At 35.8% G+C, this 118,119-nt stretch overlaps 1 protein-coding gene across 2 annotated transcripts; it reads right to left on the bottom strand.

Annotated features, from left to right (window-relative positions):
- Window positions 1–37,152: 37,152 nt before the first annotated feature.
- Window positions 37,153–113,400, bottom strand: LOC136041176 (ufm1-specific protease 2-like). 2 transcript variants are annotated; one of them, XM_065725707.1, is made up of 11 exons: window positions 113,289–113,342; window positions 103,257–103,337; window positions 94,185–94,382; window positions 82,067–82,432; window positions 81,316–81,442; window positions 58,751–59,014; window positions 55,846–55,992; window positions 46,394–46,517; window positions 42,457–42,710; window positions 40,855–40,947; window positions 37,153–37,353 (listed from the first exon to the last, which is right to left on the bottom strand). In XM_065725707.1, exons 1-11 carry the CDS (start codon window positions 113,325–113,327, stop codon window positions 37,235–37,237), a joined length of 1,812 nt encoding a protein of 603 aa, XP_065581779.1. In that variant the 5' UTR covers window positions 113,328–113,342; the 3' UTR covers window positions 37,153–37,234. The 2 variants fall into 2 exon arrangements, with proteins under 2 accessions (XP_065581779.1, XP_065581787.1); XM_065725715.1 differs by lacking the exon at window positions 103,257–103,337 and having other exon boundaries at window positions 113,289–113,400.
- Between the last annotated feature and the right edge of the window lie 4,719 nt (window positions 113,401–118,119).

Genomic DNA, 118,119 nt, shown 5'->3' with positions numbered 1-118,119 from the left:
ACACCGGGATACAAATGACGACCGGGACACAGGGAATATAAATAACGACCGGGACACAGGGACACAACTACAACGGGGACACCGGGGGAAACAGGGGGATATAAATGACGACCGGGACAAAAAAAACTAAAAGAAATAAAAACTAAAAACTAATAAAAAAAACTAAAAAATCTAAAAATCTAAATAAGCTAAAAAAGAAAAAAAAAGGAAAAAAATAAAGGAGAAAAACAAAACTAAAAAACGAATGTATATACAGACCGGGACACCGGGATACAAATGATGACCGGGACCCGGGACACAGGGAATATAAATGACGACCGGGACACAGGGACACAACTACAACGGGGACACCGGGGGAAACAGGGGGATAACCTGACAATCTATTTATATGCAAAGACAATGGGACAGCAAAGAATGTTGTATATTCGCAAGTTTTACGTAGTTAAAACCATATATATATATATATATCTATATTCACAGGTGGGACATAGGGACACAACTACAATGGCGCGTAACTATTATGGCGCGTAACGACTTACGCGCGCGGGGGGGCTTGGGGGGGGCGCGAAGCGCCCCCACCAACTAGGTGTTGGGGTGGCGCGAAGCGCCACCCCAACAGCTAGTATATATATATATATATATATATATATATATATATATATATATATATACTAGCTGTTGGGGTGGCGCTTCGCGCCACCCCAACACCTAGTTGGTGGGGGCGCTTCGCGCCCCCCCCAAGCCCCCCCGCGCGCGTAAGTCGTTACGCGCCATAATAGTTACGCGCCATTGTAGTTGTGTCCCTATGTCCCACCTGTGAATATAGATAGATATATATATATATGGTTTTAACTACGTAAAACTTGCGAATATACAACATTCTTTGCTGTCCCATTGTCTTTGCATATAAATAGATTGTCAGGTTTACCGACTCTTGAACATGCAACATATAATGGTCCATGGGAAAACAATCTGTATTCAGATCTATACCTCATGATTCTAATGATTGCCCTTGAGCTTTGTTGATGGTGATTGCTAATCGACCATTCCCTGTCCCGGTGTCCCGGTCGTCATTTACATCCCCCTGTTTCCTCCGGTGTCCCCGTTGTAGTTGTGTCCCTGTGTCCCGGTCGTCATTTATATTCCCTGTGTCCCGGTCGTCATTTGTATCCCGGTGTCCCGGTCTGTATATACATTCGTTTTTTAGTTTTGTTTTTCTCCTTTATTTTTTTCCTTTTTTTTTCTTTTTTAGCTTATTTAGATTTTTAGATTTTTTAGTTTTTTTATTAGTTTTTAGTTTTTTTTTCTTTTTAGTTTTTTTGTCCCGGTCGTCATTTATATCCCCCTGTTTCCCCCGGTGTCCCCGTTGTAGTTGTGTCCCTGTGTCCCGGTCGTCATTTATATTCCCTGTGTCCAGGTCGTCATTTGTATCCCGGTGTACCGGTCTGTATATACATTCGTTTTTTAGTTTTGTTTTTCTCCTTTATTTTTTCCTTTTTTTTTCTTTTTTAGTTTATTTAGATTTTTAGATTTTTTAGTTTTTTTTATTAGTTTTAGTTTTTTTTCTTTTTAGTTTTTTTGTAGTTTTTACCTTCTTTTAGTTTTGTTAATTTTTTTTTTACTTATGTCCTGGTCGTCATTTATACTCCCTATGTCCCGGTGCTTTGTTGATTGCTAATCGAACATTCCTTTTGTCCTGGTCGCTTTCTCTTTGAGTGTCGTCATTTATTTTTTTCTTTTTTAGTTCTTTTAGTTTTTACCTTTTTTAGTTTTTTTTAGTTTTTTAGATGAAAATTTTTTTTAGTTTTTTCCTTTTTTTCTTTTTAGTTTTTATTGGTTTTTACCTTTATGTTAGCTTATTTTTCAGTTTTTTCCTTTTTTTTAGTTTTTTTTATTTTTTATTTTTTTTAGTTTTTTACCTTTTTTTAGTTTTTTAAGTTTTTTTAGTTTTTTAGCTTTTTTACTTTTTTTATTAGTTTTTAGTTTTTTTGTAGTTTTTGCCTTTTTTTAGTTTTTTCAGTTTTTTTTTTAGTTTTTTATTGGTTTTTACCTTTATTTTAGCTTATTTTTCAGTTTTTTCCTTTTTTAGTTTTTTTTTAGTTTTTAGTTTTTTTAGTTTTTTACCTTTTTTTAGTTTTTTTAGTTTTTTTAGTTTTTTAGCTTTTTTATTTTTTTTATTAGTTTTTAGTTTTTTTTGTAGTTTTTGCCTTTTTTTTAGTTTTTTTAGTTTTTTAGCTTTTTTATTAGTTTTTAGTTTTTTTTGTAGTTTTTGCCTTTTTTTAGTTTGACAACTTATTTTTATATATATAGATAGTTTTTTTTTTTTACTTATGTCCTGGTCGTCATTTATACTCCCCTGTGTCCCGGTGCTTTGTTGATTGCTAATCGAACATTCCTTTTGTCCTGGTCGCTTTCTCTTTGAGTGTCGTCATTTATTAGTTTTTTCCTTTTTTTCTTTTTAGTTTTTTATTGGTTTTTACCTTTATTTTAGCTTATTTTTCAGTTTTTTCCTTTTTTTTAGTTTTTTTTTATTTTTTATTTTTTTTAGTTTTTTTACCTTTTTTTAGTTTTTTTAGTTTTTTTTAGTTTTTTAGCTTTTTTACTTTTTTTATTAGTTTTTAGTTTTTTTTTGTAGTTTTTGCCTTTTTTTAGTTTTTTCAGTTTTTTTTTTAGTTTTTTATTGGTTTTTACCTTTATAGTTTTTTTAGTTTTTTAGCTTTTTTATTTTTTTTATTAGTTTTTAGTTTTTTTTGTAGTTTTTTGCCTTTTTTTAGTTTTTTCAGTTTTGACGTCACCTGATCCAGTTTTTTCAGGTGACGTCACCTGACCATCCACACATCCACAGACAGACAACTTATTTTTATATATATAGATAGATATATATATATATCTTATCTATATATATAAAAATAAGTTGTCTGTCTGTGGATGGATGGATGGATGTGTCAGGTGACGTCACCTGAAAAAACTGGATTAGGTGACGTCAAAACTGAAAAAACTAAAAAAAGGCAAAAACTACAAAAAAAACTAAAAACTAATAAAAAAAATAAAAAAGCTAAAAAACTAAAAAAAACTATAAAGGTAAAAACCAATAAAAAACTAAAAAAAAAGTGAAAAAACTAAAAAAAGGCAAAAACTACAAAAAAAAACTAAAAACTAATAAAAAAAGTAAAAAAGCTAAAAAACTAAAAAAACTAAAAAAACTAAAAAAAGGTAAATCTATATATATAAAAATAAGTTGTCTGTCTGTGGATGGATGGATGGATGTGTCAGGTGACGTCACCGGAAAAAACTGGATTAGGTGACGTCAAAACTGAAAAAACTAAAAAAAGGCAAAAACTACAAAAAAAACTAAAAACTAATAAAAAAAATAAAAAAGCTAAAAAACTAAAAAAACTATAAAGGTAAAAACCAATAAAAACTAAAAAAAAAACTGAAAAAACTAAAAAAAGGCAAAAACTACAAAAAAAAACTAAAAACTAATAAAAAAAGTAAAAAAGCTAAAAAACTAAAAAAACTAAAAAAACCTAAAAAAAGGTAAAAAACTAAAAAAAATAAAAAATAAAAAAAATAAAAATAAAAAAAAACTAAAAAAAAGGAAAAAACTGAAAAATAAGCTAAAATAAAGGTAAAAACCAATAAAAAACTAAAAAAAAAGGAAAAAACTAATAAATGACGACACTCAAAGAGAAAGCGACCAGGACATGTACACCGGGATACAAATGACGACCGGGACACAGGGAATATAAATAACGACCGGGACACAGGGACACAACTACAACGGGGACACCGGGGGAAACAGGGGGATGTAAATGACGACCGGGACACCGGGACAGGGAATGGTCGATTAGCAATCACCATCAACAAAGCTCAAGGGCAATCATTAGAATCATGAGGTATAGATCTGAATACAGATTGTTTTCCCATGGACCATTATATGTTGCATGTTCAAGAGTCGGTAAACCTGACAATCTATTTATATGCAAAGACAATGGGACAGCAAAGAATGTTGTATATTCGCAAGTTTTACGTAGTTAAAACCATATATATATATATATATCTATATTCACAGGTGGGACATAGGGACACAACTACAATGGCGCGTAACTATTATGGCGCGTAACGACTTACGCGCGCGGGGGGGCTTGGGGGGGCGCGAAGCGCCCCCACCAACTAGGTGTTGGGGTGGCGCGAAGCGCCACCCCAACAGCTAGTATATATATATATATATATATATATATATATATATATATATATATATATATATATATATATATATATATATATATATATATATATATATATATATATATATATATATATATATATATATATATCCGATGAAGATGCTCAAAGAGTCTATGCCAAAAAACTTGCTGCTGATAGAGAAAGTCAGAAAAGAAAGCGTGCCGAGGAATCAAAAGAACAGCAAGGAAACAGGCTTGAGGCTAAAGAACGCAAAACCGCGCAGTTAGATGAAGATCCACCTGGACAGCGAGAGTCAAAACATATCAAAACTGAAAATGATAGCGATGATGATTGGGTTTGGGATCTTGACTTGGATAAGGTCATCAATGCCTACCAGATTTTAGTTAAAAAAAAAACAAAGGTTCAGCGATATGTATTTCATAGTGAAGCTGAAAAATAAAGAAGAAAAAGAAAACTGAAAAAAGAAAAAATGTAAAAAACTAAAAAATACTAAAAAGAAAAAACACTCAAAGAGAAATTACAGACCGGGACACAAATGACGACCGGGACAGAGGGAATATAAATAACGACCGGGACACTCAAGGAGAAATTACAGACTGGGATACCGGGACACAAATGACGACCGGGACACAGGCAATATAAATGACGAACAGGACACAGGTATTTAAGAATATCGTTCAAAGACAAATTTTTAATTGTAAGAAGACCGTTGAAAGAGAAATTTCTAATTGTAAAATGACTGAAGAACCTACAATGGCAACACCCGAGGAAGCTGCTCAAAACGAATGTATTCACGCCGAAGTAGCTGAGTTGGTAAAGCGTTATGTTTCAGGTTCTAGGTCCGAGAGGCTCCAGGTTTGAACCTTGGCTTTAGCATTAATACAAAAGAAGAAAAAAACTAAAAAAGGTAAAAACTACAAAAAAACTAAAAAGAATATATATATATATATATATATTTATATATATCATCTTTTCCACAAAAATAATAATTTAGTTGTTCTGCTTAAAAACAGCAATCGAATTGATGCCTCCTGATACGCAACTATCAACAAAGTGGCAATCGTTGTGGTCGGTGATCAGTTCTTACCTCGAGATAATATTCTTTATAGGTGAAACAATCAGTTGACAAGAATTGCTTAAACTCATCGATGCTACGATGCCCTACAATATCCTGACGAATATAAATGACGCCCGGGACACTCAAATAGAAATCACAGACTGGGACACCGGGACACAAATGACGACGGGGACACAGGGAATATAAATGACGACCCGGACACAGGGACACAACTACAACGGGGACGCCGGGGGGCACAGGGGGATATATAAATGACGACGGCAACAAAGGAAATGGTCGATTAGCAATCACCATCAACAAAGCTCAAGGGCAATCAATAGCATCATGAGGTATAGATCTGAATACGGATTGTTTTCTCATGGACCATTATGCGTTGCATGTTCAAGAGTCGGTAAACCTGACAATCTATTTATATGCACAGACGATGGGACAGCAAAGAATGTTGTATATTTGCAAGTTTTACGTAGTTAAAAACATATATATATATATATATATATATATATATATATATATATATATATATATATATATATATATATATATATATATATATATATATATATATATATATATATATATATATATATATATATATGTATATATATACATATATATATATATATATATATATATATATATATATATATATATATATATATATATATATATATATATATATATATATATATATATTCACAGGTGGGACATAGGGACACAACTACAATGGCGCGTAACTAATATGGCGCGTAACGACTTACGCGCGCGAGGGGGGTTGGGGGGGGGGCGAAGTGCCCCCACCAACTAGGTGTTGAGGTGGCGTGAAGCGCCAGCCCAACAGCTAATATATATATATATATACTAGCTGTTGGGGTGGCGCTTCGCGCCACCCCAACACCTAGTTGGTGGGGGCGCTTCGCGCCCCCCCCAAGCCCCCCCGCGCGCGTAAGTCGTTACGCGCCATAATAGTTACGCGCCATTGTAGTTGTGTCCCTATGTCCCACCTGTGAATATAGAAATATATATATATATATGGTTTTAACTACGTAAAACTTGCGAATATACAACATTCTTTGCTGTCCCATTGTCTTTGCATATAAATAGATTGTCAGGTTATCCCCCTGTTTCCCCCGGTGTCCCCGTTGTAGTTGTGTCCCTGTGTCCCGGTCGTCATTTATATTCCCTGTGTCCCGGGTCCCGGTCATCATTTGTATCCCGGTGTCCCGGTCTGTATATACATTCGTTTTTTAGTTTTGTTTTTCTCCTTTATTTTTTTCCTTTTTTTTTCTTTTTTAGCTTATTTAGATTTTTAGATTTTTTAGTTTTTTTTATTAGTTTTTAGTTTTTATTTCTTTTTAGTTTTTTTGTCCCGGTCGTCATTTATATCCCCCTGTTTCCCCCGGTGTCCCCGTTGTAGTTGTGTCCCTGTGTCCCGGTCGTTATTTATTTTTTAGTTTTTTACCTTTTTTTAGTTTTTTTAGTTTTTTAGCTTTTTTATTTTTTTTATTAGTTTTTAGTTTTTTTGTAGTTTTTGCCTTTTTTTTAGTTTTTTTAGTTTTTTAGCTTTTTTATTAGTTTTTAGTTTTTTTTGTAGTTTTTGCCTTTTTTTAGTTTTTTTAGTTTTTTAGCTTTTTTATTTTTTTTATTAGTTTTTAGTTTTTTTTGTAGTTTTTGCCTTTTTTTAGTTTTTTCAGTTTTGACGTCACCTGATCCAGTTTTTTCAGGTGACGTCACCTGATCCACGATCCACAGATCCACAGACAACTTATTTTTATATATATAGATAGTTTTTTTTTTTTTACTTATGTCCTGGTCGTCATTTATACTCCCTGTGTCCCGGTGCTTTGTTGATTGCTAATCGAACATTCCTTTTGTCCTGGTCGCTTTCTCTTTGAGTGTCGTCATTTATTAGTTTTTTTCCTTTTTTTTTAGTTTTTTATTGGTTTTTACCTTTATTTTAGCTTATTTTTCAGTTTTTTCCTTTTTTTTAGTTTTTTTTTATTTTTTATTTTTTTTAGTTTTTTACCTTTTTTTAGTTTTTTTAGTTTTTTTAGTTTTTTAGCTTTTTTACTTTTTTTATTAGTTTTTAGTTTTTTTTTGTAGTTTTTGCCTTTTTTTAGTTTTTTCAGTTTTTTTTTTAGTTTTTTATTGGTTTTTACCTTTATAGTTTTTTTAGTTTTTTAGCTTTTTTATTTTTTTTATTAGTTTTTAGTTTTTTTTGTAGTTTTTGCCTTTTTTTAGTTTTTTCAGTTTTGACGTTACCTAATCCAGTTTTTTCAGGTGACGTCACCTGACACATCCATCCATCCATCCACAGACAGACAGACAACTTATTTTTATATATATAGAAGATATATATATATATATATATATATATATATATATATATATATATATATATATATATATATATATATATATATATATATATCTATATTCACAGGTGGGACACAGGGACATAACTACAATGGCGCGTAATTAATATGGCGCGTAACAACTTACGCGCATCGGGGGGCCTGGGGGCCCGTAAAGGTGTTTGGGTGGCGCAAAGCGCCACCCCAACAGATAGCTTATATATATAAAAATAAGTTGTTTGTGTACTGATGTCATGTTTGTCGACCGTCGACTGATGTCATGTTTGTGAGCATTATGTCGTCATGAAGTTGTTTGTCGACTGACTAAAGCTGATTAAAGATTTTATGCCAAAAGGCTTGCGGCTAATAGAGAAAGTAAGAAAAGAAAGCGTACCAAGGAATCATAACAGCAGCGTGAAAACAGGCTTGCGTCTCAAACTGAAGCTGTTAAAAGCTTTAATTCAAAGAGAAATTTTAGTATAAATCCTACAATGGCAGAAGAAACAGCTGAGGAAGCTGCTCAAAGAGGTAATGCATAAGGCTTTCGGCTAATAGAGAAAATATGAAAAGAAAGCGTGCCGAGGAATCCCAACAACAGCATGAAAACACGCTTGCGTCTCAAGTAGATGTGTTCAAATCGGGACTATGTCCAAAATATGTCCCTATTGCAAGGCTTTGAAATTTAATGGTGAAACAATGGGAATGTGTTGCGCCTCAGGAAAAGTTAAACTTCCTCAACTGGCTGCACCACCAGAGATGTTCGCCAGAAGGCGTTTTGTCAGCGGATATAACACGCTTGCGTCTCAAGTAGATGTGTTCAAATCGGGACTATGTCCAAAATATGTCCCTATTGCAAGGCTTTGAAATTTAATGGTGAAACAATGGGAATGTGTTGCGCCTCAGGAAAAGTTAAACTTCCTCAACTGGCTGCACCACCAGAGATGTTCGCCAGAAGGCGTTTTGTCAGCGGATATAACACGCTTGCGTCTCAAGTAGATGTGTTCAAATCGGGACTATGTCCAAAATATGTCCCTATTGCAAGGCTTTGAAATTTAATGGTGAAACAATGGGAATGTGTTGCGCCTCAGGAAAAGTTAAACTTCCTCAACTGGCTGCACCACCAGAGCCATGGAAGACTTTGATTACTTGAACTACGTCAGAATCTAAGCGTTTTTTGTTAAACATCAGGAAATATAACTCATGTATCTAAATGACGTCGTTTGGTGCCCAAATCGAAAATCAAGATCAATTTATGCCTACTTTCAAAGTAAAAGGGCAAATTTATCATATAGCAGGGTCCCTTCTACCGTTCTCAGGCGAGGATCATAAATTTTTACAATTTTACTTCATCAGTGATATAAATTCTGTATTGAATGCACGTTGCGAAGTGTCTCCCGACGTTGAAAGGACCATCGTTTCCCAATTGCAACATCTTTTCCATGAAAATAATAATTTAGTGCGTCTGTTCAAAACAGCAATCGATTTGATGCCTACTGTTACGCATAAAATTGTTATTTCCACTGACAAAACCCCTACTGGCCAACATGTGCGAATATACAATGCTCCAACTATCGACGAAGTGGCAATCGTTATGGTTGGTGATCAGTTTTTATCTCGAGATATTATTCTTCATAAGCAAAACGCTCAGTTGGTAAGAATTGCTTTTTTTGGACTGGAGCCGAAAAAAAGGTAAAAACTGAAAAAAATAAAAAGTAAAAAAAATGAAATAAAATAAAAAGCTAAAAAAGCTAAAAAACTAAAAAACAAAAGAGAAGAAAAAACTAAAAAAAGAAAAACCTAAAAAGAAAAAATCTAAAAAAAAGACAAAAAACTAAAAAGAAAAAGCTATAAAAAACTAAAAAAGCTACAAAACTAAAAAATTGAAAAAAATAATAATAGAAAAACTAAAAAACAAGAAAAATAAAAAAGAATAAATAACTAAAAAAAGAAAAAAAAAGAAAAAAATTAAAAATGATGACCGGGACACTCAAAGAGAAATTACTGACCGGGACACCGGGACACAAATGACGACCGGAACACCGGGACATAGGGAATATAAATGACGACCGGGACACTCAAAGAGAAATTACAAACTGGGGCACCGGGACACAGGGAATATAAATGACGACCGGGACACAGGGACACAACTACAACGGGTACGTCAGGGGGCACAGGGGGGATATAGAAATGACGACGGATTATCAATCACCATCAACAAAGCTTAAGGGCAATCATTAGAAAAATGCGGTATAAATCTGAATACGGGTTGTTTTTCCCATGGACAATTATATGTTGCATGTTCAAGAATCGGTAAACCCGACAATCTGTTTATATGCACAGACAATGGGACAGCAAAGAATGTTGTATATTCGCAAGTTTTACATAGTTAAAAACATATATATATATATATATATATATATATATATATATATATATATATATATATATATATATATATATATATATATATATATATATATATATATATCAAACACTTCGTGGTAACGAACTGTAGTAAGGAGCGACCCGGCTCAATAGTAACCAAAACTCTAAAAAATGGAATTTTGATACCAATAGCTACATTAAAAGAATCGCATTTTAATGCTGGTTTTAAATATATAAGTTTCATCAAGTTTAGTCTTACCCATCAAAAGTTACGAGCCTGAGAAAATTTGCGTTATTTTAGAAAATAGGGGGAAACGCCCCCTAAAAGTCATAGAATCTTAACGAAAATCACACCATTAGATTCAGCGTATCAGAGGACCCTACTGTAGAAGTTTTGAGCTCCTATCTACAAAAATGTGGAATTTTGCATTTTTTGCCAGAAGGCAGATCACGGATGCGTGTTTATTTGTTTTTTGTTTTTTTTTGTTTTTTTTTTTGTTTTTTTTTTTTTTCCAGGGGTGATCGTATCGACCTAGTTGTCCTAGAATGATGCAAGAGGAGTCATTCTAACGGAAATGAAAAGTTCTAGTGCCCCTTTTAAGTGACCAAAAAATTGGAGGGCACCTAGGCCCCCTCCCGCGCTAATTATTTTCCCAAAGTCAACGGATCAAAATTCTGAGATAGCCATTTTATTCAGCGTAGTCCAAAAACCTTATAACTATGTCTTTGGGGACAACTTACTCCCCCACAGTCCCCGTGGGAGGGGCAACAAGTTACAAACTTTTACCTGTGCTTACATATAGTAATGGTTATTGGGAAGTATACAGGCGTTTTCAGGAGGATTTTTTTGGTTTGGGGGAGGGGTTGAGAAGAGGGGTATATGCTGGGGGAACTTTCCTTCGAGAATTTGTAATGGGAGAAGAAAATTTCCATGAAGGGAGAGCAGGATTTACTAGCATTATTTAAAAAAAACAATTAAAAAATAAAAGTGAAAAAGCTTTTTCAGCTGGAAGTAAGGAACAGCAATAAAACTTAAAACAAACAGAAATTATTACCCATATGAGGGGCTCACCTCCTTCTAATACCTCGCTCTTTACGCTAAAGTATTTTCGGTAATTTCAACTACTTATTCTACGGCTTTTGTGATTCAGGAGGTCATTCTTAATGAATTGGGATAAAATTTAAGCTTTAGTGTAAAGAGCGAGGTACTGACGATGGGGCGAATCCCCTCATATATGTAATAAAAACATGAGAATACAAAAGTTCTTTACCTAAGCTAATTTATAAGTTACGTAAATCTTTTACCAATAAAAAGATTCGTAAAAAATTAAAAGTTCTAGTTGCCTTTTTAATTAACCAAAAATTCGGGGGGCAACTAGGCTTCGTCCCCCGCTCTTTTTTTCTCAAAATCATTCGATCAAAATTATGAGAAAGCCATTGAGCCAAAAAAAAAATATGAAAATTTCGTTTTGATTATTCCTCTGCGGAGAGCCAAAATCAAAACATGCATTGATTCAAAAACGTTCAGAAATTAAATAAAAAAAAACAAGTTTTTTCAGCTGAAATTAAGGAGTGACATCAAAACTTAAAACGCGCAGAAATTACTTCGTATATGAAAGAGGCTGCTTCCTCATCAACGCCCCGCTCTTTACGCTAAAGTCTTTTACTGTTTTAGAAAGAAGAATTGAGAGAAAGAGTCAAACTTTAGCGTAAAGAGCGGGGCGTTGATGAGGAAGCAGCCTCTTTCATATACGAAGTAATTTCTGCACGTTTTAAGTTTTGATGTCACTCCTTACTTTCAGCTGAAAAAACTTGTTTTTTTTATTTAATATATATATATATATATATATATATATATATATATATATATATATATATATATATATATATATATATATATATATATATATATATATGTAACAACTAGGTGTTGGTGTGGCGCGAAGCGCCATACCAACAGCTAGTCACTGATAAACTGCATTGTAAAACTCAAAGTGTTTGGGTCAGTGCGATGCTGGATATACTCAGTGGAATGGCAAAAATGAGGATTGCCACAGGCTAATACTAATCTGGCTTCTAATGAAATTGACGATGTGATTTCCGCTGAAATTCCTGATGAAAATGTCGATAAGGGCTTATATGAAATTGTGGTAATAAAATATGATCCATGGACCTTTCGGTGCACTGAATGAAAAATCACCATGCATGGCCAAAGGAAGATGCACAAAGTAATATCCTCGACTTTAGTACCCAACACAATTACTGGCAATGATGGTTACGCACAATATAGAAGAAGATATACTGAAGATTTCAGTAGATCATCTTCAAAACCATTTAATGCACACATAAACATTAAATACTGTAACTCCGTAAGGCAATCAAATACATATGTAATACATCACCAAAGGCAGCGACATGGCAGTTTTTGGCTTGCAGTCCGAAATCAGTGATATCGATGAAATCATACAATATCAGGCTGGAAGATACATAAGCAGTAATGAAGCTGTTTGGCGAATTCTTTCATTTTCGATACATGAACGAAGTCCAGCTGTTGTTCACTTAGCGGTACATTTACAGAATGGTCAACGTATTTATTTTTCGGAGTCCAACGTGAAACTAAGAGCCCTGAATCCACCGGATTTAACGTTAACTACTTTCTTTTTGTTATGTCAAAATGATTCTTTTGCAAAAAAACTGCTGTATACTGAAGTGACTTCATATTACACGTGGAAAGCTAAAAATAAATCATTTGAACGTCGAAAACAGGGTAAATCAGTCGAAGGCCAACCTACCATCTTCAAAGATACCACGATAGGAAGACTCTACAACATTCACCCCAATCAACATGAATGCTTCTTTCTCCGCCTGCTTTTGGTGAATGTACCTGGTCCGACGTCCTTTGAGTATTTGAGAACTGTAAACGGTACTATATATGACACTTACTTACCTATTTACCAATAACTTTATTACCATAGTGCATGCCAACCTCTGAATTTATTGGAGAATAACCAATACTGGGATAACTGCATCAATGACGCGTGCAAAACGTCAACTTCAAGTGAAATTCGTGCATTATTTGGAATCATACTAAAAACTTGCTCTCCTTCAGTTCCTTCAGAGTTATGGGAAAAATATAATCGAAAATGGCCGAGGATATGCTCCATCGAAAACGGTTAGAGACCTCAGATATGACTTTTGATTTTACATCAGAAATTTAAAACTACACTTTATCTATTATTGAAGATTTGTGCTTATGTATGGCAAACAAACCTCTTCAGGTTTTAGGAATGCCTTCACCTAATCGTAACGCTGCTGTTTTGACATGCGTAGAATTGGATCATGAATTAAGTTACAACACGAGTGATCTATTGTCGTATTTACAAAATAATATTTCTAAGTTAATGTCTGAGCAAAATGATATTTATGATAAGATAATGCATTGTGTCGATAACAACTTTGGAATAGCCGCAACGTTGCTGCCTGGTGGAAGAACTACTCATTCCGCTTTGAAATTGCCTCTGAATTTGCATTCTATCGAAACTCCCAAGTGCCATAATTCCAAATTATCTGGAATGGGTAAAGTATTGTAGAAATCCAAGACTTCGAACTGGTAATTGCAATCTTTTAAATTGAAAAGGTAGATCCATTGGAATCATGAAAATGCAAGGAATAAGAACAGCCTCACCCTAAAAAGACCCTGTCAAGATTGTTCCTCTATTATGTTTTCCATTGTTTTGTTTTTTTTACAGCAAGTCACGTGCCATTGCAAAGATTTGGTGGGCCAATATTTCGTAACAGTATAATAGGTAGGCCTATTTTTAGTTGTAGCACGTGTGGTGGAAGCCCTGGGAGATCCAAGGAATTTGAAAATTCAGATGGATAATTAACAGCTGCATTTGGTTCAAGAACTTTTTCGACTGACTTGTAAATGACTGCCCGGTCTTGAATCTTGGTCGAATTAATATTATTGATTTCGTGGACGTCTTTATTCTTGGCTACCAGAATCGCTTGCTGACCTAGCCATTTATGATTTATATAATTGGTTAGAATATTCGGAAATACCTTTTCAACCAATTCATTTTTGGACGTCACTAAATTACAGAATTCAGCAGGCAGTTGTATACGTCCTGAAATTGAGTCTACTGTGAGCTTTCCGTTTCCAATTGCCGGCAATTGATCTGAAAATATTTCATCAGAGTCATCGTTTTGTAATCAGACATGCATATTTATAGCTAATTTTAATTTCTTTCCGTGTGCCCATAAATTGGAATTTTTCAGGCAAGCATTCATATCATCTACAGGGGTCATCTAGGTATTATAGGTAATGTTTGCCTGAAATCTCCCGCAAGCAATACTAATGTGCTGCCAAAGGGTTTCGAATTTCCTCGCAAATCTCGCAATGATTGCTCCAGAGCCTCGAGCGATTTTTGTTTGCCATTGTGGACTCATCCCAAATAATAAGTTAGCATTGATGCAACACTTTACCCATCCAAGATTATTTGGAAATATTGCACGTGGGAGTTTCTGTAGAATGCAAATTCAGAGGCAATTTCAAAGCGGAATGAGCAGTTCTTCCACCAGTCAGCAACGCTGTAGCTATTCCGCACGACGCAATTACCAACACCATGTCATTTTTTGATCCAATTGATGCAAGAATCAATTTTATCATAAACGTTTTACCAATACCACCTGGTGCATCCAAAAAGAAAATTTCTCCAACGTTGTTATCGACACAACGCATTATCTTATCATAAATGTCTTTTTGCTCAGACATTAACTTAGAAATATTATTTTGAACATGCGACAATAGATCACTCTTGTTGTAACTTTGTTCACGATCCAATTCTACACATGTCGAAACAGCATCGTTAAGATTAGGTAAAGGCACTCCCAAATCCTGAAGAGGTTTGTTTGCCATCCATAAGCACAAATCTTCAATAATAACTAAAGTGCAGTTATAAAGTTCCGATGTAAATTCAAAATTCATATTTGACGTCTCTAATCGTTTTCGATGGAGTATATCCTCCGCCCTTTTCGATCTATATTTCTCCCATAATTCTGTAGAAGCTGAAGGAGAGCAAGTTGTTAGTATGATTCCAAACAATGCACGAATTTGACTTGGAGTTCAAGTTTCGCAAGCGTCATTGATGGAGTTATCCCAATGTTGGTCATTCTCCAATAAATTCAGAGCTCGGCATGCACTACGGTAAGTGTCATGTATAGTACCGTTTACAATTCACAAATACTCAAAGGACGTCGGACCGGGTACAATCACCAAAAGTAGGAGAAGAAAGAAGCATTCATGTTGATTGGGGTGAATGGTGTAGAGTCTTCCTATCGTGGCATCTTTGAAGATGGTAGGTTGGCCGTCAACTCACTTACCCTGTTTTGGACGTTCAAATGATTTATTTTTAGCATTCCACGTGTAATACGAAGGCACTTTAGTATACAGCAGTTTTTTTGCAAAAAAATCATTTTGACATAACGAAAAGAAAGCAGTTAACGTTGTATCCAGTGGATTCAGGGCTCATGGTTGCACGTTGGACTCCAAAAAATAAACACGTTGACCATTCTGTAAATGTAACGCTAAGTGAACAACAGCTGGACTACGTTCATGTATCGGAAATGAAAGAATTCGCCAAACAGCTTCATTACTGCTTAGGATTCTTCCAGCCTGATATTGTACGATTTCATCGATATCACTGATTTCAGACTGCAAGCCAAAAACTGCCATGCCACTGCCTTTGTTAACGTATTTACATATGTATTTGATTGCCTTTACGGAGTTACAGTATTCAACGTTTAAGTGTGCATTAAATGTATTGATATAAATGGTGAATATGGAACAACCCACTGGTTATCTACTTCGATGGTGGTACCGTTATGCTTCTTTATTATTGCTGTTTTACCACCATCTTCAGTAGATCTTCTTCTATATTGTGGGTAACCATCATTGCCAGTAAATTTGTAGGGTACTAAAAGTCGAGGATATTGCTTAGTGCACCTTCCTTTGGACATGCGTTGTGATTTTTCATTCAGTGCACCATGTATCACATTTTCACATTTCACAAGGTCCATGTATTACATTTTTTACCACAATACCATATAAGCCCTTATCGACATTAAATTAAAAAAACTAGTTTTTTTAACTGAAAGTAAGGAGCGACATTAAAACTTAGAACGAACAGAAATTACTTCGTATATGAAAGAGGCTGCTTCCTCATCAACGCCCCGCTCTTTACGCTAAAGTTTGACTCTTCCTCTCAACTCTTCTTTTTAAAACAGTAAAAAACTTTAGCGTAAAGAGCGGGGCGTTGATGAGGAAGCAGCCTCTTTCATATACGAAGTAATTTCTGTTCGTTTTAAGTTTTAATGTCGCTCCTTACTTTCAGTTAAAAAAACTAGTTTTTTTAATTTAATTTCTGAACGTTTTTGAATTAATGCATGTTTGATTTTGGCTCTCCGCACATAAATTATTGAAATGAAATTAGTATATTAATTTTTTTGGCTAAAACGTCTGTACACTTCCCAATAACCATTACTATATGTAAACACTGGTCAAAGTTTGTAACTTGCAGCCCCTCCCCCAGGAATTGTGGGGGAGTAAGTCATTCCCAAAGACATAGTTATTATGGTTTTCGACTATGCGGAACAAAATGGCTATCTTAAAATTTTAATCTGTTGACTTTTGGAAAAAAATTAGCGTGGGAGGGGGCCTATTTGCCCTCCAATTTTTTTTCACTTAAAAAGGGCACTAGAACTTTTCATTTCCGTAAGAATGAGCCCTCTTGCGACACTCTAAGACCACCTGGTCGATACGATGACCCCTGGGGAAAAGAAAAAAACAACAACAAACAAACAAATAAACACGCACCCGTGATTTGTCTTCTGGCAAAAAATATGAAATTCCACATTTTTTTAGATAGGAGCTTGAAATTTTTGCTATAGAGTTCTCTGATATGCCGAATGCGATAGTGTGATTTTCGTTAAGATTCTATGACTTTTAGGGGATGTTTCCCCCTTTTTTCCAAAATAGGGCAAATTTTCTCAGGCTCGTAACTTTTGATGACAAAGACTAAATTAATTGGAACTTATATATTTAGAATCAGCGTGAAAATTCGATTCTTTTGATGTATCTTTTAGCATCAAAATTCCGTTTTTTAGAGTTCCGTTTACTATTGAGCCGGGTCGCCCCTTACTACAGTTCTTTACCACGAACTGTTTGAAAAGAAAATAATTCGGTATTTCGGGGCTTCTGACATTATTACTCCTTTGCGGAAGTTAGGCTCAAAATTGAAAAAGGATTATATTTTTTCTCTGGGCCCCTTCCACCTCTTAGTTCGTTTATTTTCCCGTTAGTTTTCACCTGTTTTCGCTTTATAGTTGTGTTATCTCTTAGGAGTTCTTTCGTTAGTTGAGTTATGGTTGTGGTATATATGTTTTATCGCTCGTATAGTTATGTTATTTTCAAATTATACTCCATAATAGAGAGGCTCCGAACACCCAGTATTGTATATTAAGCTCTGAATTTGACGTTTTTTTCTAACGTGACCAGATTCGTCCTGCGTCCTTTTCATTGAATTTTTTCCCCCATGGCATACTTCTCCAAGGAAAGATCCTCCCACATAGCTGTTACATAGTATAGCGTGTTACATAGCTGCCACATAGCACGAACTGTTTGATTTTCATCAGGTATTTCAGCGGAAATCACATAGTCAATTTCATTAGAAGTAATTTTAATATGTATAAAAATAATTTTCTTATGTTTGTAATGTTTATTATGTATTACGTATAATTTTATTTTATTTGTGCGTGTGGCAATCCTCGTTTCTGCCATTCCACTGAGTACATCCAGTATCGCACTGACTCAAACACTTTCAAGTATTACTATGTAGTTTATCAGTGATTTCAACTTTTGCCGGAAGACACGGGCCACGTTTTGGGAATGCAGTCCGAAATCACGCCAAAAAAGATCCGTCGTAAAAAAGAAAAAACTAAAAAATAAAAAAATAAAGAAAGAAAAACTAAAAAATAACTGAAAAAGAAGAAAAGAAAAAAGGTAAAAAGAAAAAAACTAAAAAAAGAAAAAATAAAAAATAAAAAAAATAGAAAAGAAAAAACTAAAAAAAGTAAAACTAAAAAAGAAAAAACTAAAAAAAGAAAAAAATAAGAGGAAAAAAGAGAAAAAAGAAAAACACAGCTCAATGGCAATCATTTAAAAAAAAAACTAAAAAAGTATGTTAATGAAAAACATGTAATGTTAGTTTTTTCTTTTTCATAGTTTTTACTTTTTTAGTTTTTTTAGTTTCTTCTCTTATTAATTTGTTTTCTTTTTTTTTAGTTTTCCTTTTTTCTTTTTCTTTCTTAGCTTTTTTGTTTTTCTTAGCTTTTTTTCTTTTTAGATTTTTATTTTTTTTAGTTTTTTTTAGTTTTTTCTTTTTAGGTTTTGTTTTCGTTTTTTCTTTTTTTGATTTCTATCTTTTTTCGTTTTTTTCTTTTTTTAGGTTTTTTACTTTTTTAGTTTTTTTTTTCTTTTTAGTATTTTTAGTTTGTTACCTTTTTTAACTTTTTTTTAGTTTTTTTTTTCTTCTTTATTTTTCAGATGTCATATGCAAACCCTTAAACATACAAAAATACATACAACTTATTTTTATATATATAGAGGATAGATATTTCTATATATATAAAAATAAGTTGTGTGTATGTTTGAGGACTGACGTCATTATAAGGATTGGGAATTATGACGTCGTGTTTGTATTTTGTATCTTTTATATGACGTCATTATAAGTTGACGCCATTATAAGTATATAAGGCTTTGTATATGACGTCATTGTAAGTATATAAGGCTTACGATTCAAAGAGAATATTTACCATAAATCATACAATGGCAGAAGATACAGCCAAGGAATCATGCGAAAAATTTTAGTACAAATCCTACAATGGCAGAAGAAACAGCCGAGGAAGCGGCTGAGAGATAATACCAAAAGCCTTGCGGCTAAAGAAGACAAAACCGCGCAGTTAGGTGAAAATCAACCTGGACAGCGAGAATCCAAACGTATCAAAACTGTAAATGATAGCGACGATGATGGGGCTTGGGATTTTGACTTGGATAAGGTCATCAATGCCTACCAGATTTTAGTTTCGGCGATATATTTAAGGTTCAGCGATATGTATTTCATAGTGACGAAAGACAAGCCAAGGTAAAACAAACCAAACAACTTAAAAGTGATACCGATGATTAAAAAAAATGACGGTGATTGTATCTACGCAGATGTTCGCCAGAAGGCGTTTTGTCAGCGGAAATAACAATTTTATGCGTATCAATAGGCATCAAATTGATTGCTGTTTTGAAGAGACGCACTAATTTATCATTATTGCGGAAAAGATGTTGCAACTGGGAAAAGAAAGTCCTTTCACTGTCGGGAGAAATTTCGCAACATACACTAAATTCAGCATTGCTATCACTGATGAAGTACAGTTGCAAAAATTAGTGGTCCTCACCAGAGAAAAATAGAAAACAGCCTGCTTTATGATAAATTTGTCCTTTTACTTTGAAAGTAGGCATAAGTGACCTTGATCTTCGATTTGGGCACGAAACGACGTCATTTGAAAACATGAGTTATATTTTCTGATGTTTGATAAAAAAAAAACACTTCGATTCAGACGTATATCCAGTAAGTAAAGTCTTCCGTGGCTCTGGTGGTGCAGCCAGTTGAGAAAGTTTAACTTTTCTGGGGCGCAACACATTCCCATTGTTTCGTCGTTAAATTTCAAGGCCTTGTAATAGGGACAAATTTTAGACATTGTCTCGATTTGAACATCTTGACTCAAGCTATAATCATCAGATGGGCAGTACTTGGATTCCAGGCGATTATGCACTCGTTGCTCTTGTGATACATTAACACACATTCTTTTGGTACGTTCTCTTTGAGCTGCAAGCCTGGTTTCGCGTTGCTCACGTGATTCCTCAACACGCCTTCATTTGGTACTTTCTCTTTGGGCCGCAAACCTGGTTTTGCATTGTTCTGGTGATTCCTCGACACGCCTCTTTTTTTACTTTTTCTTTCAGCCGCAAGCCTGGTTTCGCGTCGCTAACGTGATTCCTCGACACACCTTCTTTTGGTACTTTCTCTTTGAGCAGCAAGCCTGGTTTCGCGTTGCTTTGGTGATTCCTTGAAACACCTTCTTTTGGTACTTTCTCTTTTAGTCGCAAACCTGGTTTCGCGTTGCTCTGGTGATTCCTCGACATACCTTCTTTTTTTATTTTCTCTTTTGGCCGCCAGCCTAGTTTCGCGTTGCTCTGGTTATTGCTCAACACGCCTCCTTTTTATAGCTTTTATGGTTTTTTGTTTTAGTTTTTTTCTTTTTATTTTCTTCTTTTTATTTTAGTGAATGTCAAAATCTGTTGGATGTCGATATTCATTAGTGAGTGTCAACAAAAACATAGTTGGCTGGTGTCTGTCCGAAATATTTGTTAAATATCCTTGTTTCTGACTTTCGCCAGAGAATTTCAACATTCACAAGGCTTTAACGGTGCATTAGTAAGAGCCACAGCTAGGCCGTCCTGGCTAAGTGCTTGACGCATTGGTTTGGGAATTATTTGTCCAGGGGCATGAGTTCTATCCCAGGCATAGCCATTTATTTGGTTTGGGATGGGGTTAAGTGGTGTAACTCTGTAAGCTCAGCCAAAGTCAACCAAGCTCTAAACGTGTGAGGTGATGCCTCCATGGTTTTGAGCAGACAGATAGGGGGTAAACTAATGGAGCTACTAGCCCCTCACGACATTATTACGCAAACCTGGGTCTGACGCAATACTATAGCGCACCTTCAACAGTAAAGTACGCCTGGGTACTAGGGAATATTTTCTAGGAGATGCAGGTGTCTGTTATGTCATAGGGAATATTTTCTATGCAATGTAGGCGTCTGCTACGTAATAAGGAATGTTTTCTTTAGACACAGGTGCATTTAAAGTAATAGGAATTGTATTCTTTGAGACGCAGGGGCTTGTTAAGTAAAAGGACTTGTTAGAGCCCGTTAGTTAAGCGGGGGAGTCTTATTAAAACATTTTTTCAAGACGTTTTTCAAGAGATATTTAAGACGTTTTTCAAGACGTTTCAAGATATTTCAGAATGTTTTTTAGCATATTTTTCTTTAGAACGTTTTTCTTTATGATTTTTTAGCTCTTACGTAGTAGGGAATGTTTAATTCTTCAGGGCCAGTAGGGGAAGTCCTGCTTGTAAATAAGGAGGACGCACACTAAGATTCTAACATTTTGATTCGGGTAATACATTCTATAGGATAATCTATAGCACGAAAAAAGGATCGCTTTTTTGCACAAGCTAGAAGGATATGAATTGCGTGTTCTCATATGGCTGCAGTAATGGACATGCAGGGGAAAATCGATTACTAGAAATTTCTTACTTTTGGTATGCACCTGCATTATAATAATGCTTTAGAGAGTATTATAAGATGATATTGGTGTTTTTCCAAAAACACATTTTTTAGTAATAGTGTATTTTACTCTATTGGAACTTGGATGTGCTATTAAAGATGAAATAAAAGCAAGAGTGGGATTATGGGTCGAATATGATACACCTTCATACTTGATCAGAAGTTTTTCTTTTCCTCTTCGCTAAACAGAATTGTGCACTTATATTTAGGACATTCTTGAATGAGTAAACCTATGTACATAGGCTAAAAAGTACTTAATTTGCGTCCCTAACAAAGTTTAGCCCTGAAACAAGAAATCGAAGGAATTAAGACTTTTGTATATACAAATTTTAATTAATGAAAACAAATTTACAAGTATTATTAAAACATACAAAAAGCAGTTCAAACTTAACAACGGAAAAAACAAAATCAAAAATATTTTTATAAAGGATAAGATATAAGCAAAAAGACCATGAATTAAAGAAAGGTGGGAATCCTACCAGCCAATTCCAACCGAGGAGCCCTAGCATTCACTCCCAAAAAGAAGGCTAGCATCCGATTTTACTGGGGGACTAAAACCCAATTCCAATAGAACCCTAGTGAACAATTCACAGGGGGCATAGAAACTCATTCCAATAGGAATCTAGCAAGCAGTTCTAATGGAGGCCTTGCAACAGTTTCAAAGAGGGTCATAGAAACCAACCTAATCGGGGGCCCCGGGTAATCTTTTCCATCCGGGGGTGTATAACAGGCTATTTCAGGGGGAGAGTGGCTTTTACTAGAGATAGGTTTAAGCCATATTAAGAGGTATTTCTAAGAGTGTTAATGAAAATGCATCGTTTCTTTGACTGGGTGTTAAATTTCAGAACCCCACCACAAAAAAACTCTTTTAAGACCACCCACCTTAACTTTACACTGCAGAACATGTTAGTCCAAAAAATTCAGGGCACAGTGGCAATATGTGGCTGGCCCATGGCAGCTTTGTGATACAAATTATCATTCCAAAGGCATTTTCACCTGAAATTATCGACATTACTCATAATTCTGCCATAATTCTACAAACTTTTACCTTAATTCTACCCAAAGCTCCTGATACTAGTCTTTAAATGAACACATATGCAAATTATCACTAGAAATCATTGAAATAACTCGCAATTCTACCAAACTTCTCCTGCAATTCTGCCCCAAGTTACTGATACTAGTCTTTTAAATGAAGACATAAATAAATTTTCACTGGAACTATGGACATCACTCACAATTTTAAAAAATTGTATCAAAATTCTACCGCAAGTCTGATCAAAGCCAATTAGCCTCTTAAATGAAGACATACACAAATTATTACCAGAAATTATTGACATTACTCGTAAGTCTACCAACATTCTACCAAAACTGTGCCTTAATTCTAACCAAAGCCAATAATACTGGTCACTTAAATGAATACATACATGAATTATCACCAAAAATTGTTGACATTAATCGTAATTTTACCAAAATTTTACCATAATTCAAACCAAAGCCAAAGATACTAGTCTCTTAACTGCAGAAACAAACAAATCAACACAAGAAATTTATTGACATTGCTCGTAATTCTACCCATATTGTACTGTAATTCTACTCAAAGCCCAAATAAACATACAGATTCAGACACAAAAACACAAAGACAGGCACAGAGACATACAAACAGACGCTCCATCATACAGGCAAAATGGGACAGAAACAAAAAAGACACATCAAAATGTAAAGTCAGACAAACAAATACACAGAGTTAGACACGCAAAAACACAAAAATAGACACAGATACCTGCAAACAGATGCTCAATCAAACAGATATAGGGAAAGAGACACAAAAAAAGACACACAAAAAAAAACACAAAGTTAGACACACAAACATACAGAATCAGACACATAAAACCACAAGGACAGACAAAGAGACATGCGAACAAACGCTTAGTCACACAAACACAGTAGGAGAAAGACATTAAGCACACACAAAAACACAAAGAAAGACACGGAAATACGCGAACAGACGATCAGTCAAGCAAGTATGCTGGGAGAGTGATAAGAAACATAAATAAAAACACAATGTCAGACACACAAACACACAGATTCAGATAGACAAAACACAAAGACAGACATAGAGACATGGAAAAAGACGCTTAGTCACACAGGCACGGAGGGAGAGACAAAAACACAAACAAAAATGCAAAGTCGGAAACAAAAAGATACAAAGTCAGGCACACAAAACTCAAAGACGGACACGGAGACATGCAAATAGACGATCAGTCACACAGGAACGGCGGAAGAAACAAAGACACACAAAAAACGAAAGTCAGACACAAAAAGTACACAGAGTCAGACACACGACAACACAAAAACAGACAAAGAGACATGCAAACAGACACAAGGACACACAAGCACGGGGGGGGAGAGACAAAATCACGAAAAAAAGTCAGACACAAACCCAGAGATTCAAACCCACAAAAGGCCCAAAGACAGACACAGAGACATGCAAGCAGACAATAAGGCACAGAGGTACGCTGGGAGAGAAACAAAAACACGCACAAAAAGCATAAAGTCAGACAAAAATACAAAAACACAAAGAGTCAGACGCTCAAAAACACAAAGAAAGACACAGCGACATGCAAACAGATGCTCAGTCACACAGGTATGCTGAGAGAGAGAGAGACAAAAACACACAAAAAATACGATATTAGACACTCAAACACATACTGTGTACTAAACACACAGCACACATTGAGTAAGACATACAAATAAGCAAAGACAGATACAGAAACACGCAAACAAACATTCCCTCACACAGGAATGCCGAGAGAGAGACAAAACGAAACAGAATCAGACAAGCAAAATGAACAAGGAAAGACGAAGAAAATGCAAACAGAGGCTCAGTCACACAGGCCTAAGACATAAAGTCTGACACACAAACATGCAGAGTCAGACACAAAAACACAAAGAGTCAGACACACAAAAAAATAAAGACAGATACAGAGATATGCAAACAGGCGCTCAGTCACACAGGCTTGGTTAGACAGAGTAAAAAACTCAAAAAACTAGATCATACACCAAAACACACAGAGTCAGACACACAAAACACAAAGATAGACACAAAGACATGGAAACAAACGCTCAGTCACACAGGCACGATGGGAGAAACAAAAAGACATACACAAAAACAAAGACAGACACACAAACCCACAAAGTCAAACAAACGAAACACAAAGACAGATACAGAGGTATGAAAACAGACGCTCAGTCACACAAGCTTGGTGAAGGAGAGACAAAACCACACAAAAAAAAAGTCAGACACACAAGCACACATATTCAGACCATCGAAAAGCACAGAAATAGAGACATGCAAACAGACAATCAGTTACACAGGTACACTGGGAGAAGAATGAAAACACGTACAAAAAACACAAAGTCAGACATACAAACAAAAAAAAAAGGAGTAAGACACACAAAAACACAAAGAAAGACAAAGAGACATGCAAACAGATGCTCAGTCACACAGGCATGGTGAGAGAAAGAGAGAGACAAAAACACAAACATAAACACGAAGTCAGAAACTCAAACACAGAGTCGGACACACACAAAAAAACGGACAGATTAATAAACACTCAAACAAACGCTCACTCACACAGTCATGCTGAGAAAGAGACAAAAAGAAACACATACGAAAAAACAAAGTCAGACAAACAAACATATAGAGTCAGGCACGCAAAAACACAAAGACAGGCCTAGAGACACACAAACAAACGCTCTGCCACACAAGCACAGTAAGAGCGAGACAAAAACACAAACATATACCACAAAGTCAGACAGTCAAGAACACAAAACAGACACAAAAACATGAAAACAGATGCTCAGTCAAACAGGCGTGGTGGGAGGGAGACAAAAACACAGACAAAAACACCAAGTAAGACGCAAAAACAGACAAAGTCGGAACAGACAAAACTCAAAGACAGAATCAGAGACATGCAAAAAGAAGCTCAGTCACACACGGAAGTGGGAAGGAGAGTAAAACACACTTAGAACCACGAAGTCAGACATATAAACACACAGAGTCAGACAGGCGCTCAGTCACACAGGCTCGGTGAGAGAGGGTAAAAAAAACACAAAAAAACAAGGTCATACACCGAAACACACAGAGTCAGACACACAAAACACAAAGATAGACACGAAGACATGGAAACAAACGCCCAGTCATACAGGCAAAATAGAAGAGAGACAAAAAATACACAAAAAAATATAAACTCAGGCATACAAACACATAAAAACAGAAGCACAAGTATGGAGGAAGAGAAACAAAAAACAAACACACGAAAATACAGAGTAAAACACACAAACACACAGAATCAGAAACACAAAAGTATAAAGACAGACACAGAGACAAGAAATCAGACGCTCGGTCACACAGGCACGATGGGAGAAACAAAAACACACACAAAAAAAAACAAAGTAAGACACTTAAACACACAGAGTCAGACACGGGAAACACAAAGACAAAACAGAGGTATAAAAAGAGGTATCACCATGCTTGTGTTACTGACTGACTGCTAGCATGTGCATGTCTGACTTTGCGCGTTTTTTTATCTCTCTCTCACAGTGCCTCTGCGACTATGTGTCTGTTTGTATTTTTCTGTGTATTTCCTTGTGTTTTAGTGTGTAAAAATCGGTGTGTTTTCGTTTCAGACTTTGTGTTTTTGTGTGTTTTTTGTCTCTCTCCCAACGCACTTGCGTGACTGAGCGTTTGTTTGCATATCTCTGATTCTGTCTTTGTGTGTCTGACTCTGTGTAGAATTACGAGTAATGTTAACAATTCCTTATATTAATTTGCTTATGTCTTCACTTAGGAGAGTAGTATCATTGGTTAAGGTTATAATTACGGTAACATTTGGTAGAATTTTCGTGTTACGAGTTATGTCTATAATTTCTTATGATAATTTGTTTATGTCATCATTTAAGTGACTAGTGTCATTGGCTTTGGTTAGAATTACGGTTTAATTGCAAGTAATTTCAATAATTTCTGGTGATAATTTCTTTATATCTTCATTTAAGAGACTAACATCATGGGCTTTGGGTAGAATTGCGGTAGGATTTTTGTAAAATTTTGGAAGAATTACGAGTAATGTCAATAATTTCTAGTGATAATTGATGTATGTCTTCATTTAGGAGACTAGTACCATTGGCTTTGGGCAGAATTACGGGTAGGGTACATAATTTATAGTGATAATTTTTATATATCTTCATTTAAGAGACTGTACCATTGGCTTTGGGTAGAATTGCTTCAGAATTTCGGTAGAATTACGGTAAAATTTCGGTAGAATCATAAGTAATGTCAATAATTTTTAGTTAAAATTTTTTTATGTGTTTATTTAAGGGACTAGTATCATTGTCCTTAGGTAGAATTGCGGTAGAATTTTGGTAGAGTTACGAGTAATGTCAATAATTTCTGGTGATAATTTGTTTTTGTCTTCATTCAAGAGACTAGTATCAGCGGCTTTGGGTAGAATTGCAGTAAAATTTTGCTAGAATTTGGTTAAAATTGCAAATAATGTGACTATAATTTAGAGATAATTTGCTTATGTATTCATTTAAGAGACTAATATCAGGAGCTTTGGGTAGAATTACGATAGAATTTCGGTACAATTATGAGTAACGTCAGTTGTTCCTGGTAAATATGCCTTTGGATTAATAATATGCATTACAGGGATGCCACGGGCCAGCCACATATTGCCATGGGGGGGGGCATGAATTGCTTGGACTAACATTTTCTACAGCTTAAAGTTAAGGTGGGTGGTGTTTAAAGAATTTTTTGGCAGTGGGGGGCTGAAATCTAACATCCAGTAAACAGAAGGATACATTTTTATTAAGAACTCTCAGAAATACCTCTTAATATGGCCTACATTTTTCTCTAATAGCACCCCCCCCCCAATCTCCCCTCAATTCACTTTATAGGGGCCCCTGATGGAAAAGTTTGCTAGAAGCCCCTCGTTGACGACGGTTTCGAGTGCCCCTTTAGAATTGGTTGCAAGAGCCCCCATTAGAATTGATCGCTAAGGTCCCATTAGAATATGTTTTTATGTCCCTGGTGGAATTGGATGTTTTGGGCCCCGCTGGAATCGCTCGCTAGGGTCCTATTGGAATTGGTTTCTAGGTCCCTGCTGGAATTGGATGTCAAGGGCTCCTCCCCTGTTTTGATTGAATTCTAACACACACACTTCCCTCACTGGAATTTCTCTTTAGGGTTCCTCCCGGTGAGATCGAATGCTAGGGCCCACTCGTTGGAACTGGTTGGTAGGGTTCCCACCTTAATGGTGGGTTTCATGGTTTAATGAAACCATGAATTAATTCATGGTTGTTTTTGCTTATATTTTATCCTTTATAAATTTTTTTTACATTTTTTTTCCATTGTCGAGTTTTAACTGCTTTTTCTGTGTTTTGATAATGCTTGTAAAAAATTTATGGTTAAAACTTGTGTGTACGAAAGCTTTCATTCTTTAGATTTCTTGTTTCAGGATTGAACCTCGATAGGTAATCGTTTATACAATTTAAACACTTTTTAGCCTGTGTAAATTGGTATGCTCATTCAAGAATGCCCTGTATATTAGTGTAGAATTCTGTGTAGTGAAGAGGAAAAGAATAATTTCTGATCAAGTATGAAGATGTACCATATTCTACCCTTAATGATACTTTCGCTTTTATTTCATCTCTGATAGCACATTCAAGTTGCAGTAGAGTAAAAGACTATTACTAAAAAAATACGTTGAGAACAAGCCCCAACATTATCCGATAGTACTCTCTAAAGCATTACTTGCAATAAATATAAATTTTAAAATTGTTGTAATCCCTTGTTAAAATATATACAAATATTTTTGCAATTACCAGTTTTCTCCTCTTTCCACAATTTAATGTCTTTTCATACTAAGTCTGTTCAAAGATATTTGATTATTGAATCTAATTTTTCTAAAATTCAGGCCATTAACGAATTTTCTCAGACTTCTAACCTATCTAGATCATTTTTTTTTGCAAGAATATCCCAAGATACAAATTTTCCCGAAAAAATATGGAGCCGTATTATATATCTATATATATAAAAATAAGTTGTCTGTCTGTGTGTCTGTCTGTGGATCAGGTGACGTCATGTTTCTGTGTCAGCTGACGTCATGAAGTTAGTTGTCGTCATTTTTGCTATGACGGTGACGTCATTAAAGATATTTAAGACATATATGTTCACGTAGAAATCTATTAATGTTTAAGTTTAAAATGACTGATGAACTTACAATGGCAAAAGCCGATGAAGATGCTCAAAGAGTCTATGCCAAAAAACTTGCTGCTGATAGAGAAAGTCAGAAAAGAAAGCGTGCCGAGGAATCAAAAGAACAGCAAGGAAACAGGCTTGAGGCTAAAGAACGCAAAACCGCGCAGTTAGATGAAGATCCACCTGGACAGCGAGAGTCAAAACATATCAAAACTGAAAATGATAGCGATGATGATCGGGTTTGGGATTTTGACTCGGATAAGGTCATCACTGCCTACCAGATTTTAGTTAAAAAAACAAAGGTTCGGCGATATGTATTTCATAGTGAAGCTGAAAAATAAAGAAGAAAAAGAAAACTGAAAAAAGAAAAAATGTAAAAAACTAAAAAATACTAAAAAGAAAAAACACTCAAAGAGAAATTACAGACCGGGACACAAATGACGACCGGGACAGAGGGAATATAAATAACGACCGGGACACTCAAAGAGAAATTACAGACTGGGATACCGGGACACAAATGACGGCCGGGACACAGGGAATATAAATGACGACCAGGACACAGGTATTTAAGAATATCGTTCAAAGACAAATTTTTAATTGTAAGAAGACCGTTGAAAGAGAAATTTCTAATTGTAAAATGACTGAAGAACCTACAATGGCAACGGTACCACCATCGAAGTAGATAACCAGTGGGTTGTTCCATATTCCCCATTAGTGCGAAACGTCAACCCCAAGTCAAATTCGTGCATTGTTTGGCATCATTTTAACAACTTGCTCTCCATCAGCTCCTACAGAGTTATGGGAAAAATATAAGTCAAAAATGTCCGAAGATATACTCCATCGAAAACAGTTAGAGACGTCAGATATGACTTTTGATTTTACATCAGAAATTTATAACTACACTTTAGTTATTATAGAAGATTTGTGCGTACGTATGGCAAACAAACCTCTTCAGGATTTGGGAATGCCTTCCCCTAACCGTATCGCTGCTGTTTCGACATGTGTAGAATTGGATTGTGAAAAAAGTTACAGTACGAATGATCTATTGTCGTATGTACAAAATAACATTTCCAAGTTAACGTCGGAACAAAAAGACATTTATGATACGATAGACTCAATTTCAGGACGTATACAACTACCTGCTGATTTCTGTAATTTAGTGACGTCCAAAAATTAATTGATTGAAAAAGTAATTCCGAATATTCTAAAAAATTATAAAAATAATAAATGGCTAAGTGAAAGAGCGATTCTCGCACCCAAAAATATAGACGTCCACGAAATCAACAATATTGTTTTGACCAAGATTCGAGACCAGGCAGTCCCTTACAAGTCAGTCGACACAGTTTTGGAACCAAATGAAGCGGTTAATTATCCATCTGAATTTTTAAATTCCATAGATCTTTCAGGGTTTCCACCACACGTGCTAGAACTAAAAATAGGCGTACCAATAATACTTTTAAGAAATATCAACCCACCAAAGCTTTGCAATGGCACGCGACTTGCCGTAAAAAAAACAATGGAAAACCTAATAGAGGCCACAATCTTGACAGGGCCTTTTGAGGGTGAGGCTGTTCTTATTCCTCGCATTCCCATGATTCCAACGGATCTGCCTTTTCAATTTAAAAGATTGCAATTCCCAATTCGATTAGCATTTGCAATCACCATTAACAAAGCTCAAGGTCAATCATTAGAAAAATGTGGTATAGATCTTAATACTGATTGTTTTTCCCATGGACAATTGTGCGTTGCATGTTCGAGGGTCGGTAAACCTGACAATCTATTTATATGCAGCGACAATTGGACAGCGAAAAATGTTGTATATTCGCAAGTTTTACGCAGTTAATTTGTATTGTATCTACCTATCTATCTATCTATATAAAAACGAGTTGTGTGTATGCATGTTTGTTTGTTTGTAAAAAGAGCGTTTGCATATGACGTCATTATTAGTGCATACGGCTTTGTATATGCACAGACAATGGGAAAGCCAAGAATGTTGTATATTCGCAATTTTTACGTAGTTTAACTCCTGCAGACGAAATGAATGCTTGCCTGAAAAATTCTAATTTATGGGCACACGTAAAAATATTAAAATTAACTACAAATATGCGTGTCCGATTGCAAAACGATGACTCTGGTCAAACATTTTCAGATCAATTGCTGGCAATTGGAAACGGAAAGCTCCCAGTAGTGGGAAAGCCAAAAATGTTGTATATTCGCAATTTTTACGTAGTTTGAAACACATATATAAATCTATCTATATTCACAGGTGGGACACAGGGACACAACTACAATGGCGCGTAACTAATATGGCGCGTAACGACTTACGCGCGCGGGGGGGCTTGGGGGGGCGCGAAGCGCACCACCAACTAGGTGTTGGGGTGGCGCAATATATATATATATATATATATATATATATATATATATATATATATATATATATATATATATATATATATATATATATATATATATATATATATATATATATATATATATATATATATATATATATATATATATCTTCTATATATATAAAAATAAGTTGTCTGTCTGTGTGTCTGTCTGTGGATCAGGTGACGTCATGTTTCTGTGTTGACTGACGTCATGAAATTAGTTGTCGTCATTTTTGCTTTGACGGTGACGTCATTCAAGATATTTAAGACATATGTTCACGTAGAAATCTATTAATGTTTAAGTTTACAATGACTGATGAACTTACCATGGCAAAAGCCGATGAAGATGCTCAAAGAGTCTATGCCAAAAAACTTGCTGCTGATAGAGAAAGTCAGAAAAGAAAGCGTGCCGAGGAATCAAAAGAACAGCAAGGAAACAGGCTTGAGGCTGATAGAGAAAGAAAGAACAGAAAGCGTGCCGAGGAATCAAAAGAACAGCAAGGAAACAGGCTTGAGGCTGATAGAGAAAGAAAGAACAGAAAGCGTGCCGAGGAATCAAAAGAACAGCAAGGAAACAGGCTTGAGGCTGATAGAGAAAAAAAGAACAGAAAGCGTGCCGAGGAACTATCAGAGCAACGCGGAAGCAGACTTGCTGCTAAAAGAGAAAGTGAAAAAAGAAGGCGTGCCGAGGAATTACAAGAACAGCAAGAAATCAGGCTTGCTGCTGATAGAGAAAGTAAGAAAAGAAAGCGTGCCGAGAAATCACAAGAACAGCAAGAAATCAGGCTTGCTGCTGATAGAGAAAGTAAGAAAAGAAAGCGTGCCGAGGAATCAGAGCAACCTGAAAGTTATCGCCTGGCATTCAGGTACAACCCAGTCGATGATTATAGCTTGAGTAGATGTGTTCAAATCGGGACAATGTCTAAAATTTGTCCCTATTGCAAGGCCTTGAAATTCAATGGTGAAACAATGGGAATGTGTTGCGCCTCAGGAAAAGTTAAACTTCCTCTATTGGCTGCACCGCCAGAGCCATTGAAGACGAATGAATTCTTGCCTGAAAAATTCTAATTTATTGGCACACGTAAAAATATTAAAATTAACTACAAATATGCGTGTCCGATTGCAAAACGATGACTCTGGTCAAACATTTTCAGATCAATTGCTGACAATTGGAAACGGAAAGCTCCCAGTAGACTCAATTTCAGGACGTATACAACTACCTGCTGATTTGTGTAATTTAGTGACGTCCAAAAATGAATTGATTGAAAAAGTATTTCCGAATATTCTAAAAAATTATAAAAATAATAAATGGCTAAGTGAAAGAGCGATTCTCGCACCCAAAAATATAGACGTCCACGAAATCAACAATATTGTTTTGACCAAGATTCGAGACCAGGCAGTCCTTTACAAGTCAGTCGACACAGTTTTGGAACCAAATGAAGCGGTTAATTATCCATCTGAATTTTTAAATTCCATAGATCCTTCAGGGTTTCCACCACACGTGCTACAACTAAAAATAGGCGTATCAATAATACTTTTAAGAAATATCAACCCACCAAAGCTTTGCAATGGCACGCGACTTGCCGTAAAAAAAACAATGGAAAACCTAATAGAGGCCACAATCTTGACAGGGCCTTATGAGGGTGAGGCTGTTCTTATTCCTCGCATTCCCATGATTCCAACGGATCTGCTTTTTCAATTTAAAAGATTGCAATTCCCAATTCGATTAGTATTTGCAATCACCATTAACAAAGCTCAAGGTCAATCATTAGAAAAATGTGGTATAGATCTTAATACTGATTGTTTTTCCCATGGACAATTGTACGTTGCATGTTCGAGGGTCGGTAAACCTGACAATGTATTTATATGCAGCGACAATTGGACAGCGAAGAATGTTGTATATTCGCAAGTTTTACGCAGTTAATTTGTATTGTATCTATCTATCTATCTATCTATATAAAAACGAGTTGTGTGGATGCATGTTTGTTTGTTTGTAAAAAGAGCGTTTGCATATGACGTCATTATTAGTACATACGGCTTTGTATATGCACAGACAATGGGAAAGCCAAGAATGTTGTTTATTCGCAATTTTTACGTAGTTTGAAACACATATATAAATCTATCTATATTCACAGGTGGGACACAGGGACACAACTACAATGGCGCATAACTAATATGGCGCGTAACGACTTACGCGCGCGGGGGGGCTTGGGGTGGCGCGAAGCGCCACCCCAACAGCTAGTATATATATATATATATATATATATATATATATATATATATATATATATATATATATATATATATATATATGTACATATAAATCAGGATTTCAGTAATATTCATGTATTTTCTTCTTCGGCAAGTTTTGTCAAGGAAGCGATATTACACTGGTTCATTACTAGATAGTCAGGCAGGTACAAAGGGAAATTTCAAGCTTATGACCCCCCAAAAGTGTTGAGATTTCTAAAATATTCTTTCCAAAGTCTGCCATTTCCATTGTAACAGGCCATTTTACAAAGTTGTGCCTCTCTCCTAAATGCACACCCCCCCCCCCCAAGCCAATCCGTGTCCCTAAATTTCGTTACTTTGCGTCCCTAAACAATGTAAGGGAAAAACAAATTTACTTCACCAAAAATCATTTCCAAATTAACAATATGTTCAAAACTATTTACACTCTAAATTTCGAAGCTGCAGCAGACCACTTTCTGTTCGTTCATAAGAACTATTCCATAACAAAGTGGTTAAAGCCAAGAATGTTGTTTATTCGCAATTTTTACGTAGTTTGAAACACATATATAAATCTATCTATATTCACAGGTGGGACACAGGGACACAACTACAATGGCGCATAACTAATATAGCGCGTAACGACTTACGCGCGCGGGGGGGCTTGGGGGGGCGCGAAGCGCCCCACCAACTAGGTGTTGGGGTGGCGCGAAGCGCCACCCCAACAGCTAGTATATATATATATATATATATATATATATATATATGTACATATAAATCAGGATTTCAGTAATATTCATGTATTTTCTTCTTCGGCAAGTTTTGTCAAGGAAGCAATATTACACTGGTTCATTACTAGATAGTCAGGCAGGTACAAAGGGAAATTTCAAGCTTATGACCCCCCAAAAGTGTTGAGATTTCTAAAATATTCTTTCCAAAGTCTGCCATTTCCGTTGTAACAGGCCATTTTACAAAGTTGTGCCTCTCTCCTAAATGCACACCCCCCCCCCCCAAGCCAATCTGTGTCCCTATATTTCGTGACTTTGCGTCCCTAAACAATGTAAGGGAAAAACAAATTTACTTCACCAAAAATCATTTCCAAATTAACAATATGTTGAAAACTATTTACACTCTAAATTTCGAAGCTGCAGCAGACCACTTTCTGTTCGTTCATAAGAACTATTCCATAACAAGGTGGTTAACTTATTAAAAAGTTCTGCTTTATTCAAATGTTAGCGAACAAATTGGATTTACCCAGTTTTGAAAGGCTTGAGAATAGTAATGACGTATATTTGATCCTGTACCAGAAACTCTCTGATACACTCCTTTTCTTATGCAAGTATCGCTAGAAGAACTAACAAGAGGAAAGTTTTGGACAAAACTTGACCAAATCTCAGAGTCCAAAAGAAGTGAATGAAACCACAAATGTATAAGAAAATTTAGACATTACCAAGAAAATATCCAACTGGGCCGTATTGTACGAAGACCTCGTAGTGGTCAGTGAAGCGGAAGTGACCCTGAAAGCTTCAAGTGAATACCCTTACTTAGACATTGCAGATACGCTTATTGGATAGCCTGGTTGCACACAGTGTCTTTTGGTTTAGTTCAACGCCCCTTCATTATTTTCTGAAGTTTCATTGATCTTTTCAGACATATCCATTATCAAATATTCCTTCTTTCCAAATGACAAATCCTATGCGTAAGCAACGGACAAGTTCTATAATTTACAACCCTTACCTTGAGGGCTGCGGGGGGGGACATCCCTGGCAGCTTAGTTATCTGACCTTTTGAACAAAATGACTACTTCAAAATATCGCTCAGTATTGAGGGGAGGATCTAAAACAAACGAAAAGGCTGATCGCCTTCCGATCATTGTTCAACATCCCCCTAAATATGCACTAAAAGCCTTAATTTAATAGTCTCAGCTGCTCCAGCGATACGACTGATGTATCCTGTTGACAACCAGGATGTATATAGTGTGTTTTGAGTTTATTTAACGTCCCCCTCAACATTTCCTGAAAGTTTAACCTAGATACCCTAAGCATTTTTGAGAACCAGGATTAAACATGCCACCTTTCCAAATAACAAACCATAAAGATAAGCAAGGGACAACTTCCATAACTTAAGCCCTTGCCCAAACGGCTATGGGGGTCATGTGATCCCCAGATGCATAGTTATTTAGGCTCTAGACCGTTTTTAACAAGCTGCCCACCTCAAAATTATGATTGATCGTCTATGAGGAGAGAGTGGTAAAAGGTCACAGGGGATGGGTGGTTGCCCTCCGATCAATTTTGACTCTTGAAAAGGGCACTAAAACGTTCAACTTACCACCGAATGAGCCCCTCCGAAATTTATACATCCACCTCCTCCATATGAAGTGGTTCTGGGAAGCGTAAAAAATAATAAATTGATACCTTGTGGCTCTTTACCATGACAATGCTAGGGCTTTTACGTCTTATTTAAACAATGATTTAAATATTGCAAAATATAGCTAAAGTATACAAGTTAAAATAACACAAATTAGATGTAAACTTTGCATGTTTGTCATATAAAGCAACGGGACTGGTTTCTATCACGAATTGTTTTTCTCACTATATGTTCTTCATTATTATTGAGTCAAATTCATTGAAAGAACACATATTTACTTTTTTGTATTTCAGAAATTGAATTACAGAATTGGTATTATAAATACATGAAGTACAATAATCTTTGCATAACCCAAAAAGACAAAATAAAATCTGTTTTGGTAAGGCAACAACAACATATAGAATCTTTTTCGAAAATCTACTAAATCAATTGCAGGACTCCACAGTCACAACAACTACAAGATCAGACTTCATCTACCTGTGAATCATATCATTCTCATTAGCGGGCTCCCAAATTTGCTGTAATCCTGGCGCATTTTTTCACTATATCCATCAGAGTTTACTGGTTACAAAATAAGTTGAGTGCGTGTAAATAAAAAGAACACAAAGTCTATTTTAAATATCAGTATATCCCCCCCCCCCACAAAAGAAATTAACAATTTTCAAGTTTATGCACAACACTTAAACCAATGTAGTCAGGAAGGTGAAAAGGGGTAAAAAAAGGCATCTGATAGGATTCAGATAACAAAATTTATAACCGTCTTCAGTCAGTAACCAGTTCTAAGTAATTTAAAAGTTTCAGTTATCTTTCTTCACGTCCAGGTAACAAAAACACTGACTCAAAAATATTAATAGCTTATAGCAAGTAATTATTATGGCGATATCTTTCGCAGAAGATCTTGGCTTGAATAGACGAGTAAGCTTCGGTGCCTATGGTGGCACGGGATTGATCTCTACCTGGCAATACATGGTTCGGGGTTCAATCCCAGCTGTAGCATGTTTGACTTAAGGACCTTTGTAATCAAGAAGCGTCATTAATCTACAGACTAGACGAGCAAGTTTTGGTGCCTATGGTGGCGGGGGGCCGATCTCTGCCTGGCAATACATGATTCGGGGTTCTACCCTAGCTGTAGCACGTTTGACTTAAGGACCAATGTAATCAAGAAGCGTCGTTAATCTACAGACTAGACGAGCAAGTTTTTACCCATAAGACTGTTTTTATGCATCAAATACCATTTTTGCATTTTCATAATTTGGACCTAGTCGCCTTTTTAAATCCACACTGTGTGAACGATTATCACCTCTTTAAACTCACGTGAAGGCCAAAACAAAAGGATTGCTACTAATATTTGCCCCTAGAAAACCCCTTTCTTACGGACTAGTTTCTACTAATAACAATAAAATTTATAGGGTCCGTAAAAAACAGAGCAAACAATGTCCTTCAATATTTATTTAAAAAAGAAACCGCTTTGTACCAAAAATGAAATTTTAATAATTAAGAAAAGCAAATAAAACTAAAACATTTCTGGCTTCTTTGGCAGACATAAGTTATAAAATGAGTTTTTATTCCAAAATTCTGAAGTCTTCCATCCACACCAACCACGACCTATTATTGTATTAATATCTTCTGATCCTAAAAAAAAACATACATGAGCTCGATAATTTGATGATAAATTTCGAAAGCCTAAAAAAAACATACTTCAAAGCCAAATAAATACTGTAAATTTTGGCAAAAACTTTATAAAGATGTGATCACCTTATTTCCTGGAAAACACTTTTGTAGAATGTTAAAGAACAGATTCCGTTGTCATTTACGGGATTAAACTTCTAGGAGGTAAACTACGGAAATACCTTCTTAGAGTGTTGTTAATTTCGTTTGATATGTGCAAACGCACATATTGGTTCAGGAATTTTAAGCTTTTGTCATATCGAACATTTTTCTCCATTCTGTTTGACTTATTCAATATTATGATGAATACTTTGGTGTTTTTTTCTATGTCGTCAAATACGTATCGATTTCACGCCAGATACAGGTACAGATTACGGGGACAGTTTTCTTAGTTCTTAAGTGTTTCTAACTGGCTTTACGAAAAAAACATCACATTTCTAATCTAAAAGTGTTTAAGATACACAACGGTTTCCTAAAGCTTCACCAAAACACGTAATTAGAACAATTAACTGAAAAATTTATAGATCCCAAGGAGGAGCATTTTCCACAGAATTTTTGAACTAAAATACAGTTTTTATCTGCTAATTGATAACCATTCATGACCCTGCTAATGTTCTTTTACAGAGAGACTCGTTCTTTGGACATATCATCTTGAGAATTTCAGGGGGTATACAACTTATTTGTTATTGTATATATCCGATAAACGCTCTGAGCACAAACTAACTAAGTCCTGAACCAATGCAAAATCAAACCAGGTTCTAATTAGGGTAAAAAATAAAAAAAAGTCCCGGCTCGGTAAAAAAAAATATTCAAGTACTTACACGTTGTGAAAAACGAGCCAAAACAAGCTACAATCAGTCCTCCCCCGCTGCAGAAGTTTAATCAGAAGGAGAGGCAGGTAAAATATTTCTTTTGTCAGAAATATGAAATAATTTTCAATATTCAGGATTAGAGGAACAAACCGAGCCAGAGGTCCCTCGGTCAGTTTCTTCTTAGTCGATACAAAGTAAATAGGTAGGTGTGTTATGACCTTGTTTGAGCCAGAACCATTTTCAGTCTGTATACCTGAAAACTAGAGCGGGGCCATAGACTCTGACCCCTGGTAAACCCACGCTTTTTAAGTGGAAAAGTAGGCATGTGGCCCTTGCCCGAGCCAAAATCATACAAGAATACTCAATCGCACAGTTGGAGGCAAAAACTAGGCCCATGATCCCAACGACACTCTTCCCCTTTGATTGTCAATTTATTTGCAGAAAAGGTGGCATATCACTTTCTTTTTTTTATCAGCACGTTCGGAGCACTGAGTGGACTCACGACCCCTCGGACAATCCCCAATCCCACTACCAGCTTTTTAACAGAAGGGTAGACATTTTGCACCACATTTGAATCGGGTCCATCCAGGGATTTTCAGTCTATACAATTTGAGAGCCAATTTGACCCATGGCTCATACATCAAAGTCCTCCCTACAATCAAAAGTTTTGTATAAAGGAGCATATGTGAGACTTAGTTTCAACCAGAATCATACAATTATTTTCCATTTTTACGATTGCATCCACAAAGTGAGCCCATGGCCCCTCCAAGCCCCCTCCCCCACAGCTGTTTTCCCTCCAGATAGGGAGACACGTTTCTTTTTTTATAGATTAGCTCGAACCTAGTGGGTAAGTACCTTGAACAAATGGTACATGAGAATGATCGATTATCAGAAGCGTGCATTTCTTCTCCAACCTTGTCACGAAAGTTCCCCGATCCACTTGAAGCTCATGGGGCAATTCCCTAAGCAAAAGGGGAAAGAGGGGCGGGTATTTACACGTGTTTGCGACCCCAGAACTTAGGCTCGTTTGAAATTTGTGTACGCTATTTATAGCAAAGGGACCTTGGCCCTAGGTATTCTAGACCGTTAATCTTTACAGTTGAGGTCCTAGTAGGCTTCAAAATTTCATAGTTCGGGGATTGTTTCTAGTCATGGTGTGTGATTTTTAAGCAAGATTAGTAAAGCAGTCTCATCTTAAGGCAAGTGGATTGCTTAACTCACTATTATTGGTTTGTGATCTGCATTGAGGATTCGGCTAGTTTGTTTCCTATCAAGGAGAGCAACAGTCGATTGAAATGAAGTTGGATTAAAATTCAAAATACACCCCAGCAATTTACAATTTATGTAAAAAAAAAGTAAATCATTGTGGAACAATAGATTCATAAAGAAATACAAAATAAAACAACCTATTAAAAATTAAGTTTCGTGAAACATGAAAAAGTTATTTTTTATTGAAACTATAGTAGCATCAAAATATTGGTTTCAAAAACTTGTATCTTTTGATGTCATTTCTTTTACTTTTAAATTATCGGAAATCAATCATAATATTAGCCCTCTCCCAAACTTAATCTTAGTGATTTACGCTTCAACAGTACGGTGTGTTCTTTCCTTAGAAATGCGTTCTAATATATGGTATAAATTGTTTAGTTAAAAAAATCAAGTTCAATATTCCTTTTAGTATTTCTTCTTCCCTTTAGTAATTAACTTTAGTATTTCTTCTCTTTGACTAGTTGATATTTATTCCATTTCTTTTAAACTCATAGGTCTGGAAACTTGAGTATTCAGATAATGGTAGAGTTTTTCAGTGAGTTATGAAGAGGCATCTGCTGAACTGGGATTTTTTTTATTCTTTAAGACCTTAAGGAGAAAAAAGCCAAGGTTTTACTCTGAGAGATTCATCAAAACAAAGCTAACAAAACCACAGTATTTAGTTACATGAAAATTTGGCTACTTCAAATGGATTCGGTAACTTTAATCGCATCAACTGGTTAGGTTCAACGTTGGCAAACCGCAGATATAAGCTCATCTATGAATGATTTTGTACCAAGAATACGTTTAATTGAAGAATAAAGTTACTACCATTTCTCCGTCAACAATTTTATATATCAAATGATATATTAAGGTAAATTTTATTTAAGAAAAAGCCCAAAGGAGATTTTAGAACCAGCCAGTAACTTTCAGTTAAAAAAAAAAAAAAAAAAAAAAAAAAAAACAAAAAAAAAAAAAAAAAAAAAAACAGGTTAGACAGAAAAACAGTGGGAAGTTCAGTGAATTTTATCGGACCCATAGCCAAGGCTTTCATTTGGGTGAAACCCAATTACAAACTTAACCATTTTTAGTCACTTGACAACCTTAAAAATGCAAAGTTATGCATTTTCCACCATGACAGGCCGGGCAGAATTTCCTTTTGTAAAGTTTTAACCCGATTTGATTCCTGGAACATATTCCTGAACTTCCTTGATGGAAGCAAAGCAAAACAGTACATGTCCCAAACCCCTTCAGAAACCTAGTTTTTTGGTATAATACTAGAGCCAAGACAATTCTCTTGGGTGAACTCTATTTTAAACTAGATCAACCTTGAATCTAGCCTCAGTCTTAAAATCGAACTAGATAAACGTTATATATAAAACAAATATATAAATTAACTAGATACCTGTATAGTGTGGATCCAAAATAAGGAATGCACAACGACCGGACAAGGGTACATAATCAACTCCCAATATCGTATGCGCCAAGACTCCTCCACCTAAAACAACATGAAAATATTTAGTGTTAGAAGGGACTGGACTCGTTTTCTATATAATTAAAATTAAAGTAACGTACAATGAAATAATCCAACGGTTAAACTTGTGTCTTTTCACACAGAGGCGCACGTTGTCAGAAATTGCAGCAAAGTGGTTTTGTTAACTGATACACTTACCATTTCATCAATAATTACAGGGCGCGTTTATTTAGCCAACAGTGCAAGGCCATATCCAGGGGGGGTTAGAGGATTCGGACCCCACCAAAAAAAAATATATTTGTCCGACTCGTAAAAACGTAAAAAAAATGAATATAAACATATTTTTAATGCGTTTTTTTTTGGTAAAACTGCATTCGAAAAAAAAAATTTGTAGACCCCCCCCCCTCCTCCAAAAAATCCTGGATACGGCTCTGCAACAGTGCTAACAAAAATGAGCGAAAAAGAAATTGATTGAGACATGGAAGTAGGAAGTTAAAATTTTAGATTATGGCGACTGCGACTTTTAATTCCGAGCAACTCCATCTTTTTCTTTTGTAAGAGTTCGTAGTTTTTTGGTATTCTATATTGTTGCAAATGCAAGTTTAAATAAGTAAATAAGGTTATTTAACCAAGTTAATCTATGCAAGCGTTAATTATTCGTGTCCAAAAGAATAACGTTGACGGTCTTACTCTTACTCAAACCTAGAATATCCCTGACTATCTTTTTAGTCGGTTGACCCTTTATCCAGTGACCCTTATGTAAAAAAGAATAGGCTGACATACAGTAGGCACAGACAAAAAATTCGCCTAGGACTCAACGATCCGCAAATCTATTTTCATATTCTGTTAAAAGGGCAGAACATACAATTGCTAAAACGTAATTCACATTCTAAAATCAATTTTACTACACAACTATGCCGAGTAATCTCTGGGAAATGCATTTACGACAAAAATAGAACGCGCCAATACATAGAACCAAGATGAAAAGATGAAATAAAAGACGAATTTGTCCTCCCTCTCTCCTGATTTTAGTGATTTTTTAAAACTTTTATTTTCATGAAAATATAACTTTAATTATTAGTTCTCCCTAATTATTTAAATCAAAGTAGCAAAATGAACGAAAACGTACTTTATTGTTAGCAGCAAAAACAAATTTGTGGCACTGCGGCAGAAAATGAAAAATATTAACAAACATTTCCTTAAAATAAATGTACTATATATCTAGAATTCTATTAATGTCCTTGAGTTCTCTTAAAGTTCTATTTCCAAAAGTTCATATTCCACCATGAGATATGAGCTTCCTAAATTAGTAACAAGTAAATACCTTGTTATTGGCTATATTTTTTGGTCTTATTCTATAAGACGAATTCGAAAAGCTCATGCCAACGAAAATTTGGGGTGTTAAAAGCCATGTTGTTTGCAGCAAAAGTGGACTACGTCCAATTCTTGCCTAAGTCACAGAACCCTTAAAATACTATTAAAGTTTAAAAAGAATTCTTGAGCTTCAATGTAAAAAGGAAACTTGAAATTTACCTATCATTACTGGAGTCCCAACATTTTCAAAATGAACAATCAATTCCCTAGCAATAGTGTCCATATCAGCCCCAGAGCTGACGCTTAGAATACCAGATTCAACGTCCAAAAGAGTCTTGAGTACGTAGCTGACTTCTAGAGAGCCAATCCATTGCCGGGATCCTACAAAGCTGGCACTCTTATCACCGATATCACATAAAATCTTCTGAATGTCTTTGTGGGAAGGAATTGGAAGCTCTGTGTACCCTTGGTGCCTTAAAAGAAAAAAAAATCAACTTGTTTTGTTGACAAGCATTTGCGCAACAGGATGCAACACGTAACACATTAATATTTTCATTCATCAATCCTTCTCTTGTGATGCTAATAAAACAATTACATGTTATATTACAGGTTACAGACAAAATCTCGGTTTTTGTTCGGTCATGCATTAGACAGCTACAAAGAAAGAAATTTCATTGTTAGAAACACAGTAGGTTGCTAGCCGTAGCTTGGGCTATGTCTATTCTAGTGCCCTTGATCTTATCAGATTCGCAGGCAGGGTTCAGAAAAGGCAAAGGTCCTATAGATCAGTTTTCTTTATTTTATTAGGTATGATTAAGAAACAAGTTAAGAGAAAACAAGGCAGGCTATTTGTTGCATTTTCGGATTTAAAAGGGGCGCTTGAAGGAGTGGATGGAAGTTTAATGATAGAGTCGTTGTTAGCCCTTGGGCTGCCAAGCGTATTTGTTGAGATTATGACATCTATGTATAATATAATTAAGATTGTAGTATGGATAGGTAAGGCTTTTTTCAGGGTTATTAGGAGTAGACTTGGTGTTAAGCAGGGATTTCCAATTTCCTTAAGGCTATTTCCATCGTACAGTATTGATTTTGAAAGACATTTGGTAGGTAGAGGCACCGTAATAATTAAGCTTTTAAGTGCAAGTGTTCTTACATTACTTTTTGCGGCCGACATAGCACTAGATGCAAAAAGTATAAAAAAAAAATTGCAGCAACTGCTAGATCCAGCATCTTCATGTTTTAGGAATAAGAAACTAGTATTAAACATAAAGAAGTCAGTGGTTATGATTTTTAGGAAAAGTGGAGAACAGATTGATTCGTAGTGTCAGTTTACGTATGAAGGTAGAAAAATCGACAGTGTAGATGAATTTCAGTACGTAGGTTGTAGGCTATTGTCAGATAGGAAGGTGAAGAAACATCTTAAGATGGTAGAAAGTAAGGAAAATAGACTACTAGCAATGCTAAGCATAAGTAGTCTAAAGGAAAAAAGGATTGCTAAAGTATACTTTTAACGCTAGCGCTAGATCGGCTTTGCATTATGGGGCGGAGCTTTGAGGGTTTCATATGGAGGTAAATTTAGAAAGAATCCAGTTGAGATTGTTTAAGCGTACGTTAAGCCTTGATAATAAGTTTAATGCGTTAGTGCTGAGAGAAGATATAGGAATAAAGCGTATGAGACACAGTGCGCAAATTAATATGGTTAAATATTGGGAAAGGGTGTCATCGACAGAAGATAATAGGCTAGTTAAACAGACATTTTTAATAATGCTTCAAGATAGGAGGAACGATTCGTGGCCAAATCAAGTGAAGAATATATTGGACCGTGCAGGGCTACGTAATTGTTCGAATGAGGGAAAGGGTATAGGAGGGATGTTAGGGACTGTATCTCACTTAGTTGCTACTAGGTTAGAGTCTCAGGAAGTTCAGATTTGGCAAGCTGAGAAGGTCGCATCATCATCCCTGAGGCTATATGCGGAGGTCAAGGAGAACTGGGACGAAGAAATTTATCTAAAAATGGGATTAAGTCCAGAAAATTTAAAAAGGGTAATGTCTGTAGGGGGAATTTTAAGCCTCTTGGAGAACAAGGGAAATATTAGGGAGGGCTATATTGAGAGATTGTCTTTATAGTTGCCCAATGTGTGGAGGGATGGATGAGTCTTTTTATCATTTTTTAGAAGAATATAAGGAATCAAGGGAATTACGACTGTAAATATTTTGTAGGGAGGTCACAGGGGGGGGGGATAATTGGATTTTTGAAATTTTGAAAATTAGGTGGTATTCAGATATAAATAGCATTGGAACGTTCGCCCGGGTAGGTATGAGGGATCGTGACGTTCTTGAGTAATCAGTTTTAGTGTTTTGCCAGTTTATGTTTTGTTGTTCTATTTTTTGCTTGTTTATTGTATGTCATCATGACCCAATAGGGCTTTCATGAATAAATCTATCTATCTATCGATCTATCTGTACAAAACATAGGTATTTATCATTTTGAAAAGGATAGGTGATAAATATTATGTTATTTTAAATTAACGCATTATTAAAATAACGGAGGTGGGAGCTTTGAGGCCCTCCCTCATCCTGAAATCCTAGACTAAGAAATACACTCTCAGAAAATCAAAGATGCCAAAACGAGTTATACAGGATATCACTGTTTGATCTGTTGAAGAATGTCTTACAAAATATTTTGAACATTATTTAGCCAGATAGGTCTAGTAAAATTATTACTGCAATGTTTTCAGAAAATGCTTTTCTCGACATTTGCCATTTATCAGATTTTTTAGTCCCTTCTAATTCAACCATTCCCCATCCCTCCAATTATAGATTGGATACAGTCTAAGATCATAAGCAAAAGTTTGTTGTTTTTTATTTGGCATTATGAACAGCTGCTAGTGAGAAATATGCTAACTACAAAAATAGTGGAAACTTTCAAAATGCGTTTATTTTTATTAATACAAAAGGCTATATCCAGGTATCAATCAGGTCGTCCCCAGTTGGGGTGGGAGGATGTCATAAGGAAAGGACTGAAAAGTGGCATAAGAACTTCCTGGGAGGGTGTTTAGAGGGAGGCCTTGGATAGATTGGGAGGGAGGACGAGCATGCTGAGTTGTGTTGGCCTCAGGCGGCTTGATGCTACAGTTAGTTGTTAGTAGTAGTAGTAGTATTACCCATAAGATTCATAAAATCTCATTTTTCTTAAAGATTTCTTAAAGAGTAGTAACAACAGCCAAAACAATCAACTTTTATTCCCCTTTGTAATTTCAGTCAACTTGTTGCTCAACTAACATTCAATTAAAATTTTTTATTAATCTAGCAAATGTCTAAGTTTATAACCTGTATCAATTGCCTTGCCTGATGCTCATTGGAGAATGGCCCCATTTTGACCTTAGACGCTAGTTTGCCTCTGATTCGAAATTAACGGTCTCATGTTTCAATTCTAAATTCTTGGTTCAACCTGCCTAAGACCAAAGGTAAGCGTCCCTTGTTTACCTTTCATTCCAGGCAATCTAATGATCCTATGTCAATTTAAAATTTTGGGTCAACCTGCCTGAGACTCTAGGCAGGCGTGACTTGCTAAAATATAACAAACCATGTATTGGTCCAATAGGAAAGGCACAAAATAAGTCCATTATAAATTACCACTAGGAATTATAATGGATGATTTTCCATTATAATTGTAAATCCAAGCGTGATTAACAGTGAAGCCTCTGAAATAACCGAATATGCTTGACTCTAGTTCGGCTTTGTGAAGTGACATGAGAGGTGTAGCATAAGTGGGAGATCGGCAATGAGGGGGGGGGAATTAATACCAGGTTCTTCTTCTCACTCAATTGAACTATCTGTCTTGGCTTTTTCTACAATTAGCCATGACTTGATGCCCACAACTATTCCATTTTAATTCAAAAAAGTTCATTATTTTGATCGTTTTTATTTGCGTCTGACATGAATTCACTAGATAAAAGAAGTTGTCAGTAGCTTGGATTTGGATAAGACCCATTATCTAGCATACCATTGAGGCTTTATAAAATGAAACTTTTTTCAAACAGATTTAATTAATCTGGAACTTATCCAAAATAGTTTTAAAGTTATGAAGTGACCTTTTTTGAAGGAAGCCTTTCAGAGCCAGAGCAACCAAAGAAAAATCAAATAAAGCATATACCTATACCATGAGCAAATAGTCTGTAATGAACGGTAAGCACATCCCCATCCATTGTCATCAAAATTATCTTGCATATAATGGTGATAGGCATATGTGCCTTGAACTAAACCAACATCACCGCCCACTACAAGAAAGAATAAATTATTACGCCCATTAAATGCTAAGAATTCTTAAATTTTCCAACTATAAATGGCTTCAAATACACTACCTTTTCATCATATCAGAACAAAACAGTTTTAGTAGATAAGGACTTTGTCAAGAAGGTAAAAATAAATGACTATTCCAATATTTTGGCTGCACAACAAACAGCCATCCTCAATGAAACAGGAGAAAAACTAAACAAACTTACATAAAATAATTCGCAATAATAAATGAAACTCCTCAATAAAAATCAAGCTCAGATTATGGATGTGTTGGCTCACGTCAAGGACTCCTTATTAATTAAATTTCATTTCATTTCTATTGCTTCACGGACACCATGCTTTCTTCCTGCGTAACTGCTAGGTAAAGTTGGTGTAAAAAAAAATAAAATACAGAATAACGGGTCTTTTAAAAATTTGGCCGAGCATAAAGAGGAGGACCGTGTGTAGATTTGTTGTCCTCATGCAGTGCAGTGCCGCATTGAGTTATTAGTAGTAATTGTAGTTGGTAGTAGCTGCAATAGAACCAAGTTGGAGTAGTAGGAGCAGTAGCAGCAGTATTAGTATTAGTAGTAGCGTGCACAAATTGCATTTTAATCAATTGATCTTCCCCTTTCAGCATTCCGTGAATGTTTCAACGTAATACCCAAATCCATTCCGAAGATACGACCTTTTGACAATCTGCATGCATATAGTAAGTTTTGATTAAGTGAAAAATTTTCCCTCAATATTCACTCAAATTTTCACATTCATACCCTTTACCTTCGTAGTATTAGTATCATAGCAGGAGTGGTAGTACTAGGAGCAGCAGTAGTGTTGTATTTGTAGTAGTAGTAACAGCAGTATTAATAGCAGTGGTAATATGCACATGCTGCCTTTTGGTCAGTTTAATATCTGTCTCATAATTCTCTTGCATTTTCAGCTTGATACGGTAAGCCGTTCCAAAGATAATGCTGAAACGCCCTTTTACAATCTGCATGCATATAGTGAGTTTTGATTTAGTGAAAAAATTTTACTCAATATTCTCTTAAATTTTCACCTGCATACCCTTTACCTTCGTAGTACTAGTATCATAGTAGGAGTGGTAGTACTAGGAGCAGTAGTAGTGTTGTATTTGTAGTACTAGTAACAGCAGTGGTAGTATGCACATGCTGCCTTTTGGGTCGGCTTAACATCTATCTCATAATTCTCTTGCATTTTCAGCTTGATACGGTCAGCCGTTCCAAAGATATTGCTGATACACCCTTTTACAATCTGTGTGTACATAGTACGTTTTGATATAGCTCATTCTTCCCCTCAATATTTCCTCAAATTTTCACTTCAATTTACGCAGTCTTGGTAGTACTCGTTACAGATGCAGTAGCTGTAGTGGTAGTAGTAATATTGGTAGCAGTAGTAGGGTAGTAGCGTTAGCAGTAACAGTAGCTGTAGTAGGGGTAGTAGTGTAGAGTGCAAATTTTATTTTTTCGGTCAATTGGTCATCGCCCTCACCATTTTGTGAAATTCCAAATTCAACTTCAATCAAACTTTAAACGAACAAAAATTACTATATATAGGAGTTTGGCTACTGCCCTTTTCTCCCTTCCCTGTCCTTTCTAAAGTTTGTTCCGTCATTGGCGCTTTATTAAAAATTAAATAAAAAAAACAAGTTTTTTAACTGAAAGTAAGGAGCGACATTAAAACTTAAAACGAACAGAAATTACTTCGTATATGAAAGAGGCTGCTTCCTCATCAACGCCCCGCTCTTTACGCTAAAGTTTGACTCTTTCTCTCAATTCTTCTTTTTAAAACAGTAAAGAACTTTAGCGTAAAGAGCGGGGCGTTGATGAGGAAGCAGCCTATTTCATATACGAAGTAATTTCGGTTCGTTTTAAGTTTTAATGTCGCCCCCTGACAAGGGGGTTCGCCCCCTTGTCAGATCCTCGCTCTTTACACTAAAGCTTAAATTTTGTCCCAATTCATTAAGAATGACCCCAGAATCACAAAAGCAGTAGAATAAATAGTTGAAATTTCTAAAAATACTGTAGCGTAAAGAGCGAGGTATTAGGAGGAGGTGAGCCCCTCAAATGGGTAATAATTTCTGTTTGTTTTAAGTTTTAATGCTGTTCCTTACTTCCAGCTGAAAGAATTTTTTCATATTTATTTTTTCATTGTTTTTTTTTTAAATAATGCTATTAAATCCTGCGCTCCCTTCATGGAGATTTTCTTCCCCCATGACAAATTATCGATGGAAAGTTCCCCCAGCATATCCCCCTCTTCTCAACCCCTCCCCCAACCAAAAAATCCTCCTGAAAACGCCTGTACACTTCCCAATAACCATTACTATATGTAAGCACTGGTCAAAGTTTGTAACTTGTTGCCCCTCCCAGGGGGCTGTGGGGGAGTAAGTCGTCCCCAAAGACATATTTATAAGGTTTTTCGACTACGCTGAATAAATGGCTATCTCAGAATTTTGATCCGTTGACTTTGGGAAAATAATTAGCGTGGGAGGGGGCCTAGGTGCCCTCCAATTATTTTGGTCACTTAAACAGGGCACCAGAACTTTTCATTTCCGTTAGAATGAGCCCTCTTGCAACATTCTAGGACAACTGGGTCGATACGATCACCCTGGGAAAAAAAAAATAAACACGCATCCGTGATCTGCCTTCTGGCAAAAAATACAAAATTCTACATTTTTGTAGATAGGAGCTTGAAACTTCTACAGTAGGGTTCTCTGATACGCTGAATTTGATGGTGTGGTTTTCGTTAAGATTCTATGACTTCTAGGGGGCGTTTCCCCCTATTTTCTAAAATAACGCAAATTTTCTCAGGCTCGTAACTTTTGATGGGTAAGACTAAACTTAATGAAACTTATATATTTAAAATCAGCATTAAAATGAGATTCTTTTGATGTATGTATTGGTATCAAAATTCCATTTTTTAGAGTTTTGGTTACTATTGAGCCGGGTCGCTCCTTACTACAGTTCGTTACTACGAACTGTTTGACAATATGTATCTTGAACTTTATATTGTTATTTTTCAAACACTGATTAAAAATAAATACAAAACCACTATAACAATCCAGACGACTAGAAAAAAATTACGGAAAATAAACTGAATATTTGATATACATAGTGACATAAATTCTTGGAAACTCAACAAATGGAAATTTTATTTCACTGCAATTTCTTTTATTGTGTTTAATGTAGTAAATATAAAATATAATATTTGTAATATGTTTCGTTTTGAGGAAAATGCAAGTGAATCAACAAGTTTTAGACTTTTCGGTTAGGGAAGGGGGAAAAGGGCAGCAGCCAAACTATTGTTTGTAGTAATTTTTGTTTGAACCTGCAATTAATATGTTTTCTGTGATCGTTTATTTTAATTTCTATTCGTTTTGGGTTTCATTTATTTTTTATTAGTAATTTTTGACCATTTTGAGTTTTAAATTATTCTAGGAATTTATTTCCGCTGGTCTTGATGATTATTATAGCTTTTTACTTTTATTTCGAAAACATCTTTTTCGGCAAGTTTTTATTAGTTAAGTTCTGTTCATTTTTGATTCCCAAAATTTTGGTTTTGCTTAACATAATTAATAATTCTCTGGTTTTTCATGTCTCTAGCGTAAGAAATAATATTTTATTCTAATTCAATAGTTATAATTAGTGGCTTTTGATACATTTCAGTACCCCCCTCAACATTCCCTGTAAGTTTCAGCTAAATGTCATTAGCCGTTCCTAAGACATTTCAGAGACGCCTTTCTGACAACCGAGATGAACATAGAGGTTCTTTTGATAGTATATTCTGACCCTTGGCGATTATTAAGATATTGTAAATATGCTCTGAATATAACCTGGATGCCAGTAGTGTCTTTTGATTTAGTTCGAAATTCCCTTCAGGATTTCCTGAAGGCTCAAGCACTGTTCAGCATGCCCTGATACTTTCAACTTAAAACCTTCAACCGTTTCTTAGACATTGGTGATGTGCCCGTTTGGTAATTAGTATGCACATAGTGTGTTTTGATTTTGTCAAACATACCCCTCAGCAATCCCCGAAACTGCACCTCAATATCTTTAATCGTTTTGGACACACCCAGAATCAAACATCCCCCCCTTCCCAATGATAAATCCTGCAAGTTAAAAATGGACAAATTGAATAATTTACAAAGCTTGCCCGGGGGCTATGGGGTCATGGAATTACCGGGAGCAAAGCTATTATACCTTGTGACAGTTTCGAGTAAAACGACGTTTTAATATTTCTATCAATCTAGACGGGCGCATCTAAAAGGGTAAGAGGGGGAGGCGGGATGCTTTCCGTTCCTTTTTCCACTTCCCTTTCAGTAAACCCTTATCCATTCCTTAGATATTGCTATTGTATCCTTTTGACAGTCCTCCTACACATAGTGTTTTGACTTTACTTGTCATGCCCCACAGCCCCCCATCAGATGTCTTTGGGGATCCTGCAGATAAAAGGCCATGGGAGATGGACTGGTTGCCCTCCCACCATCTTTCAATATCCGCCTAAAGATACCATGAAATTTTAAACTTAACACCTTCAGCCCTTCTCGGGATTTTGCAAATACACCTTTTTGAAAAACTGGATGCATATAGCAACTTTTGATTTAATTATACATGCCCCTCAACGTTCCCACTTAATATAGTTTCGGCCTAATACACAAAACCTTGTCAAACACAACCAGAATCGAATATTCCCCCTATTCCTAACGACAAGTCCAGCAATTAAAAAAGAGTAAATTGTATAATCTACAATTTTTTCCCTGGAGACTTTGGGGGGCATTGTTTCCCCGGAGGCATAGGTGCTAGACCTTTAACGTATTTTGAACAAAATCACTTTCAAAATTTAAATTAGTGTTGACGAGTTTGGTAAATTCTTCTCTGGTATTGGAAGTAGAATCAGGGAAGACACTTCTCACGGAGACCGAGCGAAAAGTGACACGCTCTTTGAAGATAATCGAGGTGAACATCATAAATTTCAATTTGAAAAAGCGTCAATTGAAGAATTAACAAAAATTGTGAAGAATTTAAAGTCAAATGCTGCTGGTATTGACGGTTTGAATCTGAAAGCATTCACGAGGTCTTCTCTACCTCGTTAACCTGTCACTTGAAGTCGGCCAATTCCCTGAAGCACTTAAGCAAGCAAAGGTCCTACCACTGTTCAAATCAGGCAATAAGCAAGATATGACGAACTATCGACCTATAAGCTTGTTACCACTATTCTCAAGAATATACGAGAAAATAGTACATCGACAGCTGTATGAATATTTAGACAAGCTCGGAATATTAAGTGAGTCACAGTTCGGTTTCAGAAATAAACATTCAACTGTTCATGCAGCATACCATCTAATGGAGTGCGTTAATAGTGCCCTAGAAAGGAATCTTATCCCTCTTACGGTTTTCATAGATTTTAAAAAAGCATTTGATACCGTTGATTTTAATCTTTTATTAAGTAGGCTAGCTTGTTTGGGAGTCCGTGAGAAGTGTTTGGATTGGTTTAGGTCTTACTTGATGGTAGGTCCATCAATGTTATGACAGATGATGTAGTAGGGAAACCCTTCAATGTGAATTGTGGAGTGTCCCAAGGTTTTAGGTCTTACTTGATGGTAGGTCCATCAATGTTATGACAGATGATGTAGTAGGGAAACCCTTCAATGTGAATTGTGGAGTGTCCCAAGGTTCGGTATTAGGACCTTTACTGTTTCTTATATACGTGGATACAATGCGTTTTTACCTTCCTGGTGCCGTAGTTACATCATTCGCAGATGACACAGCGCTTACAGTGATTGGGGAATCTGTCGAAGATCTTATAGAGATAACTAATGTAGCTTTGGAGAATTAACTAATGTAGCTTTGGAGAATTTATCTCAATTCACAAAGCCTAGTTTTCTTGCAGTGAATACTGAGAAGACTAATTATATGATATTTAGTCGTATTGGCAAAGTTGTAAATAATTGTCATAGTATTCTTTTACAAGGTGTTTCCATCAGTCAGGTTTTTCAATGTAGATATCTAGGATTTTATTTTGATGTAAATTTTAGTTGGATTCATCATTGCAAAGTTTTATCTTCAAAATTGGCTCGCGGAGTTGGTATTTTAAGAAGATTTCATAATTTTTTTCCTCTACATGTCCTGAAAGCCATTTATTATTCAATTGTCCATCCTTATTTAGTGTATGGTTGTTCATTGTATGCAAGCAATTTTTCTAGTCATGTAAAAAGGGTCCAGATTATGCAGAATAAGGCAATTAGAAGTTTGGATGAGTATCTTGCGTGAGGTAGTACTAGAGATTGTTTTAGAGATTTAGAAATTTTGAATGTTGATTTTATTAAATCTCAGCAGATTTTAATTTTTGTATACCAGGTTTTAAATGGATTGTCTCCTCAATATTTTAGAAGTTTTTATCGATAAAATTCAAATTATCACGATTATTCTACTAGGAGCTCTGAACTGGGTTTATAATTAAACATGTAGGTGTTATTATTTGGAACTCAATTCCAGAGAGTGTTAGGTGTTCTGAAAACCTTATGTTATTTAAAGTAAGAATAAAAAATTATTTTTTGAATAAATTATAATTTATGTTGGTTAAAGTTTTATCCCTTTTTTTCTTTTTTTTATGATGAGAGATGGCTGTTTAGAGATTGTATAATGTTTCGTCTGGTTTTTTTTTTGTTTTTTTGGGTATTTCTTTGATTTTGAATGAATAGTTATCATTTATTTGTTGTAGTTTTGCTGCTGAACAGGGACATTTTAGGTCCCTAAATTGAGCAGCATATTATTGATTGTAAGTGCAATTTTAGTAATTTTTATTTGATGAAATAAACGCATACCTACCTAAAAAAAATGGAGGTGGCATCTCAAAAGTGCAAGGGGGACTTGCAGTCTTCTAATTACTTTTCAACACCACCCTCAACATACCTTGTAAGTTTCAACTTAATGAGATTAGCCGTTCCTTATATATTCCTGATACACCCTTTGAAAACCAGCATGTACATGTTCTGATTGTGTTCGGAATTCCTCTCCAAAGCTGTAGAGGTTCATATAATTCGCATAGGCCTAATTATTTCAACTTTGGACAATTTTGAGCAAGACGGCTGTTTCAAAATTTTGATCAAAGGTTTTGGAGAAGGCATTGGAGGGAAGCTGGCAGTTCTCCAATCCCTTTAAAACATTCCCCTCAATATACCCTGAATGCTTCATTTTAGTACCCTCAGTCGTTACTAAGATGGTGCAGATCCGCTTTTTGATTAAACAGATATACATAATGCCTTTTGATTTAATTTAAGATACCCCTCAGCATTCTCCAAAGTTTCACTTTAATACTCCTGGTCTATTCGGATACATTTGGAACTGAAACTATCCCGTTTTCCTAGTGAAAAAATCCGGATGTAAACAATTTATGAATTGCATAATCTACAATCCTTGCCCAAAACAAAATGATGATTAAAAAACTTCAACAATTTTGAGGAGAGGGGGACATAAAAAGAGCAAGATGTGGAGATTGGTTGCCCTTCAATCTCTCTTTTTTGATAAAAGACCTTATATGCTAACAATGGGCAACTTGCATAACTTACAGGCCTTGCAACAGGGGCTGGAGGGGTGTGTCAACTTCGGAGGCACAGTTATATGATCTTTAGTCTTTTTTGAATAAAATTGCTCTCAAAATTTCAATATGGTACGTTTGGGGGGGACGTAGGGGTGGTGGTTTAGTTGCCCTCTGTTCATTTTTTATTCTTAAAAAGAGAAACAGAACTTTCGATTTCCAATCAAAAGAGCCTCCGACAAAGTTTACATAACCACCTCTTCCATAAAAACCGTTTATGTTAACAGTGGGCGCCTTACATCACTTACAGTCTTTGTCCCAGGGGCTGTTGGGGGGTTTTGCCAATCTTGAAGGCCTAGTTTTCTGGCCTTTGGACTATTTTGAAAAAATGGCTGCATCAAAATTTCGATCGGATGAATTTGGGTAAAAAAAGGGCATGGGATAGAAGCTAATTGCTCTCCGATCACTTTGTACTTTTAAAAAAGCGCTAGAACTTTCGGTTTCCAATCCAATGAGTCCCTGTCCACGACTACCTCTTCCGTAAAAACCTTGAATTTAAACAATGGGAAACTAATACAACTTACAGCCCTTACCTTGAGGACTATGGGTGGGAAGTTTCAATACTGGAGGCATTGTTAAATTATCTGTGGAATATTTTGAGCAAAATGGATATTTAAAATTTTTATTAGATCCAATTCGGGAACAAAAATATGAGGGGAGGCTGGTTGCCCTCCGATCACTTTTAACTCATAAAAAGAGAACTAGAACTTTCGATATCCAATCGTATCAGTCTCCTCCAAATTTTTTAAGACCAACCCTTTCATAGAAACCTTATGGGTTAACAATGGTCAACTTGCATAACTTACAACCCTTGCCCCCCGGGCTTTAAGTGTTTAAAGTGTTTAAGTGTTAAAGTGTTTAATTGTTTTAAAAAGTAGAATTGTGGCAAAGAGTCAAACTTTAACGTAAAGAGCGAGGGATTGCGGAGGGGGCAACCCATTTCATATACGGAGTAATTTCTGTTCGTTTTAAGTTTTAATATCGCTCCTTATTTTCAGTTGAAAAAACTAGTTTTTTTTATATAATTCATACTATGTAATGCCATAGAAAATTTTTCGAATCCATAAAAATATATATATACTTCTAATCGTAGCAAGTTTACAGTCACAGTTTACAACCGAATAGTTACTTCTGAGGTTACATTCAAGTTAACCCACAACCCAAAAACGTGTTCACACTATTACTTACATCTGATGGTATGCTCAAACCCATGTTATGCTCAGCTAAAGATACAGACATCATTTCCTTTCCGATTGCCTATTGTACTACCACTATTGTGTTAGATCATAACGCAAGTGGTGAATGTGGTTATTCATAGTCGACTAAAGAGTTTCAAATTACACACAGTTAGATAAGCACTTGTTGAATCTCTCGTAGATTATTGGGGTTAGGAAGTTAGGTTTTGCCCGACAAGCAATTTTTGCGATGCTGAAACACTTCATTAGTATTGAAACCTTTTTTTGCTATGCGTTCGGTTCATTTGATAAGACTTTTTAACTTCTAATTGAAATTTTGACATTTTATGGGTCAACTATAGGCTTAATTATATTCACTGTAACTTATTGTGAATAAATTTATTTTTACACGAGAAAACTCAAGTTCTTTAAAGAAAGACGATAACTGACAATCCAAGTAAAACAAATTTTGACTTCTTAAAATAAAATAGCAAGCTTGTAAGTTCTGAGAAAAAAAAAACTAAAAAAAGAAAAAGCTTACACATATTTGAAGCTCCGTGCTCATGAACATTTAACAAACATCCAGACGGTACACTTGAGTCAGAGAAAAAATATCGAGACCCAAGCCTAAAAAAGGGTTCAGTGAGGGGAATGCTGAACATTTCATGGAGTGCTTTTCTTTCCTCTTCTGAAAACAAATAAATATATAAAGAAGACTTAATACATAGAAATACAAAAAGACTTATAAAAGTAATCGCATGCAAAGAAGAATGAAATAATTGCTGAAATGACAGCGCCTTAGTCATCCACCTCAAGAAAGCTAAACTCACGATCCTTGGGATAGAAGAGCTGATCAATATCCTAACCTCGCAAGGAATATACTTCAAGATACCTCTTAAAGAAAATGTAGCCTTCTTCAACGTACAAAATCCCGGCCAATAATTAACCGACAAATAATCATGCAAATAATTATAAATGAGCAGAAAAATTAATCAGCTAGACCAACTAACACACACTTATAAAAGAGTAACCTTAGTTTCAAACAATGATTAAAGTAAGTAGTTCATCTAATTACAACTTCTATATCTGTACAGCTCCAGATACCAAGGAACTCTTAATCGAACCTCATAATCGAGAACTTATGAGTACTACAACAAGTGCTCTGGGGAGGGAACATGTCATTACCAACTATGTTAACCGTGCAAGCATAGTCCACTAGCGAAAATTCCTTGTAATTGGACCATCATGGTACTTCCTAAAAGTATCCCCTACAGTTTATAAAATCCAGGAAGTTCCTCGAAGCTGTAAGCATAGCCGAAAGCTTTTGCTTGTATGTCTAGTTAAAAAGTAGACTTGCGTTGATTAGGCAGCGTTAAGTATTGCAGCAACTTTTTGTCGGCTTTGCCAACAAAAATGATGCAGGAGCAACACTTTAGTCAGGTTCAGAGGAAGAGATTTTAAAATGTTGTATTTTTGTATTATATTTGTATACAAAAATGTGTCCAAAAATGGTTACTGTCCGCTTTTGTTAAAAAAAAAAAAGATGTCTGTCATCGTCACGCTACACACCTACCAACAATATATTCATTTTCACATGGGATTCCATCTAGTCCATGTCCACTACATAGCATTCAAGCTTCCCTCTTCAGGATATGTGGACAGGGGTGCCCGCTTTCTCCAATCACTTTTCAAACAGTAATATATTCGTTGCCTCAGCTCAGTCCAGCATTCTCAGCCAATTCCATGTTTTACTATTTTTTCATCCATAGTGACCCCCTCATATAAGGTTTGTAGATTATTGGCAGGGGTTCCGGTTGCAAATTTTTAATTAATTAATTAAGTAATTTTTTTCCTCAGCTGCCTGGTCTGGGGTAATACCATTTTACCGACTATCTGGGCATTTTTTTTTTTTTTTTTTTTTTTTTGGTAAAACTACCTGAACTTGTGAAAAAGCCTTGACCGTCAAACCCAAGACACAAACACAGAAAGTCAGCTAAATATTGGTCAACCAATATTTCATTCAGTTTTTGTTAGCCCAACTATCTTAGCTTATAATTGGATTCACTTGCCTAACATTCCAGGAAGACAGGACGACCTTGTACGCTTTGGACGCTTATTCCTCTTGCAATTCCAGTCAACTTGTTGTTCAACTAACATTAAATTAACTTTTTATTACTGCAAATGTTTAAGTTTATAAATTGAGTCCATCGCCTTGCCTGACACTCATTGCACAAAGGCCCAATTTTAACTTTAGACGCTTGTTTGCCTGTCATTCCACGCAAATTAACAGTCCCGTGTCGATTTTAAATTCTTTGTTCAACCTGCCTAAGACCATAGGTAGGCGTGCCTTGTTTACCTCTCATTCCAGGCAATCTAATGGTCCCATGTGAATTTTAAATCCACGGTCAACCTGCCTGAGACTCCAGGCAGGCATGACTTGCTAAAAGACAACAAACAAGTATTGGTCCAATACGAGAGGCACACTTACTCCCGCCGTTTACCCGTGACAAATTAACCAAACACTTGGAAAGCTATAGGTTCTATCACTATCTTAGTTCTATGACTATCTATCTTAGTTCTACTGCCTTAGGAATGACGCATGGACGGATAGTAGATAGACATATATATTAACAAATAAACTGAGAGTACAGGTTTTAGGAATCTTTCTTTTAGAATGTAGCCTAGCCATTCTTCAATCAATAATTTGTGCATGAAGAGTCAAATATTGCCATCAAAATCTTTCTAACTTAGTCACAAAGAGAGACAAAGTTGTATTTTCGGTGCTTCGGCACTTTTTAATAATGACAGTATTACTCTTTTTCAATGACAAAGAGCAATTCTTTCATTGCAACAGATCATAAAATCGTCAACAATTGACCAAAACACTAGATCTAAAACATCCCCTAGTATACATGCATTTCCTTATACATATAAAAGGCCTACATGATACAGCTGCTTCTAACCCAGTTTTTAGTTTGCTTAACAAATTTTGCATCCGAAAGCTTTACCCGTTTTCGTTTTATTTCTTTCATTCTTTCCACCACTCCTCCAATCCAATAGAGAGGGATTTCATCTGCAAAACAAATAAAATGATTTCTATCTAAATCAAGAAGAGCAAAATAGGGTTTTAAGAATTGGAGTTAGTTCACAGTTACCAGCGTCGAAGGAAAATGCTTGCGTGCATCCGATTTTTTGTCAAGATATCAAAAAATAGATCACTAACAGTTTTTTGGGCGTCATCGGTAAATAAAATAAATGTTTTCATGTAGCTTGACAAGTGAAAAGGGAAGGAGGGGGGAGGGAAACTCAAAAGTGTAAATGATACCAGTACCAGAAATCAAGGGAAATTTTAAGAAAAAAGAATATGGAGCGACAAGGATATCCTTTTCTGGCCTATGACATTTTAGCCCTGTTACAAAAAAAATATAATAAATACAAAATATCACCTCTGTTTTTCTCAGGTTCTCCATCTATGGCCACCGTGCTCACAAAATGCCCTAGACATCTTGGCTTAAAATGAAACCGCTTTGGCAAAACGTTTAACCTTAGACCGTTTGAAAACCTGTCGGCAGCATAGCAATATGTCTGGTGAAGTTGTTTCCATATGCCACTACTTAAACAATCGAAGATTTCTTCAATTTTTGAAGAAGATGAAATATAAGCAAGATAATCTATGTCCACCATTCCACTGATTACAATTGTGTCTGGCTCTGGAAAGAAATGTTGCAAACATTGAAAATCTAGGAAGCATCATTTTACAAATATATTTCCTGAAAAAATTTCCTGAAAAAATATGGTTATCAGGCAAACCAGGAAAAATAAATTATATGCATTAAGGATTCTTAAGACAATGTTATAAGTTAGTATACTCATATTGATTTTTTAAATCTAGCTATAAAGCCTTTGTGTAAAAAAAAAGTAATCATTATGATATCAATGAAAGGTCAGTGAGATTTTTACTACTATCCTCAGAAATACTGCATCGAATCGTATTAATGCTACCCCATCCCCCCCACCAAAGCCACTTAAACAAAGAAATGTTTTGTACCTTTTTTCTATGAGGCAGTTTAAGTTATTGAATATTTTTATGCTTAAATATTTTCCTTTTATTAGGAAAAAACAAACAACGAGAAATTGAAAGCTCAATGTGAAAAATGGGGCCTGTGTCAAGCAGCACTATAGCACTGTCTAAATAAAGAGTCATGTTTCTTCCTCGTACCAAGAAACTTGCTGCAGAAATTGTAGAAACTTGCGAAGGGGCTCATTCAATTGAAAAAAACTTCCAATGTCCTTTTTAGAGCCTAAAGTGATCGGAACAAAAAAAAAATGGTATTAACTTGGAAATATATATATGTATATATATATATATATATATATATATATATATATATATATATATATATATATATATATATATATATATATATATATATATATATATATATATATATCGCGTCACCCCAACACCTAGTTGGTAGGGGCGCTTCGCGCCCCCCCCCCCAAGCCCCCTCACGCGCGTAAGTCGTTACGCGCCACATTAGTTACGCGCCATTGTAGTTGTGTCCCTGTGTACCACCTATGAATATAGTTAGATTTATATATGTGTTTTGAACTAAGTAAAACTTGGGAATTTACAACATTCTTGGCTTTCCCATTGTCTGTGCATATACAAAGCCTTATGTACTTATAATGACGTCATATGCAAACGCTCTTTTTACAAACAAACAAACATACATACACACAACTCGTTTTTATATAGATAGATAGATAGATAGATACAATACAAATTAACTGCGTAGAACTTGCGAATATACAACATTCTTCGCTGTCCAATTGTCGCTGCATATAAATAGATTGTCAGGTTTACCGACCCTCGAATATGCAACGAACAATTGTCCATGGGAAGTACAATCAGTATCAAGATCTATACCACAATTTTCTAATGGTTGACCTTGAGCTTTGTTGATGGTGATTGCAAATGCTAATCGAATGGGGAATTGCAATCTTTTAAATTGAAAAGGCAGATCCGTTGGAATCATGGGAATGCGTGGAATAAGAACAGCCTCACCCTCAAAAGGCCCTGTCAAGATTGTGGCCTCTATTACGTTTTCCATTGTTTTTTTACGGCAAGTCGCGTGCCATTGCAAAGCTTTGGTGGGTTGATATTTCTTAACAGTATTATTGGTACACCTATTTTTAGTTGTAGCACGTGTGGTGGAAACCCTGAAAAATCCACGGAATTTAAAAATTCAGATGGATAATTAACCGCCTCATTTGGTTCCAAAACTGTGTCGACTGACTTGTAAAGGACTGCCTGGTCTCGAATCTTGGTCAAAACAATATTGTTGATTTCGTGGACGTCTATATTTTTGGGTGCAAGAATCGCTCTTTCACTTAGCCATTTATTATTTTTATAATTGTTTAGAATATTCGGAAATACTTTTTCAATCAATTCAATTTTGGACGCCACTAAATTACAGAAATCAGCAGGTAGTTGTATACGTCCTGAAATTTAATCTACTGGGAGCTTTCCGTTTCCAATTGCCAGCAATTGATCTGAAAATGTTTGACCAGAGTCATCGTTTTGCAATCGGACACGCATATTTGTAGTTAATTTTAATGTTTTTACGTGTGCCCATAAATTAGAATTTTTCAGGCAAGCATTCATTTCGTCTGCAGGGGTTGATCTAGGTATTATAGGTAATGTTTGCCTGAAAACTCCCGCAAGCAATATTAATGTGCTGCCAAAGGGTTTCAAATTCCCTCGCAAATCTTTCAAAGATTGATCCAGAGCCTCGAACGATTTTTTGTGTGCCATTGTGCACTCGTCCCAAATAATAAGTTTGCATTGCTGCAATACTTTATCCATCCCAGATGATTTGGAAATATTGCACGTGGGTGTTTCTGTAGAATGCAAATTCAGAGGCAATTTCAAAGCGGAATGAGCAGTTCTTCCACCAGGCAGCAACGTTGCGGCTATTCCGGACGACGCAATTGCCAACGCTATATCATTTTCTGATCGAATTGATGCCAGAATCAGTTTTATCACAAACGTTTTACCAGTACCTCCTGGCGCATCCAAAAAGAAAATTTCTCCAACGTTGTTATATACACAATGCATTATTGTATCATAAATGTCTTTTTGTTCCGACGTTAACTTGGAAATGTTATTTTGGACATACGACAATAGATCACTCGTACTGTAACTTTGTTCACGATCCAATTCTACACATGTCGAAACAGCAGCGGTACGATTAGGTGAAGGCATTCCCAAATTCTGAAGAGGTTTGTTTGCCATACATACGCACAAATCTTCTATAATAACTAAAGTGTAGTTATAAATTTCTGATGTGAAATCAAAAGTCATATCTGACGTCTCTAACCGTTTTCGATGGAGTATATCTTCGGACATTTTTGATTTATATTTTTCACATAACTCTGTAGGATCTGATGGAGAGCAAGTTGTTAGTATGATGCCAAACAATGCACGAATTTGACTTGGAGTTGACGTTTCGCACGCGTCATTGATGCAGTTATCCCAGTGTTGGTCATTCTCCAATAAATTAAGAGCTTGGCATGCACTACGGTAAGTGTCATGTATAGTACCGTTTACAGTTCTCAAATACTCAAAGGACGTCAGACCGGGTACATTCACCAAAAGCAGGCGTAGAAAGAAGCATTCATGTTGATTGGGGTGAACGGTGTAGAGTCTTCCTATCGTGGTATCTTTGAAGATGGTAGGTTGGCCGTCGACTGACTTACCCTGTTTTCGACGTTCAAATACTTTATTTTTAGTATTCCACGTGTATTACGAAGGCACTTCAGTATACAGCAGTTTTTTTGCAAAAGAATCATTTTTACATAGTGAAAAGAAAGCAGTTAACTTTGTATCCGGTGGATTCAGGGCTCTTTGTTTCACGATGGATTCCGAAAAATAAACACGTTGACCATAAATGTACCGCTAAGTGAACAACAGCTGGACTACGTTCATGTATCGGAAATGAAAGAATTCGCCAAACAGCTTCATTACTGCTTATGTATCTTCCAGCCTGATATTGTACGATTTCGTCGATATCTTTGATTTCGGACTGCAAGCCAAAAACTGCCATGTCACTGCCTTTGTTGACGTATTTACATATGTATTTGATTGCCTTTACGGAGTTACAGTATTCAACGTTTATGTGTGCATTAAATGTTTTTGATAATAATGGGGAATATGGAACAACCCACTGGTTATCTACTTCGATGGTGGTACCGTTACGCTTCTTCATTATTGCTGTTTTACCGCCATCTTCAGTAGATCTTCTTCTATATTGTGGGTAACCATCATTGCCAGTAATTGTGTTGGATACTAAAAGTCGAGGATATTGCTTTGTGCACCTTCCTTTGGCCATGCATGGTGAGTTTTCGTTCAGTGCACCGCAAGGTCCATGTATCATATTTTTTACAACAATATCATATAACCCCTTATCGACATTTTCATCAGGTATTTCAGCGGAAATCACATCATCAATTTCGTTAGGAGTAATTTTATTATGTAGCCAGATTAGTATATGTGCGAGTGGCAAACCTCGTTTTTGCCATTCCACTGAGTACATCCAGTTTCGCACTGACCCAAACAGTTTAATAGTGATTTCAACTTTTGCCGGAAGACACGGGCCGTAATGTCATGTCTATGAACCGCCGATTGTCCTTGAAGTAAAAGCTGCTGTATCTCGTCCCAATATTGATTACATGTAAATGTAATAAATAAATCTGGACGACCATAGAGACGAACATACGCAATAGCATCTTGAGCATATTCATGCATATGACGGGGACTGCCAGCATATGACGAAGGTAAAATCGTTAATCTTCCAACGTTTGTGGTATTACCGTCATTTACAACTGCATCTAGCAAATGAATGTATTGTTCAGAGCGGAGCTTGGTCTGATTCAGACGGATATATAGCAAACATTCTGATTCAATTTTTGCATACATATCAACGACATATTGGTGAAACAATTGACGGCATTTTAAAATATAATTGTCTTCAATTATATTCAATTATCCTGCCGAATCATTAGTCTACAGGAATAATAATGCATTGCACTGCATTTCTTATTCATTTCTTTGTTAGTGGCTGGATTCATAAATTTAATATTAAAGTGATAGCCGTCGGCTCCATCCCAAAAAATGATAGGATATTGTAGGGCATCGTAGCATGGATGAGTTTCAGCAATTCTTACCAACTAAGCGTTTCGCTTATGAAGAATAATATCTCGAGGTAAAAACTGATCACCGACCATAACGATTGCCACTTCGTCGATAGTTGGAGCATTGTATCTAAGCAGATGTTGCCCAGGAGGCGTTTTGTCAGCGGAAATAACAATTTTATGCGTATCAGTAGGCATCAAATCGATAGCTGTTTTGAACAGACGTACTAAATTATTATTTTCGTGGAAAAGATGTTGCAATTGGGAAACGATTGTCCTTTCAACGTTGGGAGAAATTTCGCAACGTGCATTCAATTCAGAATTTGTATCACTGATGAAGTACAATTGTAAAAATTTATGATTCTCGCCTGAGAATGGTAGAAAGGACCCTGCTCTATGGTAAATTTGCCCTTTTACTTTGAAAGTAGGCATAAATTGATCTGGATTTTCGATTTGGGCACCAAACGACGTCATTTGGAAACATGAGTTATATTTTCTGATCTGTGATAAAAAACGCTTAGATTCTGACGTAGTTGCAGTAAGCAGTCTTCAATGGCTCTGGTGGTGCAGCCAATAGAGGAAGTTTAATTTTTCCTTAGGCGCAACACATTCCCATTGTTTCACCATTGAATTTCAAGGCCTTGCAATAGGGACAAATTTTAGACATAGTCCCGGTTTGAACACATCTACTCAAGCTATAATCATCGACTGGGCTGTACCTGAATGCCATGCGATAATTTTCACGTTGCTCTTTTGATTCCTCGGCACGCTTTCTTTTGTCATTATCTCTTGAAGCCACAAGCCTGTGTTCACGTTGCTCTTGTGGTTCCTCGACACGCCTTCTTTTTTCACTTTCTCTTTTAGCAGCAAGTCTGGTTTCGCGTTGCTCTGGTAGTTCCTCGACACGCCTTCGTTGATGTAAATTTCACATCCCGAATCTAGCATTATCTCTTGAAGCCGCAAGCCTGTTTTCACGTTGCTCTTGTGATTCCTCGAAACGCCTTCTTTTTTTACTTTCTCTTTCAGCAGCAAGTCCAGTTTCGCGTTGCTCTGGTAGTTCCTCGACACGCCTTCTTTGACGTAAATTGCACATTCCTAATCTGGCCCTTTCTCTTTGAACCGCAAGCCTGGTTTTGCTTTTTGGTAACATTCTATAACATAGACAGTTAAAAAAATCTTCACGCGCCAAGCTTGCTAAAGCTCAACAATTTATAATAAACCTCAAAATTTTAAGTATCTTTTTTAAAGTTTTCAAATTACATTAATCTATTGTCAAAATATTTCGAAATATTTATGCAATTCCCAGTTTTTACATTTAAACCCTCAACACAAAAATACATACAACTTATTTTTATATATATAGATATAATCCGGCGTAACAGACATAGTGTAACAGACATAACACACAAACAACTTATTTTTATATACATATAGATATATATATATATATAGATATATATATATATATATATATGCCTCCAAAGGCCCTTGGGTAAGGGCCGTAAGTTGGTAAACCTTCCTTATTATTACAGATAGGTTTTATTAGTCAAGAAAAGAGGACACTTATACTTTATTTTGGGCGCCCAGTGGCCCAAAATTTTCAGGGACAATTTCTATGGGTCAAATGGATAATAGATTTTGAGCAAGTGAGAGGAGTAGGGGGTCCAAAATGGGACAAAAATTGTTATCGATAATCAATTTGAAACTTACATCCGTAAGTCCTTGGACCCAGAAGAACCTAACATACAAAAAAAAATTGCGGTACGAAAAAAAAATAAAAAAATTCTCATTGGGCTCAATGCTTGTATAGTGGAGTCCTTAGGCTAAGGGGACACTAATTTAGAAAGAAAAAATATAAAAATAGAACATCTGACTAGTAACTTGAGATACGAATTTAATTCTAACTATATTCTAGATTTAATTCTTTGAGATTCTTAGATGAATTAATTCTTGAGATAGAAATTAAGGTAAGGCTATTGAGATAGCCTTACCTTAAATACTCCTGTTGGTGGTATAGCGTATAGACACGTGACTCTTCGCCTCTAATCGGAACGGTCCTGTGCAAGCATGACTGCTTCTTGTACATCAGTGCCGATCATTGAGGGGTAATGGGTTAGGCAGTCCCTCCATATGAACCGGGGCCTTCCGCAGGGGCGCTTCAAGCCATGTGCAGAGGGATAAAAACTGATTAATGTGCAAGCAGGTGTTTCTGCTGGCATGCGGGCTAAATGACCGAACCACCATAGGGTTCATGGAGCCCGCTGACGAGAGCTGGGGGATCTAATCAGTTAGTACCAGTAGTCGGGTATTCGAAACGAAGCCGTACCGCCTGATACCTTCAATACGTCCCAGGAACTTCGTTTTGACTACGTCTACGATATTACATAAAAAAGCAGCATCTGGCCAGGTCTCCACACCATAGACAACTTGATTTACGGTGAAGTTGTAGATCTGCACTTTTGTTTTTCGGCTGATGTTGGCTTTTGACCATAACAAGAGGCATAATCGGGCCATAACACGCCAGTATTCATTCAGCTCTCAAGCAGTGAGCATTAATAGAGGATTAAGTGTTGGATTATTTCACGACTGCATTGCGTGGACTTGGTATGAAATTATGGCTTCCAATCAATTTTTGCATTGTCCTACGCTCAACTTTATTAGCTCATAGATGTATACTGGCGTGAAAACTGATAAATTTTCTTAGAGAAGTGTAGAGTTTTTTCCAAAAAAAAAACGATTTTTGAGGGGGAAAATTTAATATGTGAAGTAAGCAGCTGTAATGATATGTATATGAGTACCTTAATGATGAGGATAACAACATAGATATTGCAAAAATCTATATATATATATATATATATATATATATATATATATATATATATATATCTATATATATAAAAATAAGTTGTCTATGGATCTGTGGATCTGTGGAGTATAAATGACGACACAGGGAGTATAAATGACGACCAGGACATAAGTAAAAAAAAGCTAAAAAAAACTAAAAAAAGGTAAAAACTACAAAAAAACTAAAAAGAAAAAAAAACTAAAAACTAATAAAAAAAACTAAAAAAACTGAAAAAGAAAAAAAATAAAAAAAGGAAAAAAAATGAAAAATAAAGGAGAAAAACAAAACTAAAAAAAATAAAAAGAAAAAAAAGAAAAAGAAAAAAGAAAAAAAACTAAAAAAACTAAAAAAAAGTAAAAACCAAAAAAAATAAAAAGAATAAAAGGGGAAAAATACAAAAATTTAATAAAAAAGCCGAAAAACTAAAAAAACTAAAGAAACTAAAAAAAGGAAAAAAACTTAAAAAACTAAAAAAAAAAGAAAAAAAAAGGAAAAAACTGAAAAATAGAAGAAAAAAAGAAAACTAATAAAATTAAGAATAAAAATAAAAAAAAATAAAAAAGATAAAAACTAAAAAAAAAGTAAAAAGAAAAAACGAAAAAAAACTAAAAAAGCTAAAAAAAAAGGTAAAAACCAATAAAAAACTAAAAAGAAAAAAAGGTAAAAAACTAAAAAAAATTTTCATCTAAAAAACTAAAAAAAACTAAAAAAGGTAAAAACTAAAAGAACTAAAAAAGAAAAAAAACTAAAAAATGGAAAAAACTGAAAAATAAAGGAGAAAAAGAAAACTAAAAAATATAAATAAAAATAAAAAAACTAAAAAGATAAAAACTTCAAAAAAAAACTAAAAAGAAAAAAGAAAAAAACTAAAAAATCTAAAAAAAAGGTCAAAACCAATAAAAAAAAACTAAAAGGAAAAAAAGGGAAAAAATTAAAAATTTATTTCATCATATACCAATTCAAAAACGAATGTATACCGGGATGACGACCGGGACACATGGAATATAAATGACACAACTACAACGGGGACGCCGGGGGCACAGGGGGATATAAATGACGACTGGGACACCGGGACACAAGGAATATAAATGACGCCCGGGACGCTCAAAGAGAAATCACAGACTGGGAGACCGGGACACAAATGACGACCGGGACACAGGGAATATAAATGACGACCGGGACACAGGGACATAACTACAAAGGGGACGCCGGGGTGCACAGGGGGATATATAAATGACGATGGCGACTCAGGGAATGGTCGATTAGCAATCACCATCAACAAAGCTCAAAGGCAATCATTAGAATCATGAGGTATAGATCTGAATACGGATTGTTTTCCCATGGACCATTATATGTTGCATGTTAAAGAGTCGGTAAACCTGACAATCTATTTATATGCACAGACAATGGGACAGCAAAGAATGTTGTATATTCGCAAGTTTTACGTAGTTAAAAACATATATATATATATATATATATATATATATATATATATATATATATATATATATATATATATATATCTATCTATATTCACAGGTGGGACATAGGGACACAACTACAATGGCGCGTAACTAATATGGCGCGTAACGACTTACGCGCGCGGGGGGGCTTGGGGGGGGGCGAAGCGCCTCCACCAACTAGGTGTTGGGGTGGCGCGAAGCGCCACCCCAACAGCTAGTATATATATATATATATATATAAATAAGTTGTCTGTGTGTCTGTGTATCGAGTGACGTCATGTCATCAGGTCGTCATGTCGTCATTATGACGGTGATGTCATTAAAGGTATTTAGGACATTCGTTCACGGAAAAATGTTTAATTGTAAAATGACTGAAGAACCTACAATGTCAACAGCCGAGGAAGCTGCTCAAAGAGTCTATGCCGAAAAACTTGCAGCTGATAGAGAAAGTAAGAAAAGAAAGCGTGCCGAGGAATCACAAGAGCAACGCGAAACCAGACTTGCTGCTAAGAGAGAAAGTGAAAAAAGAAGGCTAAAAGTATTTAAGAAAATCGTTCAAAGACAAATTTTTAATTGTAAGAAGATCGTGGACGGAAAAATGTTGAATTGTAAAATGACTGAAGAACCTACAATGGCAACAGCCGAGGAAGCTGCTCAAAGAGTTTATGCCAAAAAACTTGCGGCTGATAGAGAAAGTAAGAAAAGAAAGCGTGCCGAGGAATCACAAGAACAGCAAGAAAACAGGCTTGCGGCTGAAGAACGCAAAACCGCGCAGTTATATGAAAATCCACCTGGACAGCGAGAGTCAAAACATATCAAAACTGAAAATGATAGCGATGATGATTGGGTTTGGGATTTTGACTTGGATAAGGTCATCAATGCCTACCAGATTTTAGTTTAAAAAAAAAAGGTTCGGCGATATGTATTTCATAGTGGCGCTGAAAAATAAAGATGAAAAAGAAAACTAAAAAAGGAAAAAGGTAAAAAACTAAAAAAAAACTAAAAAGAAAAAACACTCAAAGAGAAATTACAGACCGGGACACAAATGACGACCGGGACAGAGGGAATATAAATGACGACCGGGACACTCAAAGAGAAATTACAGACTGGGATATCGTTACACAAATGACGACCGCGACACAGGGAATATAAATGACGACCAGGACACAGGTATTTAAGAATATCGTTCAAAGACAAATTTTTAATTGTAAGAAGATCGTTGAAAGAGAAATTTCTAATTGTAAAATGACTGAAGAACCTACAATGGCAAAACCCGAGGAAGCCGCTCAAAACGAATGTATTCAAGCAGAAGTAGCTGAGTTGGTAAAGCGTTATGTTTCAGGTTCTAGGTCCGAGAGGCTCCAGGTTTGAACCTTGGCCTTAGCATTAATACAAAAGAAGAAAAAAAATAAAAAAGGTAAAAACTACAAAAAAAACTAAAAAGAAAATACTTAAAAAAACTAAAAAAGCTAAAAAACTAAAAAAAAATAAAAAAAAGGTAAAAAACTAAAAAAGAGAAAAAAAACTAAAAAAAAGGTAAAAACTACAAAAAAAAACTAAAAAGAAAAAAAACAAAAAACTGAAAAAGAAAAAAAACTAAAAAAGGAAAAAACTGAAAAATAAAGGAGAAAAAGAAAACTAAAAGCCGGGACACAGGGAATATAAATGACGACCGGGACACTCAAAGAGAAATTACAGACTGGGGCACTGGGACACAAATAACGACCGGGAGATATAAATGACGACCGGGACACTCAAAGATAAATTACAGACCGGGACACCGGGACATAAATGACGACCGGGACACAGGGAATATAAATGACGAACGGGACGCTCAAAGAGGAATTACAGACTGGGACACCGGGACACAAATGACGACCGGGATACTGGGAATATAAATGACGACCGGGACACAAGGAATGTTCGATTAGCAATCACCATCAACAAAGCTCAAGGGCAATCATTAGAATAATGAGGTATAGATCTGAATACGGATTGTTTTTCCCATGGACAATTTTATGTTGCACGTTCAAGAGTTGGTAAACCTGACAATCTATTTATATGCACTGACAATCGGACATCGAAGAATGTTGTATATTCGCAAGTTTTACGTAGTTAAAAACATATATATCTATAACGAAAAGAGAAATTTTTTCTCTTTTATCTATATTCACAGGTGGGATACAGGGACACAACTACAATGGCGCGTAACTAATATGGCGCGTAACGACTTACGCGTGCAGGGGGGGATTGGGGGGGGGGGGGCGAAGCGCCCCCACCAACTAGGTGTTGGGGTGGCGCGAAGCATCACCCCAACATCTAGTATTTCATAAATACTCAAAAGAGAAAAAGACGTTTCCCAGGTTTATGGTTTGGGACCTTTCAAAAGTCCCGGCGGTACTAAAGTAATTTCGGCATGCATCACCGCTACGATGAATCAAATGTGTAGAAAGATAGAAGAAACTCTAACCGAATTCAGACAAGGGTCATTGTGGAAGGTTATTCCCTATTTGAATGGTTATACTGACGTAACCCTTCTATCATATTCTGTAGTGGTGAAAAATCCCCTAAATCCTTGGTGACTTCTGAAGCTCGTAAATTAGCTATTGATTCAGTATATAATACGGATCCATCAAGAAATTAGATTTAATTTCGTGGTCACAAATCAGAGTTTAAAGTTCTTTTAGACAATGTTAGAACCGCTGAGAGAATCGCAGAATCGTTTAAAACTCCGGACGATAGTGGAGCTATAAAAATCAAAGCCAAACAGTTTATGGGCATCTTAAAGCAGGTACCATTCGAGTTTCATGATGGATTACAAGCCTTGATTCCTAACTGCATTAAGGCCGAACGTTGTGGGCTTTCATTAACTTTTAAATTATCATTCGCTTCTCAGAATGATCTAGAGATATTTTTGAAAAATCCCCTAAACTTGGATACGAGATTCTCCATGTCGAAAAGTACCGGTATCTACCCCGCAGATGCTATAACTGCCACAAAGACGATGGTCATGTGGCAAAAGATTGCAATGTTCCCCAGATATGTGGGCACTGTGCGCAAACTGGACACAGACATACCCTTGCACTAATCATCTACGATATGTATAATGCCAATCTAGAAAACACAGATGTTACTCTTTAGGCTGTCCCGAAAACCAAAAGCCATAGAATTCCAGCCAATTCACAGAAATGGCAACTAACCACAGTTCCGTATCGGTGTTATCTTGGAACATAAATGCTGGCGTCCTGAATGAGCTTGCTGTACTGGCATGTTAATGAATAGAGAGGGAGTAGTCAATTTGAACTTGTTTCAATTAAAGATAGGAACGGAGCCACAATTAGAAATGAAGAGAGAGTAAAAGAGACATGGGAAGACAATTTTGAGAATGCAAAACCTGGAAAGTGACAAGAAAAGACGTAGATGAAAATGAAAAAGCTTGAGACATTTTGGATGTGAAGGAAGATTTATTTTGTAAGGAAGAATTAGTCACCGTACTAAAAAGATTAAAAATAATAAGGCCCCATGTGCTGATACTGTCGCAATTGAGTTTCTTAAAATATGGTGTTTATGAGGTTCGAAATATGTTGCTGAAGATTACGAATACGACTTTTGAGAAAGGGGAAGCACCTAGCGAATTTAGGGAAAACCTTATTAAGCCACTGTATAGGAAAGGTGATGAGAGCAAGTGTGGTAATTATAAAGGTAATGTATAAAGGTAATGTATAAAGCCTGGTCAATGTAGGTAGAAAATTACTTAGCGTGATGATACTTTTTAGACTTGGAGATGATATAGACAAAGTTTCAAGAGAAGAACAGTGCGGTTTTCGAAAGGGTAGAGGACGCGTCGACCCAATTTTTGCGCTTAGGTTAATAAATGAGAAGTGCCCGAGTCATCAAACACTTAAGTCCTTAGTTTTATAGATTTGTTTTATAACTTGACCTGTCGAAACATTCATTAATTCAGCGCTTTGAACTTAATTTAATTCAGGAATGTCATTTCACAATATTTTGTTTTGGATTAAATCCTGTGAAGCTTGCTAGAATTCAGTGTCTGTTATTTCGCAATATTTGGTTTTGGGTTAAATTGACCTGGCCTAGATTCAAGTTATCAGCTTGCTATTTGAATAATAAATGAATGTCTCGCTGGACTGACCGTTTCTGGACTCTAATTTCATTACAATTCAAACAGGTTTCAAGTAAGTGTTAATCTTAAGCCTAATCATAGTGTGCAGGTTGGCAACCGTGCTTCCAACTGCAAATATACCATTTACACCTACATAAACCTGTTGGATGATTTACACTTTACTAAGAACAAGCTATGGATAATTGCGAATATGTGCTTTGCCCTGTAACGAACTTTCTGCAAAATAACTGGGAAGAAGGAATTCAAGACGATATTATTATTCAACACGCAATAGACTTTATGCGATGTTATTGCTAATGCAAAAAATAAGTTTTGGGCGAGTTTGCGCCTAGTGATAATTGCCCACGACACATCGGCGCAAAAGCTTCTACAAATAACGTAAAAGATATTCTTGACCTTATTAAAAAATTGGACTCTGAGGAGGTATCGACTCCGGTTTATGTTATAAAGTCTCCTACAGAGGTTCCCATTCTGCCCGCCGTGGCTTACTCTAGGCTTTTTACTAGGGTTAATCGTCTGAGAAAACTACTCCAGGTCGTTGCGACAAAGCTGGATGCTTATGAATTGAATTACCCGCAACTGCCAAAGCCTGCAATTACCGACTCACATGCTACTATTGTTGTGTCTAACCTTCCGCCTACTCTCTCAGACCCAATAAAACGAGAAATTGTGATAGATCAGATAAATGGTCATGAATCAACCACTAGCTTACGTCTTATAAGTGACAAACTGATTATCAATATAGATAAGTCAGTTGTCAAAGATTTCCGTTTGTCAGCTGGAGCGATAACTGGCTCTTCTGCGAAAGTAAACACTAAGAAGTTTTACGGCCTGATGAAGGGAATTCCAAGCGATTTCAAGTTATCTCACCTGATATCCTGCCCTGGTGTTTTTGAAGCCTCTAGGCTAGGGATCCACTGCGGTAAAAAATTGAATTTTTTGATGCAATGTCAAGAGCCAAAGCATTCAGATACGGTATTAAAGTAGGATATGAAAACCTACGGGTTTACAAGTTCAAAGCGATTCCCCGTTGTTGTAACATTTGCCAGTTCCCTGAAAATCTTCAGTCGTCTTCTTCCAGTGTAGCACCAAAATGTACTCGATGTGCTGGTCCGCATGTCTCAAATAGAGACTCGCAACAAATGCTACTTCTACTTCTGAAAGGAGTAGATTTTTCTGACGAGCATTTTCTAGCTATAAGACTCGGCAAAACTGTTTTAATTAATACATTTATGCCTCATTATGAGAAGAATACAAGTTCTCTGATCAAATTCTCAAAAGCATGTACAAGTTTAAAAATCTCCTCCATAGGATAAGCAAGGATGGTTACTAATTTATTATTATTAATGATATGAACACTGACATAAAGCTTGATTCTACGCATTCTATGAAGCTTTTTGATAGTCTTCCTGATTACAGAATCATTGCGAGGGATCCATATTTTTCGTAGGTTCATAATTCTGGCAGCCTACAGGATATTGATCATATGATTTGTTCCCCGTTTATTGCACCTTCAACAGTGCACGTCCACGAAGACGAGCAGGATATTGATCACCTTCCACTGTCGCTCTACTTTTCGATTAGAACAAATAGTACAGTCTAGGCAGATTCCCCAGCCTCTGAATGGTTGGTTCGGAGTAACTGTAAAAATGCTAATACGTCACTATATATTTCAACCCTGTCCATGCTCCTTGGTTCTTTACGTGTACCTTTTCATTTACTCCAGCTAAGTGTTCGCTCTACGAAAAGAAATTTATGAACAGAATCTGTACTAAAACCAAATTGTGTGTTTAAAACTTGCAATCGTGAAAAATAAAGCCAAATTGTGGCTGCGGATATGAACTGATAATGGTCGACCACTGTCCGGAAATGTATTTGAAATGAAATAAAAAACTAAGCATGTATTTAAAAAACGTCTGCGATCAAGCCGAAATGAAGGGTTAGATAGTCCTACCAAGAAGAATGAATGGGACAAAATAATCTATTCATCTAAATTAGATAACTTATTTATTAGATAACATTTTAGTCAAAATTGCTTGAGTCGGTTCTCCCGTCTTCCTAGACTCAGGCACAAGTTCTACCCGTTTCTATTGATGCTGTTTCTATTGAGCTTTTTGTGTGGAACTGTCACATCCGTTCTTAAGCGAGGTGAGAGTCCATTGGACTGTTTTTCTTACAGGCCAATAACGGTTACTCGTAATCTTAGTAAAATCCGTGTATATAAAGTACTTCTTTTCATCAATTTGAATGCTAATTTTGGGGAGAATCTGCTCCGTTTTCGGTCTGACATCGATTGTCAGCACGCTCACCGTGCTCAGGCTTGCCTTTTTAAAGATGCTTCTGCTAAAGGGTAAGGTCTTCACATTTGTGCCCTTGATCTTTCTAAGGCTTTCGATAGTATTGTATACAGTCAGGCTCTTTATTCTCTTTATAGTCACGGCATTAACCTTCCGCTGATTTTCTTCTTAAGTTTTGCTATAGTAGATCCTATCTTCGAAATAAAACTAATGGTACCATTTCTTTTTTTATTGTCCCTGTTCGTCGGGGTGTACGGCAGGGCGGGGTATTATCTCCAAGTATTTTTAAATTTTGTATTTCTAGTAGTCTTGAGAATCTATTTTCTATGTATTTTGTTGGGTTAACTGATACTTCATACCTTGCTTATGCTGATGATAATCTTCTAATTAGTCAGTCTAAACTCAGACTATCGCAGATGGTTAATAAAGTTTCTTATTCTTTAATTAAAATCGGTCTTTCGCTTAACGTTGAAAAATGTGAGCATCCTTCTTCCAATTCTCCATCCCCTCCTGAGCCTCTAAGCTATAAGCTTTTTTCCATCCCACATGTAGATTCCATGCGGTGATTGGGTATTTACACTCACCAAAAATTTAAAAACTTTTCGTGAGCGTGCCGTCCGGGATGCTAGAGCGAAGATCCAGATTGGTTACTCTAAAATTGTAGACAATCGAGGCAAATATAATCGTATTGCTCTTGGAAAGCTTTATTCTACTTTTTCAGATCATTCTCTTCTTTACCTTTCTGGGCTTTTTTATAATTCTTCGGAATAAGGATTTTACTGATATTCCAATGGCATATTTCCGTTTTTGTATATATCTTCTCAATCTTTCACTGTGGTACAGGAATCAAAAAATAATAAATAAGCTCTACCTTCCGAATATTACTTAGAAGCTGACTGATTTGCACGAAAAGCTTTCGGAAACAGCGTATCGGCGTTTGTCACCTCACCATGGTTTAATTCGTTTGTTTTATTAATCTTAGTTATTTAATGTTATTGCTACAGATTTCCTGGCATTATTTAAAAAATGATAAGAAATTAAATATAGAACCACCAGTTTTTTTCAATTGAAAGTAAGGATAAACATTAAAACTTAAAACGACAGAAATTTGAACGACTCTTGAAACAGAAGTGTCGTTTAATTAGAACAATGCGAGGCTTTTTTAGAAGCACTTGAAAATCTTTAGCGTGAAGAGCGAAATGTTTAGGAGGGTGCAACCCTCCTCATATACATAATAGTTTCTGTTTTTTTTTAAGTTTTCCTGTTGCTATTTTCAGCTGAAAAACTTGTTTTTTTTATTCAATTATAAGTAAAGACGGTAGGTGCAGTGAATGTTATTGTTGTTTAATTGTTTTTGGTGATTTATATTTTTTTAAATAATGTTATTGTTGATTTTCGTTTGTGTTTACTCCAGCATTTACCTTTTGATGTAAGTGGGTTATAAATAAATATTATTATTAATATTACAAGCAAAGCTCCTTGGGCTTAGTAACCTTTTTTACGTTTGTAATAGAATGTAAAAAAAAATTCCAGAGAATTTTCCATTGAAAGGGAACTTTCCCGGGGGGAGACTGAACTTTAGTCTGCTTTAGTATTAATAATTTGATTAAATTGATTAATTGTGTTCAATTCAGCTGATAAAAGAGCTTTAGAGAAGGTCTTATCCCTGTATGGTATACCAGAAAAATACATTAAAGTGATTAGTAGTATTTACGAGAATAACGCTACTGCGTTTAAGGCAGGAAATGAGGTTAGTACCTGGTTTCGGATTAAATCAGGAGTAAAGCTGGGCTGCGTTTTATCCACAATTAATATGGAACATTTTGATGGACTTGCAATGGGAAATGGGGGACTTGCACAGGAAAGGCAATGGGAGAACATAGTATCAAATGGGGAAGTAAAACTCTCCTGGACTTAGATTATGTTGATGACTTAAGTATCCTAGATGATCGTGTGAGCAAAATGAATGAGCTTTGAGAGGCTTTACGAGTTCAGGGTCCTAGAATAGGTTTGAAAATTAATGTTACGAAGACTAAGTCACTCAGGAAAGGAATAAGTAAAGATGAAAAGGTGACGTTGCGTAACAAAAAGCTCGACCAAGTGGACGGCTTCACTTAGTTTGGTAGGATCAAACAGTTCGTGGTAACGAATTGCAAGTAAGGAGCGACTCGGTTGAATAGCAGCCGAAGCTCTAAAAAAACAAAATTTTGACACCGATTGATATATCAAAAGAATTTACTTATTGTTTTGATCCCAAACATATAATATTCATTAAGTTCAGTATTGCTTATAAAAGGAAAATTTAAAATGAAAAAATTTACCAGATTTTCGAAAAAGGGAGGAAACACCCCCTAAGAGTCAAGAAATTTTAATAAAAATTACACTATCAGATTCAGCATATCAGAGAACCCCACTGCAGAGGCTTCAAGCTCTAATCTGCAAAAATATGAAATTTTGTATCTTTGTTTTCCCAAAAGATCACGGATATATTTTTTTTTTTTTCATTTTTCAGAGATGATCGTACAGACCCATTGGTCCTAGAATATCGGGCTCACTTAAACAGAAATTAAAAGTTCTAGAGCCCTTTTTAAGTGACCAAAAAGACTCGAGGGCAACTAGCAACCCTCCCACGCTCCGTTTTTCCTCTAAAATTGTCTGATCAAAATTTTGAGAAAGTCATTTTGTTCAGTATAGTAGAAAGGCTCAATAACTATGCCTTTAGAGGTAAAATGACCACCTAAAGCCCCTGGGGTAAGTTCTTCAAATTTTAAAATTTGCCCATTGTTCATGCATAGTATTTGTTATTAGGAAGTATGCATACATTTTCGGACGAGGGGGTGAATTTTGCAGGGGGTATTTTTTATGGGGAAAATTTCCCAGAAAATTTTCCATGGGAAGGGAACTTTCCCGGGGGGAGGCTGAACTTCTCAGTGGAAATTTTACACTGGGGGAATTAGCAAAAATTCACATACGAAATTCTTTTTATTGGTCCTAATTCCTCTTTGCCGACTCAATTTTATGCTTGGAGACGTTAAGTTTAATTGTTTGGGATAAATTTTTACCGGGATTGAATTTTCTAGAGGATCTTTCCGTAGGGATGACGATTTTTTCAAGGAGGTGGAGCCAGATTTCCTGGCGTTATTTAAGAAATGATAAGAAATTAAATATATAAACAGCAGTTTTTTTCAAGTGAAAGTAAGGATCAACATTAAAACTTAAAACGACAGAAATTTGAACGACTTTCGAAACAGAAGTGTCGTTTAATTAGAACAATAAGAAGCTATTTTAGAAGCACTTAAAAATCTTTAGCGTGAAGAGCGAAGTGTTGAGGAGGGTGCAACCCCCCTCGTATTCATAATAGTTTCTGTTTGTTTTAAATTTTAATGTTGCTATTTTCAGCTAAAAAAACTTGTTTTTTTATTTAATTATAAGTAAAGACGGTAGGTGCAGTGAAGATGTTAAAAGTAGAATAGCCAAATCCCAATGTGTTTTTTCACAGTTGAAAAAAACAATTGGACGAAAAGAAGATAAGTCTGCGAAACAAGATTAAAATATTGGAAGCTATAGTGCTGACAGTAATCTGATATGGCTTTCTAGCATGGGCGCTCCAGAAAATGCTGGAAAATTTTCTAGACATTTTCCAGAGAAATTGTCTACGGATTGTTTAGGGTACCCAACTGACTGACCGTATTTCAAACAGTACGCTGTGCAAAAATGTGGTTCAATCCCGCTTTCTATGGCTAAAATGAGAGAAAGATTGAGACGGCTAGGGCAAGTTCTGAAGATGACAGGACGACAGTTCACTTTGGCCAACCTCCTAAAGCTAAAAGGAAAGCAGGCCGTACTCGTTTGAGGTAGGAGGATGTCGTAAGAAAAGATTTGAGGGAAATGGGAACTTTCTGTGAGGGTGTAAATAGGGACGCGTCGAATAGGTTGGGATTGAGGAGGAGCGGTGCATAGTTGTGTTGGCCTCAGGGGCTTGCCGCGGTGGTGAGTTGTTAGCAGTAGTACTAGTATGTCCTTTATGTCTGAGTTGATCAAAAACATTCTGATTCCGGCAAGTCATTTTAATTTCGACTGGTGTAAATATTCTAAGTCCGGTAAAGGCTTTTGGTCTTAGATCTTAGTTTCCTACGCTGTAAGCTTCAAGCCGATCCAAGATTTTAAAAAATGTTCATTTATTAACATTTTTTAAATTATATTTCCATGGATCAAATTCTGTAACCAAACCGAGCTCTCAGATACATAACATTATATATATATAATATTTGTTGTGCAAGCCTAGTACCTTTGTTTGTCTGGGCTGAACGAAAATGTTTTAAGTCCGGTAATTCCTTTCGTCTGAACAAAGGAAAATATTCCAAGTCTAGTGGTTTATTTGGTCTGTCCAGATCAAAAATATTCGAAGTCTAGTACCCCTTTTTTGGTCAGAACTGATTATAAATATTCCATCAAGACCCGTAAGTGTTCGTCCAGTCTGATCAGAATATTTTAAGGTTGGTAATTCCTTTATTTCTGGTGAAAGAAATGTCTGGTCTCTCCTTAGTCAGGGCGAGTCTAAAATATTATAAGTCCCGTAATTCTCTTTGGTATGATCAGATCAAAACACTCCCAGTCTGATATCTCCTTTAGTCTGGCATGACTAAAAATATTGCTAGTCCATTAACTTCTTTTATTCTAGACTGAAATCCCGGTAGCTCTTATTGGTCTGGGCTGACCGAAAATATTTTGAGTCCGGTAACTCTTAGTTTCCGACCCTGTACGTTTCCAGTCAATCCAAAATCAAAAGTTCAAGCATTTACACCTCTTTGGCCGAATTAATGTCAGATATCAATTTATGTAGCCAAGCCCAGCTGCTGAACGATAAGAAAAATATTTTTCTTTTAACTAAATTTCTTTCGGTTACCGCCTAAGCTAGGAAGCCAAGGGAGGGTGTATTCGCATTCCAGCGTCAAAAACCCTTGGATGAGTCCGGTTCAATAAAGGCGCATCATGCCTGTATCTTCCTAAATCTTATCTGTAGAAAATAGTTAATTTACATAAAATAGGCCCAATGTCCTAAAGGTTGCGTGGGACCTTTCATCCTCGATATCATATTTACTGGATAGTTCAACTATTCTGGGCAGAACCATTATCTTGAAATTTTATTGCGATACCATAAGAGGAGCATGGGGGCGTCCCGGGCAAATGGGGCACTGGAGATTCGGGTCACAGGCCCAAAATGTACCTCCTACCATACATGTTTAAGTTCCTTGCGAGTTTCCGCTTTAAAAAAAGTCCAACATGCTTAATTTGCTGTTCAGGAAACAAGTTTTGGGACTTTTCAGCTCTCATTTTTTGGGTGAACTAATATTTTCTTTATTTTAATTCTATCTTTGTGCATCCAACAGATCAGGCATGTGCTTCATACCGATCAGGGGAAAATTTTTGCCCATTTTTTGGAAGATCCGTGTTCTCAAGAATAAAATCGTTTCTGTAGTAGGGTCCTTAGCCAGGGACTTTATACTTCAACAACGATATGGGGTGGATAGTTTTTCTGACTATTTTCGGCCCCACTAGCACCCTATCACCTCCCCAACACAAATATTGGATTCCCTTATCCCAGGCAATGAGCCCTGAGAGTTCAAGCCAAACAAAAAAATTCGGTCTTTTATCACTTAAAATCTTTCTGTGAGAAATGCGTCATTGCACAAACCCTTGCATCCGGGACTGCCTCAATCATACCATCCCCTGAGACATATTTATTTGACCTTTTGACTACTTTGATGGTTATCTGACAATTTTAATCCGATGATATGTGGATTACTCGAGTGTCCGAGAACAAAAAGAACACTGGAGGGGGGGGCTGGTTACTTCCAATGAATATGGACCCTTTAAAAGCGCACTAAAACTTCAATTTTTGACCAAATGAGCCCTCTCCCAGACTTCAAAACTACTCCTTCCATAAGAAAGGGCAGGAAAAACAATAGTACACAGAAGACCCGTGGGTGTTTTCTAAGTCAACATTAATGATTTGATTCTGATTGGACGTTTTGTATTTAAATACAGAGTAAGACAAAGTATTAATTTGTCTGGTTTAATTACACTATTCAAAAATTTATACTATGGTTATCAGAGAAGTCAGGACCGAATTTTGTCCATGTTTACGTATCTATATAGAAGATAGACCAAGCAATGATATATGGCCCATTTCAATCAGTCTACTCTTGATATCTTTCAGCAAACTCTATAATTTCTTGTTTATAGAAAAACGTACTTTTATCAAAAAGAAACTGCAGAGGGCAGGGATACATAGCCTTATCCAAATTGATACTTTCAAAATAATTTTTGATCATCCCCCACTTGCTTGGCTTTCCTTTAAACCAGTGGCATATCCAGGGAATGGATGCACTTTATTTTGGTGAAGTATCCGCTTACAATAATAGGCCTAATAATCTACTTAGTAAGTAATCTACCTAGCAAAAACTAAAATAAATAAATGAAATCTAGCTTATATTCAAAAAAAAGAAAAAGTCCCCAAGATTCTTGCCTTCAAATCTGGCAAGCAAAAAAAGTCTAGGCAACCTTCACTATTTCCCCCAAAACCTTCCGCTACTGTCCAAAACTACATTGACATCCGATTCATATGCGTCTGTAATTACCTCGGTCGTTTTGGCATCGATTAAGAAAGGCAAAGGTGATAGATAAAAATACAACATTACTTCAAGCGTTAAATGAACTGCACTAAAAAACCAAATTTGCTTCCATATGGTTCTTTACGATCATCGTCAGAAATCCTTATCCATTTAGTCGATCCTTACCAATTTAGAGCAGAATTGTACACAGAATTTTGGTTAGGAAGGGGGAGGCAACTATGGAAATATTTACATTACAAGGGAAATAAAAAAAAAGAGTCAAGTCAAAAAAAAATAAAGTTTTCTGGAACCAGGACACGGGCCTGAACAAGCCCCCCCCCCCCCCCTGTTGAACCATCTGTAAGTGCCTGCCTAGAAAGTACGCTAAAAGAAAATGTTTCACTGAAATTACTTAAATAAAGTGAAGATGCAAAGATTTAGAGGCAGCTAACCTGATTTGTATAGAATTGTTGGGGAAGGCAATTGTGTCTTCCACTGGGCAGAATCAAAAGAGTTAGACAATTCTGATTTTAAACTTGAACAACTAACATTGGCCCTAAACTCGAAATTGGCTGATACCTGCAAATAAAAAGTCGGGTTAACATTACATAATCAGGAGATAGAGAGATAAAGAGAGCGAGGGAGAGAGGGAGAGAGAGAGAGAGAGAGAGAGAGAGAGAGAGAGAGAGAGAGAGAGAGAGAGAGAGAGAGAGAGAGAGAGAGAGAGAGAGAGAGAGAGAGTCAGCTGATATTGTCTAAATACTGTTGTCCATCCTCAATCATTTTACGGAGTTGGTGGTGATTTTATCCTATATCAGCTTGAAATTCCAGTCTTCCCCTGATTTCCTACCGCTTTCCGTGGTACCATATTACGGGCGATTTGCAATTGGCATTCCTACATCATAATTATTCACCGGCACTGTTGAAATAATTTGGATAAGCCACCAAAAAATATCCGTTCCAAAATCTATAAAATCTAAAATTCTTAAAACAATATTTTCTTTGTAAAAGCTACCTTATTGTTTGTGTAAAACCAAAAGAATATCCTTACAGATATTTACTTTTTACTTTACTTTTAATCTTTAATGCAGATTTTTAATTAGGCCTTTTTGGCACAGGCATTATAAGGGAGCCATTTTACATTAGAGAAGAAAATAAGCTCTATAAACTCAGGGTTATCAGTTTTGTATACTAAAATTTTACCTCTCTGTGTCTTCTTCCCTTGGACAAAACTTCATTCTTGTCTACTTGTTTTAGTAAATCACCAAAAGTACTACAGCTACTAGGAGTTACTATATTATTTTTCAAAATATAGCATTTAGATTTCTTCAGATGAAATGCAAAGTCAGATACATCAAAAGGCTTAAGGTCTTCAAGGTCATAGCTCCTCAAAAAAGATGCAAAAAGGCAAACAGGGTATTTTCCTTGAACTCGGACGAGAAGTAGGTTGTTCGGAGCAATTTCGTAGTTACCAGGTTGATTGAGTTCGTCCTTTTTCAAATGGTGTTCTGTATACTCAGCTTCGTTCTTCAAGACAAGAGCCTTATCGATTTGATCAGGAAGTCCTTCCTAAAATATGAGCATATTTAACCATTAAAGCTTCCCAAGGCGATGGTGATTCATTACTTTTTAAGTGTTCTATTACTTTTTTTTCTTCAAATCAAGAACTACGGAATTCAATAATAAATCATATATCTCACTATTTCCATCTGCATAGTAAGCATTTAGGAGGTCTTGATTTAAAGTTGAAGTTCAAAAAAGCAACGTTCGATATGTGGACGTCAGAACTTAAAGACGTAAAATTGAATCCTTTACTTCGGGTTATCATTTCAGAACGACATTTTTGGAGAAGCGGGAATATTAAAAAAAAAAAAAAAAAAACTTAATAGCAAAATAGACCAAAACAAAGTTAAATTAATTCAATTTGCTGTTGCTACGGATTAAAATTTTTATTTTATGAAACTAAGTCAGCAAATTATGAAATATTTTGGCCAATACAGGTTTAGGCTTCTTTATTCACAAACTTCTTTATTTTTTTATAGAATACAGACGCTGTACTTTTGAAAAAAACTTACTGACACAAACAAAAACTTCGTTTATCAATACACTGGACAACACCAATATTCATCTTGTGTTCCAGCATCAGCTTTTTTCAAAATGACCAAAACAAACAACAACAAAAACAATACTCAACCCTGAATCTTGGTACTGAGTCTGTTGACAAATTTCAATATTTAAATGCATCCTAGGGTAAAGAATTTTTCAAGAAAAAAGTATGGGTAACTTTATTGCAAAATCACCATTGATTCTAAACTTCTGCCTTAATTCATTATGGAACATAACAGATGAACAGTGGTCCATGCGCTGGAGAGATTGATTACAAGCTTGTATGTAATAACGGTGAAATCCCAAAGCAAGTTTGGTTACTGACGTAATAGGATCTTCTAACTGCAACGGGGTTCACCAGCAACATCTTGCCAAACCCCTTTTGCATTGTTTTTTTCATTATTTATACGTATCTTCTCAAATAATAAAAATTAGACGAAGGCGATTAATAAGGCAATGTTTCTGTTAAATTACATCTCTTTTTCGACCAACCATAGTGCACACAATGGAGTCCAGCTTTGTATTGGTAAAACGGTTCTAAACGAGAATATGACTAATAACGTATGAGCCCACGAAAATCTAAGAGACCTCATATTTATGTTCTATATGCAAGAGAATGGATATGATAGATGTGATAAGGGGCTATGCAGCAGATACTGGAACACGTTAAATACGAAGTACCACCTATTTGTCTACATGAGTGACTAGAGCCACGCAATGATTTGTGGTGCCTTTTACTTCGCCAGCAAATCCCCCTCCATTGTTGGAAATTGCAAAGATTTATATTTATGACAATCAACCCCAGTTTCAACACCCTTTGTACCCTGGAGCCCCATAGGATATCAGATCAAGATTTCAGGATGGCAATTTCAATCACATAAATCACAAAATTGCCATCCTGGCAATTTCCATCCTGGAAATTCCCAGGATGGCAATTTCATTTTTCAGACTTTGAAAGGTCTGAAAAATGTGCCTTCAAGGCGACTTTTTCCATTGAGGCATAGGAACAGGGGCCCCAAGTGCATATGGCCCAATTGCAACAGGGACTTCATATATACTAAAGGCAGCATCACAGAACTTTTTCAAGCGTGAAAGAGCTACTATGTACTATTTTAATTTCAGGCCACTTCGCATTGAAACTTAGGAAGGGCTCCATTGATTGGAAATTGAAAGTTCTAGTGCCCTTTTTAAGAGTACGAAGTAATTTGAGGGCAACCAGCCCCCTTCCCTACACTTTTTTGTTAACCTCTTCCTTGCCCAATTACTTACACATACGGTTTACTTCAGGAATGGCTTTTATGATAGAGTTGAAACTTTTAAGTCTCGACCGGGGGGAGGGGGATGAGTAGACCTCAAGTGCACTTGGTGTTGAACGGCTTGGTGTTTCAAGTTAAAACTCACAGGTACTCTTTTTGACAAAAACCATTTATTAGCTCTTCTTAATAAAGGACCTCGAAAAGAAAGCATCGGCAAGAAAATATAATACAATGAGATTCATATAATAAAATAGTGGATCAATATTCGTCTGTTGGTCAAGGATGTAACAGGATGGGGGTTAGAATAGCTTCAGTGCTATAGAAGGTCAATAACTATACAGATTTTAAATCCATTTGGATATATTCCCTAACCCCCAGATGATTTTATATTGAACTAGCTGTTGGGGTGGCGCTTCGTGCCACCTCAACACCTAGTTGGTGGGGGCGCTTCGCGTCCCCCAAGCCCCCCCGTGCGCGTAAGTCGTTACGCGCCATATTAGTTACGCGCCATGTTAGTTGTGTCCCTGTGTCCCATCTGTGAATATATATATATATATATATATATATATATATATATATATATATATATATATATATATATATATATATATATATATATATATATATATATATATATATATAAATGTTTTTAACTACGCAAAACTTGCAAATATACAACATTCTTTGCTGTCCCATTGTCTGTGCATATAAATAGATTGTTAGATTTACCGACTCTTGAACATGCAACATATAATTAACCATGGGATAAACAATCCTTATTCAGATCTATACCTCATGATTCCAATGATTGCCCTTGAGCTTTGTTGATGGTGATTGCTAATCGAACTTTCTCTGTGTCCCCGTCGTCATTTATATATCCCCCTGTGCCCCCCGGCATCCCTGTTGTAGTTGTGTCCCTGTGTCCCGGTCATTTATATTCCCTGTGTCCCGGTCATCATTTGTGTCCCGGTGCCCCAGTCTGTAATTTCTCTTTGAGTGTCCCGGTCGTCATTTATATTCCCTGTGTCCCGGTCGTCATTTGCGTCCCGGTGTCCCGGTCTGTATATACATTCGTTTTTGAATTGGTATGTGATGAAAAAAAATAATTTAGTTTTTTTTCCTTTTTTTCTTTTTAATTTTTTTTTTGTTTTTATCTTTTTTTAGCTGTTTTAGTTTTTTTTCTTTTTTTTAGTTTTTTCTTGTAGTTTTTACCTTTTTTTAGTATTTTTTTTATTTTTATTTTTTTAGTTTTCATTTTCTCCTTTATTTTTCAGTTTTTTCCTTTTTTAGTTTTTTTTCTTTTTTAGTTTTGAAATAATTTTTTTGTTTTTTCCTTTTTTTCTTTTTAGTTTTTTTTTTTGGTTTTACCTTCTTTTTAGCTTTTTTAGTTTTTTTCTTTTTAGTTTTTTTTTGTAGTTGTTACCCTTTTTTAGTTTTTTTATTTTTATTTTGTTTTTAGTTTTCTTTTTCTCCTTTATTTTTCAGTTTTTTCCTTTTTTAGTTTTTTTTCTCTTTTAGTTTTAAGTTTTTTTTTCTTTTTTAGTTTTTTTATTAGTTTTTAGTTTTTTTTTTCTTTTTAGTTTTTTTTGTAGTTTTTACCTTTTTTTTAGTTTTTTTAGTTTTTTTTTGTTTTTAGTTTTTTACCTTTTTTTGTTTTGTTTTTTTGTTTTTTTTTTCTTTTTAATTGTTTTTGTAGTTTTTACCTATTTTAGTTTTTTTCTTCTTTTGTATTAATACTAAAGTCAAGGTTCGAACCTGGAACATAACGCGTTACCAACTCAGCTACATCGGCTTGACGTACAATAGGTATAAAACTATGTCCAGATCCACAAATTTCGGAACACTGTCCATAAGATACTCCGAGTATCAGGCTTTGCATATACAAAGCCTTATGTACTTATAATGACGTCATATGCAAACGCTCTTTTTACAAACAAACAAACATGCATACACACAACTCGTTTTTATATAGATAGATAGATACAATACAAATTAACTGAGTAAAACTTGCGAATATACAACATTCTTCGCTGTCCAATCGTCGCTGCATATAAATAGATTGTCAGGTTTACCGACCCTCGAACATGCAACGTACAATTGTCCATGGGAAAAACAATCAGTATTAAGATCTATACCACATTTTTCTAATGATTGACCTTGAGCTTTGTTGATGGTGATTGCAAATGCTAATCGAATTGGGAATTGTAATCTTTTAAATTGAAAAGGCAGATCCGTTGGAATCATGGGAATGCGAGGAATAAGAACAGCCTCACCCTCAAAAGGCCCTGTCAAGATTGTGGCCTCTATTACGTTTTCCATTGTTTTTTTACGGCAAGTCGCGTGCCATTGCAAAGCTTTGGTAGGTTGATATTTCTTAACAGTATTATTGGTACGCCTATTTTTAGTTGTACCACGTGTGGTGGAAACCCTGAAAGATCCACGGAATTTAAAGATTCAGATGGATAATTAACCGCCTCATTTGGTTCCAAAACTGTGTCGACTGACTTGTAAAGGACTGCCTGGTCTCGAATCTTGGTCAAAACAATATTGTTGATTTCGTGGACGTCTATATTTTTGGGTGCAAGAATCGCTCTTTCACTTAGCCATTTATTATTTTTATAATTGTTTAGAATATTCGAAAATACTTTTTCGATCACTAAATTACAGAATTCAGCAGGTAGTTGTATACGTCCTGAAATTGAGTCTACTGGGAGCTTTCCGTTTCCAATTACCAGCAATTGATCTGAAAATGTATGACCAGAGTCATCGTTTTGCAATCGGACACGCATATTTGTAGTTAATTTTAATATTTTTACGTGTGCCCATTAATTAGAATTTTTCAGGCAAGCATTCATTTCGTCTGCAGGGGTTGATATAGGTATTAAAGGTAATGTTTGCCTGAAATCTCCCGCAAGCAATATTAATGTGCAGCCAAAGAATTTCGAATTCCCTCGCAAATCTTTCAAACATTGATCCAGAGCCTCGAGCAATTTTTTGTGTGCCATTGTGCATTCGTCCCAAATAATAAGTTTGCATTGCTGCAATACTTTACCCATCCCAGATGATTTGGAAATATTGCACGTGGGAGTTTCTGTAGAATGCAAATTCAGAGGTAATTTCAAAGCGGAATGAGCAGTTCTTCCACCAGGCAGCAACTTTGCGGCTATTCCGGACAACGCATTTGCCAACGCTATATCATTTTTTGATCGAATTGATGCCAGAATCAGTTTTATCACAAACGTTTTACCAGTACCTCCCAAAAAGAAAATTTCTCCAACGTTGTTATCGACACAATGCATTATCGTATCATAAATGTCTTTTTGTTCCGACGTTAACTTGGAAATGTTAATTTGTACATATGACAATAGATCACTCGTACTGTAACTTTGTTCACGATCCAATTCTACACATGTCGAAACAGCAGCGGTATGATTAGGTGAAGGCATTCCCAAATCCTGAAGAGGTTTGTTTGCCATACATACGCACAAATCTTCTATAATAACTAAAGTGTAGTTATAAATTTCTGGTGTAAAATCAAAAGTCATATCTGACGTCTCTAACCGTTTTCGATGGAGTATATCTTCGGACATTTTTGATTTATATTTTTCCCATAGCTCTGTAGGAGCTGATGGAGAGCAAGTTGTTAGTATGATGCCAAACAATGCACGAATTTGAATTGGAGTTGACGTTTCGCACGCGTCATTGATGCAGTTATCCCAGTGTTGGTCATTCTCCAATAAATTCAGAGCTTGGCATGCACTACGGTAAGTGTCATGTATAGTAACGTTTACAGTTCTCAAATACTCAAAGGACGTCGGACCGGGTACATTCACCAAAAGCAGGCGTAGAAAGAAGCATTCATGTTGATTGGGGTGAACGGTGTAGAGTCTTCCTATCGTGGTATCTTTGAAGATGGTAGGTTGGCCGTCCACTGACTTACCCTGTTTTCGACGTTCAAATACTTTATTTTTAGTATTCCACGTGTAATACGAAGGCACTTCAGTATACAGCAGTTTTTTTGCAAAAGAATCATTTTTACATAGCGAAAAGAAAGCAGTTAACTTTGTATCCGGTGGATCCAGAGCTCTTTGTTGCACGATGGATTCCGAAAAATAAACACGTTGACCATTCTGTAAATGTACCGCTAAGTGAACAACAGCTGGACTACGTTCATGTATCGGAAATGAAAGAATTCGCCAAACAGCTTCATTACTGGTTATGTATCTTCCAGCCTGATATTGTACGATTTCGTCGATATCTTTGATTTCGGACTGCAAGCCAAAAACTGCCATGTCACTGCCTTTGTTGACGTATTTACATATGTATTTGATTGCCTTTACGGAGTTAAAGTATTCGACGTTTATGTGGGCATTAAATGTTTTTGATAATAATGGGGAATATGGAACAACCCACTGGTTATCTACTTCGATGGTGGTACCGTTACGCTTCTTTATTATTGCTGTTTTACCGCCATCTTCAGTAGATCTTCTTCTATATTGTGGGTAACCATCATTGCCAGTAATTGTGTTGGATACTAAAAGTCGAGGATATTGCTTTGTGCACCTTCCTTTGGCCATGCATGGTGAATTTTCGTTCAGTGCACTGCAAGGTCGATGTATCATATATTTTACAACAATATCATATAACCCCTTATCGACATTTTCATCAGGTATTTCAGCGGAAATCACATCATCAATTTCGTTAGAAGTTATTTTATAGTGTAGCCAGATTAGTATATGTGCGTGTGGCAAACCTCGTTTTTGCCATTCCACTGAGCACGCTTTCTTTTCTTACTTTCTCTATCAGCAGCAAGTTTTTTGGCATAGACTCTTTGAGCAGCTTCATCGGCTGTTGACATTGTAGTTTCTTCAGTCATTTTACAATTAAACATTTTTCCGTGAACGAATGTCTTAAATACCTTTAATGACGTCATCGTCATAATGACGACATGACGACCTGATGACATGACGTCACCATGACGACCTGATGACAACACGTCACTCGACACACAGACAACTTATTTATATATATAGATATACTAGCTGTTGGGGTGGCGCTTCGCGCCACCCCAACACCTAGTTGGTGGGGGCGCTTCGCGCACCCTCCAAGCCCCCCCGCGTGCGTAAGTCGTTACGCACCATATTAGTTACGCGCCATTGTAGTTGTGTCCCTGTGTCCCACCTGTGAATACAGATAAAAGAGAAAAGATTTCTCTTTTCGTTATAGATATATATGTTTTTAACTACGTGAAACTTGCGAATATACAACATTCTTCTATGTCCCATTGTCTGTGCATATAAATAGATTGTTAGGTTTACCGACTCTTGAACATGCAACATAAAATTGTCCATGGGAAAAACAATCCGTATTCAGATCTATACCTCATTATTCTAATGATTGCCCTTGAGCGGTGTTGATGGTGATTGCTAATCGAACATTCCCTGTGTCCCGGTCGTCATTTATATTCCCAGTGTCCCGGTCGTCATTTGTGTCCCAGTGTCCCAGTCTGTAATTTCTCTTTGAGCGTCCCGTTCCGTCATTTATATTCCCTGTGTCCCGGTCGTCATTTGTGTCCCGGTCTGTAATTTATCTTTGAGTGTTCCGGTCGTCATTTATATCTCCCGGTCGTTATTTGTGTCCCAGTGCCCCAGTCTGTAATTTCTCTTTGAGTGTCCCGGTCGTCATTTATATTCCCTGTGTCCTGGCTTTTAGTTTTCTTTTTCTCCTTTATTTTTCAGCTTTTTTCCTTTTTTTAGTTTTTTTTCTTTTTCAGTTTTTAGTTTTTTTTAGTTTTTTTTATCAGTTTTTAGTTGTTTTTTTCCTTTAGTTTTTTTTGTAGTTTTTACCTTTTTTTAGTCTTTTTAGTTTTTTTCTTTTTTAGTTTTTAGTTTTTTACTATTTTTTGTTTTTTTTTTAGTTTTTTAGCTCTTTTAGTTTTTTTAGTATCTTCTTTTTAGTTTTTCTTTTGTAGTTTTTACCTTTTTTAGTTTTTTTTCTTTTTTTGTATTAATGCTAAAGCCAAGGTTCAAACCTGGAGCCTCTCGGACCTAGAACCTGAAACATAACGCTTTACCAACTCAGCTACTTCGGCTTGAATACATTCGTTTTGAGCAGCTTCCTCGGGTGTTGCAATTGTAGGTTCTTCAGTCATTTTACAATTAGAAATTTCTCTTTCAACGATCTTCTTACAATTCAAAATTTGTCTTTGAACGATATTCTTAAATACCTGTGTCCCGGTCGTCATTTGTGTCCCGGTATCGCAGTCTGTAATTTCTCTTTGAGCGTCTCGGTCGTCATTTATATTCCCTCTGTCCCGGTCGTCATTTGTGTCCCGGTCTGTAATTTCTCTTTGAGTGTTTTTTTCTTTTTAGTTTGTCTTAGTTTTTTACCTTTTTTCTTTTTTCAGTTTTCTTTTTCTTCTTTATTTTTCAGCATCACTATGAAATACATATCGCCGAACCTTTGTTTTTTTTTAACTAAAATCTGGTAGGCATTGATGACCTATCCAAGTCAAAATCCCAAACCCAGTCATCATCGCTATCATTTTCAGTTTTGATATGTTTTGACTCTCGCTGTCCAGGTGGATTTTCATCTAACTGCGCGGTTTTGCGTTCTTTAGCCGCAAGCCTGTTTTCTTGCTGTTCTTGTGATTCCTCGGCACGCTTTCTTTTCTTACTTTCTCTATCAGCCGCAAGTTTTTTGGCAGAGACTCTTTGAAGAGCTTCCTCGGCTGTTGCCATTGTAGGTTCTTCAGTCATTTTACAATTAAACATTTTTCCATCCACGATCTTCTTACAACTAAAAATTTGTCTTTGAACGATTTTCTTAAATACTTTTAGCCTTCTTTTTTCACTTTCTCTTTTAGCAGAAAGTCTGGTTTCGCGTTGCTCTTGTGATTCCTCGGCACGCTTTCTTTTCTTACTTTCTCTATCAGCAGCAATTTTTTTTGGCATAGACTCTTTGAGCAGCTTCCTCGGCTGTTGCCATTGTAGGTTCTTCAGTCATTTTACAATTAAACATTTTTCCGTGAACGAATGTCTTAAATACCTCTAATGACGTCATCGTCATAATGACGATATGATAACCTGATGACAGTGACGTCACTCGACACACACACACACACACAGATAACTTATTTTTATATATATATATATATATATATATATATATATATATATATATATATATATATATATATATTATGATTCCTCGGCACGCTTTCTGTTCTTACTTTCTCTATCAGCCGCAAGCCTGTTTTCTTGCAGTTCTTGTGATTCCTCGGCACGCTTTCTTTTCTTACTTTCTCAATCAGCTGCAAGTTTTTTGGCATAGACTCTTTGAGCAGCTTCCTCGGCTGTTGCCATTGTAGGTTCTTCAGTCATTTTACAATTAAACATTTTTCCGTTCACGATCTTCTTACAATTAAAAATCTGTCTTTGAACGATTTTCTTAAATACCTTTAATGACGTCATCGTCATAACAAACATGACGACAACTAACATCATGACGACATGACGTCACTCGACAGACATAACCCACAAACAACTTATTTTTATATATATAGATATATTATTAAAATATATTGCACGAAATTATTTTTGTTCAAAAGTTTAGATCCATATACTGATTTTCTCCAAAATCTTAATAGCTAGCCAAAATCCTAATTCTTAAGAAGAAAAAAAGGACACAGAAACTTTATAAATATTCTCATTACTAACTAACAAAAAATCTCTCAATCAAAAATGGAAAGAAATAAATTTCAAAAAATATCTTTCCAAAAAAATTCAAAGAAAAGTACATCTCTATTAAAACCAAAGACGAGCAGAAACAAAGTCGTAACGAAAATTACCACACACGGGAGTAGGGTTAATCCCACTAAGCCTTCTAAGGGTCAGACCGTCATTATTTTGCAGTTTCTTGAAAACAATTTCTATTGTGAGCACTGTACTTTAAATACAACAGAACAAAAAAAAAATATGTGGCAAGACTAATAGACGTTTATAAATGAAGGTTTTGCTAGCTGTCCCCTTCCCTCGTTTCAAAACAAGTAGACAGCTTGAATATCATTTGCATTTCTTTGAAATGGATATGCATTTAGAGTAGCTTGGTCAGGAGGAACGTCAGTAGAAATTTACTGAAAACAAAGTACATTTTAAATATTTGTTTTAACATTAATAGATCAAATATTGTCGAGACTTCCTGGAATGAATACCAATATGTATTAAACCATGAGAAGTTTCATCAGTTCTTTTTAATAGTCTTGGCTATTATACTACCTTTAATCCTTTTTATTTGTTGTTGTTGTTGATGATTTGAAGAATAAAAACCATACTGTTCAAAATACGTTTCGGGTCTATTTGTAGTCACAACAATTTTTTTCAAGTTTTTCCTGTATATAATGGTCCTCTTAACCCAATAGCTTATGAATATAAGTTTCAAACTTTTAAGAAAAAACTGACTTTTCCCGAAAACAAATTTAGGAGATGAAATACTTTGGTCCATCTTTTTCCCTAAACACAATATTTGAAGTCCCCTTACCCCCCAAAATACTTCCTCAAAGCTTTATTTTGGTCTCCTCAATATTAGCTAAAATTTTAGGCGGGACGGAGACACATTTTTCTTAGCCCCACATCTCTTCCCTTTGAAAGGAAATGGCTACTTTAGCCTTACTTTGTAAACCTTGATTAGCAGTGCAATACTATTTTTTCTTGTTGATGTTAGAACAAATAAAAAACACACTGCTCAAAACGCAAACTGTTTTTAGCTAAGCGCTAATGACATTTCTGTGTTTAGAAAGTTTAGGGGGCGGCACTCCTATTTGTAATAATTTTGGTTCTCTGTAAGTCTCACCAGATTATTCATTTTACTTTCTGTTCGTTTTAGGTCCCATGTAATCACCTATAGAATTACCTACAATCTTTGTTTGATGTGCTTATTCGTTTTATGGTTTATTTATTCTTTTTTATCAATTTTTGTTTGTTTTATGTTTGAATATTCATATGACCCTGTTTCTGCTTATTTGAGGCTTAAATATGGATATTCGATTTGAAGACAGCTTGAAAAAAATATGAAAATATCGAATTGTGGCAGGCAAAGGGTAGAACACTCTGTAACATCTGACATGCTAAATTGAAGGCTCGAAAATTTTGATAAAGTTTAGAAAATTTATTAAATAATTTCTGACGCCACAACGGCTATGCATAAAATATTAAAAAAAAAACGCGAAGAAGAAAAACGAGGATAATTTCAGCCAGTGAAGTAAGGAAGGATAAATATGCCGATAAAAACTGAGTGCGGCCGAGCAGAGGTCTCGAACAAAATATCTGCATATTTGTCCTTCCTTTCGCTTTTGTTTCTTTGCAGCTTTTTTTCTTTCTTTTTTTTGATTTAGTAAATTTTACATATTTTAAGTCACCATGTCAATTCTTTTGATATATACATCGTTATCTAGATTTTCGGTTACTACTGACGAGCCACTCTTTACTTACAGTCCTTTGCCAAAAAACGTTTGACAAGGCACTATTTTTTTTTCAGTATCCTTTGAAATTCATTTTTTGAAGTATAACATTTAATTTTTGACCCATTTGTGACAATTAAATTGGTTTTGCTATTTTGAAACGACCCTTATTTTCGTCACTATATTTTCCTTTTATATATATCCCTTTCAAATGTATCAAATATTAGTTGGCTAGACAATACATTTAATTTAATCAGGCTACTTTATTTGAACTGAAGTGCCACTGACACTCCGAAACTTTGGGCAGTTTGATTCGGACAGTAACACCACAATTGATTGTGGAAATTTCTATTAGTTTTTTCGTTGATATCTTATAATATAAGCTAATTTAGGAAAAAAAAATCAATCAACCTATGATGTTATATATACTTAAATTCAATCAAAAGTTATCTCAAAATACTGTTGTTTTAGTCTTCCATGCTTTTCTTGTCAAAAAGTTTACCTTTGATTTAGTACTATGTCCAACCACAGTGAGACCACTAGGAAGACATGACAACGTTTCAAGGTCGAAAATAGGGCTATTTTCTTCTCCTTCATCTCCTATTTTCATTGATGTCACAACAGTTACTTCTGGAATGCCTCCCAAATTTGGTAACAAAGATCCAATAAAATGATAACCTTCTTCAGCACTTGAGGCCCGCTGAAAGAAAAAAAAATCCTTTAGATTAGTCATCTAAAATGAAAATGACACTTTTTTAGGCTAGTATTTTAGAATTTTCCAGGGGACAAGGGGGAGAAAGGAGAAGAAATTTTCCATTCTACTTTCAACCAGCGGCATTTTTGGACGAAACAGAAAAATTTTCGGGTATTGCAAAAGAATTTCCATAAGACCATGTGCAAACTTGGCCCTGAAAATAATTCTAGAAATATTATATATTGACTTGGTAAAATTTGACCCCCTCACCCTCAAGGTGAAAAGAAGTTTGGGCTTGGAGGCCACCCTTTATTCCCTCCCATAAATGAGTGGTCTTTTTTTGCAAAAAACACAGTATTCTCCAATTTTATACCCCTTTCCTGGTGAAAGCGTAGTTTGGGATAACCTTGCTTGTAGGGGGGAGGGGTTCGACTCAGTTTGAATCCCATGGGCAGGCATTAAATCTTTTAGTAAGTCCTTAGGCCGAGAAGAACCTTATGTAAGAAAATTGTTCTCAGACGCGTTATCAAAGGTAACGAACTGTAGTAAGGAGCGACCCGGCTCAATAGTAAACGAAACTCTAAAAAACGGAATTTCGATGCTAAAATATACATCAAAAGAATTGGATTTTCATGCTGATTTTAAATATATAAGTTTCATCAAATTTAGTGTTTTTCATCAAAAGTTACGAGCCTGAGAAAATTTGCTTTATTTTGGAAAATAGGGGGGAACACCCCGTAAAAGTCATAGAATCTTAACGAAAATCACACCATCGCATTCGGCGTATCAGAGAACCCTATAGCGAAAATTTCAAGCTCCTATCTACAAAAATGTGGAATTTTGTATTTTTTGCCAGAAGACAAATAACGGGTGCGTGTTTATTTGTTTGTTGTTGTTTTTTTCCCAGGGGTCATCGTATCGACCAATTGGACCTAGAATGTCGCAAGAGGGCTCATTCTAACGGAAATGAAAAGTTCTAGTGCCCTTTTTAAGTGACCAAAAATCGGAGGGAACCTAGATCCCCTCCCACGCTCATTTTTTCTCCAAAGTCAACGGATCAAAATTTTGAGATGGCCATTTTGTTCCGCATAGTCAAAAACCATAATAACTATGTCTTTGGGAATGACTTACTCCCCCACAGTCCCTGGGGGAGGGGCTGCAAGTTACAAACTTTGACCAGTGTTTACATATAATAATCGTTATTGGGAAGTGTAGAGACGTTTTCAGGGGGATTTTTTTGGTTTTAGGGGTGGGGCTGAGGGGAGGAGGCTATGTGGGAGGATCTTTCCTTGGAGAAATATGCCATGGGGGAAGAGAAATTCAATGAAAAGGGCGCAGGATTTTCTAAAACTACTATAAAAAAAAACAATGAAAAAATAAACATGAAAAAGTTTTTTCAATTAAGGAGAAAGTAAGGAGTAGCATTGAAGCTTAAAACGAACAGAGATTATTACGCATATGAGGGGCTATAAATACACTTTAGCATAAATAGCGAGGTATTTAGGAGGAGATAAATACCTCGCTTTTTATGCTAAAGTATTTTTAGTAATTTCAACTATTTACTCTACTGCCTTTCTGATTCAGGGGTCATTCTTAAAGAATTGAGACAAAACTTACGATTTAGTGTAAAGAGCGAGGCATTAAGAAGGGTACAAACCCCCTTATATACATAATAAAAATATAAGAATATAAAAGTTTGTTACGTAAGTTAATTCTTAAGTTACGTATATTTTTTACTAATAGAAATGTCAGTTAAAAATTAAAAGTTATAGTTGCCTTTTTATGTAACCGAAAAATTCGAGGGCAACTAGGCCTCCTTCCCCACCCCTTATTTCTCAAAATAGTCTGATCAAAACTAAGAGAAAGCCGTTTAGCCATAAAAGGAATTAATATGCAAATTTCATTTTAATAATCTGTTAATCTGATTCAATACAAAAAATTCAATAAGATTAGACAAGTCCTATGGTGGAGAGCCAAAATCAAACATGCATTGATTCAAAAACGTTCAGAAATCAAATAAAAAAAACTAGTTTTTTTAACTGTAAGTAAGGAGCGACATTAAAACTTAACACGAACATAAATTACTCCGTATATGGAATGGGTTGTCCCCTCCTCAACGCCTCGCTCTTTACGCTAAGGCTTTTAATTATTTTAAAAAGTAGAATTGTGGCAAAAGAGTCAAACTTTAGCGTAAAGAGCGAGGCGTTGAGGAGGGGACAACCGATTTCATATACGGAGTAATTTCTGTTCTTTTAAGTTTTAATGTCGCTCCTTACTTACAGTTAAAAAAAACTAGTTTTTTTTTTATTTGATCCCCGAAAGATACGACACAAAAGGGGCTAAAAGCTTTATTTCTTTACCGACTTGAAACTCACATCTTTAAGTCCTTTGGCTAAAGGGATCCCAACACAGAAGAAATACAAAAAAAAAATATATTAGTCCCCCCAAAACGAGGCCCGACAAGGGCCAACAGAAATTCTTATAAGTCACTTCTTATGATAGAAACAGTCATGGAAACCAGTGAAGGTGCTCATTCGATTAAAAATTGAAAGTTCAAGTGTCCTTTCTGATGTCAAAGTGATTTGAGGGCAACCAGCCTCCCTTCCATACCCTTTTCTGCTACCCCACCCCAACAACATCAATGATATTTGGATCGAAATGTCGAGATAATAATTTTGTTCGGAAACGTTGATAGAGTATAATAAGCATACCTCAAGGGTCGAAATTGTCTCCAAAACCCCATACAAAGTGGCCCTAAACAATTTAAATTGCCCATTCTAGTGTACCCAAAAGAGGGGATATTTTAAACAATTAAACAAAAAAAAAATTCCGGAAAGAAAGTTGTTTTTTAATCTTTTTAATTAAGTTTTAATTAAATTGGAGAATAGCAGAAACAAAGTTGTATAATGCTCCAAAAAAAATTACAATCAAGGAACGAATAAAGCCCAGAAGGAACAGAAAGTGATACAAATGATCATATCAAACATAAGGATAACAGATACTGATACATATGAATAAATAAATCTTAAAACGAGTGAACTAAATTGAATATTCGTGTCAAACTTAAAACGAGCAAAAATTACTACAAAAAAAAGTTGTCTCTTGCCCCCTTCCCCTCCCCTAACCTTAAAAGTTCTAAAGCTTTTCGCATCACTTGTATTTTATTGAAAATTTATATATATTTTAAGTCAGCTTCACTTTTTTGAAATATCAACGAAGAATATTAAATATATCATTATAGCCCAATATACGAAGAGGAATGAAAAGAACTAATGAAAATAAACCAAATTTAATGCATTATGATATTGATTCTTCCAATTGTCTGCAATTCAAGATTTGCCTTACCTGTAATTTTTTTTCAATGTTACGAGTAAAAAAAAAAGAAGCATACTTTGTTTTTAGTAAAGCACAAAAGAAACAGTAGGTTTTAGATCTTTTACAATTAGGCGGAGAGTGAAGGGGACAGTAGCCCAACTCCTGGATTCAGTAGGTTTATTCGTTTTTGGCTTTACTTGGATATTCAATTTGATTTTTACTCGATTAATGATTTATTTATTCATCTATATCAGTATCTACTATCATTCTTTTTGATACCATAATTTATTTTAATTACTATTTGTTTTGGGTTTTATTCACTCTTTGGGAGTAATTTCTAGTCATTTTGAGGTTGGATTAATATAGGAATCATTTCTCCTGTTCTTAAGCTTAATATGGCTCTTTACTTCTCTTTGGAAAACTCCTCTTTTAGATTTGTTTTTTAATTAATTTCTCTTCATTTTTGATAATCACTATGAATAAAATTGCGTGAAAATGGGCGCAAAGTTTTTCTTCCGATAGGCTAGGGCTCGTTGTACTTTTGTTCATCTTAATCCCTTGACTTTGAATTTTTGATCATTCCAAATCAAAAAACTAAAAGATTTACCTACGTATTTCGTTTCTCCAATTGGCTTGAAAACGACAGTCATAAGTTTAATCGACCATGTGGGTCTCTATGGAGAAATGAGAACTGGAACAAATCTTGACTGTATTGATTCATGAGCCGAAAAATTAACCTTTTTTGTCGTCTTTGAAATGCTTGTGACTTACAGCAATAGATAGGGCCAATTAGTTTTGAATAAACACAAAAATATTTTGAAGATTAGTTGCATCTATAAACAATGCCACTGGGCCAACAAACTGATGACAAAACTACGGGAAAAAAAAACTGATTTATGAAGCCAAAATAGGCGCAAATTCGTTTAGCCTCCAATCGACTAGCAGATCACTGAGGATGTATGTGAATCAAACAAACCAAAGAGGAAAAAATGAATTTAAAAAAAGGTTTTAATTAATTCATGAAACCCGAATATGGGCCAAAGATTATTTTTCTCTGATTGGCCTAAAACTTTCAGGGTTAGACAAGACCAAGGAAGCCTTAATGATAAAAATAAATATTGGACAAAAAAAAATACAGTTACATTGATTCTTAGTGGGAAACTTCCAAATCTGTTTTATATTGATCTGCCTTAATATTTCAAACTATGTAGACACCTCAATTAAAATTTCAGTATCAGAACCCATGAATCTCAAATAAAATAAAACACAAGAAAATAAATCTGTCTGTATGATGGATCGTCACTGACAACTGAATCATCGACTTTAGCCTCGGATAAGACTACTACTTCCCAAACAACCTCAGCATGCCCCCAGACTCGATTTTTGACTACGAAGCAACAACTGAAGCTCGGATTTTGGAATGTGAGGACGATGAGCCAGATTTCGAAAACTGAACAGATACTGAAAGAAGTGATACAGTACAATATAGATGTAACAGCCATTAGTGAAACTAGATGGCTTGGTAATGGGATGGAACCCCTAAAAGGTGGCTACGTCCTCGCATACAGCGGACATGAAAGCAGACGCCAAGCTGGAGTGGGTGTACTAATGTCACCCAGAGCTAGGCGAGCGATGCTAAAATGTGCAACTGTAAACGAAAGAATTATTTACACACGATTCTGGTCAGCCCATGAAAAACTCCCAATCGTTACCTGCTATGCACCAACTAACGAAGCGGATGAAATAGAGAAAGACAACTTTTATGAAACACTACAGAGTGTTGTAGCAGAAATTCCTAGACACAACATCACATGTATCGTAGATGATTTCAATGCGAAAGTAGGATCTTGTCACAGTTACTGTCCTGAAGTCATGGGACAACATGAAATAGATGACATCAACGAAAACAGAGCGCTACTTCGCCCTGAACAAACCTGAACAACAACCTTGTCATAGGAGGTACATCTTTTCAACACAAGATCATCAACAAATATATATGGACTTCGCCAGATAGCCGCACGTGCAACCAGATTGATCACCTCTTCTTCTCATGCAAGTGTCAGAAAAGTCTACTCGATGTGAGAAGCTACACAGGCGCTGATATACAATCAGACCATAGCCTCATGGTTGCCAAGATCCATCTAAAGTTAAAAGCAACACAAAAAAAAACGATAAACCGACAACACACAAACCCTTCAACGTTGAGAAACTGAACGACAAGGAAACAACACGAATGTTCCAGTTAGAACTTTCGAATAGATTTGAAGCCCTGCAATCAGAATTAGAGCCAAGTGCTGATGTCGAAAGTATATGGGAGAAACTGAACACCACGTACAGAGAAGCTGCAGAGGAGAAATTAGGCTATAAGAAGAAAAAGAAAAAAAGATGGATTCCCAAACGAACCTGGAAACTAATTGATGCAAGAAAATCAGCCAAACTTTTCATTCTGTCGGCCTCAGACACATCTGAATTAATTGTTCTGCAATACTCATATAGAGAAATAGACAAACAAGTAAAGAAGAGTGCCCGGACCGACAAGAGGCAATTTATTGATCACAAAGCAGCTTCGGCGGAAGAGGCAGCAAAGAAGTGAGATTTGAAAACGAAAACAGTCTATAGATTAACCAATGAGATGATTGGAGTCAAGCCTAACAGGACTAATCTAGTAAAGGATGAGAATGGAGTCCTTTTGACAGACCCTTTGAATATTGACAAGAGGTGGGCAACCCACTTTGAGAACCTACTAAATAAACCAAGAAAAAATGACCAAGACATAATTTCTGACACTCCATTTAGGATTCTTGATGTAAATGAAGAACCACCGTCTCCAGAAGAAATCATAGCCGCCGTGAGAAAACTGAAGAACAGAAGAATGCCAGGAGTAGATGGCATTACATCTGAGATACTGAAAACTTCAGTCCGCGACTGCATGACAGTTTGGGTTGAGCTGCTAACTCAGATATGGAGCGAACAGAAAGTGCCCAGTGACTGGACGAAAGGAACCATTATTAAGCTCTTCAAAAAAGGCGATGCGCTTGTTTGTGGCAACAGGAAAGGTATTAACGTAATGTCGATACCTAGTAAACTAATGTCAATTATTATAGTTAAATGCCTACAGCAGAAACTGGACCAACATCTTCGTGATGAACAACACGGCTTCCGACCTGGAAGACCATGTGCAGACCTAATTTTCACACTGAGAATACTGGTTGAAGACTCAAAGGAATGGAATAAAAAGTAGTATCTTCTTTTCATTTACCTAAAAAAAGGCCATTGACTCAATTTACCGAAATCGTATGGAAAATCCTCAAATATTATGGAATACCCCACCCCCAAGATAGTAGAGCTGATTATCACCCTGTACAAAGACACAGAATGCTGTGTTCAAACAGAAATGGATTTGTATTATCGCCACTTTTATTTACAATAGTTATGGACTACATACTCCGACAGTCTACAGGCTATGGAGTAAACGTCAACAGCAAGCAACTCGCAGATATTGACTTTGCACATGATATAGTACTGCTAGAAGACGCCAAAGATCGATTACAGCTGCTATTCGATGAAATCTCAGAAAAAGCCCGAGAGGTTGGATTGTCAGTCAACGTCAACAAATCAAAAAGTATGTCCACATATGATTCCCCCTAGCTCTTCAATGGTCTGATAAAACTGTTGAACACGTCCAAGAATTTAAATACTTAGGAAGCTGGATAGAAAAAAAGGTCAATGTAACATTTGAAATCAAGAGAAGGATTAGACAAGCATCAGGCACCTTCAACAGACTAACACCAACTTGGAGAAGTAACAAATACTCAAGGGTGGTGCTTATATGGTGAAAAAAAATTTTGTTTTAATTTTTCTAGGTCTTACCTAGAAAATGTCCATAAAAACCATAGAAAATTTTTCTAGGTCTTACCCCCAGAATTTTTCCTTTCCGTGTAAAAACACTAGTGGGTAAGTATGAACCTTTTTAAATAATATTTAAAGGTAGCTCAATGGCCTAAAAGATTACAGTATAGATACCGTTATTTAAAACAAATCATATTCAATGTAGAAGTCCATTTACTCAAAATAATTTAATCATTGCAGATAAAATTATTCAGCAGTATAGAAGTAATTGTCTGCAACTTTATTTGCATCATAATGATGATTTTATTTTATTTAATTTCACATCTAATTTAATTAATTTTCTGTTGTAACATCGAATATAGTGATGCGAACAATATAAATATTGTCACACTTTTTATCAATACTATAGGGCTAATAAAATAACAGTAATAATGAGGGTAATACTGTAGAAATGTAGATTAATCCTGTGAAAATATAGTTTAAGTTAGTCAGTATAGTTAGTAGTTTCAAATTAATTACAGTGTATTGCATATTGCACAATTATTAGATAGAGAATGAAGAATTCAGATGTCGATTGTCGACAGTGTTTCCTTTTTGCTGTCAGGATATAACTTTCGATGAGTTTGGACCATTTGTAGTAGAAACTGCAACTGACTTCCGTCTTTGGTAATGTTTCCTATTAGTTTTTGAGCAAGAGCCACTCCCCTTTCGGCCTGATCATTAACAACACTAATTGTTCCGCCCAATTGTCTGCGTCTATGTCAAGAAAATTATGCAGAAGATCCATCGTGTGAAACAGGGCCATAGACTTTGCTTAAAAAAATGTTTCAAATTTCTTTTCTTTGAATGTTTTTAAGTCCACAGATATTTTCTTTGTATGTTCATTCACAGGATTTTCTTCTTCAATGAGTTTTATTGCTTCCACCATTTGTTTCTTTGTGTCATAATCTATGGAATCGTCGAAAAACGCCAGACGTACTTTTTCTGGAGAAAGATACCACAAATGGTTGGCCATCTTCATGGACGTCACTCTGGAAATTTCTGAATTAATTGCCGAATAGTCCAACAGTGATATTAACACTAAAAAAGGGATACTAGAACTTTCGATTTCCATTTGCATAAGCACTCTCTAGATTCACCATTGATTTTTTATGATAGCCTCTAGAAAAAAATAAACAAATAAACATGCATCTGTGATCTTTATTCTGCCCCCCCCCCAAAAAAAAAACACAAATTCCCACATTTTTGCAGATAGGAGTTTGAAACCTCTACAGTAGGATTCTCTGATATGCTGAAAATTTTGTTGAGATTTCTTGAATTTTTGGAGGTGTTTTGCTCTTTTTTAAAAATCAGGCAAATTTCTTTTGGCTTGTAGTTTTTGATGGACAACATTAAAGTTGATGAACTTTTTATATTTGGAACAAGTATAAAAACCAGGAGGGATCCTCTATCATGTATTAGACATGTGAAATTAATTTTTATATCTGCATACATAGAATTTACCAGGTGTTGGATTTATCCCAGGCTTGGGGCAAGTCCAACATCCCTGAAATGGATTACTTCAGTGCAGTAACTCACAGAAACAATAAAACTTGCAAACTTCCTTGATTGTGAAGAATATTACTAGTTTGAACATGAACAACACTAAATAGTTTTATTGTGACAGCAATTCCAAAACAATTTTGGGACCAAATTAAGCTGAGTGGTCAGACTTACCACAGTATTTCCCTGATGATACTCATCATGCCAAATTTGCTGCACTCCACTGATCATCTTAGTTGCTCTGTGCTTTACTTTTTGAAAAAGGAGAAGGCAAAACATTAGAGTTGCCAGTCATAGTCAGGCCATAACCTTATACATTGAATATGAATTCATAAATAATTTTTAAAGAATATTTCATAACAAACTCATCTTAAATAATATTGATTTAAGATGATTCATAAAGAATATTTTATAAAAATATATCTTAACTTCTTTCACGTACACAAATAGCCTAAGCATAGTGATTTTCATTGTCCAAAATGATGGTTCCAAAATGATAATACTAGAAGACTTGTTAATTCTTAAATTGGTAAGTCTAGAATATTGGTTCTCCAAAAGGGGACATGATAGGAAAAAAGATAACATTTTATATTGCTAATGTCATGGTTTTGTTTGTGTTTTTGAAAATTCGTCTCCAGCTCCCCTTGAACATTCTCTTTCAGCTCTAGGCTATATAAAAACTAACCAAAAAAATTATAGAATTCTTATTTTATAATATGCAGCAAGTATCAATGAGCTGTATTTTCTCTTTTTTTGCCTTTGCATCTGTTTTGAATCAATTTTCATGAATTATTATGTATTTATATAGCCTGGGACTATGTAAGACCATTAGGGGGAAGGAGTCTCTGGTGAAGAATTACCAAAAACTTGTAAAATAAGAGCTAAGAGCTCATATGGCACTTGTGACGAGGCAAGAAGAGCTAAGAGCCACAAGATAATATGGTATGAGCTCTAACAAAATTCTATGAATAAATAGATTGATTTAAAAGGAAAATAAGATGCTTAATGCCAGTCAGGATTTAAAATAAGAGCTCTGAGTCATGATGTCCTTCTAAATATCAAAATTCATTAAGATCCAATCACCCACTCGTATGATATAAATACCTAATTTTTTCAAAATTTTCCTCTCCCTTTAGCCCCCCAGATGGTCGAATCTGGGAAAATGACTTTATCAAGTCAATTTGTGCAGCTCCCTGATACGCTTACCAATTTCCATCGTCATGGCACGTCCAGAAGCACTAAACTCGCCAAATCACTGAACCCCTCCCCCTCCCCAACTCCCCCAAACAGAGCAAATCCAGTACGGTTCCGTCAATCACGAATCAAGGACATTTGCTTATTCTATCCACCAGGTTTCATCCCGATTCCTCCACTCCAAGTGTTTTCCAAGATTTCCATATATCAAAAGATCTGGTCGGAATTTAAAATACGAGCTCTGAGACATAAATTCCTTCTAAATATCAAATTTCATTAAGATCCGATCACCTATTCACAAAATAAAAATACCCCAATTTTCACGTTTTCCAAGAATTCTGGTTTCCCCTTCCAGCCCCCCCCCCCCCCCAATGTCACAGGATCTGGTCGGAATTTATAATTAGAGCTTTAAAGCGCAAAACCCTTCTAAATATCAAATTTCATTAAGATCTGGTCACCCTTTCGTAAGTTACAAATACCTCAATTTTCAAAATTAACCCCCCCCCCAACTCCACCAAAGAGAGCAGATCCGGTCCGATTATGTCAGTCACGTGTCTTAGACAGGTTTCTATTCTTCCCATCCAGTTTCATCCTGATCTAACCGCTTTAAGTATTTTCTAAGATTTCCGGTTCGCCTCAACTGCCCCCCCCCCCCAATTACGCTGGATCCAGTTGAGATTTAAAATAAGAGATCTGAGTCACGAGGTTCTTCTAAATATTAAGTTTCATGAAGATCCGATCACTCCTTTGTAAGTTAAATATACGTCGTTTTTTCTAATTTTTCAGAATTAACTCTCCCCCCCCCCCAATAGAGCGGATCCGTTCAAATTATGTAAATCACGTATCTAAGACTTCTGATTATTTTTCCCACCAAGTTTCATCCCGATCCCTTCACTCAAAGGGTTTTAGGTTTCCCCCTCCCAACTCCCCTCCCCATGTCACTAGATCTGGTCAGGATTTAAAATAAGAGTTCTGAGACACAATATCCTTCTAAATATCACATTTCGTTGAGATCCGATAACCTATTCGTAAGTTAAAAATACCTCATTTTTTCTAATTTTTCATAATTAACCCCCCCCCCCCAACTACCCCAAAGAGCAGTGCTGTCACTTACTTGAAGTACTTTTACTTGAAGTACTACTTAAGTAAGATTTTCCATTACTTGTACTTAAGTAAAAACTCTAGTGTGTACTTATTACTTGATACTTAAGTAAGATTACGAAAAACTTATTACTTAAGATACTTTTAATGTACTTGTTTTTCAAATACTTTACCTTTGACACAAAAATTGTGTGTGTGTGTGCTTCGGCAGTGTACAAGAAAACATCACCTTTAGATTTAGAGCAAACTCAGATATAGCTTTTGTGTGTCTGTGCTTTGGCAATGTACAAGAAAACATCACCCTTGAGATTTAGAGTAAATTCAGATATAGCTCCATGCCCTATTTTTGGATATGAAATAAGGTATTTGATTCTGACGAAAAAAAATTATAGTGTGATTAACACTTGGTTTAATTTTTGTTTAAAAGTTATATAACAAAGAAAATTGAAATTATTTCACAATTCACTGGCCGACAGTGAGCTAAAATCCCTTGTTTTGTGCTAAATATTGCATACCGTAGTCCATTTGGGCTTAAATTTCTGACGTTAGTGTTTAAGCTTTGTCATCTCGTCAACTGAACCAGATTTCTACCATTTCACCATCTTCAGGACCATATTATTGGTAAAACTACTAAAGCTATGAATCTTTGCCCATCTAAATGTTGTCTGCAATAAACAAGTCTAGGCAATTCTAGCTTGATCCAATGCAGTGGTATTTTGTCCAATTCGTTCCAGCAAATTCAGGTATTGAGACGAATCTGACTTCAGATTTGTTACTCCATTCATAAGTTCTAGACCATACTAAATTAAAGGAAAATTCAACTTTCTTAAGACTTGAAACCCTCTCCCCCTCGCCCTATTTGAGATAGGGTTTGTGATACCAGAACTTGATATAAGCCCTGATATTAGGCATCTTTGGTCTAGTTTTCATTCGGATCCGTTGCTCCATTTGCAAGTTATACTAAATTATACAGAAAACTTAAATTTTTCAGAAATTAAACCCACTCCCCCTTGTTGAATTTGAGCTAGGGTCTTTATCTCAAAACTTGATATGTGTCATGGTCTTAGGCCTCTGTGGTTCAATTTTCATTCAGACCCATCACTCCAGTCGCAAGTTACTCTGAATTAAACTAAAAACTGTTTTTAGCAGGTAAAGCCCTCTCCCCCCTATTTTATTTGAGCTAGGGTCTTCATCTTTCAACTTGATGTGTCTCATGATCCTTGGCACCAAATCTCGCCATCAAAATTTTCATTCAAATCCAACCAGCGTTTCTACCCCTATACGTCATTACACAGACGGACGGACGGACGGACGGATTTTTCAACGTCTTAGGTAGCCGTGTTGGCTAATTGGATCCAAAAAAGGAAAACAATGGCATATCATCATCTAGGTATCATCACCTATTTGGATAGTGGAAAATATCCATCAAGATAGGTTTTTGAGATCTGTCTGTCTGTGGGCCCGTCTGTGCAATCGAGTATAGCAGGAGAACCGCCAGTCAGATTTGTATTGAAATTGAACTATTTGGATTTAAAATTGAGCTTAATTAGGGCGATGGGGCTTTAAGTGTTAAAGAAAAATCGAGCTTTTTATTTAATTCACTGTAACTTGCATATGGAGTTGAATTTCGATGAAAATTCAATAAAGATGCCTAAGAGTATGGTAAGTATTGAGTTCTGGGATAGAGACCCAACCTTATTAAAAGTTGAGCTTTTCATTTAATTCAGTGTAGCTTGCGAGAGATTGGTGGATCTCAGTGAAGCTTTTTGTTTAATTTAGTATAACTTGCGAATGGAGCAACGGATTCAAATGAAAACTAGACCAAAGATGACTAGGATCAGAGCTCATATCGAGCTGTGATACCACAAGCTCTATCTAAAATAGGGCGAGGGGGGGGGGTTTCAAGTTTTAAGAAAGTCGAGTTTTCCTTCAGTTTAGTAGGGCTATAACTACTTCCACCCATGGCTTGCCCAAAGTCTGGAAATAACCCTTTTCCAAAATAAGTCAACCAAATATTCCATTCCCAGAGAAAAATTACTTTGTATGGCACTTGGTATTTACCAAGTGACATACAGTGATTGCAAATTATGTAGGTCTGTCGGTCTGTCAGTCCTGGTCTTGCTAGTTTAGACACTTCCAGATAAGCTAGGCCGATGAAATTTGGCACGCGTATCAGAGACCAGACCAGATTAAGTTTGAAATAGTTGTTTCCCCGATTCTACCATCTGGGGGGGTGGGGTTTTAATTCGGAAAAATTACAAAAATTGAGGTACTTTTAACTTAAGAGCGGACGACCGTTCGTGAGGTATTTTGAATTTGATGTTAAGAAGGAACTCATGTCTGAGATCTCTTATTTCAAACCCCGACCAGTTCTGGTGACATTAGGTGAGGGTTGGAGGGAGAAACCAGAAATCTTGGAAAACGTTTAGAGTGGAGAGATCGGGATGAAACTTGGTGGGTAGAATAAGCAAATGTCGTAGATAGGTGATTGACGAAACCGGACTGGATCCACTCTCTTTGGGATAGTTAGGGGATCCAGTGCTTTGGGGAGTTCGGTACTTCTGGACGTGACAGGACAATGAAAATTGGTAGGCGTGTCAGGGACCTGCACAAAGTGACTTGATAAAGTTGATTTTCCCGATTCAACCATCTGGGGGGGGGGGGGGTGAATGGAGGAAAAATTAGAAAAATGAGGTATTTTAACTTGTGAGTGGGTGATCGGATCTTAATGAATTTTGATATTTAAAAGGACCTTGTGTCTCAGAGCTCTTACTTTAAATGCCGACCAACATTAAGCCTCTGATTTTTTTTTTAATTAATCTATCGATTGTTATAATTTGGCTAGAGCTCATGCCATATGAGCTCTTGGCTCTTACGACCTCGTCAAAAGTGCCATATGAGCTCTTAGATCTTGTTTTATTCCTTTTTTCTCAGAAGATTTTCGACTTAGTCCCATGGTTTTTGCCACTTCATGGTGTGAAAACTGCTGCTAGAAATAGATAGGTTGCAACTTCTGCCTTATTGTCTTCTAGTACATTTAAATGTGTGCTTGCATCGTGCCTGCGTCCCCTTAAAAGTTCTGTTTCTTACGGTAATATCGGTTTGTCTTCTGTTTCATATGCACACGACGTTCTTCTTGTTGCCCGGACTCGCCGTGGATTGCTTTCCAATTTTACCATATTAACCAATGGGCTATCTAAGATTGGACTGTCACTTAATGCGTCTAAATGCGAGTTTATTTGTTTTAATGGCCATTATGCGGTCGCTCCATTCGTTGCTGGGACTGCAATTCTGCCATGTTCTTCTTTAGTTAGTTGGCTTGGTCTGTGTTTTGGTCCAGCACTTTCCACTACCTTTTCATCCCTAGTAAATCAAGCCGTAAAAAACCTACGCGTCGCATACGTATCCCCAAACAAAAGCCATTACAACCGCAACGGTTAGTGCATGATTTATAACGCTTATTGCGCCCCTGTGCTTTTATTTTTATCAGGCATGGCTCATCTGTTTCGTAAGAAAAATCTCCATACTCTACATGCGGCTTATTTCAGATATTGCAAAATCCTCCTCCGGCTTCCTAGATGGCACCAAAACAGAAAAATAATTGCTCGATTTGGTTTGATAGACATGCCTTCTTGGATTTGGTCTTTCAGTGATGATTTATGTAAAAAGACTATCTACTTTATTCACGTTTACGACCCTCTGCAGCCTTTTTTTCCATATTGATACTGGTTAATTAGTCCATGTTGTCTTTTGTTAGTTTGATTTTTTTTTTCTTGCTGTTTATCGTTTTTGTTTATTTATAATACTCCGTACTTTGTTTTTTTTTATACTTTTATGGATAATAAAATTCATTCATTGATTCATTCATTCATTGATTCATTCATTCATTCTGCAGTTTGACCAGCCGTATGGAATGCGTCTGAATCAGCGGGCTTGCTGCAGGCCCGTGATTTTATAATATATATTTGTAGGGAGTTTTACCGACCATCTGAATTGACTACAGACCATGCGGCTTGCATGAGTGAAAACCAGCCAAAGGATATAGATATCATGCATTTTCATAGCGTGTCTGAAATTTAACTTGAAAACTTAAGGCAGTTTCCTTGTAAAGGTGCCAAGGGCGAGACATGCCATCAATTGATTTTTGGCTTTTGATTATTGAGCTTTAATTTCTCTTATTTAAATAGTCTGCAACTGACTCACTTGGCTCCTTACTTTTAAATTTGAGTTTTTTTTTGCTAAGGTTTTTACTTATTGAATCAGAGAATGAACTACTTTTTTATGTTTTATCTGTTTTAAAGCCAATCCAAAGTTTATTTTTCTATTTTCAATATTTTTTTTCATTATTCCGACATGTTTCAGAATAACCCTCTATTTTTTCAAACATGCCAGATTTGACTGAACACTAATCGCCAGAAGTTCAACTCTATGTGCACTGTATTAATCCTGTCATGTGATCTGTCTGATCCAACCAGAAGTTTTTTGACTGCACTTAATTGTTTTGATAGTCTTTTTCTTTCAAGCCGTTGTGTTGAAAATTGGTTCAGATTATTTTTTGGACTTCGTTGGGTGTCTACCAGCCAAACAAGGGAAAAAAATATTTTCAATATTTTTGTTTTTTTATCATTCCTGCATGTTTCAGAATAACCCTCTATTTTTTCAAACGTGCCAGATTTGACTGAACACTAATCGCCAGAAGTTCAACTCTATGTGCACTGTATTAATCCTGTCATGTGATCTGTCTGATCCAACCAGAAGTTTTTGACTGCACTTAATTGTTTTGAAAGTCTTTTGCTTTCAAGCCGCTATGTTGAAAATTGGTTCAGATTATTTTCTTGGACTTCATTGGGTGTGTACCAGCCAAACAAGGGAAACGGTTAAAAACAATAAAACGGAAATTCTGGTTCTTGATTAAGATTTCCAAGAGTGGAATGACAGGGGACATTTTGAAGGCAAGGGAAGGCGCTAAGAAGCCTACAGAATGGCTTTTAAAAAAAGGTAGCATAGGCTTTATATCAGAAATATATATATATATACATATGTATATATATATGTATACATATATATATATATATATATATATATATATATATATATATATATATATATATATATATATATATATATATATAGAATAAGTACTTGAAGTATTACTTAAGTACAATTTCGGCAAGTACTTGATATTTGATACTTAAGTAAGAATTTAGAAAGTACTTATTACTTGATATTTAAGTAAAAAAACAATGAGTACTTAATACTTGATACTTAAGTAAAAATTTGGAGTACTTGTTGCAGCACTGCCAAAGAGAGCAGATCCGTTCCAGTTATGTCAATCATGTATCTAGGACTTTTGCTTATTTTTCCCACCAAGTTTCATCCTAATCCCTCCACTCTAAGTGTTTTCCAAGTTTTAGGTTCCCCCCTCCCAACTCTCCCCCCCCCCAATGTCACCAGATCTGTCCGGGATTTAAAATAAGAGCTAAGAGACACGATATCCTTCTAAATATCAAATCACCCATTCATAAGTTAAAAATACCTCATTTTTTCTAATTTTTCAGAATTAACTCTCCCCCAACTACCCCAAAGAGAGCGGATCCGTTCCGATTATGACAATCATGTATCTAGGACTTGTACTTATTTTTCCCACCAAGTTTCATCCCAATTCCTCCACTCTAAGTGTTTTCCAAGTTTTAGGTTTCCCCCTCCCAACTCCCCCCCCCATTGTCACTAGATCCGGTTGGGATTTAAAATAAGAGCTCTGAGACACGATATCCTTCTATATATCAAATTTCTTTGAGATCCAATCACCCATTTGTAAGTTAAAAATACCTCGTTTTTTCTAATTTTCAGAATTAACCCCCCCCCCAACTACCCTGAAGAGAGCGGATCCGTTCCGGTTATTTCAATTATGTATCTAGGACTTGTGCTTATTTTTCCCATCAAGTTTCATCCTGATTCCTAAACTTTAAGTGTTTTCTAAGTTTTAGGTTTCCCCCTCCCAACTCCCCCCCAGTGTCACCAGATCTGATCGGGATTTAAAATAAGAGCTCTGAGATACGATATCCTGCTAAATATCAAATTTCATTGAGATCCGATCACCCATTTGTAAGTTAAAAATACTTCTATTTTTCTATTTTTTCTGAATTAACAGGCCCCCCACTTCCCCCAGATGGTCAAATCTGGAAAACGACTATTTCTAATTTAATCTGGTCTGGTCCCTGATACGCCTGCCAAATTTCATTGTCCTAGCTTACCTGGAATAAAGTGCAACAAGCTTCAAAGCTTACCGTATTTGGTATTAATAAATAAAAATAAAGTAAACATACCACTCAATGCCTTTTTTATGCTCTTTACAAATATAATAATGGCTTTTACTGTAAACTCAAATATAATAGTCACTTCTAATGTAAACTCAAATATAATAGTCACTTCTACTGCAAACTTGAATTTAAGCACTTTTAGAGCTCTTAAAAATAACAAATTTTCAATTGAAGTATGAGTTATCACATGTTTTCCACAAAATAATACTGTGTTTTCTATTGTTTTTGAAAAAATGTTGCTAGGTAGAAGCAATGGTAAAATTCTAGTTGATTGACTTTTGGCTATCTCAGAAAGGGGTTAGGGTAGGAAAATGAAACTTTCAGGGATGGGTCTAAAGCCTTAAGTATATCCCATGAAGGTATTTTAAAGTAACCACCTCTACTCCTTCTTACTCTAGAGGGCCCTGAAATTTGTCTACATGACAGATTTATACTTATTGGAATTCTGAGAGAACAGCATTTTACCTTAATTTTCAGTTACCAGTTGCCTTTTCTCTGCCTTTAGTTTGAAAATGCTATCTGTTATTTGAGTAGAATTCTGAGCCATATCAATGTTTTTTTTCGAAATTTAGGAAATGTATTTGTATAAAACCTTACAAACTGGGATTGAGCAAAGTTGTGAAGCTGAAAACAATTTTGTTGTACTTCATTCAAGCAGAAGATTTATTTTGCAAAGTTTCACTTTTATTGTACACATATTTTTAAAGGTCATCAAAGGTCAGGGCCCTCTAGAGGGAGAAAGAGTGGAGGTGTGTACTTAAAATACCTTCCTGGGACATACTTTAGCCTTTACACCCATCCCTGAAAGTTTCATTTTCCTAACCTAACCCCTTTCCAAGATAAACAAAAGTCAATCAACTAGAATTTTACAGAAGCAATTATTATATTTGTAAAGAACATAAAAAAAGGCATCAAGTGGTATATTCACTTTATGGGCAAGCCAGTTATATGAGCTTCTAGAATTTCCCCTTTTTTTCTGTTGCAAATTCACATTTAATCTTTTTTATCTTTTTTTACCTTCCCTAGATGTAGTCTATTGCCCATGTTATGTATTTCCCATGCATTTATTGATTGTTGATTTCATCACCATTGATTTAATTATGGGTAGACTGGTTTTAATAAGATTGATGCTAACACATGCATATAAGCCATAGCATATCTACAATAAGAGAAAAAGTTAGCCTATCATCTTTGAGGGTCTGTAAAGGACTAAAAATTGAAGTTTTAATTGAAACAAATTTCACATTTGGATTCAAAACGAAATTCTGACTTGAGAGGTAAAATTGTTTTTTTAGCTATCTGAATAGGCTACTATTCATCTATTTACCCAACTTTCTTAAAGTAGCTTAGCAAAAAAGCCCTTTGTCTTGAACTTTACTTTCATGTACTAACAGTAAATGCAACTCAAATAGGCATTGGTTGATTGATTTTTGTCTTTTATAATTTGCAATAGGTCAAGCTTACAGACAGGAGGGAGGAAAAACCATGAAGTTGGGATTTGAAATAAAAAAAAAAACTGAGGCTAAAACTAGGGGTGTTTAGACGGATCACATGCCAGCCTATTATAAACTGAGAGTAACTACTGATAAACCTCAAAAGATTCCTTAGACAGGAACTTCACATTCTTCATGTTTTTTTAAGTCAGCCTCCTCTCCTTAGCTTACATTAAACCAGTGTTTCCACTTCATGATGGCAAGTTTTCCGTTATGGTAGACCAAAAATCCGTAAAATTCCGATGACTGAGAGCGAAAAATCCGTCAAATTTTCCCGTTAAAAAATCCTAAAAATCCACAAAAAAATCTGCTCAAATAGAACTCTTGTGGTAAGCAATTGTTACAAGCAGAACAGTCTGATCTGTTGGAACACTTCCTGGAGTTCAATGCTGCCCTTAAGAAAGATTCCCCTAGATCTGTAGGCAGTCAAACAAGAAAGAAAAGCTAAAAATTCCATTTATTCGCCTCTTGAACAAGGTGGTGTGAACGGGATAGATAAGAGGGTTGGAAAATGATGCGCTGGCTACTTGAATTTCACCTGAAATATCGTCAAGCCGAACTGCAGATCAGTAAGTGCGTTCTTACCCAGAGTGTTCTTCCGAGTTCACATCTCTTTGCTCCCTTTTTGTGTTTTTAATGTAATGTAACGCTCGTTTATGAGTCTATAGACTACAATTCCTATCTGATCGTACAGCTCAAACATACAATATTCTGTTAAGTGGTATACAAATCAGTCTGTTGTCTAAATTATTAAACAGCTAAGCTAACTCAGTAAAAATTGTCCTTTTATCGTGATAGACTAAAATCCGCAGTTAATCACGACCATGCCGTTTGCAAACCTTGGACTTCCAGTGGGAGTATTGATATCGGAAATCTTTTTCTAGAAGCCCAAAGTTTCAGTACTTTTGGGGAGGTCTGAGACCAGCATTTCCTGCCACTCGTCATGAATGCTTTTAGCATTCCAGTTCAGAAGTTCGTATTTGACGAGAAATTTTGATAGTTTTATTGGAGCTGTCGAGTCAGTGGCTATCACAGGGTGTAACAGATCAGCGTATACGAATATTTCGTCGTCAAATACTAATCTTTGCTTTATCTGCTTAATCGCCTCGACGTAAAGACAACGAGCTGACAAATAAACCAAATTAACAGAAAGGTCTTCAGTGCGAGTTCTTTGGTTTGACTGCAAGGTCTCCAGAGATTCATAGGCGAGTATCCCAAGATATAACTATTCCAAAGCAAAGTATTCCCTGACATTTTCAGGGTTCAACTCTAGCGCAGACGTCCCTCTGACGTAGGCTGCTTTCATAAGGTTTATTGACAATCTAAGGATCAGCAGCTTCACTTCTGGCTGAATGATGGAAGAGCGGCTTTTCGCTCTAGAAGATTTTGTTAAAATCATTGAATAACTCCAGAACATAGCTTTCAAATTCCAACTCGATTCTCAGAAGTGGATTAGCCAACTCCCTGTATAAATAAATCGCAGGAATCAGCTTAACGTGATGACTCACTGCATAGCTCATGGTTGCTTGAAGAGTAGATACGACTTGATCGTGTTAAACCCAAACCTGTTTCTGGACTGGAGTAGATGAGCTAATTAGTCCGGGAATCAACTATGGTTGAAAAATAGTCAGAACGGAAAACAACAAAGAAACAACAATAAAGATTAATACTTGAAAAGATCAGTGTGATTTGAGAATAAAAACAACTAAGTTCAATTCTTACGTAAAATCTTAGAAAATCCGTCAAAAATCCGGAACTCCTACAGATCAAATTCTCATCCGTCGAAGATCCAAAAAATCCGTTTTTGACGGGAAAATCTGTCAAAGTGGAAACGCTGCATTAAACAGTCATCTTTCTTCTTCTTTTTTGAAAAGCTAGATGGCTGAATTTGGATGCTTGAAGTGAAGTCGATTTCTTCCTTAATGATGTCTAGACCCACTATTTTTTACTAATTAGCTAAAAATAACTTTTCTTAAAAGGCCGTTTTTAAATAGTTCATGATTATCAAATGTAAGTAAGAACTGACCTGGGCTAATAGTGACTGAAACTCTAAAAGAAGAATTAATGACAGCAATTTGTATATAAAAAGAACCAAATTTTTATGATAATTTCAAAATTCATGAAGCTAAGTTGACCACCAAATGAGTAGAACTTGAGAAAGTTTAAAAAATTTTCAAAAAAGTGCGAAAACACTAAAAAGAGGGCAAGCGATATTGATGAAAAGTATATCATTAAAATTTGAATACCACAGAGCACTGATCAAGAGGTTTCAAACTCCTATCTAGAGATTCGTGGAATTTTGTTTTTTCTCAAAAAGTAAAAATCATAGACTTGCGTTTATTTATTTTTGTTTCAGAAGTGACTGTATCGAACCAATAGTCCTAGAAAATGGGGAATTAAAAGTTCCTGTGAGAATTTTAAAGTTATTAAAAGGATTTTGCCCCGGCAGGGTGTTGTTTTCTGCCATGGAGAGCATAAGACTGAATGGCACAAGACAAAAAAACTCTGATATAGCCAATAAAATTATGAAAAAACTTGAGTTTCTCGAGCTTCAGAGACACTAGCATTGCATAGTGGTGCATTCGTGTCTGAAAAGTAATCGAATCCATAAAAATAAGAGGTTAAGATGAACATGCATTTTTAAGCTTCGTGTACTAAGTACAAAAATTAGAGGCTGGATAAAAGTGACAGAATACCTCCTGCTACAGAACAATCGTTAGTATCATAAAATAATACTTTACTTCCAATCTTCCTTAATTAGCAAGAATATATTCATACACATACATAGAGACCAAAAATTGCTCTCATTTTGCGGAGACGATGGTTTATCGGATAAAAAATATTTTTTGGATAAAATGAGTTCTTTTTCTTGATGCATTGCTGTGCAAAAGCTAAATTTAGATTTTAAGAGTCAGGTATAACGGGATAGCATTTCGACTCGCATCTGGGGTAATCTTAAGTGAGCCATTGAAGATGAACATAAACTAATATTAAAAGAGCATATTTTTAAATGGAAGTAGAGAGTGACTTTAAAACTTAAAACAAATAGAAATCATTGATTATACGAGGGGAGCTGCCTCATCCTTGATTTCTACTCTTAACGCTAAACCTTGACTTCTTGTCCTTATTCTTATAATAAGGACAAAGAATGTCCTTATTCTTATAATAAGGACAAAGAATGTCCTTATTCTTTAAGAATGACTTTTCAAGCACAATGGCCGTTGATTTAGAATAACTCTTTTTTTAAACACTATAAAACATTAGCAAAAAGAGCCTGGGATACAGATGGGGCAGCCCCCTCTTTTCGTATATAAAGTAATTTCTTTTTGTTGTAAGTCTTACTGTCGTTCTTCATTTTCATTAAAATAAAACCGTGTGTATCTTATTTAATCATGGAAAAGTAAATAATTATATTTAAGCAAAGACGATTATCTGAAGTTCATATTTATCCAGATATATGGTAACTTATACAGGAGAAAAATCCATTATTGTGAGATATGCAAAAACGATAATTCTTTTTTTAATAGCAATTTATTCAATCGTTTTAAAGACAGTTTTTACAAATGCAACATAGGCGCTAAAAGAAATTCTCAGAAACGTATATTATCCAACCGTTTGAGAGCTCACACTGGAGAAAAGCCTGATACCTGCAAGATATGTGTGAAAGATCTTCTCAGAAATTTACGTTATACACCCATTTAAGAATTCATACCGGAGAAAAACCCTTTAGCTGCAAAATGTACAGTAAAACATTTTCTCAATTTTTTTTTACGTACCCATTTGACACTATACGCTTGAGTAAAGCCTAATACCAGCAACATCTCTACTAAATCATTTTCTCAGAAAATTCTATTCTACAAGCATACGAAGGGTTATTCAGAAATTGACATGAAGTGAGCAAGTATAGACACCAGAAAATAAACTTTTACAATTTGATTCTGCAAGAGTGAACATATATTATGTAATGTTTCAAATATAATGTTTCAATACTAACATGTTTTCCTATTTTTTGTGTTGCATTTTTGATATAGGTTGGATAATTGGTAATTTAATGTACTGGTCATTTCCATCAGCCTCCGACGTTTTTTTTATCTAAAAATATTGAAATCCCTCCTCTTTTTTGCTTAAAATACCCATCGGCTTAGTAAATTCCTGGTAAGTGCAAATGATACCTTTTTCTCCTTATCATGTGAACAAGATTGTCATATATGTAAAGACTGTTTACTATTATTTTTATTTGTTGATTTTTAAAGTTCAAAAGATACCTCCTTTCTTGTTACCATAAACAAGATTGGCATATGTGTAAAGTGAAGATCTTGTAACTTTCATTTGATACCATATGAGGCAGCGAAGGGGCTTTGGGGCACATTGGCTGCTAAAGGGACAACAGGCTGCCCTTTGATCAGTTTCTGCCCATAACAATGACTCTAGAACTCAAAATATGAGATTGAATCAGCCCCTCACTCATGTTGCAGCCATATTTGCTATAAGATGAGACCTGATATAAAAAATTCATGGACACACATCCCTCTTCACAAAGTCAACACCCTTTCATTGACTGTCGTACCATCTTTGGGAGAAAACAATCTTTGCCTGTCGTTAGTATTTAATCGAAAGATCTATATAAAGATATTTAAAACCTCCCCTTTCACTTTGTTTATAATACTCATCGACTTGGTAAATTCCTGGTTTAAAGCCCAACGAATACTTCTTTTCTTTTTGGTTAGAAACAGCGTTTATACTTGTGACTGTTACAATATATTGTTTTTTTTTTTGTATATATTTGGTATTCTAGAGAGATGTTGATATTTCCTCCTGGTTTTCCTTTGGAAACGTTTGCCCATAGGTCTTTCAATTTACAAAATATAGTAGATAAGAGAATATGATAGTTTTATTCTTCGAACATACGTTCTGAGCACAGCTTAGATA

This window comes from Artemia franciscana, chromosome 2 (genome assembly GCF_032884065.1).
Source record: "Artemia franciscana chromosome 2, ASM3288406v1, whole genome shotgun sequence".
Taxonomy (NCBI): domain Eukaryota; kingdom Metazoa; phylum Arthropoda; class Branchiopoda; order Anostraca; family Artemiidae; genus Artemia; species Artemia franciscana.
Note: the sequence above shows the minus strand (reverse complement) of the source record. Positions and strands in the feature narration are given on the sequence as shown.

Bases quoted from the DNA above. Each gene is read 5' to 3' on its own strand.
- LOC136041176 (XM_065725707.1), bottom strand. From the start codon at position 113,327: ATGAAGAATGTGAAGTTCCTGTCTAAGGAATCTTTTGAG. The intron at 103,338-113,288 runs GTTTATCAGTAG...CTCCTTTTTCAA, and splicing joins TGTCTAAGGAATCTTTTGAG to AAAGTAAAGCACAGAGCAAC. The intron at 94,383-103,256 runs GTAAGTCTGACC...TTTTTCTTTCAG, and splicing joins ATCATCAGGGAAATACTGTG to CGGGCCTCAAGTGCTGAAGA.